The sequence below is a fragment of the Mesoplodon densirostris genome, chromosome 16 (genome assembly GCF_025265405.1).
Source record: "Mesoplodon densirostris isolate mMesDen1 chromosome 16, mMesDen1 primary haplotype, whole genome shotgun sequence".
Lineage (NCBI taxonomy): Eukaryota > Metazoa > Chordata > Mammalia > Artiodactyla > Ziphiidae > Mesoplodon > Mesoplodon densirostris.
The window spans coordinates 27,977,440-28,120,192 of NC_082676.1; the positions used below are offsets into that span (position 1 = coordinate 27,977,440).

At 49.8% G+C, this 142,753-nt stretch overlaps 3 protein-coding genes across 3 annotated transcripts in view; all 3 read right to left on the reverse strand.

Annotated features, from left to right (window-relative positions):
• Positions 1–27,475: 27,475 nt before the first annotated feature.
• On the reverse strand, positions 27,476–34,349 carry SRXN1 (sulfiredoxin 1). The gene is made up of 2 exons (XM_060079009.1): positions 33,904–34,349; positions 27,476–29,821 (listed from the first exon to the last, which is right to left on the reverse strand). The coding sequence occupies exons 1-2, from the start codon at positions 34,111–34,113 to the stop codon at positions 29,618–29,620; spliced, it is 414 nt and encodes a 137-aa protein (XP_059934992.1). The 5' UTR covers positions 34,114–34,349; the 3' UTR covers positions 27,476–29,617.
• Positions 34,350–46,416: 12,067 nt separating this feature from the next.
• SCRT2 (scratch family transcriptional repressor 2) lies at positions 46,417–58,122 on the reverse strand. Its single transcript, XM_060079141.1, has 2 exons — positions 57,990–58,122; positions 46,417–47,207 (listed from the first exon to the last, which is right to left on the reverse strand). The coding sequence occupies exons 1-2, from the start codon at positions 58,120–58,122 to the stop codon at positions 46,417–46,419; spliced, it is 924 nt and encodes a 307-aa protein (XP_059935124.1).
• A 73,390-nt stretch (positions 58,123–131,512) lies between these two features.
• The window catches only part of SLC52A3 (solute carrier family 52 member 3), a 15,593-nt gene continuing 4,352 nt past the window's right edge, over positions 131,513–142,753 (reverse strand). Inside the window, exons 2-5 of the mRNA XM_060078800.1 lie at positions 136,541–137,153; positions 134,384–134,889; positions 132,233–132,356; positions 131,513–131,725 (exon numbers count right to left, since the gene is read on the reverse strand). Of these exons, the coding sequence (XP_059934783.1) occupies positions 131,513–131,725; positions 132,233–132,356; positions 134,384–134,889; positions 136,541–137,153 (1,456 nt within the window). The remainder of the gene's footprint in view (positions 131,726–132,232; positions 132,357–134,383; positions 134,890–136,540; positions 137,154–142,753) is intronic.

Here is a 142,753-nt window from a genome sequence, read left to right on the forward strand (position 1 = left end):
TTTTCTCCCTTGAAGGCAGTGCAATTATTATCACTCCTATTTTATAATAAACGGAGGCTCAGAGAGGCGAGATGGCCTGCCCAGTGTCACCCACTATGAGTGGCAATGCAAGACACAAACCCAGATCCCATCTCTCAAGCATTCACTCTCCTGCCTCTCAATGTGAGCATCCCTAATTCTCCCTGTCCTGGGATGCCCTCTCCTATTTCTCTTGGTTGACCCCCTCACTCTTTAAGACTCAGCTCATGCATTGCCTCCTCTAGGAAGCCTGCCTTGATTTGCCGAGCTGGGTTGGGCCTCCTCTCTGGCTGCCTACACCCCTGAGAGGTACCTGTTTTGGTCATTGGGCTGTGAGCCCTGGGTGAGCAAAATCACTTTGTATAAACTTATTTATTTGTTTTTATTTTTGGCTGTGTTGGGTCTTCGTTGCTGCACGCGGATTTTCTCTAGTTGCAGCGAGCGGGAGCTACCCTTCATTGCAGTGCATGGGCTTCTCATTGCGGTGGCTTCTCTTGTTGGGGAGCACAGGCTCTAGGTGCGCGGGCTTCAGTAGTTGTGGCTCGTGGGCTCTAGAGTACAGGCTCAGTAGTTGTGGCGCACTGGCTTAGTTGCTCCGCAGCATGTGGGATCTTCCTGGACCAGGGCTCGAACCTGTGTCCCCTGCCTTGGCAAGAGGGTTCTTAACCACTGCGCCACCAGGGAAGCCCACAAAATCACTTTTGATGTGGCTCTTCCCTGTACTTCCTGCATCAGCCAACACAAGAAACTTTCAATCTGCCATGAAGATGCTAAGTGCTTGTGGTGGTTTTAGAACATGGCCCCATTGAGAGATCGGGTCCATGTCCTTTCTACTTGAGTCTGGGTGGGTTTGTGACTGCTTTAACCAATAGAGTGTGGCAGAAGTGGCTCTATGTGACTTCCAAGGCTGGGTCATGAAAGGCTATGCAGCTTCAGCTTGTTTACTGGAACACCCATTCTTGGAGCCCTGAGCTGTTGAGTAAGAAGTCCAAATGCTCTGAGACCGCCATATGATGAGGAAGCCCAGCCCACATGAGGAGGTCATGTGCAGGTGCTCCTGCAGGCAGTCTTAGTCTTCAAGTCGTCCCAGTCCAGTGGCCTCCAGATGATTCCAGCCCTCAATTGTTAATTCATATCGATCTCGGAGTCTTCCCAGCTGACACTCAAGATACCACACAGCAGAGACAAGCTATCCACACCATACCTGCTCTGAATTCATGAGCATCACAAAATAGTAGTTGCTTTAAACCACTGACTTTTGGGGTAGTTTGTTCTGCAGCAGTGTAACTGGAATAGCGCTACCATGCTGGGCAAGTCATCTTCATTTCTTGCCAGGATTATTGCAACGGTCCCTTCAAGAGCTGCCGGGTTCCTCCCTTTCCCCTCTGCCATGTGCTCTTGACACAGCAGCCAGGGAAGTCCTATAATGCACAAGTCAGACTGTGTTCCTCCTCTCCTCAAAACCTTCCCTTGGCTCCCAGCTCACTAGGAGCAAAAGCTGAATCCGTACAATGACCCACAGGCCCCATGTGATCTGTCCCCTCTCTTACCCTCCTACCACTGTGTCCTAACTCCTACCCTCTCCCCTCACTGACTTCTCTCCTGCCACACTGGCCTCTTGCTACTCCTCATACACAAGACCCTCCACCTCAGTGTGGACAGTGCTGTGGACAGTGCTCCACTGCCTGGAACACTTCCTCTAGGTGCTGCCTGGTTCAGGTCTCTGCACAGATGTCACCTTCTCGGTGAGGCCTGCCCTGTTTAACACCATGACCTTCCATCCCCACTCCCAGACCACTAGCCTTGCTCTCTTTTTTATTTTGTCATGGTCCTTATAACTGCCAAACACACTATACATTTTACTTAGTGTGTTTTTTATTTATTGTCTTTTCTCCACCCCAGAATGTCAACACTCTAGGGCAGGGATTACTGTTTACTTGTGAATGTATCCCCAGTGCCTAAAATAGTAGCTGCCACTCAAGAGTGCTTTGCTGAGTGAATGAATGAGCTGCAGGAGGCCAGATATGGGGCTGTGCAGGTGGGGAAGCAGATGGGGCTCAGGAAGGAGCAGTAGTGGAGAGGCCAGGTTGAGTCAGTGTGGTCAGGCAGGAGGACATTCCATGGAAGTGACAGCTTGCTGCCCCTCTGGGGAGTCCTGAGGATGGGAGAGCACAGGACAAGGCTTTGAAGATGCAAATATGGGGCGTCTCCCGGGCCTCCCTCCTTCCTGGTCTGGTGTGCCTCCGGCCCTGCCAGTAAACAGGATCTCTGGGCAACTGCCTGAGAACACTGCCCAGCGCCCCAGAGGCCTTGACTTGCTCCTTCCTGCGCTATAAATCGGGTGCCTTCCAGCTGTGACATCCTGGATGCTGCTGGGGAAGTGAGGCGGATAGATTGGCTGCAAAGAGCTGTGCGTGGCCTCGAGCAGGGCACTGCACCTCAATTTTCTTGTCAGCAAAGTGGAAATGATAGGAGTATGGACTTCAGGGAGTGACCGTGAAGTCCAACAAGATGACGGCATGAAAGGCCCTGGTAGGGAATTCCTGGTGGTCCAGTGGTTAGGACTCCTTGCTTTTACTGCTGAGGGCCCGGGTTCAATCCCTGGTCAGGGAACTAAGATCCCACAAGCTGCGAGGTGTGGCCAAAAAAAAAAAAAAAAAAAAAGTCCCTGGTAAACAGAGGTGCTCCATGGACCCATGGTGTGTAAGAGGCACAGGGACCAAATCCCAGCTCCACCACTGAGCTGTCTCTTCACCTGTGAAACAGGGTTAAGTGAGTCATTAACTTCTAGGGTTTTTGAGAGATTCAAAATGTGGAGGAAATTCTAACTGTTCAGTAGACATACAATAGTTGTTAGCTGTTATTAATGGTAATTATTCCAATAATGATAGAGATTAGAATGTTATTGAAAAGCCATTTGAGAGCCCAGAAACCTTGGTTCACACCCCAGAGAGGAGCATGGACTTGACACAGCACAGCTTCAGCCACATGACTTTGTCCAACCTAGGAGTGGGGTGTGGGGAGTTCAAATCCATGCCTCACCACTCCCCAGCTATGGACATGTAGACATAATATTTAATTGTTCTAGGCCTCAGTTTCCTCATCTGAGAATGGAGAATAATTGTACATGCCTCTTACAATTGCCACAAGGATTGAGTGAGTTAATATGTGTCCAGTACCTGGCCCTGTGCCTAGCACTTAGCAAGCAGCAAGAGGACCATATGGGACAGTGTTATTCTGTTCATTCCACCAACGGGTAAACTGAGGCTCAGCCAGGAGAGCGCACTTGGTCCAAGTTATCAGTTGTGATGTTTACTGGGGCTGAATTGGGATTCGCTTCATTACAGCATTAGAAGCCCAAACCAGTGAACTCACTGTCTGTGAGCTATCCCCTTTAAGCTCTTAGGGATTTTTCCAGTTAAATGGGAGTCCATGCCCATAACATTAGAAAAATGGATAAAGGGAAAACTCAACACTGAGAAAATCTCATCCATGAACTTCTTTCTAGAGAGCTGGGAAAACACTTAGTCCTGGTATTGAAAGGTCCTGGGGGGCTTCCCTGGTGGCCCAGTGGTTGAGAGTCCGCCTGCCGATGCAGGGGACACGGGTTCGTGCTCCGGTCTGGGAGGATCCCACATGCCGCAGAGCGGCTGGGCCCGTGAGCCATGGCCACTGAGCCTGCGTGTCCGGAGCCTGTGCTCCGCAATGGGAGAGGCCACAACAGTGAGAGCCCCGCATACCGCAAAAAAAAAAAAAAAAGGTCTTGGGTTCCAGTTTGAGATGTACTAAGCAAGGTAATAGGGAGTCCTTGAAGATTCTTGAGCGTGGGAAGAATGAACTTAAAGGATATGTATCTGGGAGTGCATTTGGATTAATTTAAGTTACTGATGTCCGTACATTGCTGGTGGGGTGCAAACTGGCACAAATATCTATGGAGCGTCATTGAATTCCACAAATATCCCAGATATATTTGTAGAGCTCTTCCTCAATGACAGGTGCTGAGCAGGGCTGATGATTTGCCTCTGCCACACACTTGTGATCTGGAGAGGAGACAGACAATAAATGAACACACAACTTGATATATTGCATGTTGTGGAGGAAGAAACGTTATGAAGAAACCAAAGCAGGATAAAGAGAAGAGCCTGAGTGGGGGGGGTGGTGTTTGATTTGAGGCACAGATGGAGTTAGGAGGAGACATGGAGACGCGTAGGGAGAGAGCATTTCGGGTAGAGGAAAAGTTAAGTGCAAAGGCTCTGGGATGGGAGCGTGCCTGGGAGGTTCAAATTCCTGCCAGGAGTCCGGATGGGAACATGCCTAGTGTTTTCAAAACTCTGTGGGACAGAGAAGGAGAGGGGAGAAGGAACCAGCTGAGAGAGGTCATGGGATCAGACACATAGGGCTTCAGAGTCATTGCAAGAATATTTTACTCTGAGTAATGTGGGAGACCGTCAGAGGCTTCTGAGAGAAGGAGGAACAGGATCTCACTCAGGTTTTAAGGGGATGCTTCTGGCTGCATGTGGAGAATGGACTGTGGGGGCCAGGGCAGAAGCTGGGAGCCCAGGGAGGAGGGTGACTGGTACCAGAATGGTGATGGTAGAGGTGGTGAGACGTGCTAAGATTCTGGATCTGTTATGAAGAGATGGAGCTCAGGGTTGATTGAAGGGCTGGCAATATCTGTCAAAATTGCAAGTGCACATATCCTTTGACTAGCATGTCTTCTTCTGGGACTTTTTCCTACATTCACACTTACATATGGGGGAAGTGAACGTTAGCTGTGTGTAACAGGAGAACCGACCAGGCTGGATTCAGCCAAGTGTGGGTGGGGATGTAGAGATAGTGCTGGGGGAGTGGGTCCTGGAGCTGCCATCTGGAGAACAATCTGTCATGGTAAATATATACATATATATATATATATATATATATATATATATATATATATATATATATATATATCAGAGTGTGTAAAAGATGGCCACCAATTTTTTGACATTGCTCCCATTGAGAGATGAGGTCTATGCACCTGCTCTCTGAATCTGTGCTGGCCCATGACTGTCTTCACCAGAAGAGAAGTTGTGTCAGTTTCTAGGACCAGATCTTAAAAGACTAGCAGCTTCCATTTCCTCTTTCTTGGAATGATTACTTGGGGAGAAGCCAGCTGCTGTGAAATAAGTCCAACCACTGTGAGACTGCCATGCTGCGAGGAAGTCCAGGTAGCTATGGAGAGGTGTCCTTTAGTGTGAGATGCCAAGGGTGGGGAAGCAGAGAAAGAGAGAGAGATTGAGAGAGAGAGAGAGAAAGAGAGAGAGAGCAGCCAGACATATCAAGGCTGCAGACATGAGACAAGATGCCATCTTGGAAGGGAACCTCCAGCCCCAGCTGTCTCAGCTGACACCATATGGTTCAGAGATGAGCTGCCTAGCCAAGCCCTTTGTGAATTCCTGACCCACAAAATCACAAACAAGACAAAGTGTTGTTTTAAGCTTCTAAGTTGAGGGTAATTTTTTTGTGGTACAAAAAATAACCAGAATACATATACCCTATGAACGACTCCTATTTGTCCAGACAAAATTCTCATACCAGCCCATCCAAGGACATGGCAGTGCTGTTGTGGTGGTAGAGACTTAGAGACCACCCAGGTGCTCAACACTGGAAAAGTAGAGAGGAAAATGTGGATGCAAACCAAGGAGTCCTAGTCAGCAATTAGAAGTCACAGGTCAAGCCACAAGCTGGATCAATGTTAAACAGGGAATGAACACTAGAGCACAAATAAATTAAAAATGCATACACAGAAAGCAACAATACACATACAAGCACACTGTGTTCGTTATGTTCTACAAGAAGACTTACACCCCAAAGAACACACATGGAACCCATCAGAATGGGTCTACAGAGGTGCAGAAAATGGGAAGGGGAAATGGGATAAAAGGGAATAGAGGGAGAGAAATAAAACAAAGGAGGGGCACGCGGGGTCAAGCTTGACAATCTGCCATGAACTGAGGAGTGTTTTTTTGATTAACTCTCTACATTTGAAGCTTAAAATATAGTAATAAAAGTAAACAAAATAAATGTCTATAAATAGGGATTGGTTGAATAAATTGCAGCACATTCACAGGATGATGAAGCCACGGAAAAGATGGAGAAGCTTGCTACGTACTAATATTTAAAAATCACCAAAGTGGGACTTCCCTTGTGGCGCAGTGGTTAAGAATCTGCCTGCCTAATACAGCGGACACGGGTTTGATCCCTGATCCAGGAAGATCCCACATGCCACGGAGCAACTAAGCCCGTGTGTCACAACTTCTGAGCCTGCACTCTAGAGCCCGTGAACCACAACTATTGAGCCCGTGCACCTAGAGCCCATGGTTCCACAACAAGAGAAGCCACCGCAATGAGAAGTTCGTGCACCGCCACGAAGAATAGCCTCTGCTCGCCGCAACTAGACAAAACCCACACACGGCAACGAAGACCCAATGCAGCCAAAAATAAATAAGTAGATAGGGCTTCCCTGGTGGCACAGGGGTTAAGAATCCGCCTGCCAACACAGCAGACACGGGTTCAAGCCCTGTCCGGGAAGATCCCACATGCTGCGGAGCAACTAAGCCTGTGCGCCACAACTATTGAGCCTGCGCTCTAGAGCCCACGAGCCACAACTACTGAGCCCACGTGCTGTAACTACTGAAGCCCGTGCGCCTAGAGCCCGTGCTCCGCAACAAGAGAAGCCACCGCAACGAGAAGCCGGCGCACCACACTCAAGAGTAGCCCCCGCTTGCCACAACCAGAGAAAGCCCATGCGCAGCAACAAAGACCCAATGCAGCCAAAATAAATAAATTAATTAATTTAAAAAACAATTAAATAAATAATTTAAAAAAAAAACTTTAAAAAAAATCACCAAAATGTATTGAATAGGGGGAAAAGTGATATAGAAGCGTGTGTATAATATGCCTCCATTTGTGGGGAGAAGTAAAAGTGTATGTATTTTCATATATGTTTATAAATGAATGGTATCTCCGTGGAATTATATTGCAGAAACTAATACAAGTGGATGCTTCTGGGGAAAAGGGCCAGGTATCAGGGGACAGGAGTGGATGGGATACTTCAGAAGAGCCGGCACCCAGGAGGTGTATTCAGAGAAGGAACCACCACCCACACTGGAACCATCTTCTCCAGGCAGGCCTGTGCCAGGTGCGAGGGCTTGGAGGGAAAGCAGAGCCCACCCTGACCTGCTCAGGGCTCTGACTCTGCCCCACCCATGACAGGACCTTGGCCAACAAGACCCTGTGTGGTTGGGCACTGCCCACCTCTCTGCCCTCACTGGCTGCCTCCCTCGCCTTCTCCACCACTCACCCATCACTGCTCCCCTTCTCCACTCCCCATCTCCAGCTGTGTTTTTATTTATAATTATTATTTTTAAAATTTATTTATTTTTGGCTGTGTTGTGTCTTCGTTGCTGTGCGCTGGCTTTCTCTAGTTGCGGTGAGCGGGGGTTATTCATTGTCGCGGTGCACGGGCTTCTCATTGCAGTGGCTTCTCTTGTTGAGGAGCACGGGCTCTAGGCGCGCGGGCTTCAGTAGTTGTGGCTCGTGGGCTCTAGAGCGCGGGCTCAGTAGTTGTGGTGCACGGGCTTAGTTGCTCCGTGGCACGTGGGATCTTCCCGGACCAGGGCTCGAACGTGTGTCCACTGCATTGGCAGGTGGGTTCTTAACCGTTGCGCCACCAGGGAAGCCCTCCAGCTGTGTTTTTAAACACTCAAAGAACTACAGAGAATAATATAACAAAACCCTACGTTCTTATCACCCAGTTTAAGGAAGAAAATGTGAAACACAATTGAGAGCATTTTTTTTTTTCTCCAGCTGCACCCTGTGGCTTGCAGGATCTATAGTTCCACAACCAGGGGTGGAACTCGTGCCCCTAGCAGTGGAAGCGTGGAGTCTTAACCACTGGACCGCCAGGGAAGTCCCAAGAGAGAGTAGTGGTTTTAAAATATGTCCAGGAATTCTTTGAAACTCTTTCCTTCAGAAGGGGGCACCTGATTCCCCATACCTTTGAGTGTGGGCGGGGCTTAGTGACTCCCTTCTGATGAAGAGAATGGGGTGGAAGTAATAGTTGAGGCTAGGTCCTAAAAAGGATACAGCTTCAGCCCAGATGTCTGTCAATGCTCACTTTTGGAGTCCAGTCTCCATGCTGTGATGGCATCCAGGTCACATAGAGAGGAACCGAGTTCCTCTCCCCTCCTCTCCCTCCCACCCCTGGCCAACAACCAGCACCAACTTACCAGCCATGCACATGAGCCCCTTTGGCAGCAGACTCCCCAGCCCCAGTCAGGCATTCAGATGACTGCAGCCCCAGTTGACATCCGAAGGAAAACTCCTGAGGACCAGAACCATCAGCTAAATCACTCCCCAGTTCCTGACCCATGAAAGCTGTGAGATATAATAAATGACTACTGCTGTTTTAAAACACCATGTTATGAGGTTATTTGTTACACAGAATAGATAGCTAATACAGAAGGCCCCTGGTTTCCCTTCCCAATAAAGAGTCTCCCTCTCCACTCCAAGGAAACCCCTCTATTGATATCTATTATCCCCAGGAATGTTTTAACTTTTACTATTGTATTGGTATAAATCCTTATAAAATGTATAGGACGACTGTTTCATTCTCAAAAGTGTATAGAAAGTGTCCATTACATAATACATACATTTGTATTTATAATATGTATCCTATCTCACTTGCCTTTTTTTCTTGCACGGCATGCTTTGGAGATGCATCTGTGTTGAGGCAGGCGGCTGCAAGTCCTTGTGGCTGCCGTACAGTATTCTATTATATTAATAAACCACAGTGTATTATCCAGAGCTCCACGTCGGTAGACATTTGGGTTGTTTCTGGGTTTTGCTGTTACAAACAACAGTGTCCATAACATCTAGTCACCCTCTACTCCTCTTCACGTGGCAACTTTTTGTTCTTTGAAGTCTCAACTGTAACATCACCTCACTGATCACCCCTCCTAGCTCTTGGGCTCTCTGTCCCCCCAGAGCTCCCCAAAGCTGGTCTCTATTGGTGCTCCCTCGATTTTTCCTTCTAGTACCTAGTGTGCTTGGTCAGCGTGCAGTTCTATGGTCCTTCCCCTGAGCTGGAGAGCAGCCCCATGAGATGAGCTTTCCTCCCCGTACCCGCATTCCCCCCCCACCACAAACCTAGCATAGGACCTGAAACACAGTAGGTCCTCAACAAAAAGTGGTGTATTAGGAATGGCTGAGAATAGCTTCCTTGCTTTGGGCCTGAGTTTCCCCATCTGCATGGTAAAAACATTAGATCAATTTTGGGGTGACTTGCATTCAGCTTTTGAGAGGGGCCTCAGTGCCCACAGCAAGGTAGAGAGGAGAGATCTTCAGCTTTCAGCAGAGCCCCTGTTCTTTCCCTATGTCCTAGCTTGGTCTCCATGGGAGATTTTGTTTGGAGGGGAATAGCTACCATTTACTGAGCCCTTATTACGTGATAGGTGAGTTCTAAGCTGGCACATGCATTTTCTCATTTCAGCCACTCATTAACCCTCGGAAGTAAACACTATTATGCTCCTCTGTTACAGAGAGGGTAAGTAATTTGTCATGGGACTAGCAAATGAGGGAGTAAGATTTGAGCCAGAAGAGACTGGCTCCAGAGCCCAGCTGTCTAACCACTGACCCACACTGCCTCGGTGGTACCCCAGCTTTAGAGATGGGGTGGGGGCGGAGGAGGAGGAAGGAGAAGGACATGGAGAAAGGAAGGTAAAGGGAAGGCTGACAGCCACTCTTCGGAAGGCCCTTGCCAGCGAGAGCATCCTGGTGTCCTCAGTTACTTCCTCAGCCCCCTGTCCCTCAGCCCTGATGGCTTTAAGACGTCCTGCCTCCCCCCATTTGGCTCCCTAGCCCAGCTCCATGCCCCAGTGGGTCCTGCTGTGTTTCAGCAGCTCACAGCTCTCCCCCTGCATCTCCTTCCAGGTGCCTGGATGCTAAACCCCAGAAGCTGAGGTCTGGAGTCACAGCCCAGCTCCAGCGAGGGACAGGAGGGTCTTTCCAAACCAGCACCTTGTACTTTCCCAGGAGCATCAGAGGATAGAAATTATGGTGAATTCAAAAGGGCGTCTGTCGGGCTTCCCTGGTGGCGCAGTGGTTGGGAGTCCGCCTGCCGATGCAGGGGACATGGGTTCGTGCCCCGGTCCGGGAGGATCCCATATGCCACGGAGCGACTGGGCCTGTGGACCATGTCCGCTGACCCTGCGCGTCCGGAGCCTGTGCTCCACAATGGGAGAGGCCACAACAGTGAGAGGCCTGCGTACCACAAAAAAAAAAAAAGAAAAAAAAAAAAGGGCGTCTGGGGCTTCCCTGGTGGCGCAGTGGTTAAGAATCCGCCTGCCAATGCAGATGACACGGGTTTGAGCCCTCGTCCGGGAAGATCCCACATGCCGCGGAGCAACTAAACCCGTGCGCCACAACTACTGAGCCTGCACTCTAGAGCCCGCGGGTCACAACTACTGAGCCCGCGTGCCACAACTACTGAGACTGCGTGCCTAGAGCCCATGCTCTGCAACAAGAGAAACCACCGCCATGAGAAGCCCGCGCACCGCAACAAAAAGTAGCCCCCGCTCCCTGCAGCTAGAGAAAGGCCACGCACAGCAATGAAGACCCAACGCAGCCAAAAATAAAATAAAACAATAAATAAATAAATTAAAAAAAAAAAAAAGGGCGTCTGTCTCTCTGGACTCCTGGGCCCTGGGACGGGTTGTAGAGCTGGGGTATGTGTTCATAGCTGCCTCAGCTTCAGGGAGTTCTGGTCCAGAATGTGTGGGCCCCTGGATCCGGATGGTACCTGCTCCCTGGAGGACAGCATCCCCAGGGACTAGGAGGGAGGTTCCTGAACGTGAGTCCTGAAGAGTCCCTGGCATCCTGGGATTCTGGTGTTCTTTTGCATGACTTCTGAGCCTGTCAGCCTAGCTGTCTTCCTTCTCTTCCTCACTTTTTTCATTTATTTCCAAACTGTACGTGGTTCCAGGCACTGAACCTTCCTTTTATTCATTCAACAAATCTTTATTGAGGGCCTACTGTGTGCCAGGCATTGTTCAGGCACTGGGGAAACAGCCATGGGCAAAAGTGACAAATATCCTGACACCTATGAAATGTTCACTCTCTTTGTAACAGACAAATAAGAAAAGTAAGTCAGGAGAAAAATTAAGAAGAGAAGAGGGTACAAACTTTTGGGTAGGGTGGCCAGGAGAAGCCTCGCTGAGAAGTTGACAATTGAGAACAGACTTGAAGGAAGAGGAATCCAGGCAAAAGGAGTGGCCAGTGCAAAGGCCCTGAGGTGGCAGAGTGCCTGGGAGGCACAGCAAAGAGACAGGTGTTGCTGCAGTGGAGTGAATGAGGTCAAGGGGAGGAGGGAACAAGGAGAAGGAAGTGGAGGAACAGATCCCTGAGGGTCTGGTGGTCATTGAAAGGGAATGGGCATTTATTCTAACATTTTTCCCCGTTGGCACTTACTTACTGGGGGTTTTGAGCAGAGACACAGTCAGACTTAGATTTTGAGACAATCCTTCTGGCTACTGAGTAGAGGAGAGAAGGGAGTGGAGGCAGAGACCAGCGGAACAGGTGCTGACCAATCCCTGTGGGAGATGAGGGAGGCTTGGCGAGTGATGGTGGGAGGAAGTGGCTGCATCCTGGATCTATTCTGTAGGTAGATCCAACATGATTTGCTGATATCCACTGCGAGATGTGAGAGCAGGAGACAAGTCCAGAATGACTTTGAGCTTTTAGGTCTGATGGAAGGCTGGGTTGGGGGAGGCTGGCTGGAGCAGGTTTGGGACAGATTTGGTCTGAGTCGCTGATAGACATCCTTGGGAAACATGGTGGCAGCACTTCAGGGGTGAGACCTGGTCTGGGGATACATGTTGGGCATCGAAAGACTGGATGAGAGCGCTTAGAGGGAGGGAGTAGATAGAAAAGAAGAGGCTACAGTGTAAGCCCTTTCTACAAGGATGAAAGTATATGCAAGTACATCAGCTGTTTATTTGGCTGAGATTTAGTTATTAAATTGATACTTAAACAATTCTAAGAGTTTCTCAAGTAATAACTTTTTTTTTTTTTTTTTGAGGTACGCGGGCCTCTCACTGTTGTGGCCTCTCCCGTCGCGGAGCACAGGCTCTGGACGCACAGGCTCAGCGGCCATGGCTCACGGGCCCAGCTGCTCCGCGGCATATGGGATCCTCCCGGACCGGGGCATGAACCCGTATCCCCTGCATCGGCAGGCGGACTTTCAACCACTGCGCCACCAGGGAGGTCCCAAGTAATAACTTATTTAATCTTCATAACTGTCCTGTGAGGTAGGTACTATTAATATTGCCAACATCTTACAGAGATTAAGAAATGGAGGCACAGAGAGGTTAAGTGACTTGCCTAAGGTCACAGAGCTGCTAGGAGGTGGACCCAGGCTTTGAATCCAACAATCGAAGTCCAGAGTCCTTGTGCTTTGCCACCACTGCGTGCTGCTTGCACCACGATATAGCAGTCCCACACAAGTGGGTGCCCACCATGGTTTCAGGTAAGGGGAAGAAGAGTGGGGATTGAGGAGAAAAATGGGGAAAAAAAGACAATGAAGCCTGTGATGACAATGAGCTATGATTTGAGAAATGGGATTAACTCTGTTCTCCGCAGCACCGATATAAAAAGGAAGGAGAGGAGAAGTAGAAGGGGGGAGGGAGAGGAGGAGGAGGTGGAGGAGAGAGGAAGGAAAGGGGGAGGAGAAGGAGAAGGGGAAAAGAAAAGAAAAAGGAGAGAAAGGAGAAGAAGGGGGAATGAGGAGGAGGAGTTGGTGGCAGAGGAGGAAGAGGAAGAAGAAGAAGGATGGAGAAGAAGGGAAAAGTATTTTATTTTATTTTTATTGTTTAATTAAAATTTTTTTACTTTTTATTTTATTAAAATTTTTTAAAATTTTAAGATAATTTTTCAAGGTTACACTCCATTTACAGTTATTACAAAATATTGGCTATATTGCCCACATTGTACAATACATCCTGGTAGTTTATCTTACACCCAATAGCTCGTACCTCCCACTCTCCCACCCCTATTTTTAGCACCTCCCCCCACCCCAGGAAAAAGTCTTTAGCTGGTCTCCTGGGGCATAATCATAATGACTCTGGGCACCTAAGGCCCTTCCCAGCTGGGCTTAGTTGCTTCTTCAGTCTTGTTTCCTGACCCTTCCAACAATGTTCCAGTCACCCCAGGTCATACCCTGTCCCCAGGACCCACTTGTCCTCACCTTTGAGCCTTTGCTTGTACTGCTTCCTCAGTCAAGGGTGCCTTTCCTCATTGCAGCATTATTTATAGTAGCCAAGATATGGAAACAACCTAAGTGTCCACTGATGGATGAATAAATAAAGAAAATGTGGTATACATATGATGGAATATTATTCAGCCATTAAAAAGAGAATGAAATCTTGCCACTTGCAATAACATGGATGGACTTCGAGGGCATTATGCTAAGTGAAATAAGTCAGACAGAGAGAGACACATACCATGTGATCTCACTCATAGGTGTAATCTAAAAAAACAAAAACCTAAAAAAGCTCATAGATACAGGGAACAGATTGGTGGTTGCCAGAAGTAGAGGTTAAGGGGATGGTCGTGAGAGAAATGGGTGAAGGAGGTCAAAGGGCACAAACTTCCAGTTATGAAATAAATAAGTCATGGGGATGTAATGTACAGTATGGTGACTATAGTTAATAATACTGTATTGCATATTTGAAAGTTGCTAAGAGAGTAGACCCTAAAAGTTCTCATCACAAGAAAAAAGATTTTATAACTATGTTAAGGTGATAGACATTAACTAGACTTATTGTGATCATTTTGCAATGTATACACATATCAAATCTGCTGTATACCTGAAACTAATATAAGGTTATATGTCAAATATACCTCAATTAAAAAAAATAAGGATGATATCAACCACCTTTTTAAAAAATATATTTATTTATTTATTTGGCTGTGCCAGGTCTTCACTGAGGCACGTGGGATCTTCTTTTAGTTGCGGCACGCAGAATCTATTTCCCTGACCAGGAATCGAACCCGGGCCCCCTGCGTTGGGAGCGCGGAGTCTTTTTTTTTTTTTTTTAAATGTACTTCTTTTTTTTAATTAATTTATTTATTTTTGGCTGCTTCAGGTCTTTGTTGCTGTGTGCGGGCTTTCTCTAATTGCTGTGAGCGGGGGCTACTCTTCATTGAGGTGCACGGGCTTCTCAGTGAGGTGACTTCTTGTTGCAGAGCACAGGCTCTAGGCGTGCGGGCTTCAGTAGTTGTGGCACTCAGGCTCAGTAGTTGTGGCTCGTGGGCTCTAGAGCACAGGCTCAGTAGCTGTGGTGCATGGGCTTAGTTGCTCTGCAGCATGTGGGATCTTCCTGGACCAGGGCTCAAACCTGTGTCCCCTGCATTGGTAGGCGGATTCTTAACCACTGCACCACCAAGGAAGTCCCAAATGTATTTCTTTATGTATTTTGTTTGTATGTCTCTGTCATTACTTTCTTTGTCAAAGAGAAGAGCTTTTGAAGGTCATCAAGTCCAAATCCCACTGCAAGTCCAACATCGAGGTGCAGGCAGATTTGGTGTCTGGTGAGAGCCCACTTCCTGGTTCACAGCTGGCAATGATCTGCTGTGTCCTCACATGGCGGAAGGGGCAAGGAAGTTTTCTAGGGCAGTCTTTTTTTTTAATTGAAGTATAGTTGATTTACAGTGCTGTGCCAATCTCTTGCCTCTTTACGGGCTTCTGAGCAGCAAGCAATCGGATCCCCAATTTCGGTAATGGGAGCGCGGAGTCTTAACCACTGGACTACCAGGGAAGTCCCACCTCAATTTTTTTAAATGAAAAAGAAAAAGGGAATTACAAAGCAGAAAAAAAAAAAAAGAATGCCTTTTCCCTCTTTCTTCATTTCAGGAACTCCTACACATCCATCAAATCCCACTAAAGTCTCTCTCCTAGGTGAAACTTTTTCCTACCTTCCACTCCTTTGGGCTCCCACAGCCCGTTGCACTTCTCTTTTCTGGTTTGGCTGGCTTACCTGTGGGTCTCCCCTGATGGCCAGTGAGCCTCTGGAGGGCAGAACTGGGTCTGGCTCATCTCTGTTAGTCCCCCTGCCGAACCCAGAGCCTGGCACGTGGTGGGTACTCCATAAGGGCAGAGATCATCCCATTTCACCTTTATAGCTTCAGTGGCTGGTTGAGACGAGGTGCTTGATACATGTTGTGGACAGATAAACGAATGAATGAATGCTTGATGGAAGGGTGAATAATGACATCAGGCTACTTTTCCAATAGCAGCAAAATCTCAGTGCTGAGAAAACAACTCACAGCCCTCAAGTCATAGCCTAGAATTCTGATTCCTAGGCCCCTCATTCCTAGAGCTATAGAATGTTGTTGAAGAAGAGTCCCTGGCATCACTCCTTCCAGCTGGGTGAACTTGGGCAAATTGCTTCATTCTGTGCCTCGGTGTCCTCATCTGCCCAAAGGGGAAATAGTCACACCTTTCTCATGGGGCTGTTACGTGGATGAAATCTGACCGTGTGTACCAGGCACTTAACACAGCACCTGGACACCACGTATGCCCACTAAATGTTAGTTCTGCCAAGTCTCTACTTGACTTTTTTTTTTTTTTTTTTGCGTTACGCAGGCCTCTCACTGTTGTGGCCTCTCCCGTTGCGGAGCACAGGCTTTGGACGCGCAGGCTCAGCGGCCATGGCTCACAGGCCTAGCCGCTCCGCGGCATGTGGGATCTTCCCGGACCGGGGCACGAACTCGTGTGCCCTTCATCGGCAGGCGGACTCTCAACCACTGCGCCACCAGGAAAGCCCTGACTTTTTATTTTGAAACAATTTCAGGCTTACAGAAAGGTTGCAAAAATAGTACAAAGAATTCCTGTATGCCCTTCATCCAGATGCCTCAAATGTTAACATTTTACTACCCTTGCCTTATCATTCTGTCTCTGCATACATTTTTGTCTGAACTGCTGGGAGTAAATTGAAGATGTGATGCCTCTTTACCTCTAAATGATTTTATGTGTATTTTCTAAAAATAAGGACATTCTCTTACAAAACTGCAGTACAGATACAAAAATCAGGACATTAACATTGATACAATAATATTGTCTACATTTAGACCTATTGAAATGTTGCCAATTATTCCACTAATGTCCTTTAAAGCAAACAAACAAAAAACTCTTTTTTCTGATCTAGCCTCCAATCAAGGATACATATTCCATTTAGTTTTTATCACTCTTTAGTCTCTTTATGTGGAACAGCTCCTCAGTTTTTCTTTGACTTTTATGACCTTGACATCTTTTGAATGTGTATAGGCTACTTGTCTTGTAAATTGTCCCTCTATTTGGATTTTTTAAAAATCTTTGCTTATGATTGGATTCATATTAAGTGCTTCAGGCAATAAGACCACAGAAGTGATGCTGTACTTCACAGAGCTCCTATCGGGGGCATACGATGTCAATTTGCCCCATTACTATCGATGTCCACTTTGATCACTTGGTTAAGGTGGGGTCTGCCAATTTTGCCCACTGTAGAGTTACTATTTTTCCCTTCATCATTAATAAATATCTGTGGGGAGACACATTGAGACTCTGAAGATATTCTGTTTCTCTTCATACTTCCTACCCACGTACATCCTACCAGGATGATATATTTTTCATTAAATGCAGTTCCTATTTGACCAAAGAAGACATGAACATGGACCAATAATTCAACAGTACAAAAGAGTGTAAGATGAGTCTCTCTCCTACCCCATCCCAGCCACCAGTTCCTCTCCCTTAGCCGTCCCTATTTCTGCTGTTTTTTGTGTCCTTCCAGAAGTGTTCTATGCACACTATGCACTAGGCAGGCTCATACACACATGTACCTCTTTGAGAGCTAGATGCACACAGAATGTAGCTGAATACACACATTGCTCTGCATCTTGCTTTATTTCACTTAACATTTTGGAGACCATTTTATATTTGCACATAAAGAAAGATCTCTGCGGATTTCAGAACCTTATTTCCACCTGAGATGCAATCCCTTCATGTTCACAAATAAGGAAACCAAGACCCAGAGTGGGGTAGGAACAGGTCCCCTAAATTAGAAGGCGAAGCAAACCTGGAAAGCAGCCTGAGACCCCTCCACAAAAGAGTGGCCGGGTCTCCCCACTGGGGAGCCAGGCCTTCCAGAGGCTGCCCCAACAAGATGCCAGACCCAGGCTCACATCCCTGTTCTCCTTCTTAGCTCTCGTTAGGGACTACCCTGCAGCTTCCTGCTGGGCCAGGCCTTGGGAGCCCCATTGATCCTCTGACAGCCCAAGACAGATCGTCGGGGAGTGTGTATTCAGGTGCAGGCTGAGCACATGGAGGCCAGATGAGAACGGGGTGGGGGGGGTCAGGGGCCCACTTGGGTGGGGGAGAGGCCTGAAGAGGCGAGGAGAGAGGATCCCACAGACACCTGCCTCCTCTCTCCCTCCCCCTTTATCCTGCCCTCCTTGGGGCTGCTGCTCCCCCAGCCTCCTCTCACCAGGCAGCGCCGTCCAGGGGGACGGGGCAGGGCTCACCCACATCCTCTCCTCTCCCTCTGGCCTGGGTGTAGTGGAGAGAAGTTAGGATATGGAGTGAGCCCGGCTTGGTCTGATCGCAGCTCAGGCTCTCCTGTGAAAAGACAGCCTCAGTTTCCTCCAGGCAAGGAGTAGGGAACACGTTTTGCACGGTCCAGCAGGCAGTGCAGCAGGCTGGGTACTGTCTCCACAACTGCCCCAACGGCCTCTTAAAATGCCCACTGCTCGTCCCCCTCTGGTTATGGAGACTTGCCTTCCCTCCCCAGAAGGAACATGGAAATGGGCCGGGCCTGCTGACCCAAGAGGCCTCCTGGCACAAGTCCCCTGGGGCCGCTGAGTCTTTGTGTTCGCAGCCATGGGCCGGTCTCTGCCCCTGAGGTTCAGGTGATGGGTGCTCACTCCCTGATGAGGCGTGCCCTCAGCCTCTGCCTCTCCTCCTTTCTCCTTCGCAGAAATCTGCCCCCCTGTGGCTACCAGAGGGCAGTGTGGACCCCAGAGTGGAAGGTCTATCTAGATACCCTGTGACCCCCACAAGCCCTTTAGTTGGCACGTGCATCCCAAGTGAGTACCTGAGCAGTGTGTGGTATGCAAGGGGGTGGGGGGATGAGGGGGGACAGGCTGGAGGTGGAAGTGGACTGAGAGAGAGGGATGCAGGGAGCGGAGTGGGGCTCAGTGAGAGAAGAGGGGCTTCAAAGGAGACGTGAGTGCAGAGAGAGGAATGAGGATTCAGTGAAATACACAGGGGCTTGGTGAGGGTGAGAGGGTCTCAGAGAGAGGCTGGGGGCACAGAGAGGAAGCTGGCGGAACAGAAGGAGATGGGGCTCAGACGGGGAGCTGTAGACTGAGAGGGGAATGGGGCCTGGGGGCACGAAGGCTCAGGTAGGGGAACAAGGGACAAAGGGGAGAATCAATCTGGGGAGGGGTGGGTGCCCACCATCCACCCCAGCTCAGGGAGGAGGAGGCCGGGACTGTGGAGGGCGGCACCAGAACAAAGCCCCCGGAGAGCAGCCCGTCCTGAAGCCCAGCTGACAGACCCTGAGCTAATTATCTTTAATGAGCAGCTGGGCCCCCTTTCCTGGGATTTGCATTTGCAGTGGTAATCAGCACAGCAGCACCTCCATGGATACGATTCCAGGAGCCGAGGTAAAGTCTCAGGAGGGGCTTCCCTGGCCTCGCGTAGGGCTGGGGAAGGTGTCATTTTGCCTCCCCTGCAGATTAGGGGATTTTGGAAGGCAATGTCCACTGGAGGCAGGGGCTGGCATCAATTATCCATCTCAGCCATGGCCAGGGGTGTGGGTCCTGGGGAGGGTACCGGGGTTGTAGCCCTCACAAATCCTAAGATATTAGGCTTGGAGCCCCTTAGATAGTGCAGCTAGCCACCGCTGCAGAAGTGAGGGAATGGGCCAGAGAGGGGCAGTGTGTTGCTCAAGGTCTCACAGTACAACAGAAACGCTTGTGAGCCTGTCTGCGGCAGTCACTGTCCGAAACGCATTCCTGAATCCTCACTAGCAGCCCCATGAGTTGGTAAAAATAGTAGTCCTATTATTAACCCCATTTTACAGATGAGGACTGAGCAGTCACATAGCCTGGAGGCCTCACAGCTGGGATTTGAACCCAGTTATCCTGGCTGGTCCCTGCAAGGGTAGTAGGGCTCTCAGACCTGGGCTTCCCCTGGCCATGGGGGCTGACAGTGCCTCTCTCCCCCTCATCATCTCTGCAGGGATGCCAGTATGTTTTGTGCCCCTGGCAGGGTTGGGAGGTGAGACTTAAGTATAAATAAATAAACAGGGAGCAGATGGTTGGGGGGATGGGGGACAGGCAGGGGCAGGGCCAGGGCCTCCTACTTCTCCCTGGGAAAACATTACTGGGCCAGAGCAAATGGATTCCAGACTTAGGGCCTAAGAGACCCCTCCTCAGCCCTGCTCTCTTGTCTGCTGGTCTGGGACCTGGCCCAGCCCTTGGGAGAAATTGTGGGCTGGGGCCACAATGGGTTCTGCCCATCTCTCATTTCCTCTCTTCTTCCTCTGTGACCTTGAGAAAGTCATTTTACCTCTCTGTGCCTCCATTTCCCGATCTGTCAAATGAGTGGAAGGAGAATGAGTGGAAGGAGGTGGTCGTTTCTGCTCCAGGGCCACCTCCTCAGGGAAGCCTTCCTTGATTTCCTCAGGAAGACTCTGTTAGAGCAACAGCTTAGAGTATCAGGAGAATATGGGTATTTGTGTCTTTCATCCCACAACAATCTATTCAACAGATATTTGCTCACAGTCTACTATGTGCTGGCCACTATGCTACCCTCAAGGCTGAGAGTTTTTCTCCATAGCTCCAGCAGCTGGCCCACAATAGCTGCTAGTAAACACCTGTTTTGTAAATGAATGAATGAGTGGGTGGATGAAAGTGGAGATGAGAAGCTGTGATGTTTCCCAAATATGGAAACTGCATCAGTGGGGTGATGTTGGGAGTGGACCGAAGATGATGTGGGTGAAGAGCAACAAGGTATTAAATAAAAAATTCACCATGAGAAACTCATTCACTGTCTCCCAGATTTTCCAATAGGCCAAGGAGAAATTCTCCAAGGATGCTGGTACCACCTTTCTAACACCTGTGGATCACTTGTGTGCTCTCACTCTCTCTTTCTCTCTCTCTCTCTCATCTGGAGATAGCTGGACCCAGAACTTCTACAGGCAATGGTATTCAGCTAGAATTTGAGAACATTGTTTTGTTTCCATTTTACTCATTTTTGTCACTTTTTATTTGTGGTAAGGGATTCTGATTTTTTATTTATGTTTAGATAATGCTGGTGGGAATGCTAACTGGCCCTGGAGAAACTTTGGAGAAGTGCTGGCATTTTCTGATAAAGTGATTTTCTGGGACCAGGCTGGTGCTGGGGGCCTGGTGTCACAAGGGAACTTGTGACAGTGATGGAAACATTCTCTGTTTTGATTGAGGTGGTGGTTACATGGGTGTGTATATTTGTCAAAATGTGTTGCACTGTACACTTTAAATGGATGCATTTTATTGTGTGTAAATTATACCTCAATAAAGTTGATTTAAAAACACATATATTGAATATATTTAAATTTCAGTCGGCCTCCCAAGGCTGACTGAAGATATTATGTACATAATATATATATTTAAGATATTAAGCACAGAAGCCCTGTGGGCGTGGCCAAGTCATGAAAGTTGTCCATCACACAGCACAGTTTGGGAAACATGGAGTCAGTGAATAAATGGATAGATAGAAGACAGAATAGTGAATGAATGGGTAAATGAGCAAGTGAATGAATATCTGCCCCATTTATGATAATGAGTCCATTCTCCACAGCCCCAACATGTCAGGTGGTCTTGATCAGGGGTTGTCCTTTCTCAGCTTGCCTAGCCCCCATGATGGAGAGCTCACTACCTGATGACATAGCCCTTTCCAATGTCTTAACATTAGGACTATGTGAAAGACCTTTCCTCATATTCAGTTGGTCTTTCTGGTAACCCCCTGCTCTCTGTGGCTCCACAGACACATCTGCTCTCCTATCTGGGGACCACCCAAATGCCCCCTACCCCAGTCTGCTCTTCTCTCAGCTCTACACCCCAGATGCTTAGCTGCTCTGCCCACTAGGTTCCGCTTGCACAGAGCTTACATCACAGAAGGGCAGTAGGACAAAGAACATGTACACAGGCAAATAAAATAATTACAAACTATGAAGGAAAAAAGCAGGGTGAGAATATTGGGGAAACTCTGGGGGAGATGAGGGAGCAAGGGAAGGCCCTGTAAGGATTTGATATTTGAGCTGAGTCCTAAAGGATATGAAGAAGCCAGAAGAACCAGAGGAAGGGCATTCCGGGCAGAGGCAAGAGCAAGTGCAAATGCCCTAAGGTCAGAAAGCAATTGGAAACTGTGAGGCAGCCAGCCTGGCTGGAGTGGGATGGGGGGGGTGGGGGGGTGGGGGGGTGGGGGGGTGGGAAGTGCAGGTCATTCAGGGCATTGATGGTGAGAGCCTGGAATTGTTTTCTAAATTTGATCCTAAAATACTTTTAAGCAAAGGGTGTTATAATATGACTTACATTTTAGTAGACAATAAATACATACTGAATCAAAAGTAACTGAAGACCCTTCCAGTTCCAGCAGTTCGGTACTTCCATAGTGATAATGATATGCCTTCAAAGGACAATGAGTGGCCTCCAGAATGGGTCTGACTAGGTTTGAATCTTGGTTCTGCCTCATCCTTGCTGTGTGACTGTGGGCAAGGGGCCTCATCCCTCTGAGCCTCAGTTTCCTCATCTGCAAAGTGGGGATAATAGGTGTACCCACCTCATGTGGTTGTTGTGAGGATGAAATGCCTTTACATTTGGGAAGCATTTAAATAACATCGTAAGTGCTCTCATTTGTTAAATAAAACAAAAAAAGGTGAGGACACAGAGAGTAAGATGATTAATCCTTTTTCAATCTCTTCTGGTCCTGGAGAGAGTCCTGGATTGGTGGAGGTGGGGTGGGTCTCTCAAACATTTGCTACTGAGAGCTAGAGGAAGAGAGAGAGGGAGAGAGAGAGAGAGGGAGAGAGATTGCACAGCCTCAGTCAGATATGGACAAAGTTAGTAACAGTGTTATATTTACACTGTTTACATTGACAGTCACATTTATTTATGTCACGGGCTACTGATTTTCCATTTAGTCCAGCTATCTCAAGTTTCCTTAAAAAATATTTGTTTGTTTAAGTAAAACAAAAGCAAATAGATTTAATGGTTCAAAAACAGTGGTCCCTGAAGGTGATACTAAGTACTCCTGTCCCAAGTGGCCCAAATTGTGAAGGAGGCTCTTGACAGAATTTTAAGAAACATTTTTCTAACTTCATCTCCTCTTTGTGCCCTTGAGGAACTGGAGGCCCTACTGTGTGTCCTGTGCTTGGCCGAGTCCCCCAGGACACCAGCAGCAGAGTGGGATTCACCCCGGGGACTGTGTCTACATTCTGGCCTGCAGTGAAGTTTCTGGAAAGGGCTGGTGGACACTCAAATCTGGGGGTCACCAGAGTCCTCCCTCTCACTCTCATCCCTCAGATCCAGTTCCATCCGTTGGAAAATTCTGGGGCTCCATCTTCAAATTACATCCAGATTCTGATCACTTCTCTCCACCCTGATCAGATCCACCAACCATCACCTGGGGCCCTGGTGACAGAGCAGCCTCCGCTTCACCCCCTTCCCATCCTTGCTCCACTCAGCAGCCAGAGCCACCCGGTCCCTCCTCTGCTCCAAGCCTTACATGGCTCCCAGCCAAAGTCCCAGGCTGACAGTGCCCACCTCTCCCACCTCATCAGCTGCCCAGCCCAGCCTTGTCCCATCCAGGCTGCCCCCACCACACTGGCTGCCTTGCTGTTTCTTGGATCCTCCAAGCAGGCTCCCACCTCAGGGCTTTTGCACGTGCTGTTCCTCCTGCTTGAAACACGCTTCCCTCTGACATCCACAGGGCTTCTTTCCTCTCTGTTCAGGTTGATGCCCCCTCCTCAGAAAGGTCCCATACCTGAATGAAGTGGATGTTTCCCATCTCATTCTTTCTTCTTCCCCTGCTTTTCCCTCACAGCCCTTATCACTATCTGATACTGCAGTTTACATTTTACGTATATTTCGTGTGTTTTTCTTGCTCTTCTCCCCTGAGTGGACTTCAAGAGAATGAGAGTTTCCATCTGTTTTGTACTCTGATGTTCCCAGCACCTGGAGCAGTGTCTGGTGCCCAGTAGGTGCATATGGGAGAATGAACGTCCAGGGAGTGTGTGAAGGGTGGGGGGCAGCCACTCCCAGCCCCCTCCGTGGCCCCTTGGTCCCCTCTCTGGGCATGGCGTCCCTCTCTCCCTGTCCTCACCCCCTCAACCCTCAAGGGCAGCACAGGGCAGCGAAGCTTCTCTTTCAGGGGAAAGGTTTTCAGATGCAGGCAGACCCTCCTTCAACTCCTCCTCCCCCTACAAGCCCAACAGGAGCCAGCAGTTGCGGTGCCCTCCACGGAGAGTCCTCAAAAGACGGGGAGACTTGGGGCGGACACATGCTGGGTGCTCCTGGGCAAGCCAGGGACCTGCTCCCAGCCCTGTGTCCTCAGCTGGAAGGAGGTAAGACCAATGAGCAGTGAACAGCTCTTGGGGAGCCTATTTTACAGACAAGGAAACTGAGGCTCAAGAGGTGAATTTGTCTCCAGGACAACTGGAGCCAGCGTTCCCTTCTCTGTAAAAGGGGTATGATAACTCCTCCCTCCTAAGTTTGCTGTGAGGATTAAACGAGTTCAATAAAGCCTTTAAGCCTTTAGTAGGGTCTGGCACACAGTAGGTGCTCAAGAAATGTTGGCTACTATTGCTGTCGTTCTGCGAGGTGAACGTGCTCACCAAGGTCCCATGGCCAGCAGGTGGCAAAGCCAAGATTCCATCGGAGGTCTGTCGAAAGTGATTCCCCCTCACAACCACAAAATAATAACAATAATAGTAATGTCAACAACAACAATAATAGTAACACCATCACCAGCATTTTCCACCCCATATGCTGTAGCTCTAAGATCGTCAGGTGGCAGCACCTGCCCCGCGCCCACACCCGGGGCCGCTGGCGCCGGTGCCTCCTGCCCCCCATCCCCCGCTGCCTCCCGGGGGACAGGTCGGCGGCCCGCACAACCTCCCGCTGGGGGCGCCCCCAGATCCCGCCGTCCGGGGATCCCCCGCGGGGGAGGAGAGCCCAGCTCCGGGGCTCTGGAAGGAGCCGCGCGGCCTGGAAGACATTACACGGCTGTCGGCCGGGGGGCGTCGCGCGGAGTTCCGGAGGGGGTCCCGGCGGCAGCGCGCCGGGGGAGGGGACGGCCCCACCACAAAGCGCGCTTTGTTCTGCGCTCCCCCTGGGAGCTGGAACCAATGGATTGGCGGCAGCTGAGGTCATCTGTCAGGCAGCGCCGGGGGGTCAGGCCCGGGGAAGGGGCCGCCGGGGAGGGCGGGGCGGATGGGCCGGCGGGGGGTCCGTGTGTGCGGCCGATTAACCCGGCTGCGCTCGCCAGGCCTCCGTGGCAGGTCGCTGCTACGCTTCGGGCCTCAGTTTACCCATCTGTCCAACAGGGAAGATAATTTCCTCCCCGTCCACCTGTCGGGACGACTGCATCCGGTATGGAAGTGGTGATGACGGTATGACGATGATGGTGGTGGTGGTGGCCTTTCTGTAATGAGCACTCCCTATGTTCCTGCTCGACAGAAGATCTGGAGTCGGGATGCGAACCCCAGAGGCTGCCTGGGAACATGGAAGCAAATGTGGCTTGTCTGGGAGGCAGGGAGAGACGCCTTGCAGCCCCTATCCGGACCAAGGCTGTCAAGGCCTCTCCCTGGTTCCCAGCTTTGACCCTGGATGCCAGACTTGGCCTACCTTTTGCCAGGGCTGACAGGTGGAGCTGCCCAGACCTAGCCCAGGGAGCCTCTGGAGCTCATCCTTGGGGGCCCCCTGGTCGAGGGTAGCGTAGGGCTGCACGCCCCCACCCTCTCCAAGACAGGTGTTTTTTCTGACTGGAGACAGATCAGGGTCTGACCACTTTACCCTCCTAAAACTAGATCTCATTTATTAATTCATTCACATCCCCATCTGCGTGTGCCTCAGCATTCCTGTCCATACAATGAGACAATTAGGATTCTAACCATTTGACACAGGGCCCCCTGGGGGATGAGGCCATCGAATCCCCATAAATTGCACGAAAGACTTGTGTGTGTGTGTCTTTCTGGAGAAAGGGCTCACAGATTTCTTTCAGGTTCTCAACTGTGTTCATGACCCAAAACAGGTTAAGAAGCACCGGCTGGAGTGCAGGGATGGAAAGCTGCCCCCCAAACTCTGGGAAAGGCACTTGGAACAGCCAATCTGGAGAGCAATTTGCCAGCACCTATGCACCGGCTAGGTGGTCCCACTCCTATGTACACAATTGAGTGAGCACAGAGTTGATGGCAGAAGGTGTTCACAGCAGCAAATAACAGTAACCCCCCAAATGGCCGTTAACAGGAGAATGAATGGTTATGTACAGACCCTGGCATGCCATGCAGCAATTCAAAGAATGAGCTACACCTATGTGGAATTTATTCATTTCACATAGTTATTGAATAACTGCTATGTGTCAGGTGGTTCTTGGCACTGGGCCTACGGTCATAAGACAGATCAAGTCCTGCCTCAAGAACTTACGTTCTAGTGGACGAGACAGTCATAAACAGAAACAGAAGATAATTGCAGGGAGTGCGATAAATGCCATGAAAAAAATAAAACAGTGCATGATAAAATGATGGGGGAGGGGGCTGTTTTAGACAGTATGGTCAGGAAGGCCCCTCTGAGGAAGCAACCAGAAGGAGGGATACTCTGGGAGAAGAGCAAAGGCACTAATGGGGTGGATGGCTAAGGTGCATCGCCAGGGAAGAAATGTGATCTGCAAAAGAAAGTAAAAAAAGAAAACATTCCTTACTTATACGAATACACACACAACTACTAAGTTAGAAAAAGGTCTGGAAGGGTATACGCCAAATTCATGAAGATAATTGCCAAGAGTAGGGAGGCACTAGGACTCATGGTGGGCTTCTGCTTGCTTCTCATATTTTATTTTGTTAATATTTAATTATTTAGCAGTTTGCTACCTTAATGTTTAAAAGGTGAATATATGCACATATAACTTGTGAAAATGAAACATTAAAAAAGTCTACCATGGTGAAACGGTTGGTCCCAGGGCAGTAAGGGAAATAAGGGGTCCCTACACACTGCCTTTCACTGGACGCAAGTTCCCTGGGGCAGTAGTTTGTTTTGGGAGGGGACACACTTTTGGATCAGGGGGACCCCAGAAGAGGCATGTAGCTCAGCCTGGAGGATCTGGAAGCTTCTTGGAGGAGGTGCCGCCTTTGCTGAGCTTGAGACCATCTGACATAGCACACCCAGTGTAGAGACCCTAGTCTCCTAAGACAGGCCTGGAGAGGCCATGATGTGTACAAGGCCACAGAGCAAGATTGGACAGGTAAGTAAACCTGAAACCCCAAACTCCCAGCCGGGTCTCCTTCTCCTACCTGAACCCCTGGCTCCTCTGGGCCGCTGATGGGCATCCCTCACAGCCAGACACCCTCCATCCATCCCCTTCCCACAGCAGTTGCTCTGCGGGCTGGAGGCCCAGCCTAGCTCGGGCAGGCCAGAAAGCAGCACCACCTGCTGGCCTAAGTGGGAAATGCAGCTCTCAGCCTCCACGGAGAGCAACCAGCAGGTTTCACCCTTCAAAACCCAGCTCCTCTTCCTTAAGAACGACAATCCCTCCCGCTCCAAGTCTGTTGTGCAGCCTCCTCCCAGTGCCTAGCAGTATGCCTAGCACTGCCTGCTTGGGCCTTATCTGTATGAAGGGAAAGTCCTTTCAAGAAGGGGTAACCACTGTGCTACTCTACCTCAGTGGGTGCAGGTGTCTTACATGAAACAGTGGCACCTCATGACAGAGGCTTATAAAGCATGCCCTCAGCTTCCTCACCCTTACTACAAACCTCAGGGGTAAAGTCCATTAGACAGCTTGGAAAAAGCGCCAGGGAAGGGCCTGTCCAATTTCATATGGAATTGGTGCACAAGCTGGTTCCAGAACATGGATCTCCTGGGAGCCAGCTCTTTCTTCTCCATTGGAGGTGAAGGGAATGTCACCATACTTGAAAATAATTGATGCCATCTAGGTCAGTGGTTCTCACCTTGTGGTCCCTGAACAGCAGCATCAGCATCACCTGGGAATTTGGCAGGAAAGCAAATTCTCAGGCTCCATCCCAGACCTTCTGAATCAGCAACTCTGGGGGTGTGGTCCAGCCATCTGTGCTTAGCAAACCCGTTTGAGAACCTGAGCCATTAGTCTAAAGCAATTATGCCTCCCTTTTTATTAAATAAACTTTTATTTGGGAATGATTTTCAATGTACAGAAAAGTTGCAAATATAGTACAGATAGTTCCCATATACTCTGCACTCAGCCTACCCCAATGTCAACATTCGTAAAATTATCTAAAATCCAGACCTCATTCAGATTTCCAGTTTTTCCATTAAGGTCCTTTTGTTGTTGTTTTTCCAAGATCCAATCCAGGATATCACACAGCATTTACGACTACATACGTTTTAAATTCCATTGGTCACCTCAGTCATCTTTCCCTGGGACAGAGAATGGGTGGGAAAGCTGTTGTCTTCATTACTGAGCAGGAGAAACTGAAGCTTGAAAACAGCAAGTGACCTAGTTCCCTTAGCAGGGCAGTGAGAGCAAGGCCCGCCTCACTCTGCACCCTTCCTCTATCTCTTCCCTTCCCCCCAGGACTCTAGGATTTCAGAAGTCCCTTTGGAACGTCCCACCTGGCCTACCCATTCCCCCTAACCCACCAGTACACGTGATGAGAGATGCCCCTCCTAGAGTGGGCCCAGCCCTGGGAGAGACCACCCACTGCCCCAGCACTTCCTTCCCTCTGCAGGGCCAAGACAGTGTCTAGTGTCTTAGTGACCTCAGCCTGGATAGAGCAAGGCTCCGTACAAGAGAGAGAGGAACAGTGAGAAAGAAACACTGTTATTTGCTTATCCAAAGTCATCTGTGATAGGTGGAAAAAAAATGCCACGAATCCTTTGTAGCTTCTCCAAGAGGTATAGGCTGTTTCCCCAGCCCTTGAATCTAAGCCAAACTTTTGATTTGCTCTGACCAGAAGGACTTAGCAGAAGTGACGTTGTACCAATTCTGACCTAAAACTCAAAAAACCCTTGGAGCTTCTCCTCTCTCTCCCCCTTCCTCTTCCCCTCCCTCCACACACACACACCTCCCTCCCTCTCCCTCTCCCTCTCTCTTTGAGCCCTGATGATATCATGAAAATAAGCCTGAACTAGCCTGCTGGAGAGGATACATGGAGGAGAACCAAGTCACCCAGCCAATAGCCTACCTACTGCCAGACAAGTGAGTCAGGCTATCCGAGACCATCCAGCCCCATCTGGGGTGACAGCTGATTGCATACAACCCCATGAGTGACCCTAAGCAAGATCAGCAGAACTGCCCAGATGAGCCCAGCCCAAATTGCCAATCCAAAGAATTTTAGGTAAATATACAACTTGTTTTTAGCTGCCAAGTTCTGGAATGGTTTGTTGCACAGCAACGGCTAACTGATACACAATTCCTCACTTCTCTCTTGTTAATGGGATTCCAATATTATTTAGGAGGCAGTGTGCCAGTTCTAGGAGATGGTATGTGATTGATGTACTAAACTGTTTGACAGCTGTGTTCCTGCCGTATTAGCTTTCTGTGCAGCTAGGGGTGGCGACTGTACCTGGTTTGGGCCAAGGAGACCTAAGTAGAAATACACAGGGGAAGACAGCAGGAAACAGGCCTCTGAAAAAGGCCTGACTTTATGACAGAAGTTGACAGGTCCAGCTGGCTGGGCCCTTCTTCCTCCCCAACTCCGTTCTTCCTTGAACACAGTCATGATTGCTGGAGATACAGCAGCCATCCTGTGACCAAGAAGTGACATGCAATGTGGGAAGGGCTGAAAGGATCACAGAGACGTGTGCCATAACTTTGCTGAGTTATTAAACCAATACCATTAGCCAACTGTCTCCAGAATTCATGCTATGTGGAAAAACAAACTTCTCTGTGTTTAAGCCACTGGAACCTAGGCTTTCCTTTACTTGCAGACGAATGTATTCACATGATATGATATATAGAGACAGAAACGCAAAAGGATCCTTGTCCTTGGGAATCTGGAGCCAGCAGCATGTGGCTCTCCAAACCCATCTCCTTTCTCATTTCACCCTCTCAATAATCCCTCAAGAGCAAACACACGACCCATTTTCCCCGAGGTGGGAAGTGGGGCTCCCACACTGTTCAGTCATGAGTCCAAGGTCTCGCAGCTAAGAAAGAGGGTGCTTCGAGTTAGACCTGCCCCCCAGGCACAAAGAGAATGCATCCCTGCTACACCTTTGCATGGCTCAGTCCACTGGAGGCCAGGTGTGTCTTCTGGGTTCGTGGCAGTGGTGGTTGGCGCCAAGGAGGCTGTTACTGCAAGTCCGGCATGGAAGCGCCCAGGTACACCCTTAGGTCTGAGAGGGTGGACTGCACAAGCTTGGCAGGGATGGTCTCTCGCTGCAGCTGCTGGTAGGCCGCATAGCGGTGGCAGCCCCCAAAGGAGTAGAAGTAGTCACCACCCTGAGCCCCTTTGATCCAGAGGACGTCGATGGGGGGCACGCTGTCTGGATCCTCCTGGAGAGAAGAGGGCGCAAGGTGAATAAGCGTGGCACAGTGCTGGACAGTTTGCAAAGCAGACTTTATTAACCTGGGCTGAGCTCCTCCAGGTGCTCAAGCTGGCTCATGCTGGCTTGTGAGAAGCAACTGTTACAGAGGCAACTGTCAGTTGGTTGACATCACCTTGGTAGCTGGTACTCTTAGCCACGGTGAGAGTATTTACACCAGGGGAATGGGCAGATGCTACAAATCAGGGCTCCCCACCCAGGCTGTTAACCATTTATCAGACCACATGTATATTATCTGTCACTGTTCTAGACTCTGGGAATAAGGTACAGACACAGCCCTTGCCTTCATGGGACTTTGGTCTAGTGGGGCTGATGGAATGGAGAAGTGAATGTTAGAGTGATAAATGCAATGAAGACAATAATGCAGGTTGACATGACAGGGATGGGGGTCCACAAGGCCTCTCAGAGGTGACAGTGGAGCAGAGACCTGAACACAGAGAAGTCCCCTGGGGAAAATAGAGAGGTGGAGTCATTTAAAGAAAGAGCCTGACTGCCAGGTTCAAATCTCAGGTCTGCCACTTAAATGCTCTGTGACCTTTGGCAATTCATATTTGTGCCTCAGTTGCCCGATCTATCAAATGGGGATGAAGATGACACACTCACCTCATAGAACTGTTGGGTTGAGTTAATAGACATAAACTGCTTCAAACAACACTTGGCACATGGAACGTGCTCAATAATACACACTGTGTATTACCCGTGGGAAGGGCATTCCAGGCAGAGTGAACAGCAAATGCAAAAGGTCTGAGGCCAGAACAAGCTCACTGTATTGCAGGCATGGCAAGGAGGCCAGTGTGATCAGAGTGGACTCGGGGGATTGAGAAGTAGAAGAGGTCAGAAAGGTAGCAGGGGGTAGGCCGTGGAGCGTTTTATTTATCTTATTTTCTTCTTCTAGTTTTATTGAGATATAGTCAACATACAGCACTGTGTAAGCTTCAGGTGTACAACATAATGATCTGACTTACAAACATCATGAAGTGATGACTACAGTAAGTTTAGTGAACACCCATCATCTCATATAGACACAAAGTTAAAGAAATGGAAAAAAAATGTTTTCCTTGTGATGAAAACGCTTCGGATTTTACTCTCTCAGCAACTTTCATATACAATGTACAGCGGTGTTCATTATGTCTATCATGTTGTACATTACATCCCTAATACTTCTCTTATAACAGAAGTTAGTACCTTTTGACCACCTTCATACACTTCTCCCTCTCCTTACCCCCCTCCCCACCCAGTCAATCACAAAGCTGGTCTCTTTTCCTAAGAGTTTGTTTATTTGTTTTTGAAATATAATTGACCTACAATACTATGTTAGTTCCTGGTACACAACACAGTGATTGGATATTTCTATACATTTCAAAACGATCACCATGATTCAGTCTCGTTAATCCTCTGTCACTACAAAAAGATACTACATAGTTATTGACTATATTCCCCACACTGTACATTTCATACCCATGACTCATTTACTTTATAACTGAACGTTTATACCTCTTAGGCCCTGGAGTGTTTTAAACAGGGGAGGGTGACATGATCTGAAGAACATTCTAGAAAGTTGTCCTGGGAAAGCAGGCTTGGTGAAGTGGACAGAGGCAAAAGCAGGGAAGATAGAGGCGAGGCCTCAGCAGGTATTCACCAGAAGTCGCTGTCCTGGGTGAGGGCATGGAGGGGTCACGGAGAGGTAGACAGGTTTGGGACATGTTTAGGGGGAAGATCCCGGGGTAGGGGTGAATGTGAGGAGAAGAGAAAGAAGAGAATATAAGTTGACTTCCTGTTACGGGCCTGAGCATCTAGATGGAGAATGCGTAGTCCTCTACATAGGGAAAGCCTGGGGCAGGGAGGGATGGGGTGGGGGGGGAGACCGAATTAAGTGTGAGCTGCTAGAAGACCTCCCACCACTGGCTCTCAGGTGGTCTCTTATTAGGCTGCTTTGATGGATTCATTCTTCCATTGATCCTAGAAATGATTATTAAGCAGTAAGACCCAGCAGTTATAAGCTGGGGCCCTTGAACCAGGCACACCTGAATTTGAACCTCAGCTCCTACACAGGGCAGTGGGGCGGGGGGTGGGGGGAGTGTGGGCGGGGGTGGTAAGCAAGTGGCCTTGACACTGGGCATTGTTCCTCATCTGCAAAATGGGAACAGACACCCTTCAGGCCGCTGATGAAGTCAGGGAGCTGATGCAAGTGAGGCGCGGAGCACAGCTTGCCCGGCAGTGGAGCAGCAAAGAGAGGCAGCTGTGCCAGGCAGGCCTTGTGCTGGGCACCAGGCGTGTGACGATGGGTGGGCAGAATAATGGCCCCCAAAGATGTCCATGTCCTAATCCCTGGAGCCTGTGAATATGTTACTCACGTGGCATAGGAACTTTGCAGATGGAATTAAGTTAAGGATCTTGAGATGGGGAGGTTATCCTGGGTTATCCAGACAGGCCAAATGTAATCACCAGAGACCTTAAAGGTGGAAGAGAGAGGAACAAGAGGAGGTCTGATGTTGCTGGCTTTGAAGACGGAGGAGAGAGGTCATGAGCCAAAAATGTGGGTGGCCTCTAGAAGCTGGGAAAGACAAGGAAATGGATTCTCCCCTAGAGCCTCTGGAAAAGAATGCAGCCCCGCTGATACCTTGATTTTAGCCTAGCGAGACCCATTTTGGACTTCTGAACTACAGAACTATAAAATAATAAAATCTGTCTTTGTTTTACGCCACTAAGTTTCTGGTGTTTGTTACAGTAGCCACTGAAAACTAACACATATGGTAACCAAAGAGAGGCCTGGTTTTTGCCTCACAGAGCATATCGTTCTGGCTTGGAAGACAGGTGACTGAGGCCATTACAAGCCAGTAGGATCAGAGGTATGCTGGTGGGCATGCAGGGGGCTGGGGGCCCACAGGAGGCCCCTAACCCAGCAGGGGCTGTCAGGGAAGACACTGACACTGACAGGAAGAGCAAGAAGGAGTTAGAAACAGTAAAGAGATGAAAGAGTTTTACTGGCAGGGGAAAAGCTTGTGCAAAGGCCCAGGAGTGGGAGAGTGCATCCCTGGCCAGATCCATCACAAACAGCCAGGCACCGTGCTAGTGTTATGGAAATAGTCAAGACAGGACAAAATCCCTGCTCCAGTGGAGTTCACATGAGAGGGAGAGGAGAGATAATAAAACACAAACAAATGTATAATGTAACTCAGGTGGACATAAGTGCTTCAAGGAGAAATACCTCAGGTTAGGGGGAGAGCTATAGAGGCCTGGGCTGATGGGAGGCAGGCACCTGACCCAAAAGAGGGAGCAAGCCCTGTGGCTACCTGGGAAGCAGTTCCAGGCAGTGGGAACAGCAGTGTAAACTCTACAGGACTGAAAGACAATCGGGCTAGCAGTAGAGGTGTTTGGTAGGTCACACATGGCCACCTTCCAAGGGTCTGGGGGAGGGGGACAAGATGCCATGCAGGCCTAACCTGACACACACGTCCCCTCCTTCCCCCGAATTTTCTGCCAGGATCACCCCAGCCTTCTTGAGCACTTCTGTGATGCAGCTGACTCCGTCCTCCCCAGTTCCAGTTCAAACAAGGCCCTCCCAGCAGACAGGACACCCCCAAATCCCACTGCCACTGCCTGAAGTGACCACATAGGTTATCTCAGGATAAGGTGGTGGCCATGCATCTGGGCACTGGGGACAGGCTGTGCCACTTTCTAAAGTGCCTGACCTTGGACAAGTTGCTTGAATCCTCTTGTGTCTCATTTCCTCGTCTGTAAGAACAACAGTAGTAGTATCTACCTCATAGGGTTGGCATGAAGAAGCTCAGTTACTTAAAACAGCTCCTGGCCACTTCAAGTACTATATAGGAATCAGGATCGTTGTTTTAATCATCTCCTCCAATCTCCCTGCTCAATGACTAAACAGAGGCCCAGAGAGGCCCAGCCACTTGCTCAAGGTCACACAGCAAATAACGTGCTCCGGCTGAGACTGAACCAGTCCCGTCTCGCGTCCAGCGCGACCTCCCTCCTTCGAAGCCCTCCCAGCGGCCGGCTTCCCCGGGGCCTCACCCGAATCGTGTCCACGAGGCTCTGCACCTTGGCTGGGTCCAGCACAGACGGCAGCGGCCGGATGAGCACGCTGAGAGGCACGTTGTGCACCGCAGTGATACAGCCCGAGTGGATGCTGCCGCCCGGCGCGCCGCCGCTCTGCCCAGCTCCCTCGGGCGCCCCCCGGCCAGCTCCGGCTCTGCCCAAGGCTCCTCCCGCGCGAAGACCCATCACGAAACGGCCGCCGCCTGAGCGGTCTCGGGACGCGCCGCCTCCTCTCAGGTCTTTAACCCCGGCCGGGCTGTACCATTCCGCGCGGGCGGCGAGGGGCGCAGCCGCACAGCGCCTCTCTCCCCTGGCCCCACAGTGGCCTGGCCCACCCCCGAGCGCCCCTGCGGGACCTTCGCTCGGCTCTCCCGGCGTTGCGGGACGCGTGCGGAGCTCCGGCTCTCCGCTGGGGGGCGCCTCGCCGTCTCCCCTCTGCCGCGCGGCGTCCCGGGAGTGGAAGCGCCGGGGGAGGCTGACTCAGGGTGAGTCTGCAGGTCGTGGGACGGGAGGGGCGCGGGTGGCGCACAGTTCGGGGTTGACTCAGGGTCACGGGTGGCGGGGGCGGGGACACGGGTTGGAGGGGGCTGGACCTGCCCAGCGAGGGTGAGTCGGCAAAACCTGGCTCTTGGCTGCCCAGCCTTTGGATCCCTAGTGGAGGTGGTGATAATACCAATGACATTTGAAATACTACGAATCTGCTGAACCTGGTGCTGTGTCAGGCACTGTTCTAAACACTTTGCATGTACATTAACTTATTTAAACCTCAAAACAACCCTACAAGCTAGGTATGATTATTATTCCCATTTTACAGATGAGGAAACTGAGGCACAATGAGTTTTTTTTTTAAGTGATTTGCCCAAGGTCATGGAGCTAGTAAGTGGCTGAACCAGGGTTCAAATCCAGGCAGTCAGGCTCCAGAGTGCTCTCTCAACCCACCGCTGGTTGCCTCGGTTCAGCAAAAGTAACTGTAACAAGGAGCCTTTTGGAATCATGTTGACAGTGTGTGGGCCCTGCCCTGGAGTTCCACAATAATAGTCTCGCTGCATCCTCACAGCGCCACTAGGAAGTAGGTGTGATTGTTGAAGCACTTGTCCAAGATAGGGCCGCTGAAAATGAAAGTCAGATTATCTGAGCTCAGAGTCCCAGGCCACTTAAACACCTGCTTACAGATGAGGACACCAAAGCTGCAAGGGGTGGTGGTGATGACTTAGGTCCAAACATGCTGATTGCCATCCCCACTCTTCTGTTTAAAACTCTCCATCCCCTTGAGCCCAGGTTCAGCACCCAGTGTCCTCTGGAGCCAGAGGGAGGTAGGCTCCTGGTTTAAATCTCAGGTGTTTATCAGCATCTATGGCAACATTACGGCTTTGGCACAGATTGACCTGGGTTCAGATCCCATCTGGCCACTCACTAGCTGTGTGGTCTCAGGCAAGTTCCTTAACCTCTCTGAGCATCAGCCTTCTGTAAAATGGTTGTGAGGAGATTGTGAGGACACTCAGAGATCATGGCTGATAGAGGGCAGGGTTGGGGGTAAATCAGTGCTTACATAGTGGTAATCAAGGAAGGTGACTGGGGTACTTCCCTGGCCTTCCAGTGGTTAAGACTCTGCGGTTCCAATGCAAGGGGCGTGCGTTCGATCCCTGGTCAGGGAACTAAGATCCTACATGCTGCGCGGTGAGGTCAAAAAAAAAAAAGGAAGGTGACTGGTTTCATGACAGACACCCAGAGTGCTGAAGAAGAGGCCATGTTGACTGAGAGCACCAGGAAAGTTTCCCTGGAGGGGTGGTATTCACACTGGAAAATGGCTTGGTCCTGGAGAGTGAGGGGGAGGAAGCAGGTGATGGTTTAGGGTGTAGGATCTGGAATCACTTGAATGGCATGGATTTAAATCCTGGCTGCATCACCAACTAGCTGTGTGACGTGTGTGTGTGTGTGTGTGTGTGTGTGTGTGTGTGTGTGTGTGGTGGGGTGTGCAATTTCTTTGTGCCTCGGTTTCTTCTCTCAATTGCCAGGGAGAGTAAATGAGAATAACGCATAAAGTGTTTAGAAAGGTACCTGGCATATAAAACATGCTGAATAAAAGGTAGATAGGAGGGATATTCCAGCTAAACAGCTTGAGCAAAAGCGGGGAGGTGGCACAGCCCCAGGCCTGGCTGAAGACAGGCAAGGCTGGTTTGGTGGGTCTTCTCACCCTGGTTGTCACATGCATGGGGAATGCATACTCGCCTTCTCAGCTGGAGAAAAAGCAGAGAAGTTATCCCTGGGGGCGGGCTGGGTGGCTGTTGCACTGGCCAGTTGTGGACACTTTCTGAAGCCTCTGCAAAATGGGGTAATGCTGCCCATCACTCAAAGTTGTTGAGTGTGGTTTGGGAAGAAGCACATAATAAGTGCTCTGTGAATTGTGCAATACTCCATTTTGCTGTTGAAGATCATTCATGTTGGGTTTTTGTTTTGTTTTGTTTTTTTGTGGTACGCGGGCCTCTCACTGTTGTGGCCTCTCCCGTTGTGGAGCACAGGCTCCGGACATGCAGGCTCAGCGGCCATGGCTCACGGGCCCAGCTGCTCCGCGGCATGTGGGATCTTCCCGGACCAGGGCACGAACCCGTGTCCCCTGCGTCGGCAGGCGGACTCTCAACCACTGCGCCACCAGGGAAGCCCCATGTTGGGTTTTTAATCTCTTGCAAACCTTGGAATGCTGAGGCCATTATGAATTTGACTTGAACCTTTCTCTTTCTGCAGTTTCACAATATAATCCCTCTGAGCATCTAAACCATACTTTGTTTCAGGATATAGAGCTAACACCCACACCTCAGTCCCAGAATTATTGAGAATTAGAGAATTTCATGAAGAGGGAAATTGTCCCTCTTAGAACCACTTCCTAATTTCAGAAAGTAAGAAGAGGCAGGGGGAACAGCTTCTAGGATGGAAAAAGGGAGATTTGTCCTGAATCTCTCATCATGGTATGCCCAGTGAGACCCCCACTCCTGGCAACAAATTCTGTATGTTGAGAGACCGATGATTCAACTCAAAATGGCTTAAGCATTAAGAAGACTTGTATTTTCACATAATTAAGATGTCTGGAGGTAGACATATCCAAGATTGGCGAAGAGGTAGTTGAACAATGTCAGGTTCTTTCCAGCTTTTTGTACCATTATCCTCCATATTCTGGTTTTTATCCTCAGCCTTGCCCCTCATGGTCCCAAGATGGTAGCTGTAGCTCCAAGCATCACATACAACAGCTTTCAAAGGTGGAAGTTAGGACATCGACATCACTTTGTGCCTCTTTTTTTTTTTTTTTTTTTTTTTTTTTTTTTTTTTTTTTTTTTTGCGGTATGCGGGCCTCTCACTGCTGTGGCCTCCCCCGCCGCGGAGCACAGGCTCCGGACGCGCAGGCTCCGGACGCGCAGGCCCAGCGGCCATGGCCCACGGGCCCAGCCGCCCCGCGGCATATGGGATCCTCCCAGACCGGGGCACGAACCCGTATCCCCTGCATCGGCAGGCGGACTCTCAACCACTTGCGCCACCAGGGAGGCCCTGTGCCTCTTTTTAAGAGTGAAGAAAGCTTTAGTAACCATCCCCTACATCCCCACCCCCCTGCCCAGGAGCCTTTTCCTTATGTCTCATTGGCAAGATTATATCACATTTCCATGCTTAAACCAATCCCTGGCAAGGGGAGTGGAATTACCCTGATTGGCTTAGCTTAATTGGCATTCACCTCTGTGCTCAAGAGGGTTTACCCTTCCCTGAAGTTCATGGCCTCTGATCCCTGAACAGAGGTGGCAAGGCCTGGTGCTACAACCTAGTTTTCCTGTATGGTTCTTGGGCAGACCCCATGGAGGGGGAGAATTGAGGGGAAAGAGGACCTGCCCAATCAGCGGTTGTATTATATCAGCCCATTTGTCCCTAAACCAATGAGATGGAGACTTAAGCCTCGTGTTGGGATTAAGATGAGGTACCTTCCACTGGGGCTAATGTAAGCCTGGGACTGGAAGCTGGAGAAATTCTGGGATCTACACAATATTCTTTTGTTTTAGTTTGGATTCTCCTAAAGGTAGACCCTGAGACTAGGACTTGTGTGCAGAGAGTTATATTTGGGAGCTGCTCTAGTTATTATCACTGTAACATAAACTGATCCAAAATGTAGTGACATAAAACAACCATTTTATTATCCTCACAGATTCTGTGGGTCAGTTATTCAGACAGGGCACAGTGGGGACTGGTTGTCTCTTCTCTGAAATGTCTGGTCCATCAGCTGGGAGGTGACTCAAAAGCTGGGGGTGACTTGATGGCTGGGGCTGGAATCATCTGGAGGTGTCTTCACTTATACATGCATTGGACCATCCTGCCTATCAGCCAGAACACCTCCATGGGGCCTTTCCATGTGCCCTGGGCTTGCTCATAGCATGGCAGCTGGCTTCCAAGAATGAGTGTCACAAGAGAACCTGGTAGAAGCTTCATGGCCTTTTCCAGTCTAGTCTTGGAAGTCATATTGGCATCATTTCTGTGGCATTCTGTTTGTGGGAGCTGTCCCAACACCACCACTCCCCCCCACCAGGCTCAAGGGAAGGTACAGAGATTCCATCTCTTGATGGGAGGGGTAGCACGGTTCTAAAAGAGCTTGTTTCCACAAGGGAGATATTGTTGTAACCATCTTTGGAAGACAGTCTGCTGTAGGAGGTGATCCCAGGAAGGACTGGGGAAGGGAGAAATGCCAATACAGGGGATTCTGATGAGCAGGTTAACATGGTGGTTAAGTGGGGCTTACTCTTGCTGGAGACTCTGAGAGGAAGCACCATGCATCACAATCATCCCTCTGACCGACAGGGGGGCTGTGTATCTTTATCCACTGACTCCTGTCCCTCACTGGTTGAGGGTGGCCTCAGGATGTTAAACCTTTGCCATTTATGGGCTGCTCTATACTCGGACTGAGCAAGCACCTGAGGACCCGGAGGAAGCTTCCTGCTTCAGAGATGGCCCAAGGGAATAAGGGACAGGACATCGATAAATGTCTTTTCTGTCCAAACCTGCCAGAGTCCATGTTTGTGGTTTGCAACCAAAGGCCCTAGTTACCTGCTCTCCCCGTTCTGCTCCTGGGCTCCCTACTCTTCCCCTTCCCTTTCATTTCTGACAAAGAATCTTATACATCAGGTAATCAGGTATGCAGAGGACTTTCCTGAGTGTTTGGAAAGAGGAAAGGATTTCTGTTCCACAAAAGGAACATTAAATCTTATATTTCTCTACCCCTAAAATGCTCTTGTCTATTTCTACGGCTTGGCTTACAGAATTCTGCCATGTTGCTTGGTCCCATTCTCACTTTCTGTTTTCTCCTCCATCTCCTCTTTGTCCCCTCTACCAATCACTAAGTTCCTGTTCTTATTTTATGCAGAAAGTTTGCCTTTTTCTTCTGCAGCTTTGGTACCTGCTGAGCATCTCCTTGGGGCCTTGAGGTGGCTTCACACTTTAACTGCTTCTCCTCATAATCACAAGATGACTGCCAGTGCCAACTGGGGCAGCCTCCTTCTTTGTTCCTGTCAGTCAGCTCAGGCTGCTATAACAAAATACCTTAGACTGGCTGGCTTAAACATCAAACATTTACTTATCACAATTCTACAGGCTGGAAGTCTGAGATCAAGGTGCTGGCAGATTTGGTATCTGGAGAGAGCCCACTTCATGGTTCATAGATGGCCATCGTCTTGCTGTGTTCTCACACAGTGGAAGGGGTGAGAGAGCTCTCTGGGGCCTCTTCTTATAAGGGCACTGATCCTATTCATGAGAGCTCCATCCTTATGACCTAATCACCTCCCCAAAGTCCTACCTCCAAATGCCATCACGTTGGATATTAGTCTTCAACCTATGAATTTTAGGGGGACATAAACATTCAGTCTATAGCAGTTCACATCCAGGAGAAGAGAGAGAGAACCTCTCCCATAGCGAGATGGAATTAAAGCTTTTCTCTTTGGTCTGATTGAGCTAGCTCGAATCATTGACTACCCGGGATTAATAATATTCTCCAGGAACATACCATGTTCTGAGCTGCTTAAGTATGGGTGCTGGAACCTGTCTCCCACTGGGATGACTGTGATTGGTTTGGAGGAGACCAATCAGCCACACCCCTGGAGTCAGCCTCCTTTGAGGCCCCGGATGGGTTAAGTGATGGGTGGATGTCTGAACAAATGTGAGCTTTGTCAATGAGGAAAGGGCAGAGCAAAGACCTGGGTGTCAGTGGTACAACCCCTTGGCCCACCTTTGATTTCAACTGAAGTTGTGGTGGGAAGGTCCATGCAAACCCAGACTCACCTAGCACCGCTGGCTTCCCAGCTCAAGCTTGCAGTGTCTTCCATATTTTCCATCCCTGTGGGAGTCTCCCAGAGGTGTTGGCTGTTGGGGACAGGAGCTGGTGAATAAAAGCCAGTCTTCCATTGTCATAGGTGGAAAATTGTGAGAAGCATGCCAGACCATTTGGACCTTTCTGGACCCTTCTCAGAGAATAACAGTACCCAGCCCCATTGCTGCAGCAACAACCCCCCTGACACACCCTCTGTCTCATTCTTCTTGCACCCTCACTCCTGCTTCTTGGAATCACCTCCGAAATAAACCACTTGCACTCAAGCCTTTGCTTCTGGGGAGCCAAAACTAAGGCAAAAGGGGAATTTCATGGGTCATCCCCAATAGTTCTTCACCTTGCCTGGGTTAAAATTATGGGCTTCCCTGGTGGCGCAGTGGTTGAGAGTCCACCTGCCGATTCAGGGTGTCCCGGTCCGGGAAGATCCCACATGCCGCGGAGCGGCTAGGCCCGTGAGCCATGGCTGCTGAGCCTGCGCGTCTGGAGCCTGTGCTCCGCAACGGGAGAGGCCACAACAGTGAGAGGCCCGCGTACCGCAAAAAAAAAAAAAAAAGAAAAAAATTACACACATCTTATTAGACATGTGACCTTGGGCCAGGCACCTGTCTGTGCCTTGGTTTCTTAACCTTCAAAATGGCCATCATAATGGCACCTAATTTGTGGAGTTGTTGAGAGAATGAAAAGAGGTGATGTAGGTAAAGTCCTTAGAACAGTGCCCAACACACTGTAAGTGCTCAATAAATATGAGCTGTTGGATTACATTTTAAATTAATAATAGATCTCGAAGGTCTCTCTGTTTGCACTTCTAGACTAGTCTCAATGTATTTGCCCAGACCCTTGCTTGCAGGTGAAGAAAGCCAGCGTGAATTAGCTTAATGAAAATGGAACACTTGGTTATGCCCTTGACTGTGGGGTGAAGCTGGGCCTCAGGGAAAAGTGGGTTCAGAGACTTTTTTCTGTCGCTTGGTGGAGGGACTACTTCCACATAACAGGAACATGGCTGTCAACAGGGATTATATTTGACTTTTAGTAAGAGAAGCCTGACAAGAGAGGCTTAAAACACCCTAATGTGTTTCCTCTCATGAAAGAGAAGCTGGAAGTAGGAAGTCCAGGGCTGGGGTGACTGCTCCACCACCACTAGGGGCACAGGCCCTTTCTGTCACCTCCATCATTTTAGAGTAAGGTGTTATTCTCAGCGTCACCTCCTGGTTCAAGACTGCTGCTGAAGTGCCAGCCTGGAAGAAGGTGGAGAAATGGAAAGGCAAAGATATGACCCCCTCCTTTTTAGGGTGCCATCTCAGAAGTTCCACATAACACTTTTCCTTGAATGTCATTGACCAGAATTTGGTCACATGGCCACCACTGGCTGCAAGGTCAGCTGGGATATGTAGTCTTCATTCAATGTGGCAATGTGCTTAGCTAACAATGGAGTTCTCTTACTAAGGAGGGAGGGAATGTATGCTGATAAGTAGCTAGCAATCTGAGCCACAGCTCTCAAGTTACAGGTCTTATGACTCAGAGAGGGAGAGAGGAAATTTCCAAGTTCTAGTCAGATGCTCACATCTGAACCAATCATCTATGGCTATGAGGGACAAAGACTGGTTTTTTTAGGCATAAGCCACCGTTATTGATTATGACTTAAATGTGTGTAGTTCATTAAAAGATAATTACTGGTTATCTGCTATTGGCTAGGTACTGCACTAGACCCAGGACATTTAATGATAAGCAAAAAGACACTGTCAGTCCCTTTCTCATGAAGCTTTAATCTAATGGGGGAGACAGAGAATAACCAAATAATCACACTGATTAAAGGGAAAGTGTGCATTGATGGTAAGTGCTGTGAACCAAGATCATGTGGTCCTTGGGGAAGTGATCATCCAGCTGAGAGATGAAGGATGAAAAGGCAATAACTAGTCAACAGTGGTGGTAATGGCAGTGCAAATGGAGTATGTTACTGGTGGTGAGAACAGCTCATGCAAAGCCCCTGTGGTAGGAGGGAGCAAAATTGCTAAACAGAGGTGGCTGGAACTCAAAGAGCAAAGGGGCTCATGGCTGAAGGTTCAGCTGGAGTGACAGAGTCAGATCAGGTAGGTCTTTGAAAGCTGGTTCCTCTCCCCCCTCCCCCCACACACAGTGGGAAGTCATTGAAGCATTCAGACAGGGAAGAGGAATGGGAGTGACATGATCAGATCTGCATTTTTAAAAAGATCCCTGTGGCCACTGTGGAGAGAGGGAGGGAGGTGGTGGAGGTAGAATGGATCCAGAGAGACCAGTGAGAAGGCTGGTCCAGTTGTCCAGGTAAGAGATAATGGTAGCTATGGACTAGGGTGGAGACTGAGAAGACAAAGAGGAAAAACAAACAGAACCTGATGGATTGGATGGAAGGGTAGGGGAGACAGACGCAGGAGAGAACCAAATCATGGCTTCAGACTTGGGCTGGCCTGTGGTACTTTTGGGATATCCATGTGGCAGTGGTTTGCAGGCAGATTTGCAGCTCAGAGAGGAGGTCTGAAATGAAAATGTAAATTACATTACATTTATCACAAATGTAAATTTGCGAGTCATCTGCATGTGGGTGAAAACTGGAGCCATGGGTGTCATGGGATTGCCTCATGAGAATACACAGTGAGAAGAGGAGTCTGGGAGAGAACCCTGAGGAGCACAAACCACGACAGAAGAAGGAACAGGAAGTGGGTTCCTTCCTTGGGCATAGGAAGGTGAGGCTGCAAAGATGCTGGATGGAGCAGCCAGACAGGGCAGAGGAGAGCTGGAGTTGCATCCTGGAGGGCTTCCTTTGAGAGGACTGTGAAAAGCAGACTGGACGATATGCTAATTGAGGTGCTCTGGGCTGCAGGTAACAGGGACATGGGCTTTCGCATCTCTGCTCTGCTGTCTAGGCTGTGTGGGCTTCGTGCTAGGGCTGGTTCCCTTTAAGGTCACAAGATGACATATTAGATGTTTATAAAATGTTGGTCTAGAGTGGGTTCTGTTCCCTGGACCTGAAACAAATGTAATTGATACAACGGCCAATCAGGGGCAGTGTGTAGCTACGGAGAACTGCGGGTGGATGGCTAGGGAAGGCATCAGGTGCCTGGGCCCCTCAAACCTGCTTTGGAAACTTTGTAGGGGATTTCCACACTGCTGTCATTGCTGGAGACACCTGGCACATAGCTCAGGATGCAGCCAGCCTGTCCAGAGGTGTGTGAAAGGAAAGATGGACAGGTTCTAAAAGTGCAAGGAATTCCCTGGCCGTCCAGTGGTTAGGACTCTGTGCTCTCGCTGTCGAGGGTCTGGGTTCGATCCCTGGTCTGGAACTAAGATCCCACAAGCCGTGCCGCTTGGCCAAAAAAAAAAAAAAAAAAAAAAAAAAGCTGAGTGCACTGCCTACAAAAGGAAGAAAACCGAAAGGTGGCCCAAGGGGAGATGGAGTTCCAGCCTACACCCCCAAGCCCCCAGCCTGGCATCAGGCCCTCAAAGCACACAGCCCCCTACCCCCACCCCGTGAGTCTGTGCTGGGGGTTGGAGTTAAGTGGCATGGTGCTAGTAGTCCCCAGGGAAGTTTTTAGTAAGGCAAAGGCAGAATTTGTATTTTGGAAGATCACCAAGCCAGCTGGCAAGGAGGATGGACTGACTGTCCGCTGTCTTCCTGAACAGTTTTGGTGACAGGTAGCTCACAGGCTCTAGGGGCAGCTCATTGTTTTGGGACAGTGTTGCCTGCTGAGCCAAAGTCAACCTTTTTGCATGCATGTACTTGCTGCTTGTATGACCACTAGGGCTGGCCAGAACCCCCACACCCAGAGCAGCAGAGGGTGAAGTGGGGAAGGATATAGGGGTTGTAAACTGGCTGTCAAGGGACAAGTCTGACCCACGGTTGTATTTGTTTGGCAGGTGCAGTTAATTTGAATTGCATTTCTTTAAGGTGAGACATGCTGTTTCCTGTCAGTCACAGGCACAACCACCCCCTAATGTCTTAGGGCAACCTGCTTCATTCCCTTATGTTATTAATCTGGGTCTTGAACCCTTTCAGTTTGCAACCCCAGTATTTGAGGACTGTTTAGGACTGAGGATGCCTGGGACCTTGTGGATGTCAAGGGACCCCTGGAACTGTGTGACTGCTGGTGGCAGCTACAGGCTGGTCAGACTACAGGGAGGGAAACTGAGTGGAAAAAAATCTGGCTGCCTCTCAGATGCCCCCACCCCAAACCCGTCCCCATCACAAGGTCTACAGGCACTGGTGAGTGGCCAAAGTCCCTTTAATATCCCTGAATTGCCTTACAAGTAATACTGCTGGAGGTGAGGAAGGGATGGGGTTCTGGGGTAGGAGATGAGGGAGGAAGAGCGCCAAGCGCTCATACAAAATATGGCCAAAAGGCTTAGCATGCATGGAAAATTATTGCTGTCGGAAGTTCCTATTTACAGGATCAACACCCTCCGTAATTGATTCTGCAACCCCTCTCCCTTTCCGCATCCCTGCCGCCTCGCTTCCCCGGGTGGGCCTGGAGAGGAGAAGCCCTAGAGAAGTGCCCCTGCTCCAGGGGCCCCTCCAGCTTCCACCCTCCACCCTCCTTTGCGGCTCAGGGGAGAGGGGGAGGGTCCGAGAGTCCGGGACTCCTGCCCCGAGCTGAGCGCCTAGAGATGGGGCAGAGGCGTGTGCTTAAAGCAGAGGGGGCCAGGGTCCGCGAGCGTGGAGGTGTGTGCTTCGGTCCTCGCCCGGGCATGCAGAAGCGCGGCGGGGGAGGTAGTGGCGGCCAATGGGGGGCAGCTGGCAGCCCCGGCCCCTCTGCCCGGGAGAGTTGCATAGACGTGGCCGGGAGGGAGCGCTCCTCCCGTGGAGCGGAGCGGGCCGGAGGCCCCAGCGGGTCCGGGGCTCAGTCGGTCCCTGGAACCTGGGGTCCCTCGAGAAGAGGAATAAATAGGAAACATATCGAGGAGGCTCCTCCCTCCGGTCTCCCTGGAGTGGGAATAGAAGGCTCAGGAGGATGGGGACCTGCCCCATGACTGGGCCTCCTGATGTCCCCCATCCCTCAGTTGAGGGTCATCAGGCTATCCCTCCCATTCTCGCGCCCCCTTCCCCAGCAAGTTCAGGCTCTGATGAGGGTGGGGCTTCTCCCTCACTCCCTGAAATGGGGTGTGTTGGGGTGGCGGACAGCCCTCTATGGCCTTTGCTGTCCCTCTCCTTGCTTGGCTCCCTGACCTCCCAGTCCAGCTGGGAAAGCCAGACCATCCCTGGTGAGGCCAAGAGATTAAATAGAATAATAAATAGATAAATCAATAAATACACAAATAAATAAACTGGAGAGGCCCAGCCGGATGGGGAGAAGGGCATTTGTGAGGTGCCCCAGACCTCACCCCAACGATTAAGGGGGGGTACCTGTAGTCCTGTGGGTGGGGAAAGTGCTCAGAGAATCTGGGGAGAGGCTGTCCTGGGGTGAGAGAGGGGCTACATTAGGGGGCAGGGCCCTGAACTGCCCCTCAAGTCTGCCCCAGGTCAGGTGAACTCAGAGGGGTGAGAGCTGCTAGTGGAATGAGGGGTCTGGAGAGAGTAGGGGTGGGAATGGGTGAGAAGGCCCCCCGAGGATGAAGAAGGTGGGGTGGTGGTGGTGTGTGAATGGCTGGACCTAAGGCCAAGGTGAGGAGGGGATCAGGGACAGAGTGGGGACTCCAAGAGGAGTGAAGATTAGATCCCTCAGGCCTGTGTCCTGTTGTGGATGGGGCATCCATTGCAGGCGTGAGAGTCAAAGGGGGGTTTAGGCCTTACACTGGGGGCTCCAGTAGAGAACCGGTCTGAGACTCAGCTCAGAAATGAGAGGAAAGGTCTGCAAGTTAGAAGGGGAGAGGTGCAGAGTCTGGGGGGTGGGGGAGAAAATTCCGGCTCTAGGGCCCGGGAAAGGTGCAGACCTGGTGCCTGAGTTGGGAGCCTTGAGGGCGTGGACAAGGGGTCAAGGTCCGAATCTCGGTAGCCGGTAAGGAGGATGTGGGTCGGGATGTACTGGGGAAGGCAGTGCCGGAAGCGAGTTCTGGGTTAGGGGCTGGAGAGAAAAGTTCCGATCTGGGAGCAGGGTCCCCACGAGGGGCGTGGGCAGGGGAACACAGCTGGGGGACGCTGAGGGCGCAGGTGGGGGGCCCCGGGAACAGCGGGAGGCTCAGCTGGCGAGGCCGGCGGGGGGCGGCGGGGGCGGCTCGGCCCCCTTGACGCAGGCGGCCTCGCAGTGCTTGTGGAGGTAGGACTTGAGCGCGAAGGTCTTGTCGCACTGGCGGCAGCGGTAGTGCTTGAAGGCCGAGTGCGTCTGCATGTGCGCGCGCAGGTTGGAGCGGTCGGCGAAGGCCTTGCCGCAGTGCGCGCAGCCGAACGGCTTCTCGCCCGTGTGAGAGCGCATGTGGCCCTGCAGCAGCCAGGGCCGCGAGAAGGCCTTGCCGCACACGCCGCACTTGTGGCGCAGGTTGTGCGTGAGCACGTGCATGGCCAGCGCAGGCATGGACACGTACGCCTTGCCGCACGTCGGGCACTTGCGCGCCAGCTGGCTGTCCAGGCTGCGGTGCGTCTGCTTGTGGCGGCTCAGGTTCGACGACGTAGCGTACGTCTTGCCGCACTCGGCGCACGCGTGCCGGTGCCCGCCGCCCGCCGGCGCCCCCGCGCGTCCCGCGCGTACCCCGGCGCTTCCGGCATCCCCCGCGCCCGCGGCATCCCCGCCGCCCCCGCCGCGCCGCCGCCGCGAGCGCCCGTCCGAGATAAAGAAGGCGTCCATGGAGTAGCTGTCGGTCACGGCCGCCTCCCCGCGGAAGTAGCGCGCCGACAGGCTGGACTGCGGGCTCTCGGGGTCGCTGTACTCCTCCGGCGCCGCCGGCGGGTACGCGGGCTCGGCCGGCGCCAGGTCCAGGCCCGGCTTCTGGTCCGCATCGTAGCTGCTGGGGGGCAGGCAGTGCGGGGCGTAACCTGGAGGGGGCGAGACGGAAGCGGGGAAGGTGAGGCGCCCGGGAGGCGTCCCCGTGGCCGCTGTAGGGAATTGACGGCTGCTTGTACAATAGCAGTCGCTGTCCTGCACCTGTGCTCTGGGGGTCAGGCTGCCCGAGTTCGGATCCTTCCTCCGTGGGCCGCAATAAAAATCACCCCACCCCACCCTCGTGGAGCGCGGTGAGGTCAGGTTCTACTGGCTTTGTGTTGACTGTGAAGTGCTCACAGCCACGCAAGGAAGGTATTATTATTGCACCCACTTTACAGGTAGAGAAACTGAGGCGTATAGTCTAAGCCCACATCTAGTAATTGATGGAGCCAGGATCCAAACCTTGGCAGCCTGACGCTAAAGTCCAGGCTTTCTTTATTCCAGCAACATTCTGCCAGTTCCAGTCCTAGGACTTAACTGAATCTCAGTTTCCTCATCTGCAAAATGGAGCTTATGATCGGACACTCCTTCTCAGGGTCTTTGGAAGGACTGAGTAAAGTGATGAGAAGAATGATGCATTAAGCACTTCCTGTGCGCCAAGCTCTGCCGCCATGCTTTACACATGTTAACTCATTTAATCATCACAGACCCTATGAAGTAGATCCTGTCATAATCTCCATTTTACATATAAGGAAATTGAGAGAGAACACACAGTAATTGCTATATAAATGTTAGCTATTATAATTATGCTTTTTACTTGCTTGAAAAAGCGACTTCACTGAAGATTATTTAATTGTCTGCCTCCCCCACCAGGCTGTGAGCTTCCCGGGTGGGATCTGTGTGCCTGGCTCAAAGGAGGCGTGCAAGGAATGTGCGTTGTATGAAAGAATCATAATCCTGTTAGACCCACCTCCCAGAGTTGCTGGGGGCTTTAAAAGAGGTCACGTATGTGGCATGTAATAGATGATCCAAGAAGGGAACTTCCTTGTACTTGCTCCCAAGCCTGTTTTGCTCCCTGCTCCACTAGAAGCCTTCTGGAGTCCCTCTGTGAGATTCATTCCCCCCACCCCCGCCTCGCTCCTCTCTAGAGTTGGACCAGAAGTCCTTTCCATTTTGGGATCCAGTGACTGGTGGTGGGTGGGCCAGGGCTCTCCCAGGGCATTCAACAGGGGCTTTCCAAGGGCAGGGGCCACGCTGATTTGTCTCTGCTTCCCTGGGCCTTGTGTGGTCCCAGCACCCTCCTTGAAGGCCCTGGGGCCTGGGCTCCCAGGGGGAGTTTCTGTTATAAGCAGGGAACTGGATTCAGAGCTTTCGTCCCCTTAAACAGCCTGCCTGATTCAGCCTTCGTGCTTTTGCCTCTCATATGGCATTTTGGGATGGTCACAGGGTGAAGTCTGTGTGCAGACTGTCCCCCAACCTGGAAAGCAATGGTGTACCCGTTCTTTCCCTCTTGTCCCTTCAGCTGCCCACACAGGGTCCTCTGAACACAGAAATGATTGGGGATTGCGGGGGTGGAGGACTCAGTGGGGAGGGGCACTGTAGTCAGATACAGAGAGGGCACCGGTGGTGGCAGTTTTATAGTGGGGGGTGCTCAGCCTCTCAGCACCCCATCTTCCCCTCCTTTGGTCTGGAGGTACCCCTACCTCCCACTCCAGGAATCAGGCCTGGTACTAAAGCCCCAAAATGTTCAGGGAGTATTGTTTCAGACTGAGTTGAATACCTGTTGGGCATACCCAGACTCCCTCTTTCTCCTTCTGTATTTCTTCCCGTTGTAATTACTGATGATAATGATAGTACTAGCTGATATTTACTGAGCACTTACTAAGTGCCAGGCTCTGTGCTAAGTGCTTCACTCCCATCACCTCGTTGAATCATCATAAAAATACCTGCATTACAGATAAGGAAACCAAGGTTCAGAGTGGTAGTGGTACTTGCTCAAGTGGTACTTGCTCAAGTGGTACCACTCTGGTACTGAGGTTCAGAGTGGTAGTGGTACTTGTTCCACCACTACCACTTGCTCAAGTGGTAGTGGTGGAACAAGAGTTGGAACCCACTGCAGTGCTCCCCTTGTTTTCCACATGCTGGGAGGTCCCTGAGGAAGGGGCCATGGCTGGGTTGTTCACCTCCTATCCCCAGTGGCCCAGCTAGTGGACACTTGATAAGTATTTGTGAAATGGGTGGTGAATGAGAGATAAAGATTTGCCAGGCCAGCCTCAATCCCCGGCCCAGCAGGGTCTGCCACAGACCGTTCTGTCTACTTGGTCTGGGGACAGCTTGATTCCTGACACTGATTGTAGCTGGGTGACCTGGAGCAAGTCGTGCATCTTTCTGCATCTCTGCTCCTTTCTCTGAGTATGGGGATAGTATAGAATGCATTTGGAGGGGGTCACTGATCATGTGGCCAGTGCCTTGCATGTGCTGTTATTAAGGAAGGATGGCATATTGGTTAAGAGCACAATTTTGGCACCAGACTACCTGGATTGAGTTCCAGTTTACTATTCCCAGTTGTGTGATCTTGGACAAACTGACCTCTCTGTGCCTCTGTTTCCTCAGCTGTGAAATGGGGGAAAATAAAAGCACCTAACTCATACAGTTTGCAGTACAGAGTCCGTGAATAAGCAAACGATAAGTGAAAAGTGAACAAATAATAACGAACACTCCGGGAGCACTTATATGTCAGATACTATTTAAAAGCTCTACACACGAATGCATCCCACCCTCATGACTCTGAGGTTGGTACCATCTTACAGATGAGGAAACTGAGGCATAAGGTAGTTAGGTAACATGCCCAAGGTTGCACAGCTAGTAACTTAGAGACAGGATTACAACCCAGTGCCTGGCACATGTTGGCTGTTATTATGAATAATAATAACAATCTCCCCAGATGGGTTTCTGTGCTGCAGTTTTCTTGGCATCTGCACAGACACATTTTGCAGCTCCAACCTGGGCCACTGTTTCCTCACCCAAGATGTGTAATTTCTGGCTCATGGTCTGGTGAGAAAAATTCTGGTGACCCACGTTGGTAGGAGCTCAGTGGACCGGGCAGTCCTCGCTGCAGCAGGGCCCTCTTTCCGTGGTGCCCTCTGGTGGTGGCCTGCAGTACTGCAGCACCTTTCTCTTGTCGCTTGGGATCTCTATATATTGTAGAACTAGGGGCGCCTCAAACAAAGGCTCCTCCTCAGCTTAGGGACAGATGTGGAATTGCCTTCCAGACAGGAGCTGTGGGGCCAGACATGATGGCCAGCAGCTGCGGAGTTTGGCATGGGTTGTGGGGTGGGAGTGGAGGGTTGTATGAGAATTTATGTGGTCATGTTGGCAGAGGTGGTTCTAACTTTGTGACCTTGGTCAGGTTGCTTAACCTTCCTGGACTCTGCCTCTACCAGAAGAAGGTTGACTGGGATGCTCTAAAAACACTCTTTGTGTCGTGGCTGAATAGACCCCTCAATGATGCCCATTGTCCTGTCCCCCATCCCCCAACCCCCGTCAACTCCACCTCATTCTCAGATCCACAGACCTTTCCCTACCTATGTGACCTTGGGCAAGTTATTTAACCTTTTTGTGCCACATCTGTATAAAGGAACTCATAATAGGATTGAATGAATTAATGGTGTAAAATACTTTGTACAATGCCTGGCACACAGTAGCCTCTCAAGCTGTTATTTTATTGTCATTATTATTGTCCCTACATCTCCTAGTGATATCCTTCTAATCTGCTAGAGAGTGAAGGGGACACACATGGGTATCTTAGGCTGCTGTGTGACCTTGGGCAAACCACCTCACCTCTCTGGGCCTCAGCCCTGGAGAATCCTTTAGGACACTATAGGCAATGCTCTTCTGACTCTGTGCATGGAACTCAGACAAGTTTTGGGTGCCTTCCTCTGCCTTACAGGTGACTGTAGAAGGCTGAGCTGCCTGTCCCCCAGCCAACAGGGTGAGAGAGGCCTCTCTTGTTTGGGTCCAGATAGAGGCAGGGAGGGCCAGGGACTCAGAGAGAAGAGACTTGGCTCTCATCCTGGCTCTTTTACTCATACTCCAGCTGTGTGACCATGGGCAAGTCACAAGGCCTCTCTGGGCTCCAGTGCCCCATTTGAGGAATAGGGAACAGAGCCACTCCTGTGACGTGGGGCTATAGGGAAGGCTCAGAAACACTTTGGAGATGTAGAGATGTCATGTACATGTCACCTGAGAATGACTTTTGGTTTTCTCTGCTCAAAGAGTCTTGATATTTTAGACTGAAGGTCCAGAATACATTTTTTAAAAATTCTGCAAGGGAAAAAAAATTCTGCAAGGGAATTTTATGAGAAATCAGGTGCTGGGTGCTTTGCAGACATTGTCTCTTCCAATTGTCTGACCCCTTGGGATGAGGGTGGGGGCATCTCTGAGAAGAACTTCTGCTCCTACTGCTTCCAGCCACCCCTGCGCCCTCTCCGTGTGCCAGGCACTGCACCAAGCCCAGAGGCCTGGAGAGGGGAGAGGAGCTGCCAAGGTCACTGGAGGAGGAGTAAGGCTCAAAACCCTCCAGAGTCTGTGTTTTTTTCCAAAACCCCTGAGCAGGCATGGAGACCTGCTAGGGGAGGGGAGATTTTCAATTGGTGGGAGGAAGGGGTGGTGGGTTTCTTCAAATACTACCACCCAGCTGGCCTGTGTCTGATGGGATAATGGGGAATTGGGGGTGGGGAGAAGCTATTCTTCTAGAAAATGCACCAGCCCTTTGTAAATCTTTGTAAATGATCAATAAAAGTAATGACTAACACTTATTGAGCACTTACTGTGTACAAGGCACCCTGCTTGGTGCTTTATGCACATTAGCTTGTGTCTAAGGGAATGTGGTGGTCACTTGCTCCGGTGCCCTAGTTCTACAGAAGCTGAAGCCCAGAGAGGAGCCTTGACCAGATCACAAACAAGTTCACACCAGAGCTAGGCTGGCCTCCTGACTCCCAGGCCAGTGTTCTTTTTCCCAGTCTCTCTCAGATTCCCAGTGTTGCAAACTTCCTCCAGGGAATTTCCAGCCCAAATCCCACTTCCCTGTCTCAAGATGAGCAGAAGAAGAGAGGGGCCTAGTAATGGGCCAGCTTCCCAGGTGGCCCACTTTCCTGAGGAGGGCCAGGCCCTGCTAGGTGGGGGTGGGGCTGGAGGGGCTGCTGCATGAGTTTATTTAGAGCTGTGTCTTGCTGTGCCAGGGCCTCGGGCCTCGAGAATCAGCTCCAGCCAGCTGAGCAGAAAGCCAGGTCTGTCAGCAGCAAAGCAGGATAAAAATAGTTTCTCCTGTCTGCTCACAGAGCTGGGCAAAGGGGCTGGTACCTCCCCCTCCCCTTATTATAGCATCTTTGTTAGCGGTTCCCTGGGCACTGGACCAGAAATGACACCCACCTCCTCCAAGGGCCTGGCAGCTGGTACACCTGCCCACCGGGGAGGGGGGGTCCCTGAGTCCAGCTGAGTGGTGGGTCGAGTGAGGTCTGGCCCAACATAACCAGGGCTGGAGGGTGCGGGGCTCGTGCCCACTGACTCAGACCCAGGGAGTGTTGAGAGGATTCCAGGGCCCCTCCCCACCATCCCTCCCTCCTGAAATCCCCCATATTCTGGTTTTTCCTGACTGTGACCCAATTCCCGTGGCCCACAGGGAGGTCCACAGCTCTGCAGGAATCAATAGGAAAGATTTTTCAAGGGGTTGTGGAGATAGGCATGGTGGCTAAGGGTCTGGAGTTGCCCAGCACCGGTTGGTGGAGCAGCCTCTTGCTCCCTGCAGGGTGTCTCTGGGGCCCTTTCTGGGCCTCCTCGAGACTGGCTGTCATGCATAATGCACATTGTCTCTCCAGGCCCCCTGTTTTTCTGCCCTACCCTCTCTGCGCCCCATAAGGTGCCCATGCCAACTTCCCTTCCTAGTCAAAAGCTGGCAATGGACACTCCATCCCGGGGGAGACCACAGCTGGAAGGAGGCCAAGAGTTCTGGGGGGCTCATCTCTCTCAGCAGTGTCTCGCATGACCCCCAGAGGGCCTCCAGGCTGTGGGGATCCCTGGAACATGTAGATGAAGCACCCACCAGGGAGGGGTGATGCGGTCTGCCATTTATGCCCTTGTAATCTCGGGCAAGTAATCTCTCTGGCCTCAGGTTTGCCTCTGGCAGTTGAAGCTAACCTTCCTCAGCACTCTGCTCTTACTGCCATTTGCCCACTGTGTGTGTGTGTGTGTGTGTGTAAGAGAGAGAGAGAGAGAGAGAGAGAGAGAGAGAGAGAGATGGGGATGTATAAATTGCTGTGCTGCCATAGGGACTTGATGTACTCTCCCGTCCACTCTCAGAAGCCACAAACTGAGACTGTCTGAAGAGTGGACACTAAGTCTGGGCCCCTCATATCCCCCTTGTGACCCCAGGCTTTAAGGGGGACCAGGGGCCCCAGATTCAGTATCCCACATGGACCCTGTTGTTCCACATTCCCAGTGACTAATTCTTAGGAAAATCAGATTTTTTGGGTCCCTAGAATGTCAGAGCTGAAAGAGATCAAGTTTGACTGCTTTTTTTCATAAGAGAGAAACTGAGACTCGGGTAAGGGAAGATTAGTTCAGAGCCACAGAGAAAGCTGATGGTGGCTCTAAGACTTGAACCAGCCAGCCTTGAGAATAGACCTGGACATGACCTTGGACTAGAAATTGGATCTGGATCCTGATCCTGGAGCCTGAACATTGACCCGGACATGGATTGAAACTTGAACTTGGACATGGATTTGTTCTGAATTTTGGAGTGGACCTGTAACCTGGGACATTGACCTTGGACCTAGACTTCAGACCTTGTCCTAGACCTAAGGTTGGACATGGACATTGGACCTGGACATTGGACTGGACGTTGGACATGGACTTTGAACCTGGACCTCTGACATGTCTCTGATCTTGACCTTGGACCTGGACCAAGACCAAGATGCCCGGGGCAGAACAGTCATATGGGCCTGCTGTGTGTCCTTGGGCACCTCCTCAGCCATCTCTGGGCTCCCTCTGCCAAGGGATTGGGGCTACCCTTTTGCATCCCTGCTCCCCAAATGGGCTTTCTGAAGTGTGGGGTAGATGTGTGGCATTTGGGGACTTTCAGCCAGGTTCCCAGGCCTGGCCTGGAGCGACTCCCTGGTGCCATCAGAGTGGGTGAGCAGAAGCGGGTGCTGGTATAATGTGGTCAACTAGATAAGCCTATGGGCAGAAGTAGGAGCGCTTCCTCAGCTGCTGGGGAGGCTTAATGTAGCTGCAGAGGGCAGACAAGTGCGTTATTGGATTGGCATTGATCCCTCATCTGCCTGGGTCAGATGCACTCTGAAGGAGTGTGGGGGCAGGATGGGGTGGGGGTGCAGAGGAAGGAGGACCTGGCATCCAGTTGGACTTCAGACTTAGGGTGTGAGGAGAGGTAGACGTGCCAGGGGCAGTGAAGATGTCCACCGGTCCCTGGAGACCACTGCTATGCAGAGGGATGGACAGCAGCCTGCCCTGAGATGCCTGAATCCCTAGCACTCCCCAGGATGGGGGCCTAGGCCTGTGAAGGGGCGGGCTTGCTAGAGCTGGAGGGCGAGGTTCTGAGAGGGTTAGGAGGATGTGAGTTGGCATCTCACCGAGAGACTGAATCTGTGCTCGGAATCACCCAGGGGACAGGAGGGGAAGGGAAGGCTCCGTGGAGGCAGAGAGCAGTGGAGGGCGCAGGAGGAGGGAAGGAGGCCTCGCACTGGAGAGGACGGCGGGATGAGATCTGCTCTCCCTTCTTCGGGGAGCTCCGCAGAGAGACCTGGAACCTTCCGCATTTGTGGGGCTTCTCCTTCCCTAGTTAGGGGTTCTGTGCATTCAGGGGGAGCCTGGAGCCCAGATGCACCTGCCACACCCTCTGGCCAGCCCACGGAGGCTGAGAAGGAAGGGAGTAAGGAAGCAAAGAAGAGCGTTGCTGGTGTGTGTGTGTGTGTGTGTGTGTGTGTGTTTGTGTGTGTGTGTAGGAGGAGTCCTCCAGGAATTCTCCAGCACTCCCAGCCTTTCCCTGAGCCAGGGGTACACTCTTTAATTTGGGGTCCTGCATCTTCATCAGTTAGGAGCCTGTGGTTCCCCTGACCTCCACATTCATAGGCTCCCTTCCCCAGATTCCCCTCCCACCAGTCTCATCCTGACCCTGCAGGAATGGCTTGTAAGAGGATCTTTCTAATAACTGGAACTATCTCCAGCCCCAGGCCCTCCCCCTTCCCTCCCTCCTTTCTCCTCCCCCTCCTTCTCTCCCTCACTCTCCTCACCTCCCCCCCTCCTCTCTTTCTCCTTGTTTACCCAGCACACTTACACACGCTGAGAGAGAAAAACGTCAGCTCAGCAATTTTTCACACTTCCCTCAAACGCTCAGCAAGGTTATTTCCGGCAGAACGGAGACAACGGACCACTAGGAGCCGGCAGGCTCTCTGAGGACCCCCAGCACCCCTACCCACCCATGCAGTGAGGGAGCCTTCACTTCCCAAACTGGCCACACCCCAGGGGTGGAAGAGGCCCCCGATAACAGAACAAGGCAGACCCTGGGTTCCCTGGCCATACCAAAGCTTGAAGGGTCACCCCCTGGTCTCCGACACTAACCATTTACTGCAGACATTGCCAGGGCACCCTGGTCAGGGTGCCTGTCCTCAGCATGGGGCAGCCTGCAGAGACTGAAGCCAAGAAAAACGCCTGGCCTCAGAAACTCTGCCACCCTCAGCCAGACATCAGATGGTAATTGGAGCCCTACAGAAACCCTGACAATGGCCCCCTGCATTCTTTTAGCCCCTCATCCAGTCATCTCCACTGCCTCCCAACCCAAACCTGACCTTCACAGAAGCTGAGCTTGTCAAAGTTGGAAGAATACTTAGATCATGCCATCCAAACTCTTTCACTGCTGAGGAGGCGGAGGACCAGAGAAGGGAAGGCACTTGTGCAAGGTCACAGAGCAAGTCAGAGATCTAAAGCCCAGGCCTCCCAGAGTTCCAGACCAGATATCACACTATCAGGACAGCTTCAGGATTCCCCAGAGGGAGCTGGTCTGGAGCCCTTTGGGGAAAGGGCCAAGGACAGGGATGGTTCTAGGGTATCAAAGCTGGTAGAACATCCCTGCTGATGGCTTTGCCCTTACCCTGCTTCCCACCATTCACTCAGGGGCTCCTTTCAAAGCTTTTTTGAACTGAATTCAAGGCAAGGCGTTCCTGCCTCCCTCCTGAGGAACAGTCTGCAGTCTTGGCTGTGCATGAGAAATTCTCTGGGCTTCTCTAGGTTTTTTCAGCTGGCCTGGGACAGGACCAAGGGGGACTCAGCAGGCAGAAGCCCAGGGCTTTGTGTTAGTTCCCCAAGGGATCCACATCCCAGGGTTGCAGGCATTTCCATTTCTACCCAGGTCCCCAGCCCTGGCATGGCCCCAGGTCCACCCTCTGTCCTGCAAGCACTCAGATAAGCCCACCCATATCCCTGGGCTTCAGTCCTCAACCCCAAGAGGTCCTGGGGTCAAGAAAAGAGGACAGTAGAATATGAGACATGTGGGCAAAGAAAAAGGGAGGTTGATTCTCTTGGGGATCTGGGGGAGGCCAGGAGATGAGGGGCTGTAGCTGTATCCCTGATCACTCCCTAATTTCTTTGACCTTGATGAGGTCACAGAGCCTTTTACCCAGCGCCCTCTTGCTACCTGGCTTGGCAGAGTGATGGAATGTGGGTGAAGTGCTTGGAAATCCCTGAGGCAGAAGCTCCCACCCTCCTGCCTTTGCCATCTCAGCTTCCCCCCTCTTCTTCAGTCCTTTCTTCTCTCCTTTTTCTCTCCTCTCCTCTCCCCTTCTCTCTCTCTCTCTCTCTCACACACACACACACACACACACACACACACCCCAAAGCTGATGCCACATGTGATGTCAGATTTCTTACTGCCAAAGGGATGCCCCCGCTCCAGACACCTGTCCTGGTGGGGACCGTCAGAGGAGAACCCCTTTGTGATCCCCTTCATGGGGGATGGGGTCCACAGAAGCAGTCTCTGATTCTTCTCCACACCCTTCAGAGATCACCCCCTTCTGGGCCTGAATGACCTCTCGTCCCCCAAACCCTTGTCCCTACAGGCACTTGCTCTGAAAAGAAATAGAGTGTGTGTGGGGGTAGGGGACTGACGAAAAACAGCAGGGCTGACTCTGGAGGGGAGTGAGAAACTGGAGGGGGAGGGAGTGCAGCCCAGGAGACCAGGAGCCACTTTGGGGGAACCCCTCCTAGAAATTCCCTCTTCCTCTCAGTCCCTAGGACTGGCCCAGCCTTTGGCAGGCATGCGGCTGAGGGTAACAAAAGAGTTGCTGAGAGAGGGGGCCGAGAACACTTGTCTGGCATCGCCAGGGGGAGTAGGCTTGAAGGGAAAGAGGGTGCCCCCAGCTACCCCCAGGGAACCAACCCTATTTCCCCAGGGATTGGTAGTCCAGGCCGGTTTACCTTCCCCATCAAGGGAGCACTCTCGGGCAACCAGCCTCCTTCCCTCAACCACGGAGAGGGGACCCTCAGATTGCCTTATGCATTAGCCCCCCAGCACTAGCCCTTCATGGGCACCTCTCTCTCTCCATTCTCTCACCACCCCTCACTCTGGCACCAATCTAGGGCCACAACTTTCAAAGTCCGGGCTGGCGCTTGATGGCGGGATGGGCCGACCCTGCGACTTTCCCTTTGTACGGACCTGGCCCTTGCCCCGCCCGCCCAGCCCTTGGGAAGCCCGGGGGGCGCACACAGCCAGGGTCATCTCCTCCCGGGGTTCCCTACCGCGCGCACCCCTCCTCGTGGCCCGAGTTGGGGAGGGCCCGAACTCCCCTCCCCTCTTCTCCCCCACCCCCCCGCCGGGTCCCACTCACCGTTGTCCTCGGGCGGCCCCCGGGCGCCAGGCAGCACGTAGGCGGTCTCCAAGGGGTGATAGGTGGGGGCCGGCACCCCGCTGCACTGGAAGCCGTCCCCTTTGATCTTCTTTACCAGGAAGGAGCGGGGCATGGTGCGACTGGCGGGGGGCTCGGCGGGGGCACTAGCGAGGGGCCCCGGTGGGGGGAGGCGGCCAGCCGGGCGCGATTGGCTGGCTGTGCGGGGTTTCAGCACTGGACAGCTCCCAGCGGGCGGGCGGGCGGGCGGCCGAGCGGAGCCGGCACCGGTGGCGGCGGCCCCGGCTCTGGCTCTGGCTCCCGCTCGGGCTTGGCGGCGGCGGCGCGCAGACAGGCGATCGCTGGAGCTGTGCTCAGCACTCCGGCTGCCGGCTTTATATGGGACGCAGGCTGGAGGAGATCAGGTGGTCCCCTAGCAATGGAACTGTTCAGCGCTCTAATCCATCAAATGTCCCCCAGGACAATCGCTCCGCACACGTTCCCCTGAACCGGCGGCGGTGGGGGCAGGCCAGGCTCAGGGAGCAGCGGGCAGGCAGGAGGGGAGAAAGTGAGGGTGAGAAAGGCGCAGAGATATAGAGAGACGGAGAAGGGGGGGAGGGAGACAAGGGGGAGAGAGAGAGAAGAGATACATAGAGAAAGACAGAGACATACAGAGAAAGAGAGACACACACACTGAAAGAGGTAGAAATAGGAGCAGAGAGACCAAGATAAGGACAAAAAGACACAAGAGAGAAAAAGAGAGAGAGAAGAAAGGCAGAGATGGAGAGAAGTAGCAACACACACACCCACGGGAGAAAAAGAGAGCTCCAGATACACAAAAACAAAGCACCCCAGGGATGCAAAGAAAGGGAAAGAAAAGTGCAAGACAGAGAGAGAAAGAGAGGGGAGAGGAGGTAGAGTGGTCTGAGCAGGCGGCGTTCAGGCACATGGGGACAGGGAAGGGAATGCAAAGAAAAGAGTGTGAGCTCGCCAGCGGCGATCCTCCTGCCGCCAGCCCTCTCCCTGTCCCCCAATTTTGAAGGAGCTAGTTTGGACACTCAGCTTTAACTAGGGGAAGTCATCCCCCCACCCCAGCTTGGCCTCCCACTGAAGCCCCCTGTTGGGTTTGGGGTTTAACTTTCTTCTTCCAGAACTGATGGGGGGAGCAAGTCCCCGATGCCGATGCCCAGCCCCGCTCAGCCAGTCCTGTTCCGGTGCCTAGCTCAGGCGCGCGCTGCAAGAGGAAGTGAAAATCGTCCAGTAATTAATTTCCCTGCTGCCGGGGGGGTGGTGGTTTTGACACATCCGAGGCTGTGTCTTTCCCTGAAGCGGGGAGCAGACAATAGAGACACGTGGACTGGGAAGGGAGAGGGGGGAAGGGAGGGGGAGTGGGGCTCCCGCTGGAACTCTTCGCAGGTCAGCTCCTTTGTCTCCAGGAGGATCTGAGCAGACCCCCCCACACCCCCACCCCAATCCAGCCAAAACCTAGGGGAGCTCCCATATCTGGGCAGGACGAAGGAGCAGTAGAATGCAACCCCCTGACCAGAGAGGCTGCTTGGCAAAGTGCCATGGTGGTGGGCCAGCCTCAGCAAGTATGGGATGTCCAGAGCACAACAGTCCCGGAATCAGACTCTAGGAATGCCAAGATCTCATTGGTTAACAGCATTCTGCTTATGGGATGCCAGGCTGATGCAGTGCGTATGTGCTTTCGGGACTGGGTCATCCAATACCAGTTGGGAGACTAAGACCCATGGAGGCTAAGAGAGGCCATGGAGGTGCCCAAGGTCCCATAGTGAGTCAGCAAAAATTTCCAGAGACCCCCCCCCCCCCGCTTTTGGGCCCTCACACAGTCTTTCAGGTGTCGCTTAGAAACCTCGGAATGAAATTTGGGCCCCTGATCTTGCCAAGGCCCTGAATGATCTGGGGGGCCCTGCCCATCTTCTCAGCCATATTGCCCCATATTTTGCCCTCTGGGACGTTTTTTAACCTCAGTCACAGAGGGCTGAGGTGCCCACACCCCCTGATTCATGGCACACCTAGTATTCCCCACTCCAGCCACACAAGCTGACTTCTAGTCTTGCAGGCTTCCTGCTCTCTCTTGGCCTCCACACTGGTTCCTCTGTTCACAGGAACCCTCCATTTCACCGTAGTTCACCCCTACTTGTCCTCAAGGCATAGCTGAGGCATCACTTCCTCTGTGAAGTGCCCCTGACTTCCTACATGGTGGGGCCAGCTTGCCCATTGGCCTCTGAGCTTTGTGACTCTGTCCTGTGTTTGGCTCAGCATACTCTTACAGAGTGCAGTAGGGTATCCCAGCTCCCCTACTTACTAGCCATGAGATATTGGGCAAGTTATTCAACTTCTCTGTGCCTCAGTTTCCCATTTTATAAAATGGGAATAATAATTGTTTGTTCAGGGGCTGTTGGGAGTATTACAAGAGCTGCTGTTTGCAAAAGGGCTTGGAATGGTGCCTGACATACAGTACATGCTCATTCCATGTGGATTCTATATGTACAGTTGCACCCGGAGCACCCAGGATTCATCTAACACATGTTTGTGGGGTTCTGTGGAGTAAGTGGTGACCTAGACAGTCCTAGTCCCTCATCTCCTTGGAGGAGACATTCAAGGGACATAAAACTGGGTGGGGATGGAGAGTCCTGGTACCTAGACAGCGTGGCCAGCAAGGGTCACCTGGAAGAGGTGACATCTAAGCAGAGACGTGAGTGGTGAGATGGAGCCAGCCATGGGAGGAGCCAGGGAAAGAGTGCTTCAAGCAGAGGCTTCACAAGTTCAAAGGCTCTGAGGCAAAAATGAGCTTGGGCCAGTTCAGGAACAGTAAGGAGTGGAAGGAGATGAGGTCAGGAAGTTGGCAGGGCCGGAACCCAGAAGATGCTCAATAAATCATGAGTGAATGACTGTGGGGTGAGAGTCAGCCTTAAAGGGTGGACATATTGGTTGGAGAATTAACTTTTCACTGCTCACATAGAGGAAGTTGTTGATAGTTATTTGTGGTGTAGTGATATTTTTGAGCTTGTTCTGGGTACTGGGATCTCTGTCCCCTAGGGGTGCCTAGTCCAGTGGGGTAAATAAGACAAGTCGGTGCCTATGAGCTTAACTCCTCTACCTGCTCGATGATTCTGTCATTCCTACCTCTTCCATAAGAGATGGTAAAACTGAGCCCAGAGAGCTTCACAGGACACTGAGGGTCCACAGTGACTTAGGGACAGAACTGGGGCTGGGCTCTCCCTCACCAGGTGGGCAGGGTGGAGAGGTAATCCCCCCTTGAATTGACAGATGGAGGTGATGTATCCAAGGTCCCATAGCTCACTAGTGTCAGGTTGAAGATCAGATCCCAAGTCTCTGACCTCCAGCTGGTAGGTGGTATCAGCACCTTTAGCAGATAAGAAGAAACCCTCAGCCCAGAAGGTGAAGTTCAAAAATACCTACGGGGTCGTGTGTCCTTAAGCATGGATGAAATACACAACTTCTGGCATGGTTTCAGCACTAGGACACCATGGAGGGCCTTCTGTCTCCCAAACCTCCCCCAACACCGGCTCACTCGTTTCAGAAAGTCCACTGTTAGGAATTCATTTTTCCAAGTCACATAAAATAAGGAAAGAATTTTTTTCCCAGGGATGCTTGCTGTACCATCATAGACTGGAATAAAACCCCCAAGTTGGACACAATGAGGAGGGGTGTGAAGAAGACATCCCCTGGATGGAATATTCTGCAGCCATTAAAAATTATCATATGGGGGGCTTCCCTGGTGGCGCAGTGGTTGAGAGTCCACCTACCGATGCAGAGGACACAGGTTCGTGCTCTGGTCCGGGAGGATCCCACATGCTGTGGAGTGGCTGGGCCCGTGAGCCATGGCCGCTGAGCCTGCACGTCCGGAGCCTGTGCTCCGCAAAGGGAGAGGCCACAACAGTGAGAGGCCCGTGTACAGAAAAAAAATATATATATATATATTATATGGGGGAAGACCTCATGGAATTATATTCAGTGAAAGATGCAGCATCTTGAAATCTCTCACAGCATGTTTACAACTATGGACCAAAGTAAAAACAAACATGCACAGAAAAGTGAAAGAAGGGTGGTGGAACTACGGATGTTTCTCCACCTTCTTTTTGTGTTTTCCTAAAGACCATAAAATGTTTCAGTTCAAGAACATTTATCTTGAGTACTTGCTAACGACTCCCTTACTTCTGAAGAGAAGAAATGATAAAGTTTCATAAAACGTGTCAGGATATTCATTCTTCTGACTTCTGGGAAGATAGCATTGCCGATGGCAAATTTCCCCAACGACAATAATAATTATTATTATATCAACAGTGGCTCCGCATGCCTGGCACTGTTCTAAACACCTACCCTTCACAGAAGCTGGCCTTGCCTGGGGCTTTCGATAGAGGGATTTGGAATCAGCCTGTTTTCAGTTCAAATCCATGCTCTGCCATTTCCCAGCTCTGTGATTCTCTGTGCCTCCCTTTCCTCGTCTGTAACGTGGAGATTTTAATAGGAACTATCGCCAATGTTGCAGTGATGATTAAATGATAATGTACCTGTAAAGTGTTTAGAGCAGTGCCTGGCACGGAGTAACTTGACTTGATAATTGTTGACTATTTTTTGTTTACATTTCGTCACTCACCTAAGCCTCCCCATGACCTCATGGGAGAAAGCTCTGTTATCAGCCCGATAGACAGACGGGGTGTGTGTGTGTGTGTGTGTGTGTGTGAAATGACTGGCTCAAGGCCATATGGTTACTGTGCAGAGGAGCTGGGGAGGGTCTGACATCTATGTGGCCCACTTGCCGGCCTCCCCAGGAGTCCCAGTCTTGGCATAATGGGTTTAGCTGGTGAGGGCTGCAGGCTGGGCCCTCCGTAGTCTGCTCTGATATCCCTCAGATTTCAACCCTGCCCTGCCCATCACTAAGGAGGGCAGCTACTAGTGTCTGGGTGTGAATCTCAGTGCTGTGTAACCCCAGGTCGTTGGCAGAGCCTGCCTGAACCTCACTCTGCATATCTGTAAAGAGGGGACCAGACATCACATTTGCAGGCTTTGCTCCATAGTGTTAGGAAGAAGCACTGCTCTGGGAGTCAGGAGACTGATTCTAGGCTCGCCTCTGCTATCTCTGCTCCCTCTTCTGGGCTCCAGCTTTCTGGTCTGTTGAATGGGCATGGGACAAGATGGTCCCTGAGCTGCTGTCCAGAGCCGATAATGGATTCTGTATGAATTCCAAGGAGGAGAGTGGCCATAAATGCATCCACTCCATGCTGATGGGGCTCTTTCTCTGGTAAGCCTCACTTACTCTGCCTGTTTCTCCAGTGTATTTCCCCAGGCTCTCCTCTTCTGAGCCAAAGGAAAGAGGGTAGGAAAGGTCTGAAACTGACTCTTCACGGCTCTGTACACCACGACTCAGAGACGACTTGCCCAAGGCCATGTGGGGAGGCCTCTGGAATCTGACAGCTGCTGTGTTCTCTCTCTGGTCATTTTGGTGCTCGGAAGCAGATTTGAAAACAGAGATGGAAGTGCAGGAGATTTATTGGGGACAACATCTGCCAGAAAAAGAGGTGTGCCTTCAGACCTGGGTGCAGGTCCGACACCTGTGAAAGGAGAGGTGGGAGACAGGGAGATTGGGGAAGAGGAGCCCCAGGCCGTGGTGCAGCTTGAAGGAGGACTGGCCAACCCCACAGGGAGCTCCAGCCCCAAGATTTCCTGCAGAGGAGTCTCATGCTGGGCAGAATGTCCAGGCCCTGGTTCCCCACCGTGCCCAGTCATCAGCGGGGCGTCCTGGAAGGGGGTGGCCTCAGCTCAGACACTGTGGCCGATTGAGAGGGCGCTGCAGTGGGAGGCTGTCAGGGACTGCAGTCCAAGTGGCAGGCACCTCCCCACAGCCACCACATGTTTTTCTTTATTCATTTAATAAACACTTACAGCTCTGGGCTGCATGCCAGGTACTCATCTACACACCTTACAAATATCGCCTTAGTTGATCCTCACACTCGCCTTCTGACTCGTCAGTGTTATCAGCCCCATTTTCAGGAGAGGAAACTGATCCCAGAGAGGTTAAGAAACCTGTTCAAGGTTTTACAGCCAGTAGGTGGTGAGCCGTGGGTCCAACCCACACAGTCTGCGCCAGAGGCTGTGCTCTCACCGCTCTGCCACCCTGCCTCCTCTCCAGCTGCAAGGGTCCTGGCCACGATTTCTGGGAACCGTTCCATGTTCATTCCTCATTGGCACAGGAGGTTAGAGCCTCGACAGACTTCAGGAAGGGGCCAGTTGTGGGTGTGTCAGAGTTCCAGACCCTGCCGGAGCTTCTACTCTGTTCCCTCAAAGCCTCCCACCTCAAGGCCTTTGCATATACTGTTTCTGCTGCCAAGAGCACGCTTTCCTTCCCTCTTTGCCTAGTTAACCCCTCCTCCCATCCCTCCCCTGCTTGACTCCAAGATCTAGCCCAGAACAGAGATGATATGTGGTGGGAAGGAGCATGTTCTGAAGTCTCAGATGAGGGACTTCCCTGGTGGTCCCATGGTAAAGAATCCGCCTTCCAATGCAGGGGATGCAGGTTCCATATCTGGTCAGGGAACTAAGATCCCACAGGCCACAGGGCAACTAAGCCTGTGCGCCACAACTACTGAGTTCATGCGCCTCAACGAGAGAGCCTGCGTGCCACAGACTACAGAGCCCACGTGCTCTGGAGCCCGTGCCACAACTAGAGAGAGGCCCAGGCGCCGCACAGAAAAGATCCTGTGTGCCGCGACTAAGACTGACACAGCCAAAAATAAAAATTAATTAATTAATTAATTAATTAAAGTCCCAGATGATAATAATACTAGCTGACATTTATTGAGCACTTACTATGTGCCAGGGGCCAAATCCAACCCTTTTTGTGGATTACCTCATTTAACCATCACAACAACCTTCGAGGTGGGGCCTGCTGCTATCCGCATTTTACAGATGAAACCAAAGCTCAGAGAGGTAAGGTGACTTGCCCAAGGAGACCCAGCTAGGTGTCAGGATTCAAACCATGATCTTAAACCATATAATCCCTCTTTCTAAGAGGGGCAAAGGTGCCAAAGGGGGTCTCCCTCCCCCTCTCCCCCAGGGCTGAATGCCCCTTAAGTGGGGTGTGGGGACCCATATCTGCTCCATTCACTGCCATACCTTAGCACCTACACAGCGCTGGGCAAATAATAAGTGCTCAATAATAAATGTATATCTTGAATGAATGAATAAACTAATGAGTGTAAAACCTCCTTGTGACACCCCCCCCCCACTCACCTTGGTCCCCTTTGGCCTGAGCTTAGGTTAATTTGTCAACTCTCAAGGTTTTCCTCTGCTTTGGGGGATAACTGAGTCCCTTCCCTGACTACCTCAGTCCTTGACCTTCCCGCATAAAAGTGTCTTTCCTTCCAAGTTCCTGAACCCTGACAAGGTCACCCCTTAAGCAGCTCCCTGAAACCTCTAGAAAGGATTGGCTGCAGGAATCTGATCACTGGGCTCCCTGCTGGGTCAGGGGGACTTGGGACAAGCCCCCAGCATGGGTCAGGGATGGAGTGGCTAAACAGCCTTTCACATTCAAGCAAGTGAGGTAGGTCAGAGTTTGGGCCTCAGTCACCCTGAGCCAAGTTTTAATCCCAGCTGTGCCTCTTCAAGCTGTATAACTTCAGGCAAGTCACTTCACCTCTCTGTGCCTCTGTGTCACCTCTATAAACTGAGGCCAATGATAGCACCTACTAAATGGGGCTCTATGAGGCCTGGAGCATAATCAGCCCTCCATAAATAGAAGCTGTACTTGAATAGCCTTCAGGGTATCAGCATCATTCCCTGCCCATCCCTGTTTGTCAGTTGGGGAAACTGAGGCACAGAACAGGCAAGTGCCTTCTTTGGAATTTTCAGGCTCCTGCCTGCCAGATCAAGGCTGGCTCCCTCACCCCGCCGTGGCCTCTCCTGCCTCCCTCTCCTACCCACCAGCCAAGCTGAGAACCATCCCTGACAGATGCTGAGGTGGCTGTGGAAGCTGCAGAGTTGGCATTTCCTGGCTCCCAGGGCTCCTGGCGCAGAGGAATCAACCCCCCTCTGCACCCCCAGCTCTGCCCCCTGCTCTTGCCTCTGCTCATATACCAGCTGGGACCCATCAGATTCAGGAAAAAGCCAAGAGGTGGCCCAGGTGCATGGAAGTAGGAGGTTGTCAGTATTGACCTGTGCCTGACCCCAGACGAGTGGACAAATTCCTGAGGAGTCAGAACACCCACGTGCCCCCAGTGCACACCTTCCCAGCCTCCCCTCTTTCTCACCCCAGCTGTAGAGGGGTAAGGGAGCAGAGAGTTTAAAAGCATGGATGGCCTGGGTTCAGACCCCTCCTCTGCTACTTACTGATGAGTTATCTACCCTCACAGAGCAGGTGGGAATTGAGAGAGGTGTTTAGGACACCAGTTCACACACAGTTGGTGCTCAGTAATGTCACCCATTTTTGTTTGTTTGTTTGTTTTGCGGTACACGGGCCTCTCACTGTTGTGGCCTCTCCCATTGTGGAGCACAGGCTCCGGACGTGCAGGCTCAGCGGCCATGGCTCACGGGCCCAGCCGCTCCACAGCATGTGGGATCCTCCCGGACTGGGGCATGAACCTGTGCCCCCTACATCGGCAGGCGGACTGTCAACCACTGCGCCACCAGGGAAGCCCAACGTCAGCCATTTTGAGCTTGGAGTCCACTCTCTTCACATTGACCTCTTGGACCTTTCAGCCCAAAGGAGCGTCTCCTCTCTGATTCCTATTGCTCTAACGGTCAAGGCTCTGCAGTGAAATCCCACTGGCCTGGCGTACAGTAGGGGCTCATTAGAAGGTCTGCTCGGCTGTGATACGGCATGAACTCATGGAATCTTCATGACCACTTTTGGAGGTAGACAGTATGATGATACCCATTTTATAAAGGACCACATGGGCACAGAGAAGTTAAGAAATTGCCCCAAGGCTCACAACCAGTAAGTCTGCAGATACTTACTGAGCACCTACTCTGTGCCAGGCACTGTGCTCAAAGCTGGGGATGCAGCAGTGAACAGGACAAAGACCTGCTGTCATGCAGCTCACGTCCATCCTACGGTGCCGACAGATAATAACAAATACATAGACAGGCCAGCTTCCTGTCTACAGAATGCCAGGGAGACAAGTGACATGGGGCAGAGATAGAATGGGGTGGGGCTGTTTTAGTTGGGGTGGTTCAGGAAGACCTCTCTGAGGAGATGACGTCTGTATAGAGTCCAGGATGCAGCAGATGCTTGGTTGGGACACAGGGAATCCACGCTAGTGTTGCTGTGGCAGGTGCAATCTGGAATCCTAGAGATCCCAGGACTGGTGGAACTTAGAGCCCACTTGCCCAGGTCGGCTTCAGGGTAATAATGATTACCCCTGCCCCAGCTGGCCCACCTCTGTGAAGCAGTTAAAAGAACAGGGCAAATGACTTGGATTCTCTGAGGCTCACTTTTCTTATCTGTAAAATGGGCACTGACAAGCACAGCACACACTCAGGAGAGAGGAGATGCTTAACAGAGACAATCCAAGGAAAGTGCCAAGCATAGAGCCAGATGCAGAAGAAGCACCCAGTCCTTGGTGGCTGGAGTGGACAGGTGACCTTCCTTTCAACTGCCCAGAACCTTCCAACACCCTTGCCTGATGAGTCCCCTCCTCCCACTAGCAGGGTCCATACTGATCTCCCACTTCCTCTGCAGCTGGGGCAGTCATGTGGCCCAGCCTAGCCTCATGCCGTGCTGGCTAGAGTGTGGCAGCCTCTACACTGAGTGTCCAAAAGCAGCAGAGACAAAGGTCCAGGTGTCAGCATCCAGGGTTGGTGTCGGCAGCATGAGCTCTGGCCTTGGGGCCCCATTAGGAGGGATGGCTCCCTCTGGCCAGGCCTTTGACCTAATTTTTTCTTTTGTTTTGTTTTTGCATATGAAGCCTCCATCCTGATGTCTGAGCCTCTCGGAGATTCTTCAAGCATGTTTGCTGCCATGGATCCTTGATGACTCAGCAGCCCATGCCATTGTCTGGAAACTCCAGTAGTAATATTTTTCTCAGACTGAGTGGAATACCACAGATTCCAACCTTCTGGTGCAGGATGGCCCCTCGGGGGTATGCAGACACCCAGTTCTTTCCACTGTCCTCACTCCAAGGGCAGGGGCCTGGGGCTGCTCACACTGGTGTTCCCAACTCCTAGCACAGCGTGACTCAGAGGAAAGTCTCAGTTACATGTTCATATCTGAAGAGATAAGTGGTACAGGATATGGTTTCCACACATCTGCGCATTCGTGGTTACTTCCCCGAACCATGTTCCAGTTTTCTGATGTTTTTCTGAAAGTGTAGGGCCCAGAACTCCAGAAATATATGAGCAGAGCTGAGCAGAAAGGGACTGTCACCTCTTCACTCTAGATATTGGACTTCTAATAACTTGTCCAGACATTTCACAAGCTTTTTGGTGACTGTTTGCCCTGGTGACTTACGTTAAGCTATGATCAGGTGTTCTGTTTTTATGCCGCTTCCCTGTACTGTTGCTAAACCTCATTTTACTACCCTTTCTCCCTTCATCTCATTCTGACGATGGCATTGTCCCCTTCCCTGCCCCCAGGAATGGCAAGTTGATTACAGCTCAAGAGCCCACTTTGGTTGGTAGCCATAGCCCAAAGCATAGTGTTGAGATAGATTCTAGAACTGAGCTTGGGCTCAGTGTGAAAGACTGCTGTAATTGATTAATGATGTCTGCCAGGATAGGGGAAGGGAAGTGCTCATTTATTTGAGATGTACTTGTCATTCCCCATCACAGGTGCTTCTAACCTGGGGACCATAGAAAGAATTCAGGAGGCCCACCATTAACTTGGATAGGAAAAGGATTGTGCCTTTAATTTCACTAGGCTCTTTCGGAAATTTATCACTCCTTCAGTGATGAATGCAGGCCACAGACCATAGTGGCATTAGCAGGACCTGTAAATTGTCACTAATAGAAACCACAGATATTTTCTTGTCACATTACAGATGTTCCAGATATCTTGAAATACCGTATATGCTCATAATGACTCGAAAATTACAACAGTTATTTGCTAAATCTTGTGTTACAATATATAATAAAGAAGCACATATATTACTGTAATGAAGATTTGTTTTTAATATTTTGATAATTATTTCAATATAATTGGTTTCCTTTGTAATACTATATATTTTATTTTATGAATTTAAAACATTATTCTGAGAAGGGGTCCATAGGCTTCATCAGATATCAAAGGGTTCTGTGAACTCTGGCCCATCAGGTTTTAGGAGCTGCCTGCCTGCCACCTTTCCAAGTTCCCTCCCGTATCCTGGGTCTGCGAGGGGAGCAGGAGGGTGAGACGAAGTCCTTCAGGCCAGGAGAAGCTGACCACACAGCCAGGGTCATCCACCCTCAGGTGCTGCAGGAGGTGAAGGGCCAGTGGTGGGAGGTGATGTAGGAAGTGAAGGAGAAAAGGTGGTGCCGTCGACTTCCGGGCCAAGGCTGGGCTACCTCGTGACAGAGTGGAGAAGTTGGTGTTTCCCACGGTGATGCGAGGGAAGGGGTCTGAGCCTGACCTCGTAGAGGTTGGAGGGAAGTTTTAGCCACAGAGAGGTCCCAGATCATCCTCCCTTATGAGCTCAGAGGCCCTGGACTGCAGGAGCCAACAGCCTGGGAGGTAGGAGGCCTGTGGCACAGGGGAAAGGGGGCCCAAACCCCTTCATCCAGCACAGGCAGCTTACCAGTCATCACCTCATTCATTCACTTATTCATTCATTCACTTATTCATTCATTCACTCACTCACGTTTACTTAGTGCCTAGTAAGTGGCCTGGTAATGTGCCAGGACCTGGGCTGGGCAGTAGGCAAAGGGATGTGTGTGAGGCTCAGTCCTCCCTTCACAAGACACAAGCAAAGACAATGACAACGTAAAGGCTTGACGCTTTGATGGGAGAAAGTCCATGAGGTCCCTCACCCAGCCCGGAGGGACCAGGGAAGTCTCTCCGGAGGAAGTGATCTCTCAGAGGAGTAGGAATTAACAAGGTCTGTGGGTGCTCAGGAAGGGGGGAGGCAGCATATGCGAAGGAGCTGGGGAAGAAAGAGGACACAGGGGACTTGCCAGGCGTTCAGTGTGGAGGTGGAAGTGGTGAGAGATGGCTGGAAGGTTCGTGCAGGAAGCCTGGAAGCCGTGCTTGGACAGTTCCCTGGCTGTGGTGGGGAAGGGGTGAGGACCCCTGCTGCCCCATCTGTCAGTGGCACTGAGCCGTGACTTCAGTGGCCTGGAGAAGTTCAAGGTCACCGTCTGGGGCGGGGGAGGTGGAGGAGGTAGGGACCATCTCACCAGGGCTGGCAAAGGCCAACTGGGAAGCTGGGGCCGATGCCTTCCCCTCACGGCAGCCTCCACGAAGGTCCTTCTGCTGCGAAGGCCTGAGCGGGCCCTGTTCCTTTATTTATGGGCTGTGTGAGCAATTTGCTCCTTGCTGGCCGGCTGGCTGGGTGTGTGATGTGGGGATTACTCATGCCCCAGTTGTGGTCCGGCCTCTGCAGGCTGCGGGGTAATGAGTGAGGTAATTAAGTGTAAAAGACAGGAGCGGGCAGGGGAGGGCTGAGGGGGCTGAGCAGTCACTGGTTCTTTTCAGGAGCAGGGGAGTGAGATAATGTAGGATAATAGCTCAGCCAGGCCCTGCCCAGGCAGCCCGGCCTGTGCCGAGAGGTGCCCCCCAAATGGCCAAGATAATTCAGCTTTTTCAGGGAAAATGGGGGGGCTTGGGCAGGGCCTGGCTCCCGGGGACAGCTGTATGGAAATGACAGCGCCTCTCCTTGGTCCTGTCCTGTGTTGGCTGAGGGTGGGGAGCCAGCGCCTTTGGCTGGGGGCGAGGCTGAGAAGAAGAGGCTAGGACCAGGAAGGTAGATGAGTCAAGATGAAGGGGCCATGTGGCGCTGGAAGACTGAGTTGTGTGTGGGGAGAGAAGAGGTGTATTGAGAGCAGCAGGTGAGGGTGTTGGTGGCTCCAGAGTCTGACTAACTCACTGGGTAGGAACTGTGGCTTTGTCATTGGCTAGCTGTGTGACCAGCCTAGTTGTGTTCCCTCTCTGGGCCTCAAGGCTCTCATCTGTAAAGTGGGGGCGTCCAAACAGTCCCTACCTCACAGGGGAGTTTGGAGGATTGGCAAGATGACGCGCAGCACCTAGCACGCAGTGAGTGGTCCATACATGCTTGAGACAGCCAAGTCCACAACCAGAGGGCATTGGTCATTCATTCATTTATTGAACACATATGTATTGAGTGCCTAACATAGTCTGATGGTTCCTGGTGCTGGGAAAATAGCAGTGAATAGAACAGAGTCCGTTTCCTCTTGGAGCTGCCATTCTAAGAGGGGAGATATACCATTAATCATTAAACACATAAACATATAAGGTCATACCAATGATCCCACTTCTGAAAACTTATTCTATGGATGTGTTTGGACACATATGAAATGAATACATTCAAGGTTATTTATTGCAGTCTTGTTCAGCCTAACAAAACCTCAGATGCAATCTAAATGTCTATTATACGTGAACTGATTAAATAAAGGATAGAATGGCCAGAGGAACACTATATAGCCACAAAAAGGGTGAGGTCGCTTTTTATTTACCGATACAGAAAGATCTCCAAGATGTATTGACAAATAAGAAAAGGAATGTGAGGAATACTTTGAGTAAAAAGGGGGAAATAAAAATATTTTAATATTGGCTTGTGATAACAAACTAATAATACTTGTTACCTGTGGACAGGAGCAGGATTGGAATGAGAGGGGTGGGAGGGAGACTCCTCATTACGTACTTTTCTATAGTTTTAATTTCCGTACTGGTTCAAGAATTTTTTAAACATTCAGCTTTCTCTTTCCTCCTTCCTCCTTTCCTTTTCCAGTATTTGTTGGAGGTGGTGGGCAGGGCCTGGGACCAAGCAGGGAAGGCAGCTGAATGAGGATGGGTCAGAGTAGGGAATTACAAATATGAAAATGGGAAAGACTAGTGTGAACCCTGTGGTACTGTGATGGAGTTGGAAGAAACATTGTGAACTCATGGCTTTTGACATGTATAGACAGATAAGCATAGATGTAAGTGTGTGTGTGTGTGTGTGTGTGTGTGCATGTGTGCACGTTATACAGGTGTTTCTCAGCTCTGTCCACAAAGAGAGGCTAGGACCCCTAATACTCATGTAGCAATGAGTACTCCTAACACAAAATCTTGATTTCTAAATGTAGCATCCTCCACCGAAAGGAACCAGGAGTCCTTGGGAAAATGACTGACTGGAGGGCTGCGCCAGGGAAAGTACACAGTGAGCCTGGAACATCTACTTATGCTATAAAATAAGTAGAAGCGTTTAAGTAATGCTGGGGACATGTCAAAAGAGTCTAGGAGCTACTGGCCAAATTTGGGACGATTTGAGCATCCGAATAAATGATGACAGTAACAGATTACAACACGTTGAATAAAAATATGACTCTATGAGCCTACACTGATATACATATATATACATACACACATACATAGCATGCATGGAGGAAGAGAAAGCTCTTTCTTACAGTAGAACGTCCAATAATAAATATAGAAGGAAGGATGGAAATATTATGGTAATAATTGAGAGGTAACATTTTTACCAAACTCAGGTTCAGCTACTCCTCACTCAAGAATCCAATATTGAGACAAGTGTTGGGTAAATGGAAAGATAGCTTTACTGAGGAAGCCGGCAACTCTGGGGAGAATGTGGACTCATGTCCCAAAGAACCAACTTCTGGTTGCTGATCAAGAGCTTTTAAAGGGGAGTTTCAGGGGTGCACAGGAAGTGGGGGGTGGCTACATGCAGAACAGCACAGTCAGCTGCCACAGTCATCTTGAAATTGGTCACGCAGTGGTCTGATTAGGGTCATCTTGATTGTTTTAAGTACAGTTAATCTTCAGCTCCAGCGTTGGTTGTTCCCATTTCCTTGAAGCCAGTTCTTGGAGTTGTGCAAGATGGAGCAGCTTATGTTATGGCTGCAGTCTGGTCATCATGTAGTTAACTTCTTCCGCCTGGTGGGGGTTTCAGTATCTGCAAAATAGCTCAATGGATATGGCCCAGAATATTATCTATAGCCCTTGAGGAGGAACTAAGTGTCCTTGACTTCGTTTAATGGCTAAACTATCATTATTTTGTCTTGTTTGACTATTTCCTTTGATTCTGCATTTTCTCATTTCTCTGACTAAATTTATTCTTTGGCTAAAGTTTTTCTACAGACAAGAGGACACTGGTGGGAGGTGCTATCCTGGGAAGGCCCCTTAGTGTCCTGCTCTGTTACAACATCACCTGTCATGGGACAAACTGGTAGGATGCACAGAGCACAAACTCACTTCTGGGATGTTCTTGCCAAAGATGCAAAACCTAAATCTAATCATGAGGAGCCATTGGATAAACTCCAACTGGGGAACATTCTACAAGATAACTGGCCTGTAATCTTGGTAAATGTCAAGATAATGAAAGACAAGAAAAAACTGAGGGACTGTTCCAGATGAAAGGAGATGAAAGAGATAAGACAACTAAGTACAATAAGTATTTCTGGATGGATCTTTTTGTTTATTGTAAAAGATTATTATTGGGACAGTTGACAATATTTGACCTGGGTCTGAAGATGGATGGTAGTAGTGTATCAGTATCAGTATCCTGGTTTTGATGATTTTATTGTGATGATGTAGGAGAATTTCCTTGTTTGTAGGAAATACAGACTAAAATATTTGGGGGTAAAGGGGAATCGGGTCAACAACCGACTGTCAAATGGTTCAGAAAAGAATCTCTATAGGGCTTCCCTGGTGGCGCAGTGGTTGAGAGTCTGCCTGCCGATGCAGGGGACACAGGTTCGTGCCCAGGTCCGGGAAGATCCCACATGCTGCAGAGTGGCTGGGCCCGTGAGCCATGGCCACTGAGCCTGCACGTCCGGAGCCTGTGCTCCGCAACGGGAGAGGCCACAGCAGTGAGAGGCCCAAGTACCGCTAAAAAAAAAAAAATCTCTCTATATAAGGAGAGAATGCTAAAGGCAAACGTGTTTAAATGCCAACATTTGGGGATTCTGGGTGAAGGATGTATGGACATTCTTTGTACAATGTTTCCAACTCTTCCATATGTTTAAAATTATTTCAAAATAAAAAGTTTTTTTTTAAAAAAAGTCATTCAGATGAAGTGGAAACCATATATCAGGTAGTGATACGTGACCTATAGAAAAATTAAGTGGGCAGGGGAATAGCAAATGGGGAGGCGGTGCTATTCTAGATCCATGGTCAGTCAGGCCTCTCTAGGAAGGGACTTCTGAGCAGAGACCTGAGTGAAGGGAGGGAGAGAGCCCTGTGGATATGGGGGACAGCCTTCCGAGCTGAGGAACCCATCAGAGAAAAGGCACAGAGTGGAGCCAGTTTGGCATGTGTATTGGTTTCTGTTACCATCTAACGAATGTCCACAAACTTAGTGGCTTAAGACAGTTCTGTGAGTCACAAGTCTGGCACAGTCAAATATGCCATATAACCTAACTTAATCACAGGAGTGAACTCCATCATAGTCACAGTCCAGGGCGTTATCCTGGATATGTACACCTTGGGGGCCTGGAAATCTTGAGTGCCATCTTAGAATTCTTCCTACCATAGTGAGGGTTGGGGAGCAAGGAAGCCAGTGGGGCTGTACAAGAGTGAGCAAGGGGGCGAGGGGGAGGAGAGGGCAGAGTATCTCAGGCAGAGCGACATCAGTATACCATACAGCCCAATGGGAGACTGAGGTCCACAAACTGCCCTTGTGCATTTTTGCTCCTGAGTAAGGGGAGGGCTGTGCCAATTCCCCATGGAAATAAAGAGCAACTCTGGGGTGGAACCCAACAGATGATTTCAATCAAAGGAATATGCCTAGTGTAGCCCTTGGGGAATCAGTGTGCTTCTGGGTACGGGTGATAAGGAGTTCTGCTCCATGCCTTTGACCTGGCAGGCGCAATGCAAGGAGCCACAGGGTCCCGAAACCGAAAAAAGTTTGGAAAAGGCTGGAAAAATATTTTTTTAAACTTTCCAAAATTCAAAGCAATAAGGTTTAATTGTCTACAAAGTAGCATAATGTCAACTGGTGATCAACAACAGATTCAAATCACCTAACAGTTATATATGTGTTATAGTTAACATGACTACATTTAGTTTCCATTTTTTAATTACTGTATTTATTTTCCCATAGGATCACATGCAGTGTACAAAATAAAAAGGTACAGAAGGGGATGGAGTGAAAAGGAAGTCTCTCTCCTACCCTTGACCCCCGGCCACCCCTCCTCTTCCCCCTGAGGCCAGTTTCCTGGGCTCAGAGGTATTTTCTGCACACAAGTGAATACGCATACATATGCTTTACGAGGATAGCTGCTTTGCCTGCTTTCTTCCCCTTGGCAATGTGTCTTAGAGATGCTCCCAATGACCTCGTATGGAGCTGCCCATTCTTTTGTACAGCAGCTGAGCAGTCTGCTATTTGGATGAACATTGGCTGTGAACTAGCTCTGCCTACAACCCTACCATTTCTTCTCCCAGCACCCTAAGCACTCTTGGCCTCTCCCTGGCCCCTGGGAGGGTCACTGAAACTCTAGCTCATCCCACTACTTCCAGTCAGATGATGAGTGTGGGATCTGCTTGCCCAGTTGCTGCCCAACAAGGCTGGGTCACACCACCCAGAAGTGTGTAAGAGTTAAGGCCCCAGCCCCAGGGCAAATGTTGTCCAAAGAAAGTCAGAAGGCAGGGTGGAAGGGAGAAGAATTTATCAGGTGCCCAAGGGCAGGAGGCTGAGGGCTCAGTCCTGCCAATCTGAACATCATTGCCCACCTCTCCTGTGCACAAGTATAAGTTTCTCTAGAATATCTCCAGGAATGGGATTGCTGGGTTGTAGAATATGCAAAATAATGCCAAGTTTTTCTCCAAATTTGTTGTACAAATTGACCCCCCTAAAACCAGTGTGGAGGAGTTTTCCTTATTCCACATAAGTGATCATATTTGGATTTGTCCAGCTTTTTAAGTTTTGCCGATCTAGTGGACATGAATTGAGCTTTTACTTTGGATTTCCCTAATTACTAAGAGGTTGAGTATCTTTTCATATGCTTACTGGCTGTTCATGTTTTCTATTTTCTATGTCTGTTCAAATCTTCAGCCTACTTTTCTTTTTGACTGTCTTGTTGATTTGTAGGAACTCTTTATATATTTTGGATACTAATCTTTTTTTAATAAATTTATTTATTTATTTTTGGCTGGGTTGGGTCTTCGTTGCTGCACGTGGGATCTCTCTAGTTGCGGCGAGTGGGGGTTACTCTTCGTTGAGGTGTGCGGGCTTCTCATTGAGGTGGCTTCTCTTTGTTGTGGAGCATGGGCTCTAGGTGCACAGGCTTCACTAGTTGTGGCACATGGGCTCAGTAGTTGTGGTGCATGGCTTAGTTGCTCCATGACATGTGGGATCTTCCCAGACCAGGGCTCAAATCTGGGTCCCCTGCACTGGCAGGCGGATTCTTATCCACTGCACCACCAGGGAAGTCCCTTGGATACTAATCTTTGTCAGGTTGTTACAGACATTTCCCAGTTTGTGTCTTATCTTTACAGTTTTTTATGGTGAACTTTGAACAGAGGCTTAATTCTAATGTAGATTGGTTTATTAATATTTGCCTTTTATGGTTTGGACTTTTGTTTCTTGTTTAAGACATCTTTTTTTCCCAGTATTTATTTATTTATTTATTTGGCTGCGTTGGATCTTAGTTGCGGCCCGCGGGATCTTTTAGTTGCAGCATGTGAATTCTTAGTTGCGGCATGTGGGATCCCCGACCAGGGATTGAACCGGGCCCCCTGCATTGGGTGCATGGAGTCTTAGCCACTGGACCACCAGGGAAGTCCCTGTTTAAGAAATCTTCTCTAACCTAAATCCATCCCAATCTTTCTACAATGCATATGTACATATATTAAAAATGAGACATATTGTTGGGGCCTCCCTGGTGGCGCAAGTGGTTAAGAGTCCGCCTGCCGATGCAGGGGATACGGGTTCGTGCCCCGGTCTGGGAGGATCCCATATGCCGCGGAGCGGCTGGGCCCGTGAGCCATGGCCGCTGGGCCTGCGCATCCGGAGCCTGTGCTCCGCAACGGGAGAGGCCACAACAGTGAGAGGCCCACATACCGCAAAAAGAAAAAAAAAAAAAAAAAAAAAAAAAAAAAAAAATGAGACATATTGTATGTCCTATTTTGTAGCTACTTTTCTACTTAACAATATAGTGTGAACATTTTCTCATGTCTAAAATTCTACAACGGTTGCTGGTAAATGGTTGCATAGTTTTCTATTGTATGGGATATACTATGTTATTTACTGAATCCCCTATGCATGAACATTTACATTTTTAACTTTTCATTATTATCAACACAGTTGCCAAGAACATCCTTCAGCTCTTGTGGTCCACATTCATGATGATTTCTTGTAGATACAGTCCTAGTAGAGAAATTGCCCATTCAATTAAGGGTTTCTGATCCATTGTACCAAATTTGACAGAGGTCTCACTTTTGATTCCCTTCCCAGAAACAATATGACATTGTATTAAATTGCCCTTCCCAAGAGCCTAGAAGCATCCAAGTGGATGAATGGCACCGGGTAGGGGGTCCTGGAGACTGTGTTTTGAGCAGGAGCAGTTCGTAGGCGTGTTCAGTTGCGGGCATGGGGAGGGTCCCTCTGGGGGAATTTTACCCCCTCTCTTTCTTCCCACTCCCCCACAGTAAGACGCCTTTATTAGGTGGTGTTGAGCAAAAAGAACCAAGAAATGCATAGTGAGACCGGCTTGGGTGATGATTCTCTGCTAACTAATTGTATTTTTTTTTTTTTTGGCCGAGCTGCACTGCGTGTGGGATCTTAATTCTCCCACCAGGGATCGAACCCGCGCCCCCTGCAGTGGAAGCACGGAGTCTTAACCACTGGACTGCCAGGGAATCCCGTAGCTAATTGTATTTTGAACGGTGTGGGTGGCTGCCTCAACCAGCCCCTCTGTGTGTAGAGGGACTGGAAACAGTGTCTCTTACAGCTGCTGCCACCGTGGCAGGGCAAGCAAGGTTCTCCTGAAACGTTTGTCCAGTGAACAAAGGAATAAAAAAATGTCCCCCAGAGAACTCTCAGCTTGAGAGCTTGAAAACCTTAGATCAGAACTCTAATCTTGCTGGGAGTATCAAACTTTTAACAGTTAACTATTTATTTGAGCAAATATTAACATATATTTTTTTAAAAACAGTAATCGATACTAATTTTTGTTTATGGCAGTGGTGTAAAGTTTCCCATTAGCATGAATTGGCTTTATTTTTTTAAAAAATGAGGCAACTTACAGAAAAATATTAAGTAAATTGTATGAAACACGGGGACTTCCCTGGTGGTCCAGTGGTTGAGACTTCACCTTCCAATGCAGGGGGTGCAGGTTCGATCCCTGGTCGGGGAGCTAAGATCCCATGTGCCTGGCAGCCAACAAACCAAAAACCATAAAAGAGAAGCAATATTGTAACAAATTCAATAAAGGCTTTACAAAAATTTTTTTTAATTGTATGAAATACAGACAGAGTGCAAATGGGGAGGTGCAAAGGGGGGGAGGTGGTATGATTATGTCAAAACTTTGAGAAACTCTGCCTTAATGGAAACCCCTTCCTTCAAAGAAGTCTAAGACATGGCTGGGTTGCGTCAGCGAATAGCAGGGCCTCAGGATTCTAGGGATGGCTCTGGGCAGCTCCAGGAGATGCAAACATCCCATTTGGGGGAGGGGCGAGCCGTTCTTCCAGGTATTGAAAGTGTATTTAGGGACTAAAAAGTGTCTTTCCCTCTTTATGTCAATTGACACTTGTAGCAACTTTGTGCAGTTTCAGGCTATGGAGGGGGTTACTCCATCACTTTACAGAGAGAAACTGAGGCCTGGAGCTTGTGCTCATGGGGTGAGTAAACAGGAGAGGAGGACTAGGCCCCAGTGGTGGGTTTGGAATTTGTGAAGAAGTGTGTCAGGACTTGGACCTCTGGGACCAGGACACCCACAGCCCTTTTATGATAACAGTAACAACACAACCATCAGCATTTATTGAGTGCCTGCTGTGTGCTGGCTCTCTGCTAAGCAACATTGGCCATCTCCATGAATTCTTTACATTCACCCTATGGCGTGGGATCTGTCATCTCCCAGAAAGTGTTGAGGGAGAAGTTATCGATTCATGGCGCCTGCTCTTGTAGAAACTTGAATTCCAATAAGGGAAAGGGAGACGGAAAATATCCACGGAAAGACATAAGTGAATAACGATAAATGAGTAACGATAACTGCTATGAAGAAAATCAACAGGGCAATATGATATGGTCTCTGGAGGTAGGGAAGGCACTGTTCCATATGAGGCCATGAGGGGAGGCTTCTCTGAGGAGGTGACATTAAAGGTGGAGCCAGGAATGTACTGGATTTGAACCCGGGCCATCCGAGTGTCCTACTCATGACCTCAAACCTATGCCACCTCTGTCTCGTGTGGATCACAGATGCTTCTGCCATAGATGCCTTGCTCCCTTGTTAAATGTCCTGGAGTCATGGCTTATGGGTCGGAGTGTCTGGGACCTAGGAATGAAAGGATGATAAGACACCTGAGCCGAAAGAGCTCGTACCCATGGGGCTGCCCTGTCCAGTTCCAAGGGCTCTATGTTCTCAGACTCAGAGGAGTTGTACAACACCTGAAGGTCTCTCTAGGTGATCCTTCTGGCCAGAGGGGTGACCAAGTCCCAAGGAGGAGATGGGCCCTGCTTACAGTTGTGCAACTGCTGGGCTCAGCGGTGCCCAGTTGGGAGCTAAGAGGCTGCCTTACACCAGAAAGAGGGGGTACCTGTTTCTAATTCACACAAAGGAATACTGTGGGTTAGTGGCAGCCCTGAGCCCTGTGAGTTATGATGGTAGACATTGGCCTCCATGTCGCCTGCCCTTCTCCTCTCTGCTTTGAGGCTTTGTCCCTGCCAACCCAGGAGGGCAGTGGGTAGAATATCATCACTATTTGAGGATTGCAGTCCTTGATTACAGTGAGGGGGGCCTTCGCAGGCCCGTCACAGGCCTTGTGGGGCAGTGAAGAGGAAGGGCTAAGACTCTCTGGGGTCTTCGTGGAGCTGATAGGCTGAGGAGTGGGAAGGGCCTGGGGCGGGGGTAGCCCAGAAGGGCCTTATCTCCTCTGGGCCAGCGTCAGCTCATGTCCCCAGCCTGCAGTACAGGCTGGAGCTGCCAGCCTGAGACTAGGGGCCCCAGTGAATTTGCATTTATATTGGAGACTTCTGTTTCCAGGGCCTGGAGGGAGGAGGGTGGCCACCGTGGTCAGCTGAGCAAGAGGCGGAGAGGAGGGGCCTCCAGCCCTGTGTCCTGCCAGGGGCATGGGAAGTGGCTGGTGGTCTGGGCCTGCCTGGCCGAGGAACAGTGGCACAGAAGGTTCTCTGGGCACAAGGCCGGCCCCGACAGCCTGCCGGTCCACCCTCCCAGCCGCTTGCCAGCGTCAGCTGGGAGTTGGCTCCACCCCATGGGCCTGGGAGAAAGGTCAGAGGCCTGTGCCAGCAAGGGACTGGGCGAGGCAGAGGCACTCCTGGGACTGGGCGCAACTGTGTCGTCCTGTCCCACCCTCTTCTCAGCCTGTGAAGTGGTTTCAGCCAAGAAAACCAGGGCTCAGAGGCGCTGAACAATTAGTCCAAGGTGATCCAGCCTGTAATCCGGTGCCCCGTGAAGCTGCCTCCTGGTAACACTCGCGATACTCATGTGCTCTGGGAGACACCCTCTGACTTTGGGGCAGAGAGGAGTGGACACCCCTGTTGTATCTGATTTTTGGAGCGTCGAAGGAACTCATCACAGACTTAGGACAGCCTTAGGACTGGCTTCGTGATGGCTCGGGAGTCAGGTTTCACTTTATGAAGAAGTCCACGGTCATGACCAGGTTCAGACCAGGTTGACCCCTGACTTTGGGGAATGTAGCTTCTCCCTGTGAGATTTCATAATGGGGAAGGAATGACAGGAAGGAGAGAAGGAGGGAGGGAAGAAGAGAGGAAGAGAGGGAAACATGGAAGGAAGGCATGAAAGAAGGGATAGAAAGAAGGAAGAATGGAAGGAGGGGTAGATGGAAATAAGGAGGGAAGGAGGGAAAGAAGAGTAGTTGAGAAGAAAAGTCAAGGCCAGAGGCCACCGGGGAGAGCCGTCTCAGCCCCGGCAGTGTGCTGCTGCCCTTATGGACCCAGAGCTGTGGCAAGCCCCCACCTGGCTGGTGTGTGGAGTGCTGTCCCCTCCCCATACCCCTGCTCCTGCTGATACAGCTGAGGCCTCCTGACTTCCAGTGGCAGGCTGAATCCTGCTCCAGGTGGGGGACCAGTGACCACCTGGTGGGTGCTCCAGGGAGCAGAGGTCAGGGCCCTGCTGTGATCTTGGGGCTCAGCTCTGGTGACCCAGGCTTTATCTTCATCCATTAGTGCTTTGCTGCCTCTGGACGGGGGTTCTGCCTTGCTCTTTGGGCTCTCTTCTCTCCCTCCCTCCCCCATCCCTCCAGACGGAGGTCTTGGCCCCATTCCCCCAGCCTGTGACTGTGGGCTTGCAGCTGACAAACCTCCTGGTCCTGGCTCTCCATCCAGCAGCACGAGCCCTCCCTGTCTGTCACCAAACAGTCAGGATGGCCCCTTCCACCTGGCAGGCTGGCTACTGCCCAGCTTCGTCTTGGAAAATGAGGACCAGCTCTGACAACCTGCTGCCTAGGTTCAAATCCTGGCTGTGCCTCTTTCTAGCTGTGTGGTCTTAGGCAAGACCCTTTGCTTTTCTGAGCCTCTGGCTGCTTGTCAATAAATGGGCGTAATGCTAGGAACTGCCGCTTAGACCACTGTGTGGATTATATAAGATCATGCATGGAAAGTGCTTGGCTCTGTGCCTGGCATCTAGTAAGCACTCAATACCTATTAGCTCTTATTAGCTAAACTCTATCTTTCAACCTAGTGGGGATGTTAGGTTCCAGGGGCCTCTTCCTGCGCCTACTCCATTGACCTTTTTTATGTCTAGTGTCACATGGCTGTTTCAACACATATAGGATTGAACCCTGCCACTTTTATACTACCGCTTTTCCTAGCTAACATTTAATGAGTGCTTATTATGCATTGTTCCAGCATTTTAAAATATAGCTCCCAATTCCTTGACACTCCTCCTGTCAAGTGGTGGGGTCTATGTGCCCTCCTGCGATAGTTTCTAGAAATAAAATGTGGCAGAAGTGGCACTGTGTGACTTCTGAGGATAGGTTAGATGTGGCCTATCCCTTGTGCTTGGGTCTCAGGGCACCAGAACTCAGCTGCTATGCTGTGAGGAAGCCCTGGACCCAAGGAGAGGCCACACGTAGCTATTCTGGCCAATAGCCTCAGCTGAGCTAGGCTTGGCTGCCAGACATGTAAGGGAAGACACCTTTAGATGATTCCAGTGCCCGGCCTTCAACTATTTCCAGCTGAGGCCCCAGATATTGTAGAATGGCAGGAAGCCATCTCTAATGTGCTCTGTCTGAATTCTTGAGCCATAATAATCTGTGAGCTTAAGAAACTGGTTAACAACACTGTTTGGGGTGGGTTGTTACTCAACAGTGAATAACTGGAATCCCTGCACTGACTCAGGAAACAGTTGGTATAATCATCTCCATTTCATAGAGGAGGAAACTAAGACCTGAGATGCTTTAGCGAGTTGCCCAAAGTCACAGAGCACATAAGAGAGGGAATTTGTCCTCATGAGTCTGACTCAAAGCTGCACAGGATGTGGGCCAGAGAGGGGACTGGATGTCAGTTTGAGGGCCCAGTGGGGCCGCAGGAGGGCACTGTGATAGAATTTGTGAGATCGGGAAAGGGCACTGAGAGGCTGTCTTGGGTGCCGCGTGGAGAGGGGTGAGAAGGGGCTGGAGGTGGCCATCAGGATGGGCGATGCCATCCTGCCACTGTCCACTGTCTGCTCCCTGCCCTGCCTCTCAGAGACGTGAAAACTGCAGTAGGAGCCCTGGTCTTAGGCCCTCATGAGCTCTGCACCTGTCAGAGCTTGGCCCAGCCAGAGATGCCCACTAATTGGGGTGACCTGGGCCGTGCCTTCGGACAGGCAGAGCTGGGCAGCAAAGACCAGGGGCTTCAGGGCCAGTATGAGCAGAAAAAAGACCCAGGTGAGTCCTCTGCCCTGTACACCTCAAGATGGACTACAACGCTCCAAGATCACCTGTGCCAACTGCATCCGTTTTGGAGCTGGCTGTGAGTGACAGAGAGCTCCAAAGAAGAGTGACTTAAAGAAGAAAAACACCAATTTCTCTTTCTTATAAACAGTCTGGAGGCAGACACTCCTAAGCTAGCAAGATGGCACTTTGATCCCCAGGAACCCAGTCTCCTTCTGTCTTATTGTTCTACACTCCTCAACACCTCATGGCCCAGAATAGCTGCTCATTCACCAGCCATCATGTTTACATTCCAGCCAGAGGGAAGGGGGAAGAGGCAAGAAATGCTCCCCCTCTCTTTAAGGATCTCTCCCAGAAATTGCACGTGGTACTCTATTTAATTCCTCTTGGCCAGGTTGGAGACACACGGCCACACCTAGCTGCAAGAGGCTAGGAAGTATGGTCTCTATTCTGGTGTCCATGTGTCCAGCTATGTCTAGGTGTTCCAATACTAAGGGGAAGGGAGATAATGAACATGGGGAACCACCAGCAATGCCAGCCATACCTGGCAACCTGGCAGCTAGAGTGAGTGTTTTTGAAGTCAGAACAGATCATTTTATTTCCCTGCTTTAAACCATCCTGTAGCTCCCACTGCTCCCACTATAAAGGCTAACTTCTCATCCAGCCCTCAGGGCTGCCTGATCTCATCCTGACCCACCTGTGCTGCCTCACCCTCCCCAACCCACCCCCAACACTGAACTCAAACCACACCCACACCCACCCTCACTCTGAGTCTCCTTTGTGCTCTGATTATTCGGAAAAGTCCCTACTATGTGCCAGGCACATACATAACATTTTCTCATCTTAATCCTTGCAATTGCCCTGTGGGGTTGGTACTACTAGGACCCCCTTTTACAGATGAAAAATACAGAAACGTGCTGGGTGGAGCTGTGTCGTGATCTCCTTGCTGCACTGCCTTGATGACGAGAAATGACATCATACCTGTGGGCAAGGCACACAACACTCTCCCTTCCATCGTCTTGTTCAGTCCTCACAGCTACTGTGTCCCTTTTGCAAATGAGGAAATGGGGGCTCAGAGAGGGACAGTGACTCCTCCAAGGTCACACAGCCAGGTAGTAGCCATGTCCTGGTTGGAATCCAGGTTTGCCTGCCCCTTGCCTCCTGGCAGCTGCCCCATCTGCCTCCCTGGGGGAGGAGCGAGGACGGACCACACTCTGCCCGCCGTGGTCCTGGTGAAAGTGGCAGGGATTCCGAAGTCCAGCCTTTGGATGAGGAAACTGAAGCCCCCAGAGGGAAGGAATTGCCCCGGGTCCTACACACCATCAAAGACATTGCTGGCAAGGGACCCAGGTCCCCTGACTTCCAGTGCAGGGATCTTACACACTTAGCTCATTCATGCACAAATATTTATTGAGCACCTACTGTGTGCCTGGTACTGTGCTAGCCTCTGGGAATCACAGCAAAGAAGAAAACAGGCATAAATCCCTGCCCTCCATGGAGCCGACATTCTAGGGCAGAGTTGGAGAGGGGGAGACTGAAAACAACCAAATAAATCTTCAGCGGCAACTGTCTTCCCTCTTTATTTCTTTCCTTCAACAAATATTTATTGAGAACCATATTTCTATGAGACAGACACGGTCCTGACTCTCCTGGAGTGACAGGCTAGTGGTGGAGACCGGCACTAAATGAGGAGACACATAAATAAACAAGATAAATTCAGATTGTAATAATGGTGGAGAAGACATCAAGGTTAAGTGCTAGGGAGTGAGTGGGGGTAGGTAGTGAGAGCTTTAGAGGGTGTGGTCAGAGAAGGCCTCTCCGAGGTAGCGAGGAAGCTACTGGAGCTGGGACCTGAAGGGTGTGAAGCAGCCAAGCAGGGTGTTCCAGGTGGAGGGAACAGCAAGTGCAGAGGTGCGGAGCTAGGACTGAGCTTGGGGGTGTGCGAGGAGCTGAGAGAAGGCCAGGGTGGCTGGAGCAAGGTGAGAGGAGACAGGTCAGACGGGGAGGTTGGCGGGAGGGAGGGCGCTTCAGAAGGGGCAGGGTGCCATCCAGGGGCCCTGAATAGAGAGGGGGATGACTAGATCCCCAGGGGCCACCGCTCAGGGAAGCCAGTCATCCCTACATCTGGGAGTTTCCCAGCCAGACCCCTGAGGGGTGGGGGCCGAGCACCTGCTGGCCTGGTACTGCCTGCCTCTGCAGAGATAAAGCCCCCCAGCCCCCTGCAGTGGAGCCCCCTGGGCAGTTCCTCCACCTGCACGGCCAGCCAGGGCACAGTGTGCTGGCTCTGATGGGCACACCTGGTGCTCTCACTAGCCTGCTGTCTGTTCTGATTTAGGGGCTCATTCTGGCTGGTTTTAGGTCCTGTTCCCTGAGGTCCACCAGCTGGGACGAGGCTGGCTGAGGAGGAGGAAGCAGGCTCTGGTAGTGGCCAGGGTAGGAAGCATGCCTCGACCTGGCAAGCCCATTCGACCAAGAGAGAAGGAGTCCTGAGCATCTTTGAAACCCCAGACCTCCCTTCTCTGTTCATCCTTCCCCAGATGGCAAAGAGCCTGGGGCTCGGGCAGGAAGCAAGGTTCAAGTGCCACTTTACTTGTGATGCTTAGAAATTCTTAATCTCCCTCTCTGGGCCTCAGTATCCTCATCTGTATAATGGAAGGGTTGGCTTGGCTAAATTCATGGTGTGGACTCTAGAGCCAGACTGTCTGAATCTTCACTTTACCATGTAGTTGCTGTTTGAACCTAACTAAGTTACTTTCAGTACCTCAGTTTACCCATCTATAAAATGAGGGTATAATAATAGCACCTATTTCAAGCGTTGTTTGAAGATTGAGTTATGTGTGCCTGGTGCTTAGAATCGTGCTTGTCCCATGGTAAGTGCTATATTTAACTCTGATTGTTACTATTATTCAGATCTTTAGAGAACGTTGTAGTGGAAAGACTCAGTGGAGATAACTGAGTCCGTTTGTTTGCAAATTTTTGGTCTTTGTTTTTAACAAGAAGGTCTGCATTGCTCAAGAGAAATTTTACTCAGAGGCCCAGCTGTTCAAGGGGATAGTGGGAGGGGGCGCCTGCCCCACCTGCTCCCCCCGTCTCTGTGTCTGCAGCCCCCAAGGGGACTACTGGAGCATAATATGAAAACTCCTGCTCAGTTTTTCTCCTTCAGCTCACAGGCAGGGAAACTGAGACTCAGGAGAGGGACAGGGACCAGCCCAGGCCCCATAGGGAGTGAGTGGCTCAGCCTAGCCTAGAACCCAGATCTCCTGGTTTTCTCAATGCAAGACAAGGGACAGTGGCTGGGAGAAAAGCAAGGACCAGAAGCCACTTAAGGGACAGGGTGCATTGTGGCGTCAAGTTATTAGCATGCAAATGGATGCAAATGGATGCAAAACAGCATGTTTTATGCTAATATGTAGAGTCGAGAGCTACGACATTTTTGGTAATAGGGCAGCAGCCCTGGTCCCTGGGCATTGCCCAACACGCATCCCTTTTTTCTTTCTTTCTTTCATTATTATGATCAGGCCCATAAATCTTGGTTTGGCTGTAATCCCGCCCCTTCTCGCCTGCAAGCCTGGCTCTTGTCACCCTCAACGGCTTCCTCCCTAGTCCCCTAGCATAGCCTGGGCCCAGAGACAGGCCTGGGCAGTGGGTCAGAGAACAAGAACTCAGGAGCCATCAGTCAGCTCCAGGGGGTGAGCCCGTCCTGGAAGCTGCTTCTTGAGGAGGGGGTCTTGGTAGGAGTCTGATGGGGCTTGGGGCCATGGCCGCCACTTCTCTGTGCCAACTGGCCTGTGGGGATCTGGGACATGTCTGCCAGGCCTTCCCACAGCCAGCCCTAACCCCAAGTTTGGCACTTCCCGTGAGCTCCCATGGCCACTGCAGCTTCCGTGCCATTGTCTGTTTGGGGCTGGCTGGCCTTGCAGGATGAGCCACTCCAGGAGGGCAGGGCCTGCTCCTTTTCTTGTCAGGATGCCCAGGTTCTGGATGTGTTTGGTGTTTGAGGACTGAAGCAATACACAGAGATCTGGCTGTGCACCTGGGTGAGCTCGTAGTTTCTGGAACCATGCAGCTTGAATTCAAATCCTGATACCTCTGCTTTCTGAGAAAATACTAGCACTCATAGCTAACAGTAATGATGCACCTACTATGTTCCAGGTGCTTTGCTTTGTGCTCTTTATGCTCTCACTGATAATAGTATCCTATAAGGTGGGTATTATTATGGCTCCCACTGTATGGAGGAGAGGTCAAATGACTTGCCCAAGGCCACAACCCCAGGGAAATGACTAAAGGGGCATTTCTACTTACTGAGGATGAGCGCCTCACAAGGCAGTGGCTCTAAGCCACTCAGCAAAGCTGCTGTTAAAGGAAACCAGAGTTTCTACCTGTGCCATCAGCCAACCTTTAGACAGTGTTAAACTTTACCTGCGCCCTGTGCTCTTAGAAAACATGAATGGTTAAGAAATCCCCCCTACCTTTTGTTTTTTTGCAATCCCTCTACCCTTTTGTGTTCCGGGAAATGACTCACCGCAAGCCACCACCTTCCCCATAAGACTTAGGTGAGACTCTGTCCATATTTCTCATGGCTCCCATAAGACTGGAGATGACTCCCTTGTTTGTCTGTGACCTTTCCCCTTTTGCCTGAACCTGCTAAGGCCAGACAAAGGCCCCCCACCTTCCCATTCTTTGTCTCATGGTTGATTAGCTGAGATTAGAACTGTTTGTGCCATCTGAAACTAGACACAAAGATAAACATTTCCTCTTCAGCTGATTGAGGCGACTTCCCCTGATTGTAAAACGATCTCAACTCTAAATCCCCCCACCTGAAACCTGTCTACTCCACCCTATAAAAGTCTAAGGCAGACCGGTCCTGCCCAGACACTGTGGTCTTGGGATTACAGGTGATCCCCCTACTGCAAGAGCTTGAAACAAATCACCTCTCCCATTGTCCGGTGTATTTTGTATTTGACACTTTCCACCGTGCCATTTTTCACCCAGGGCTCCGAGCCTTTTTAGGGCACTGTGGTGACCTTGGATCACTTCCCGAGCATCTCCATGCGGCTTCTCTGCTGCAAAACCGGGATGCTCACCGGCCCTATCTCCTCAGGTTGAGACAGGAGATCACGCCAGGAAACCTTGGCTCAGAGCCCGGCCCAGAGTGAACGCTCCAGAAATGTCAACCATTGTGCGTGCAGGAGAGGCGAGCGGCGCTTGGGAGACTGGACGGGACCTGCCTGGGGACACTCGGCGGGCGGAAGTGGTTGTCGAACGAACGTCTGAAGACCTCTACCCCCCGCTCCCGCGCTGGGGGTGTCCTGTGTCCCCTCCCCCCGGCGCCCCCCAGATCGCAGGCAGGGCAGGCGGGCACATTCCCCACTCCCACCCTCCCCGCCGCCCGCCTTTGATTGTGGCGAGCAGCGAGTCGCGGAGCAAATTAACTTTTTGCACACTTCATTATGCGCCGCCCCGCGTCCCCCGGGGCCGCGGCCCCGCCCCCGCCCCGCGCCCACAACTTGATTGGGCAATTAATCTTCGAGCCCCCCGCACCCCCGCACCCCCCGGCCCAGCCCGAGCCTTTGTGCGCCTGTACGCGGGCCGCGGGCGCCAGCCCGGCCGCCGGGTCTGCTCGCGCTGATAAGGCGCCCGCGCCGCCCGGCCCCCGCCTTTGTCAGGGCGCAGGGAGGCGCGGCCGCCGTTGCTGTCTCGCACCCCGTCAGCGCGCCCCCGCCCCCTCGGCTCGGTCCATCTGTTTGAGCTTCACAATCCTCCAGCGGCCGGGCGGGGGGAGGGGTCTCGGTCTCGGGCCGGGAGCCAGCACCCCCTCCACCCGGCCGCCCTATGTGTAGGAGTGAACCCCCACCCCAGCTCCCGAGACACACACACACACACACACACACACACACACACACACACACACACACACACGCCCGCCCGCACAGGGCGCCCAATTAAGCAGCGCGGTAGTAATTAAGAAGGGGGGCGAGAGGCACATCAGCAGTCTAACTGTTGGGGGGGCTTCCAGGCAGTGTCCAAAAAAGAGGGAGCCCTGCCCCCCATCGTGTACCCCAAGTGTGTAACGTCTGGCTCCAGGCTTGGGGCTCTACAGGCTCCAGTGACCGCGGTTGGGGTAGGGGGAAAGAGGGAGAGTCCCTGGGAATTTGCCTGATAAATCGTGCTTCTTTGTGCATTTTTCTGGGGTTTTGCCAGCAGTTGACCCGCCTCAAAAACGCAGCCTGTGATTCAAGAATGTTGAGAACCCGGTTCCTAAATGGAGGCTAAATGCAGGGCTATTGTAGAGGCCAATAGCAAAGTGGTTCAGAAAGGGCTCCCCGCTCACTGTGGGAGGTTATGTCTGAGGTAGTGGCTTTGTGCCCAGGGGTGGTGGAGGCCACGGCCTGAGACCATGTGGGCACAGCGCTGGGCACCCAGCATGTGCTCACAGGTGTTGGTTCTTGGTACTTTCTCTGGTCTTCCCTGGACAGCACAGGACTGATGGGTGAAAGATGGTGCTGGAAACAGGCCCTTGAGTTTCATCCCATACCAGGGCCAGTGGGGTAGAGACTGGTGCCTGGGCATGGGTGCAAAAGTTGTCTGTGCAGAGCTTAGGGCTGGTGTGTGTGTGTGTGTGTGTGTGTGTGTGTGTGTGTGTTCCTTGTTAAGTGTCTGCACCGGTGTGTGAGGGGTGTGAGATTTGTTTGGATAGAGGATTCACAGCCTTCACTAGTTCTCATAAGCGGGGTGTGACCCAATGTGCACAGAAGCCCTGTGTACAGGGCTGGCAAATCAGCTTCACCCATGCAATCCACCAGTAACACTGACTGAACATTCACTGTTTGCAGAGTCCACAAGAGCACCCCTAGGTGCTAGGACAGCATGAGCAAAGCAGAGCTGTTGGCTGCCTTCATGGACTCACAATCTAGTTTGGGAGATGGATGAGAAAGAAGATAAGCACATGAGTCATGAGGTTCAGTGGGTGGTAAGAGCTGTAGATAAAAACAAAGCAGGACAACTGATTTAGTGTGGGGGCCCCACTTGCTGGAGACCCCCACCCCCACAAGGATGCCCCATTGCCAGGGCAGTGAAGGCTACACTCCTGGACCTAGAGACCTAGGCCACCCTGACTCCGTGCAGCCTGTCTCTCCACTGCCTAGGGCTCAGCCTCCCCAGCCAATTCTGTGGTGGGGGAGCACGGTCCCTGGGATGATGGGCAGACCTCAGGCTTCTGTGGCCTCCCCCCTTATTCCTGTGCAGGTGGTGGTGGTGGTTCCCTCTGATAATGACAGCCTCTAGTCTTGCATGACCGAAAGGCCTCACGGGTTTATAGTCCAGAAGGGGCCCTGTGAGCAGGAGCTCTATTAAAATGGAGAAAGACAGCCTCCCTCTCCCCCTCACCACTCCCCTCATTCTACATCCCCTGAAGCCATGGGTGAATAGTTTCTCAGTCCCTTTGCCTTGCTAAGCTGAGTTAGTGAGCTGCAGATACACCTCCCTATGGGTACTAAAGTTAGGAGACACCCAGAACTAGCAAGTAGAATAAAAGAATGTACTGTTTGACTCTGAATGCGCCACCCCCTCCTCCCCATACACACTAGGTTTAGATCCCTTGTCAACTCTGGTCTGGTCTGATTCTGAAGTTCTGGCTCTAAACATTCCAGAATTCTAACATTGTAGACTCTGACTTTCTAGAATATTAACATCCTATGCATCTTACATGAACATTCTGGATTTCTGTGATTTCTGCCCTTATGTTCTAGAATTCTGGGACTCCAATATTGATTTTGTTGGGGTCTACTCATTGAAATAACAATAGAGAAAGACTACAAGCAGAGTCACATGATACTAGTCATAATAGCAATTAACAGTCTTTCAATCTTGTTTTTATTCAACAGTTTTGTTGTTGTTGTTGTTGTTTTAAGAATGTTCTAACTGCCAGACACTGTTCTAGGATTACATAAATAAATAAAATTAAATACATACATACATACATATTTTGTTAGAAGGTGACGACGTGTACAGGAGAGAGCATGAGGGAGTGAGGGGGCACAATTAAAATGGATGGTCAAGGTAGGGCACACTAAGAAGGTAAAATTTGATTTTCTATTTGTTTTTTCATTTATTGAGATTTGAAATCTCAGTTTATAACTGTGGATTTATCTCCCCTTGGAGTTCTACCAGTTTTTGCTTTATATATTTTGGATCTCTGCCATTAGGGGAATAAACATTTAAAATTGTTATATGATCTTGATTAATTGACCTCTTACTCATTATGAAATGACCTTATCTATCCCTGGTAAGAGTCTTTGCTCTAAAATAAACTTTGTCTGATATTAAACTAACCACTCTAGTGTTCTTTTGATTAGTGTTAGTATAGTATATCTTTTTCCATCATTGTACTTTTAACTGTGTCTTTATATTTGAAGTGTGTATGTGTGTTTGTTTTGGTTTTGGTTTTGGTAGGTGGCACATATTTGGGTCTTTATAAAAATCGAATCTGACAATCTCTGCTTTTTAACTGGGAGTGTTTAGACCATTTACATTTAATGTGATCATTGATATGATTAAAGTCTATCATCTTGCTATTTGTTTTCTCTCTCTCTTTAATTTAGCTCTTTAAAACCTCAGATTTCTTAACTTTCAAATGAAATGCTACATGAAAGTGTATAGCACAGCATTGCCAAATAATAATTTCTCAATAAATTTTAGTTACAATTTTTATAATATATCAAACATAGCAAAGAAATACTTTATTTTTTATTGGAGTAAAATTGCTTTACAATGTTGTGTTAGATTCTGCTGTACAATGAAGTGAATCAGCTATATGTATACCTATATCCCCTCCCTCTTGGACCTCCCTCCCACGCCCGCCATCCCACCCATCTAGGTCGTCTCAGAGCACTGAGCTGGGCTCCCTGTGCTATACAGCAGGTTCCCGCTAGCTATCTATTTTACACATGGTAGTGTTTTTATGTCAAACTTAATCTCCCAATTCGTCCCACTCCCAGTTGGAAGTGTTGAGACCATTTACATTTAATGTGATTATTGATAGAATTAGATTTAAGTCTATCATCTTGCTATTTGTTTTCTCTTTGTCCCATCTGCTTTTTCTGCCTCATTTCTGATTAACTGAGCATTTTTCATTATTCCATTTTACCTCCTTTATTGGTTTATTAGCTACAATTCCTCATTTTGTTATTTCAGTGGTTGCATTAGAATTTATAGTATATATCTTTAACTTATCACAGTCTATTGTCAAGTGATATTATACAACTTCATATGTAGTGTAAGAAACTTTCAATGGTATACTTCCATTTCTCTCTTCTGACTTTAATGCTGTTATTGTCATACATTTTACTTATGTAGATGTTACAAACTCCACAAAATATTATTATTTTTATGTAAATAGTAAATTACCTTTAAAGACATCTAAATGATAATACAAAATCTTATATATTTACTCATGTAGTTAACATTTTTGGTGCTCTTTATTCATTTGCATAGATCTAGATTTCCATCTGGTATCATTTTTCTTCTGCCTGAAAAATTTCATTTATCATTTCTTATAGTGCAGATCTGTTGGTGAAGAATTCTTTCAGCTTTTGTATGTCTGAAAGCATCTTATTTCACTTTCATTTTTGAAAGATATATTAACAGGGAACAAATCTATGTTGACACATTTATATTTCTTTCAGTAAGTTAAGGTGTTGCTCTACTATTTTCTCCCTTCCATTATGTCCAATAAGAAATTTGCCATTATCATTATTTTTTGCCATTATTATTTATCATATCTTTATTCTCTGATTGTTTTTTTAAATATTTTCCTCTTTGTCACCAGTTTTGAGCAATTTGATCATGATGGGTAATTTTCTTCCTGTTTCTTTTTTTTCTTTTTGCGGTATGCGGGCCTCTCACTGTTGTGGCCTCTCCCGTTGCGGAGCACAGGCTCAGCGGCCATGGCTCATGGGCCCAGCCGCTCCGCGGCATGTGGGATCCTCCCAGACTGGGGCACGAACCCGTGTCCCCTGCATCGGCAGGCGGACTCTCAACCACTGCGCCACCAGGGAAGCCCCTTCCAGTTTCTTGTGCTTGAGGTTTGTTAAGCTTCTTGCATCTGTGAGTTTATAGTTTACATAAGATTTGGAACATTTTCAGCCATTCTTTAGCCAGACTTTTGCAAAGTGTCCTTTCCTTGGGGGAACTCAATTACACCTAGACTGTTTGAAGTTGTTCCACATTTCTTGATACTTTTCTTGTTTTTATTTAAAAAAATGTTTCCCCTCTGTGTTCCATTTTGGATAGTTTCTCTTTGCTATGTCTTCAAATTCACTAATCTTTTCTTCTGCTGTGTTTATTCAGCCATTAATCCCAGCATATTTTTCATTTCAGACATTGTAGTTTTCATTTCTAGAAGTTTAATTTGGATCTTTTTATATCTTCCATGTGTCTCTTTAACTTTGGAGTATATAGAATACAGGTTTTTTTTAATTAGTTTCTGCTTTATAACAAAGTGAATCAGTCATACATATACATCTGTTCCCACATCCCTTCCCTCATGCATCTCCCTCCCTCCCACCCTCCCTATCCCACCCCTCCAGGCGGTCACAAAGCACCGAGCTGATCTCCCTGTGCTCTGCGGCTGCTTCCCGCTATCTATCTACCTTACGTTTGGTAGTGTATATATGTCCATGCCTCTCTTTCGCTTTGTCACAGCTTACCCTTCCCCCTCCCCATATCCTCAAGTCCATTCTCAAGTAGGTCTGTGTCTTTATAGAATACAGTTTTTTTTAAGTTTATTATTATTATTTTATTATTTGTTTTGGTTGCGCTGGGTCTTAGTTGTGGCCAGCAGGCTCCTTAGTTGTGGCTCATGGGCTCCTTAGTTGTGGCATGTGAATTCTTAGTCAGGGCATGCATGTGGGATCTAGTTCCCTGATCAGGGTTTGAACCCACGTCCCCTGCATTTGAAGGTGGATTCTTAACCACTGCACCACCAGGGAAGTCCCTAGAATAGAGTTTTTTTTTTTTTTTTTTTTTTTTTTTTTTTTTTTTTTTTTTTTTTTTTGCGGTATGCAGGCCTCTCACTGTTCTGGCCTCTCCCGTTGCAGAGCACAGGCTCCGGACTCGCAGGCTCAGCTGCCGTGGCTCACGGGCCCAGCTGCTCCGCGGCATGTGGGATCTCCCCAGACCGGGGCACGAACCCATGTCCCCTGCATCAGCAGGCGGACTCTCAACCACTGCGCCACCAGGGAAGCCCTAGAATACAGTTTTAATAATTGTTTTAGTATTTTTATCCACTACATCTGTGTCAGTTCTGGGTCAATTTCAACTGATTCATTATTCTCCTCATTATGGGCCATGTTTTCTTGCTTCTTTGCATGACTGAAATCTTTCTTTTTTTTGCATGCCTGTAATTTTTGTTTGGATACCAGAAATTGTGAATTTTACCTTTGTTGGATGCTGTATATTTTTATATTTCTTTATATCTTTTTGAGTTTTGTTCTGAGATTCAATTAGGTTACTTGGAAATACTTTGATCCTTTCAAGTCTTGCTTTTATGATTTGTTGAATGGGTCCAGAGCAGTGCTCTGTTAAGGGCTAATTCTTTACCAATACTGAGAGAAGACCTTCCTGAGTACTCTAACCATTTTCCCATGAATTATGACTTTTTTCTATTTGGCACTATATTTGGTCCTGTGTGACTGCTAGGCACTGCTCTCTAATCTTTACCCATGTTTTTCCCAGCCCAGAGTAGTTTTGTCACAGAAAAGCACCAACCAGTGCTCAGCCTAATATTCTAGGGGAACTTCCTGCAGATCTCTGGAATTCTCTTTTTGTGCAGCTCTCTCCTCTCTGATACTCTGTCCTTCAAACTCTGCTCTCCTTGGTATTCCTGGACTCTCAGCTGCATTTCCTTAACTCAAAGTGTCTGTTGGGCTTCACCACCTCCCTGCACTAGGATCTGGAAACTCCTCCCAGGCAGTAAACCTGGGCAATCACGGGGCTTACATTGTTTGCTTCCCATCACTCAGGGAACACTATTCTTCATTGCCTGATACCCAGTGTCTTGAAACTGTCATTTCATATATTTTGCCTGTTTTTGTTTGTTTGTTTGTTTGCTTTTTATTGTTGTTGTTGTTTCAAGTGGGAGAGTAAATTCAGTTCCTGTTACTCCATCTTGGGTGGGAGCAGACATCAGAAGGGAACCTTTTAACACAGACTTGAAGGAGGTGATGGAGTGAACCATGAGGATATGGGGCTGGGGGGACGAAGAGGATTCCAGGTAGTGGGAACAGCCAAGTACAATGGTCCTGTGCATGTGTGCCTGAGTGTTTGAGGAACAGAAAGGACCCAGTGAGGCTGGAGCAGGGGATGCTGAGGGAAGGGAGAGGGAGAGAGGGGATGAGGTGCCAGCTTGTGTAGGACCTTGCAGGCTATGGTAAAAGCTTTGGCTTTTATACCAAGTGAAATGGGAGCTATGGGAGGGTTTGGGCAGAGGAGGAACATCTTTTGACTTACACTTTACAGGATCTCTGAACTGACTGAATTGACTGAATTAACTGAAAGGGGCAAGAGTGAAAGCTTGAGATAGCCAGTAACTGGTGCACTGAACCAGGTGAAAGATGATGGTGACTCAGACACATAAGAGGATACACTGTTAAGGGGGTATTAACTAGAAGGCGGTTAGAGGGAGGTTTCTGGGATGCTGTTAGTGTTCTGTATCTTGATCTGGGTGGAGGTTACATCATATACTTACTGTGTGAAGATTCATTGAGCCAGATATACATATCTGGTTGTGTTCTCGTCCACATGAATGCAATGCCTCAATTAAAAAATAGAATAGAGAGATAAGGGTGGTTTGGACCAGGCTGTTATCAGTGGAGCGGGGGGAGGGGGGGAGATGTGGAGAGATTCTGGATCTCTTTTATAGGTAAATCCTACAAGATTTGAGGATAGAGACTTCCCTGACAGTCCAGTGGTTAAGACTTCACCTTCCAATGCAGGGGGTGTGGGTTCGATCCCTGGTTGGGGAGCTAAGATCCCACATGCCTCGGGGCCAAAAAACCAAAACATAAAAAAAAGAAGCAATATTGTAACAAATTCAATAAAGACTTAAAAATAATTTTGAGGATAGATCTAATGTTAGATGTGAGGGAAAGAAAAGGGCCCAGGATAATGCCATGAGTGGGTTTGAGAATCTATTTTTACATTAGGAGTGTAGTATGTGTGATGGATTCTGGAGGTACTGGTGGCCACTTTTGCCTCCATGAGGTTAGAAACTCCATGAGAGTAAAAATAGTAATGAAGAAATCAAAGTCAAGATAGCGGGAGAGACATGGTCCTCACAATAACTTGTCAGCACCTGGATCCAGCCATACCTGAAGTCAGTGCTCTGGGCTTCTCAGTTATATAAATCAATAATTCCTTTCTTTTTCTTCCTTTCACTTGTAACTGAGGAGTCCAGACTGATACAACCTTTTCACTTGCTTTCCTCTGTCTGTCTACACCATCCCAGAGACCCTGTATAGAAGCTATATCCTTTCCTTACCATTTTCAACACCAGCTCTGCACTTTCTTTCCTCTGGACCCTTGTTCCTGTGGGTCCCTCTTCCCAGAATGACCTTCTTTCCCTTGCTTCCTTCACTCACATCAAAACTGTCCTCCTGTTTAAATCTATCCTGACTCCACCAGCTGAAATTTGGAGCTGGCAGGGCCCTTAGACACCAACTCTTTGCCCCCATTCCCATTTTGTGGATGGGAATACTGAGGTCACTCTGTTAGATATGGGCAGATTTGGGACTTCAGTATCCTGACTCCCTCAGGCGTGTTTCATTACCCTCCTTGTTCAGCCTTTCCTGTCCCCCAGCTTGCTCAGGACTGAACCAAACTCTTCACAATGGTTTACACTCTCTTTCACACTGCTGGCCTTTGCCCATGCTCTTTTCTCAATCTGGGTTGCATTATGCCCCCCGCCCTTCTGGAAAAGTTCCCACTTGAACTTGAAGACTCAAGGATAAGACTTCTGGAAGCCTCCCTTTATTCCCAGGGTGGGTCAGCGTCCTGCCAGGTACTCCCCCAGCTGCCTCTGGTACCTCCATGAACCTATTCATCCCTCAGTATTGTGGGCATCTGTTTCCTGTCTGCCTTACCTTTTGGGTAGGTTGTTCTGGCAAAGAAGGTTCCCAGCCAGTGTTTGTTAATCAACCAACATGGAGTGAGAAAGAGCACTGCTGGGGAGGAGGACCAGCCCTGGGTTTGGAGGCAGGAGGTCTGAGCCACTGTCCGGCCGCCCCTCCTCCCCAGTCTCTACCTCTGTGGCCTCAGGCAAGTCATGTCCTCTCTTTGAGCCTCGGGTTTTTCAGCTGTAAAAAGGGTGGGACATCATAGTGGTTAAAACCTCAGGCATAGCACAGGGAGATCAGCTCGGTGCCTTGTGACCGACTGGAGGGGTGGGATAGCCAGGGTGGGAGGGAGGGCGACGCAAGAGGGAAGGGATATGGGAACAGATGTATATGTATAACTGATTCACTTTGTTATAAAGCAGAAACTAATACACCATTGTGAAGCAATTATACTCCAATAAAGTTGTAAAACAAAACAAAACAAAACAAAACAAACCTCAGGCAGCCTGGATTTGAATCCTGGCTGTGTGACTTTGGGCAGACGACTTAAATTCTCTGGCCTCAGTTTCCTCTTTTGTAAAATCAGGATAATAAATGCACCCACCTTGTAGAGTATTTGTGAACATTAAATTAGTGAATATAAAGTTTTCAGAATTATATTGGCACATCATAATAAAAATCCCCAAATGATAACCATGAAGCAAAAGAAACCCTTGTCTTTCTGAGTGGGGATGAGAGCTTGACAACCATCAAGTGCTGTATGAGTGGACTAGGATTACTCTCATCAGGTAAGCTGCCTGGGAAAAGCTGGTCCTGACACTAACTAGCTGTGTGTCCTTGAAGGAATCATATCACCTCTCTGGGCCTCAAACCCCCCATTTACGAAATGGAGGGGTTGGGGAATTCCTTGGGGGTCCAGCGGTTAGGACTCCGTGCTCTCACTGCCGAGGGCCGGGGTTCAATCCCTGGCTAAGGAACTAAGATCCCACAAGCCATGCAGCGCAGCCAAAAAATATAAAATAAAATACAATACAAAATAAAATAAAATAAAATAAAATAAAATAAAATAAAATAAAATAAAATAAAATAAAATAAAATAAGGGCTTCCCTGGTGGCGCAGTGGTTGAGAGTCCGCCTGCCGATGCAGGGGACACGGGTTCGTGCCCCGGTCCGGGAGGATCCCACATGCCGTGGAGTGGCTGGGCCCGTGAGCCATGGCTGCTGAGCCTGCGCGTCCGGAGCCTGTGCTCTGCAACGGGAGAGGCCACAACAGTGAGAGGCCCGCGTACCGCCAAAAAAAAAATAAAAAAATTAAAAAATAAAATAAAATAAAATAAAATGGAGGGGTTGGTCTAGGGCAGTTAGAGTTAAAATATGAGCCTCTCTGAGGCTCGTGACTGCAGTGGGCCAGATAACTGCATATCTGACGTGGGCTCTTGGGGAAGATTACGTAGGACAGTGCCTGCAGAGCACATGCCAGCCATGCCTGCCACACAGTGAATGCTCAGTAAATGTGCCTGTCTTTACTGCCACTGTTATTCTGGCCCTGACAGTCCAGGGTTCTCTGAGGTGGGGCTGGACAGAGGATGAGCTGGGCACCCATAAAGTACTACCCTACTTCCAGTTTAGAAAAGCGAAAGCAGCTATGTGACCTCTGGCCAGTGTCTGCCTGTCTCTGAGCCTTATCTGCTGGGCTGTGACATCAGCGAGAAGGACGAGGATCACAGCCACCGGGGAAAGAAGAGCGCAGCACCACCATACCACAAGGATAAGCTGCAGCTGCTTTTGTGAGGCCTCGGATCTTCCAGGGCCAACAATGTCCCTGCCACATGTGACCATCTCAAAATTGTCACCTGCCAACTCTGAGGGCCTGGGAGTGGGAGGCTGAGGTGGAAAGAGAGAGCAAGGTCCAAATTCTGGCTGCTTCTCTTTCTTGCTGTGTGATCTTGAACAAATCTCTGTGCCTCTCTGTCCCGTTTCCTCACTTGTCACGTGGAGATGCTTTGAGTGCCTTAGATGGGAGAGTATACTCCAGACCTGGGGGGGTGGGGGGTGAATGTTGGCCTGGGCTGGGGCAGGGAGGCCAGGAGTATGAACTGTTCCCCTGGACGTTTCCCCAGGGTAAGTGAGAAGCAGTTGGGAGTGTAGAGGCCTCTCTCTGGGTCCTGTAGGTAGAGCACAGACTGGCTGGTGGAGGCCCGGGGCTCATCTTGGGATGGAGACAGATTGGCAAAGGGGAGGTAGGCGGGTGGGGCTGGGGTGCCCCTGCGGAGGGAAGGAAGAGAGAGGGGCAAGAAGCAGGAGAAAAGAAGGCAGGGCCGTGTGTAGCCTCACAAACCTGTGAAGTCTCCGGCTGGATGTTGGACTGGTCCCTTCCCCAAATGGGGTGGAGAGGGATCCTTGTCGGTTCAGCCCTCTGGATTCTTGGAATAAATGAGGCAGGGACTTGGCGCGTGGGGAATTGCTGAGACTGTGATAAAACATTCCCCGCTTCCCGCAGACCCACCCCCCATCCCTATCCCCACTGCACTGCCACTGTGATGTCTGAACAATAGCTCTCCTCTCTTATGGCAGTTCTGAAAGGTGAGTGAGGTTGCTGGGCCCCACCCTCAGGTCTGGGGTGAGGCCTGAGAATGTGCACGTCTTACAAGTTCCCGGGTGATGGAGATGCTGCTGATTCTGGGGACACACGTTGAGAACCACTGCTCCATTTTGAGCGCCCTGTCAGTTTGGGTCATTTAGGTGCAGACACTGAGGTGGAGCCAGGAGAGTAAGAGGTTTATTGGGGCTTGATGCCTATGCCAGACAAGGGGGGGCAGAACTGGACAGGGAGAACTTGAGACCACCACACAGATCTGGCACCGCCAACCCAGTGGGGAACTCCGGAGAAGAGTGTGCTCATCAGAGGAGCCCCACTCTGGGCAGAAGTTTCCCCTGCTGGTTTGGACACTGGCTGGGATTGCCCGGGAAGGGTGTGACCTTGGCTCAAAAGCTGAGGTGGATCCTGAAGTTGCCACAGCTGGAGGCTGTCAGCTCACTCCCTCTCCTGGTACCCAAAGGGCAAGTTGTCCCTTGAAGGGAGACTGAGCACGCTGCCAAGGCTGCCATGGTGTCTACCATGTGCCAGGCTCTGGGCAGAACATTTACTTGGATGAGTGCAGTTTCAGACCCAGAGCAATCTGACAACTCAAATATAATTGTCTCTATTTAATAGATAGGAAAAGTGAGGCTCTGAGGAATGAGGTCATCTGCCCAGAGGTGGAGCCAGGATATGAACACCTCTCGTGCCATAGTGCTCACTCGTCTCCACCTGGGAGGTGAAGAACATTAGTGCCTTTTACAGCTGGGGAATCTGAGGTGTGGCGAGGTCAACGACTTGCCTGACCTTGAAGATGAAGTAAGTGGAGGCTCTGGGGTTTGAGCCCTGCTCTGACCTGTCTCTTTTAATTGCAAGGTGCTGTCCTTGGATGCTTCCAGGAGGATGTAAAAGCAGAATCTTGGGGCTGGAGGGGATTTGACCAGTGGGGACACTGAGGCCCAAGGAGGTCATCAGCCATGTCTCAGTTCCTCTCTGCGTTGTGTGTGGGGTGTTATCATCATTCATGCATTCAGCATATAGCATTGGGCACTTGTGGGTCAGCCTTCCAACCCAGGGCACTTGGGGTGGGGGAGGCAGAGTTGTACAAAGGGGTCTGTGCAGCCATGGAGGGTGCACTGTGGATTGGGCAAGTTGACTGACTCATGTAGGGATGCATTTAGGGAGGCTTCCTGGAGGAGGTAGCTTGAGAGGAGAAGTGAGAAGGGCATTCCAGGAAGAGGGAAGAGTAGAAACAAAGGCTTGGAGGTGGGAGAATTCATGTTGCTTTTAGAGAATTGATCAAAACCCAGCAAGTCTGGAACGCTGAGATAGTGGGGGAAAGGTATGTCCAGAAGTGAGGCAGAGAGTGGAAGACTGGCCTTGGGAGTGTCATCATGCTCTGGACCCAAACTCTGTTCAAGGCAGGGCTACTCTCTGCAAGAGACTTCTGATCTCCAGGGCTCTGAATTCTCCAGATTCTCCTCTCACCTCTCTGACTCCTCTGTGGCCTCCAGCCCCTAAAGTGGCCCCCAAGAATCCTCTTCTCCTGAGATTCACAACAACTTTGAATTCTAATAAAGTTGACCTGTGTAACCAGTAGGATTTTGTGGAAATGGTGGAATGTGACTTCCAAGGCTAGGTCATGAGATGTATTGCAGCTTCTGCCTTTGTCTCTGCGTTTGGTCACTCTGGGGAAGCCAGCTGCCATGCTCTGAAGTCACTCAAGCAACCTGTGGAAAGGCCCACCTCCAGCTGTCACCATGCTGCCAGTCATACGAATGAGCCACTTTGGAAGCAGACCTTCCAGCCCCAGTCAAGCCTTCAGATGAGTGCAGCCCCAGAACCACCCAGCCAAGCTGGTCCCAAACTCCTGACCCTGAGAAACCATGAAACCTATTAAATTATGGTTGTTGTTGTAAGTCACTGAGTTTTGGGGTGATTTGTTACGCAGCATTAAATAATGAGGGTCCTCCACACCCCTTCTTGGTTCCTCCTGTTTCTTCCTCTGGTGGCCTTCTGTAAATTGTTCATTCATTCATTTATGAATGTTTATTGGTCACCTACTGTGAACTGGAGACACAGGTTACAATAGACCAGGCCCCTGTCCTCAGAGTTCCAAGATTCAGGCCTCCTGTTCTACTATGATTTTCTAAATTCATCTGCATTAAGTCACAGACTGTTTGAGCTGAATATCTCTGAGTGACTCTTAACCTTTTGGGAGATTTAACCTTTTTTGAGAGTCTGATGAAAACCAAAGACCAGAAAAGTTAATCTATACACAGAATTAAATTGGGGTGCACTTTCAAAGGGATTCTAAGCCATCCAGAACAGAATCTTGGGCCCCCAGACTCCAGAGGCCCCAACTGGCCCCCAGTGGCCATGTCACCTGAGTGAGGAGTAAGCAGGACCTCAGCTGCTGAGCTGATGTTTGCTTAATGACGCAGCCTGTGCTGACTGCAGCGGGCCTTCAGCTTGGTCCAGGCTGAATGTGAGTAGCTTGGGCTCCCTTCTCTGTGCCCTTGGCTGGGGCTGCTGAGTAGGTCACTTTAAGAGGAAGAGGGTGAGTGTGCCCATAGGATTGTGTACAAGCTGGCTTCTCCAGCTGAGCTCTGCCTGCTGCTGAAGCTGATAGCTGGCTGGAGACTCCACCTTGAGGGGACAGAGGCTGGAGACTATGGAGTCTGAGAGGGCAGCAGCCTCCAGGGTGGACTGTGGGCTCCAGCCCTGCACCAGAGCTTTACCAGCCCTGTGCCCTGGGGGACTTAAGTTCACCTTCTGACTTTGGCTTCTTCAACTTTGAACTGGGGACGAGCCCCCCTGGAGGGTGGCCGTGAGGTAGAAACAAGTCCTCCAGGCCAGGCACACAGGGGCTGACAGGCCCTCCATTTCTTAGGCCCTCGACTTCCCATCTTTGGCTCTGGGCCCCTCAGCCCCTCTCAGGAAAGCCACTGTTTCCAGGGGCCCAACTCTCCTGGTGTGCCTGTCAGTAAGCAGCTTGTGCAGCGGAGGTGGGGGGGAGGGCAGGCTGGGGGGGAGGTGAGGGAGATGGGGGAGGGGGGGAGGGCTGGGGCAGGCAGAGGGCAGCCTCCCTCCCCCAGGCCCCCAAGGAGGGGCCTCCTTCCCTCCCGAATGTTTGCTTCTCTCTACTCCTCCACCCTTTCCACTTCTCTCTTCTTCCTCCTTCTCTCCCCTTGCATCTTCGTTTTTCTTTCCTTCCTTTTCTCTTTTTCTCCTTCCTCTCTTCCCTTTCCCTTCTCTCCTTCTCTCTGCCTTTCTAGTCATTCTTCTCCTTCCCCTCTCCTTTCCCTCCTCTTCATCTTCATAATGGTTTAGAGCGTGGACCTTGGCTGCCTTGGGTTCAAATCCCAGCTCTGCTACGTACTGGTTGTGTGACTCTGGGCAAGTTCCTTAATCTCTCTGTGCTTTGGTTTTCTGAGCTGTAAAATGGAGTGCTAACTAATGGGCATCTCTCCTGAGGTTGTTATGAACTGAGACCAGGGCCCAGCCCTCTGGGTGCTCGTGAGCGTCAGCTGCTGGCGTGAATATTTTTCCCTCCCCTCCTTTGCTCGTCACTGTGCGTGGGCTCCCTCCCTCCCTGCCTCCAGGCCCTGCGCTCCAACCCTTGCCCCTTCTCTGCCCGGACCTTGGGCCTGCCTCCTGCCCGTGCCTGCTCTGCTGCCGCATCTTTCCTGGCCGGGAGAGGAGAGGCAGGGAGCACAGGCTTGGGGCCAGGCTGCCCCGGGAGCAGTTGCAGAGCCAGGTGGTTGGAGCTCTTCCCCGGCCCCGCCCATGACGTGCGGAGCTGCCTTTGTGGCGACAGCCTCTCTCAGCGCCTCACTTGGCAGAACCGTGCCTCTGGCCTGGGTACAGCTGAAACGCTCAGCCTGGGAGGCAGCAGCCTTGGAAGGCTGGGGGGGGGGTGCTCCGGGGCTCCCTTGTCATCCACTTGCTGGACCACTGGGCCCACAGGGACCCCCCGGTGCCCAGCCCAGTGCCCACCGCACAGCAGGAGTTCAATCAATGGGCAGGCATAGAGGGTGGTATCAGCTAAGGCTTCCCGAGTCCTTGCTTTGGGCCAGTCGCTGCTCTAAGTGCAGATTTCTTTCATCATCACAGCAACCCTATGCCATAGGGACTGTTCTCATCCCCATTTTAGAGATGAGCAGACTGAGCCACAGAAAAGTGTAGGAAGCTGCCCCGGGTTGAATGAGTGGATGCAATGACAACCTCAGGAGGGAAGGCATTTTACTGAGGGGAAACCAAGACGAGCGACTGATCCACAGTCACACAGGTGGTGAGTGGGAAAAATCAGGACTTGAACCCAGGAATCCAGCACTGCTTTTCACCTGCCTGTAACCACTAGAGGACAGCGTAGCTGGCGCTCAGATATGGCTCCCTCCCCAAGCTGGGCCTGAGCTAGGAGGAGTGGCAGTGAGCAGAGCAGCAGTGGAGTGAAGCACTGACCAGAGGGCCACCACCGTGCTGAGGACAGCTCAGCCAATGTCCCAGTCCTTGCCACACTTCTTGAGAGTATTGTCCTTATTTTCCAGGTGAGGAGCCTAAGGCCCAGAGAAGGCAAGCAACATGCCCAAGGTCACACAGCCAGTGGGTATGACTCCCAAATCCTACTTTCTGTCTTCCAGGAGTGAGGCCTGGGGTGAGAAAACAAAGAAAGAAGGCCTTGACCGACACTAGCCCCTCCGTTCTGTTTCTGTTGCCGAGGCTACAACTCAGTGACCCTCTGCCTGCCATTTGCAGAAAGGTCTGGGCATGGGTCTCTCCCCTTTGTCCTGGAAGCCAGGCTTGGCAGAAGTCATTGTGCTCATCTTTCTTCCTTCTTTTTGCTTTCCCTCCTCCCTTCCTTCCTTCCTTCCTTTTTTTTTAACCTTTTTATTAAGGTATAAAATATACACACTAAAAAAAGTACCTAGAGCACACACATCTAAAGTGTGCAATTAAATGATTTTTTATGTAAGTATACACCTGTGTGACTACCACCACCCAGCAGGCTCCCTCCTGCCCAACCCCCAGATAACCACTATTCTGATTTTTATCACCATAATTGTTGCGTGTTCTCAAGTTTTGTATATGTATACTCACCGTGCCCATTTGACAGATGAGGAAAATATAGACCAGAGACCTGCGGGCAGCTCAGAGCCCAGCACTTGTGTGCACAGTTTTGAGCGAAGAGACATGGGTGGTAGGCACTGTTTATTCCTCCCTGGCACACTTATGCTTTATTTATCTAATCAGAGGAAATGCAACTCCTAGCTCCTTGCTGATAGGATGATCAGACGCTTGATACTGCTCATCCAGAGGGTCTCACAGGAATCCTGGGGTTTTTTGCAATCCAGAGAATGTGGGGAGGGTCGCTTCCCTTCAGGATCACCAGGGAGATGCTTGTTGGGGTTGAATAACATCCCCCTCCCCCAAATTCGTGTCTACCCAAAACCTCAGAATGTGACCTTATTTAGAAATAGGGTCTTTGCAGATGTAATCGTTGAGATGTGGTCATAGTGGAGTAGGGCAGACCCTAATTCAATGCCTAGTGTCCTGATAAGAAGAGGGAAATTTGGACACAGACACGGACATAGAGAGAGAACGCCATGTGACGATGGAGGCAGATATGGGAGTGATGCGTCTACAAGCCAAGGAATGCCACAGATTGTGGACAAGCCCTGGAAGTCAGGAGAGAGGCCTGGAGCAGATTCTTCCTCAGACCCCCAGAGGGAAGATGGCCCTGCTCACACCTTGATTTCAGACTTCTAGCCTCCAGAACTATGAGACAATACATTTCTGTTGTTTTAAGCCATTCAGTTAGTGGTGCTTTGTTACAGCAGCCCCAGAAAACTAATACAGTCTCCAAGTCTGAGGTCTCGGGAGCTGCCACTTTGACCCCAAATCTGGGTGGGCTCCATTTCAGGAAAGAAAACCCTAGACCCATAAAGAAGCTGCCAAGGACCCCCTAGCAAAATCCTGGAGCTCAGGGCACAAACAAGCATTGTGTTGGGGTGGAAGATAGAAGAATACCCCTCCTCTCAGGTGCTGGCTGTAAAAGCAAGAGCCAAAAGGCATCTCAACAGATGACCTGATGTGCGACATAAGTACCTTCGAGCTTTCACACAGCCAGAAAACTAAGTTTGCTGCTGCCACGACAGCTGACCTCTCTGCCAGGCAGAGTCTGCTTTCACCTGGCAGCATCCCCTGGAGGTTTTGTTATTCCCATTTTACAGATGTGGAAATGGTGGCTCTGGGACATTGTGACCAAGGCAGCAGGCGTGATGGCCCAGGCTTTGGGACCTTGTGACTTTGGGTAGGTTTCTTCCCCTCCCTGAGCTTCCGGCTGCTGAACCACAAGTAGCACAATGCACTACTGATGGAGCTGCCTTTTCAAGCATTGTCCCACTACACCTTCACACAATCCTGGGAGGCAGCTATCACCAACCTCGCCTCATATTCGAAGCCCTATGTCTTGAGGAAGGGGATGCACAAAACTGGAAAATGTAAACGCAAATCTCCTCTTGCAGTGATGTCATGCAATTTGAGTTGAGTAAGAGATAAGAATGTGGATGAGCCTGGCACAGAGATGGTGTTTACCCAGATCTGTCACCCTAGAGTCAGCCTCTAAGCTCCTTCTTCCTAGTGAAGCCCTGAGGAAGGTGCCTGGCACAGAGAGAGGCTTCAAAGAAAGGTTAACTGTTCAAAGTATTATTTTCAGAAAATTGAAAACACGAAGCTCATGCAAATATATAGTGAGCACATGTCAAAGCTTTATTTAACTCATTAATGGGGGAACCAGCAGGATGGTAAAGCTGGTTGAATGGAGGACAAGACGGCCAAGTTAGGTGAATGTCTTACAGGGCAACAAAATCACAAGCTTTTGCATTATTTTTACTATAGGACAGAAATCATTTGCAACTGTGCTTATTTATTTATTTATTTATCTATGTATTTATTTGTTTTTTGGCCGCATTGGGTCTTCGTTGCGGTGCCCGGGCTTCTCACTGTGGTGGCTTCTCTTGTTGCAGAGCACGGGCTCTAGGTGTCTGGGCTTCAGTAGTTGTGGTGGGCGGGCTCAGTAGTTGTGTCTCACGGGCTCTTCAGTGCAGGCTCAGTAGTTGTGGCGCATGGGCTTAGTTGCTCTGCTGCATGTGGGAATCTTCCGGGACCAGGGATTGAACCCATGTCACCTGCACTGGCCGGTGGATTCTTAACCACTGCGCCACCAGGGAAGTCCCTGTGCTTCTTTTTACAAGATAACTTGTAAGTTCACTGAGTAGGGACATTGATCATTAATAAACAGCAAAGTCAAACAAAGGTGTATCGCCTAGAGAATCAGGTGACCCAGGCAGGCTGATCAGGCAGTTCTTAGGATGACGTTGAAAAGATACACAGACTTCCTTTTGTCTTATTTCTTATGTTTTGGATATTTCTGCTTTACAGCTGCTGCCGCTGCTGTTGTTATTATTATTATTTTTCCGCTTCTCTCTGCTGAAAGGCAGCTCACAGACCTGATAAGTTCTCAGAGGCCCAGAAACACACAGATCCCACCCTGCCCCATTCACACAGGGACACAAGGACGGAACCTTCTCCCACGGCGGGGAAAGGCACACAGGCCAGGCAGCAGATCACACCCAGGCTGAAGGGGGGTGGGGGTAGGAGCTGACAGAGGGGGCCTGCGGTAGCGTCGTTCTGTAAACAACCCAGCCACGGAAAGATCTCTACCACATTCCTTGTCAAGTAAAGTAAAGCGACCCGAAGATAGTAGGTAGTGCATGATTCCATTTAGGGTAATACATGTGTGTATAAGCAGATACGTTTATGAGTGTGAATGCAGAGAAAGCTCTCTGGAGAAATATCCCCAAACTGACAGTCGTGGGGAGGGGTGTGGTGAGGATGAAGGGGGAACAGTCCTGTAAAACCTACTGCATTCTTTAACTTGGTTACCTCCAGCTTGTTTTCCTGTGTTACTCGTATTCTCTTTAAAATATATTCCTATATGTACATATGTTAGAAGGTTTCTGGAAGCTTTTCTTGGGGAACTAGGAACAGGGGTGCGCTTTCCCCCTGGTTCCCTCTGTACTCTTTGGCTTCTCAGCATTGTTATTATTTCTGACCATGTACGCACCTCCACCCGCGCCGTCTTTGAGGACGGACTGCAGGCTTGCAGGAGGGATACCCGGCGCCCGCTCTGCGGGTCCCGCGGGGCGAGGCGGAGGAAAGAGGTGCGGGCTTCGCAGGCAGCCCTCGCCGGCTCCAGGCTGGGCCGGGTCCGCAGCTGACGGTGAGGGCGGGGGTGGGGAGCAGGACCAGATGGATGGGGCGCCGGACGGCTCTGGGTCCCCCGGTCCCGTCCAGGTGGCTCGAGCCGACTCCGGGCCAGCTGCGGGGGCTGGGGAGGGGCCGGCAGCCCGGATGGGGAGGGGACCCCGTTTACCATGACAATGCCGAGGCGGCGGGTACAAAGGCGCCGCAATCAGCGTTTTATTGGTTCGAGTTAATTATCCGAGGCGGGGAGGGGGCGGGCGGGGCTGGGCGATTCCCTCGTGGGGCTGGGGGTGTGTGTGTGGCGAGACCCGAAGAGGAGGGGCAGTGGGAAAGCGGCTCTTCCCAGTCTCTTCCAACCGGTGCTCCGCGGTAAAGCGCCACCGCCCCCTGGTGGGTACTTCATTCATTCGTTCACTCATTCATTCGTTCGTTCACTCATTCATTCATTCGTTCGCTCACGCCCATTCACAGTGTTGCTTTGAGTTAGGCAAGTGTAAGTGCTGAGAATAGCGCCTTGACAAGTGGGTCACTTTTTTTAAAATGCTGCGTCCTGGGCTGGGCCCCTCTTGGTTTCCCCCTCACCAGCCAAAGGCTCTCTAGTGTTGCAGGGTGACTTCTATACAATTATAACACAGCCTGGAAAATGCTAGAGGAAGGGCAGCAACGGGGCGTGGGCTCAGAGAACGGCTTTCGGCAGAGGAGGGAGCCCGAGAGGGCTTGCTGGAGGAGGCGCAGTCCGAGATAAGGCCAGAGAGGCAAGTGGAAATTAGCCAGGTGAGGGAGTGGAGGGATGTGGCAGACGAGGGCTTTGCCCATAAAAGGGTTCAGCAGGTACAAAGTGTTGCAGTAAGAGCAAGTACGGTGTACCTGGGAAGACTGGCTCGCTGGGGAGGGGCCTGGAACTTACTGTGCAGGGAGGTGGCCAAGCAGGCTGGGGTCAGATGAAAGCGCGGGCTGTGGGTGGGGTGGGGTGGGAGCACCTGTCCTGTCATTTCTAGTTTATCATTCTCTCCTTTAGATTTGGAAAGAATTTGGCTGTCCCACCCCCCACCCCCCACCACCTAAACTGCTCTCATGAGGGCTTAGGCCTTATCATTCTCCCCCTTTACCACTGTCCCGGTGTCTCCCTGATTTCCTTAGCCCTACAGTCTACCTGCACTCTGTCCCCCAAAATGACCTTTCTAAAAGCAAAACTATGTGGCACTACTTTTCAAACTTACAAATGCATAGGATCTATAACCCAGTGGCCGCGTGTGACAGAAAACCCATATCAATAGTGATTTAAACAAAGTAGAGGCACTTCTCCCTCATGTAAATAAAGTCTGGTGGCTGTCAGTCTAGGGCTGGCATGGTACTCCATAGTTCAGAGAACTAGACTCCTTCTATCTTTTTACTCTACCACACTCAGTATGTGGCTTCTACTTCATGGCCCAGAATAGTTGCTCAAACACCAGCCATCACATCTGCATCCCAGAGGGAGAGACTTCTGGTCATTAGAAAGGAGCCAAAAAGGGAGGGAAGTTCCTTTAAAGACCCTTTCTGGAAGTCAAATGTGATACTTTTACTTACATTCCTATGGCCAAAACTTGATTCCATGGCCACAGTAATCTACAAGATAGGCTGAGAAATACAGTGTGTGTTCCAGGCATCATGTATCTAGATGAAAACAGTAGGTTCTGTTTCAAAGGAAGAAGTGAAGCCTGGATTTTGGAGGACAGCCATTAGTCTCTGTCACACTCAGGACTTTTACTTCTAGGAGTGTGTCCTACAGGTACACTCACCCATGTGACATGTGACATATCTACAAGGTTATTCACAGCAGTATTGTTTGTAGCAGCAAAGGACTGGAAACAACCTCAATAGGGGACTGGTTAAACACATTTTGGGACATCCATACACTGGAGCACTACACAGCCAGGAACACAAACGAGAACACTCACGGTACACTGACATGAAACAGCATTTCAGATATTCCACCTTGGAAAACAGTTTAGCAGTTTCTTATAAAGGTAAACATACACCTACCTATGACCTGGCAATTTCACCCTTAGATTTTTGCCCAAAAGAAATAAAAATGTGTCCCCACAAGGGCTTCTACACAAATGTCCATAACAGTTTCATTTGTAATAGACAATAAATGGAGGCAGCTCAATCTCCATCAACAAACTGGCGACCCCACATTGTGGGATGCTTCACTGCAGCACAATCACTGAGGGATCTTGTGATTTGAAGTGCTGACCCCTGGCACCTGCGAATGTGACCTTCTTTGGAAATAGGGTCTTTGCACATGGCATCAAGTATGAGGTCATATTGGATTAGGGTGAACCCTAATCCAGTGACTGGTGTCCTTATAAGAAAAGGGAAATTTGTACACAGACACAGACACAAGAAGGGAGAAGGTCATGTGATGATGGAGGCTGAGGCAGTCATGAGTCTACAAGCCAAGGAATACCAGGGATTGTGGGCAACCCCCCAAAGCTGGGGAAAAGCAAGGAAGTATCCTACCCTAGAGCCTTTAGAGGGAGCGTGGCCTTGCTGATACCATGATACTGGATCTCTAGCTTTCAGAACTGTGAGAGAATAAATATCTGTTGCCTTAAACCATCTAGTTTGTAGTAATTTCTTTCTTTCTTTTTTTTTTTTTGTGGTACGCGGGCCTCTCACTGTTGTGGCCTCTCCCGTTGTGGAGCACAGGCTCCGGACGTGCAGGCTCAGCAGCCATGGCTCACGGGCCCAGCCGCTCCGTGGCATGTGGGATCTTCCCGGACCGGGGCACGAACCTGCGTCCCCTGCATCGGCAGGTGGACTCCCAACCACTGCGCCACCAGGGAAGCCCTGTAGTAATTTCTTATTTCAGCCCCAGGAAATTAATATTCACACTAAACCAGTCAATACCTGAGGCAATTCTAGGTAGTGACAAGTGCTTTGGAAAAATGAAACAGCTTGTAAACAGGGCATGTATAAAGAGTGACTGGGAACAGCAGCGCCGCATCAGCCAGGGTGCTCAGGGAAGGCCTCTTGGAGGAGGTGGCGTTTCTAGATGAGGAGTCCACCACCTGAGGATCACACAAAGGTGCTGAGGGCAGGGGGCGGGCTTGGGGGTTTGTAGGCTACTGGCTGCAGCCCTGACAATGGAAGACACCTTGCTGGGGTCTTTGGGGGAAGTCCGCAGAAATGAACCAGGAAGAGACTGTCCTCTCTTTGCCTCTGTAGGTCTTAGAATCTGCTGCGTGGTTGGCTCTGGTTGTCCCCGGCCTGGGCCGGCTGGCAGTCAATGGAGGAAGCCAGCCTCACAGCTGACACTGCGCAGTAATTGTGATTAACTACCGGGTCCTCTTCCCTGCTTGGGCCTGAGGCTGCGGGTGTGACAGCTGCAGAGTGAAGCAATGAGGCCAGGAAGGGGTTAATGGGCTGCCCCTCCATCTGAGCCTGTCAGACAATGAGAGGAGGTGGGGAGGTCTCTGGTGGGGTGTGTGTGGCATCAGCTGGGGTGAGTGAATGGAGAGGACAGAGGCCTTGTCCCGGGGGGAAAGGGCATGAGTGCTCTGTGGGGAGAGGGGTCAGAACCCTCCCCCTGCTATTATTTTCATCCATCCCCAGCATCCTCTCCCCTCCCCCACCCAGCCAGCGCATCCCAGACAACTGCTCTCTTGGCTCCAAGGTGGGCCACATCTTCAGCTTCACAGAATTTTGAAGGAAAGCATCTGAAAGCCAGAGAACTGGAGAATCGTGAAATGTCATCACTGGAGGGAAGCTCATCCATTCTCGTCATTTTCAAACTTTTCTGCTTAATTATTAGCAGTGGAACGCAGAACGCCCACCCCACCTCTTTTTCTCCCCGTGTAATAAATAGTGCATTGATTACCTTGAGAACAGTCTCAGTGCCAAGCCGGCCTCATTCATTCCCAGTTCTGCCACTTACAACTGGGGGAGGCAGGACAAATGTATAAGTTATGCAACTGTCACCACAACTGATATATGGAACATTTCCATCACCCCCCACATTCCCTCATGCCCCTTTGTAGTTGACCTCTTTTCCCCTAATCCCTGTATAGTAGGTTGAATAAGGACCCCGCAAAGGTCCGAAATTCTAACCCTGAATTTCATAAATGTACCCTTATTTGGAAAAAGGATCTTTGCAGATGTGATTAAATTAGGGGTCTTGAATTGAAGATTACCCTGGATTATTTAGGCAGACGCTTAAATGCCATCACATGTCCTTATAAGAGAGAGGCAAACATGCAGAGGAAGAGCTGATGTGACCGCAGAGGCAAAGATTGGAGTGATGTGTCCCCAAGCCAAGGAATGAGCCACAGAAGCTGGAAGGGGCAAGATCAGCTTGTCCTTGGGAAACTGGAGGGAGTGCTGCCCTGCCAACACCTTCATTTCACACTTCTGGGCTTGGAACCATTAGAGAACAAGTTTCTGTTGTTTTAAGCCACCCAGTTTGTGGTACTTCGTATTACAGTAGCCCTCGGAAATGAATACGCCTAAAAACCATGACCTGTGGTCTGTCTGTATAGTTTTGCCTTTGCAAGAATGTTGGATAAATGGAATCTTACAGTATGTAGCCTTTTGAGCCTGGCTTCTTTCACTCAGCATAATGCATTTGAGATTCATCCATGCGGTTCCATCTGTCAGAAGTCTGTTCCTTTTTATTGCCGAGTAGTATTTCAGTGTATGGATACACCATGACTTATTTCTCCATTCACCAGTTGAAAGGCATTCGGGTCAGTTCCAATTATTGGTGATTATACATAAGGCTGCTATGAACATGTACATGCAGGTCTTTGTGTGGACATGAGTTGTCATTCCTCTAGGGTAGATACCTAGGAGTGCAATTAGTGGGTCATATTATAACTGTATTTGTCATTCTATAAGAAATTGAGAAACTGTTTTCTAACATGACTGTACCATTTTGCATTCCCACCAGCACTTAGTATTGTCAATTTTTTAAAAAAAAATTTAGCCTTTTTAATAAGTACCTAGTCATCTTAGGGTCACAAGTTTATTGTGAGGATTGAATGAGTATATTGCTGAGAATCATGTCTAGAACATGAGCACGTGGTCCCTGTCTTGGAAGCATCAGCTCCTCCTTTTGTTATCACTATGGGGAGGCCAGGACATGACCAAGGATGGAGAACTCAAATGCCAGGTGGGCTAGGCCAGGGCCTTGGGGAGAAGGCAAGCACATGCGTTTCTTGAAGGTTAGGGTTCCCAGGAAACAGACCATGAGATGGAAATTTGGGTGCAGGTGGTTTTCCAGGGAACGCTCTTCAGATATTGGGGGAGTGAAGGTAGCAGGGTTAGGCAGTTGCAACAGAGGCCTTGGGCAGTCCCATCAGGAGCTCTAGAGTGGGGACAGCCCTTCAGAGATGTCACAGCCTGAAACAGGCAGGTCAGGCCTCTGTTCTCTGCACTGACCAGTCTTTGGAGTGAGTGCCCCTGGGAAAGGCGAGCCATCAGTAGCCAGCACTGTAGGCCTGTGGGGGCTGGTACCTTGATCCAGGTGATGTTGGCCAGGTGGGAAAGCAGGCCCAAGTGGTCAGAACTTCCAGTTTTTCAAGAATAGCAATAAATCTACATTTTGATGTTGTCTCCCAATTTTTAAAAATGCTGGAAACTCTTTCAGACTTTTAGAACATGTTATGAGGAGCTGACATGCCAGGCACAAGGGTTGAGAGGGGCCTGGAGCTGCCTGCTGCTGTCCCCTGAAATAAAAGCCACTCTGTCACCAGCTGACATCTCGTTAGTGCCTGGTTCCCCGTGGAGTGAGCTCCATGGGGCAGGAAGCTTCGGGTTCTGCTCCCCACAGCATCCTCATCATATAGGGCAGGGCTTGGCATGGACTGAGAGTGAGTGGAAAAAGGCAGAGCCAAAATGTGTGGTTTGCTGCAGCGTGCAGGGTATCTACTTGCCAAGAAAGGAGAAAACAACAACAGAAACCAAACAACCTGATGAAAAAAATGTCTGCAAGACTTTATTAGAAGTTTTTCCAAAGAAGATATACAAATGGTCAATAAGCGTGTGAAATGATGCTCAAAATTACTGATAATTAGAGAAATGCAAATCAAAATCACAATAAATGAGATACCACTTCATACCCATGGGATGATTATTATTAAAAAAGAAAAACACAGAAAATAACAAGTGTTGGTGAGGATATGGAGAAAATGTAATCCTTCTGCATTGCTGGTTGGAATAGAAAATGGTGCAGCTGTTGCTGAAAACAGTATGGCAGTTCCTCAAAAATATTAAACATAAAATTGCCGTATGATCCAGCAATTACACTTCTGGGTACATTGCTAAAGGACTGAAAGCAGAGACTTGAACAGATATTTGTACACCCGTGTTCATAGTAGCATTATTCGAAACAGCCAAAAGGTGGCAGCAACGCCAGCATCCATCGACAGATAAACGGGTAAATAAAACGTGGTATATATAATGGAATGTTATTCAGCCTTTAAAGGGAAGGAATTTCTGACATATGTTGCAATATAGGTGAACACTGACGATGTTAGGCTAAGGGAAATGAGTCACACAAAAGGACAAACGTTGTATAATTTCATTTACGTGAGGTACCTAGAGTAATCAAATTCATAGATACGAAAAGTAGAATCGTGGTTGCCAGGAACTCGGGGGAAGGGGAAATGGGACATTATTTTTTATCAGGTACAGAATTTCAGTTTGGGAAGATGCTAAAGTTCTGGAGATGATTGGTAGTGATGGTTGCACAACAATGTAAATGTATTTAGCACCACCGAACTGTATACTTAAAAATGGTTAAAATGATAAATTTTATGTTATATATATTTTACCACAATTAAAAAAAATAAGACAAAAAAAAAAAAAAAGGAAAGGAGAACAATTTTCTTCTTATGTGGTAGCCAGCTCCAAGATGGTGCCCAGGGACCCGTGCCTGCTGCCATTCATGCCTTGATGGCTGCCTGTGAAGCCAACAGGTAGTGCAGGAAGGAGAGAGTGTGACTTCTGAGGCTAGGTCATAAAAGGCCCTGCATCTTCCATCTTGTTCTCTTGGTCACTGGCTGGGGGGCCGGCAGCCATCATGTCATGAGGACGCTCGAGCTGCCCATGCAGAGGAACTGAGATTCTTTGGCAACAGCCAGCACCATGTGAGTGACCTACCTCGGAAGTGAATCCTCCAGCACCATTAAGCCTTCAGAGGACGGCAGCCTCATGAAAAATTCTGAGCCAGAGCCACCCAGCTAAGCCATTCTTGAATTCCTGACCCACAGAAACGGTTTGAGATATAAATGTTTAGTGTCATCCTAAGCCACTAAGTTTTGAGTTCATTTGCTATGCAGCGCTTGATAACTAATGCCTTATTACAAAATGTATGCAATATATTTTATTACATATCATAACAATTTCTCTCACACCCATATATCAAATTCATCAAATTCTGTGAGCTCGTCCTTCAATACAAATCCTGACTCCAAATCCTTCCTCCCACCTCCAAAGCTGCCACCGGGGTCCACCTCCACCACCTGGGTCATTGCCACGGCCTCCTCACTGGTCTCCCTGCTTCACTCCTGCTCTTTGCCAGCCTGGGCTGTGGCAGCAGCTAGAGAGATCTTGCCTTCAGTGCATAAGTGGAGCTGCCACAGGAGGGGTGACCTCCTGGTGTCGGGGGTGCTGCAGGAAAATTTCACGGAGGAGGCTGCCTTGGGGAATTGGGTGCATTTAGCAGAGTCCTTCCAAGGGGAGGTCTCCCCCTCACCACCACAGAGGAGTGGCTCCTGCTGTGGCCAGACAGGGGAGGTGGTGTCATGGCCAGATGAGGGGTGCGTTGTGGCCCTGTTCACTTCATAGCACCCAGGGACCTTGCACTCTGTACAGTTTGGAGCCGCCCTGGCTGAGAATGTGAGTATGAGAGGAGGGTGTGTCCGGGCATCCCATATGCCTCAGCAGGCCAAGGAGTGCAGTGGTTTAAAGCAGAGACTCTGGAGTTAAAATCCCAACTCTTTTTGCTTTGGCTGTGTGGCCTTGGGCAAGTTGCCCAATCTCTCAGTGCCTCCATTTCCTCCTCTGTAACCTGAAACTAAAAATGCTAATGCCTACCTCATAGGGCTGTTATGAGGGTTCAGTGAGTTAATGTGTACAGAAGGCCTTGGGACAGTATTAACACATGTAGAAGGGTTGGCTGTTAATATTATTATGGGCAAAGATCAAATCCCAGCTCTGCCATGGACTTGCTGTGTGACCTAGCACAGTTCACTTGACTTCTCTGGGCTCATTTTTTCTCACCTGTAAAATGGAATCACGTTGGCCCTACCCATAAGGCAGTTGTGAGGATTCAAGGAGATCTTGTATGGGAAGGTCTCCTTCCCATGCAAGGTCGATCCTTGGTTATGCGCATATGCGAGGTGCTGGGTATGTCTGCCTGTGTGGGCATGGGAGGCACTCGTGTGGCCTGAACTACTACCTTCCCTCTGAATGCCCCCCACCCCCCATCTGCAGGACCCCAGCTGATCAACCCTCCAGGCACACCCTTTTCCTGCTTCTTGGGCTGCAGCGCCACCTGCTGGCTCAAAGTTATGCATCCAGAGCCCACCACCTGTACGGAGGGAAGGGAGTAAACACGAGAGCCCTTGCTGCGTGCAGAATACATACATATAATATATGTACTATATATGTGTACACATGTGTATATGTACGTATACACATGTTGACGTAGGTGTCAACCTCTATCTATAGAGACTGAGCCTCAGGGAGGTCACGCAGAGCCAGCTGTGAAGCCGGGATTCTAATCCACACGCCCTTTCTCCAGTCCAAACACCCTCCTCGGGTGAGTTCAAGCTCTGCAGACGAACCCGTGCTCCCCTCCACTCAGAAAGGAGCCAGAAGTGGAGGTCCGGGTCTTTGGGAGAACGTCACGGTTGTCCCCCAGGGCCCAGATTGAAGAAGAAGGAGCACTGGACTCTGAGTCCTCAAGCTGGGGTCTCGCTCTGGCTCTCCCAACTACCAGCTGAATAGCCTTTGGAAAGTCCCCACTGTTTACTCTAGCGCTTATCATTTTGAAACGATAGTTACTGCAGGGAGAGCATTTAACGTGGGTGTTAGGTTCTAATGTGAGGAGAAAATTATAAAAATAAACACATTTTTTAAAACTCTGAAAAATCCTTTCAATCTCTCATAAAGAAAGGTATTGGCAGTCTTCTGACTATAGTCTTTTGCAGTAATAAATACACTCTGCACATAAAAAGTGGCGGTGTGGGGTAGCCACTGCGTTGGTTTGCACGCTGTAATTTTAGATTCGGCTTCACTCACATGTGTGGGATTCTGTCCATGCTCCCAGCGTCTTGCTCACAGCTGGGCTCACGTCCAGGCGGAATCGCCCACACCATGTACTCATTCTCCTTCTCTCTCTCTTTCTGGGCACACAGAGGTGCCTTTCTGAAGTTACATAATAAAAACAGCTAACATTTATTGAGCATTTATTATGCAGCAGGCCCTGATCTGAGGCCTTTGTCTGCATTAATTCATATCATCCTCCTGACAATGCTATGAGGTAGGTACCATTATTACAGATGAGTAAACTGAGGAGCTGAGAGATTAAGTAACTAGCCCAAGATCCCACAGCTAGTAAAGGGTAAAGCCTGGACTTGAGACCAGTCTGGGACCAGAACCCACCATCTTAACTGTCATGCTACCCATTTGAAGGGAGGCCCCATGGGAGCCACGTGTATGTGTCTGTGTGTCTGTTGTCAGTCCACAAGCTCCGTTAGGCAGGCTAGAACCTGGTCTGGGTCATCTTTGCATCCCCAGTTCCGGTCCCGTTCATCTGGGGCCCACTCAGAGTGTATGCTCAGTAACTGTTGAACCAATGCATCAGGCTGACTGAGCCCCAGCTTCTTCATCTGTAAGACAAGAATAAGAGTCAGCACTTCAGATTGCTGGAGGGCCCGACAAGCTCCTCCGTGGAAAAGCTCTTTAAAGATCCTCTGTCCTGGGCTTCCCTGGTGGCGCAGTGGTTGAGAGTCCGCCTGCCGATGCAGGGGACGCGGGTTCGTGCCCCGGTCCGGGAAGATCCCACGTGCCGTGGAGCGGCTGGGCCCGTGAGCCATGGCCGCTGAGCCTGCGCGTCCGGAGCCTGTGCTCCGCATCGGGAGAGGCCACAGCAGTGAGAGGCCCGCGTACCGAGAAAAAAAAAAAAAAAGATCCTCTGTCCTCCCTTGCCCACCTCCCCGTTGACCCCCTCCTTGGGCTTTCAGTCTGCACCAGCCTGGCAGAGCTGATTGTGTGCACCTTTTCCCAATGCTGCTTTCAGTAACATAATTGTAGCTTGAAATCGGCAACAGTGAGAGTAATTACACCATGGAAATTGGCAATGGTACAACCAGGGGGATTTCCCTTTACAGATGTTAAACATTTACCACTGCCAGGAGGAAATGGATCCTCTAATGACTACTTTCAGGGAGCGGCTGAGTGGAGTGATCTCACCTGTTGGCTCTGGAGCCACTCTACCTGCGTTCAAACTCTATTACTTATCAGCCATGTGACCTGGTTCAGTTACTTAACTTCTCTGAGCCTCAGTAGTCTCATCCAGAAGACGATTACCTATTTCATTAGGGGTTTCATGAGAGCATCCATGTTACTCCATAATTATTGCTCTCTTTGAGCAATAAATGTTACTTATTAATATTATAAATCTACTTATTAATATTATAAATCAGCCTAGGAGGTGGAGGAACTTTCTTGTTTCCCCACTCTAGGAAAGGGAGTGATGGGAGTGGGACTTGCAGGGTCAAAGAGGGAACTTGACAGAGACTTCCCTGGTGGTACAGTGGTTAAGAATCTGCCTGCCAATGCAGGGGACACGGGTTCAAGCTCTGGCCCAGGAAGATCCCACATGCTGCAGAGCAGCTAAGTCCATGCACCACAACTACTGAGCCTGAGCTCTAGAGCCCGCGAGCCACAACTATTGAGCCTGCGTGCCACAGCTACTGAAGCCCACGCACCTAGAGTCCGTGCTCTGCAAAAGAGAAGCCACCGCAATAAGAAGTCCGCGCACGGCAACAAAGAGTAGCCCCCCCCCCTTCTTGCGGCAACTAGAGAAAGCCCGAGCGCAGCAACGAAGACCCAACGCAGCCAAATAAATAAGTAAATTTATTTTTTTTTAAAAGTGGGTGGGGAGGGAACTTGACCAGGGCAATGTGTATCCTCAGGTCAAGGCCCCTGTGTGGCTGAACCACACTGATTCCATTTGGCAGTTCTATCTTAGACCTGCAGTCCTACTCCCTCCCCTTTTGTGTGACTGACCTTTAACCTACTCACAAAGAATGTGCCCAAGCCAGAAAAGTTCCTTATCAACTTTTACCCTTTCCTTCATCTGATATGAAAACTGAAAGAATGCCTTTTGCTGACACAGATGGTTAATGGTCTGCAAGGAATAATGGCCATGAGACCCCCGGGGGAGGAAATAACCCCAGTTCCCATCAGTGCAGACCTACTTCTCCCTTGGTAGTCAGATTCTATTTTTAACTTTGGCCCCTTTAAATCCTCCTGTATCCCTTTTGGCTTTGCAGAGGGCCTCTGGATTGTTGTCTGCTCAGTTTTGCCTGTCTGTAAGTTACCCACAATAAACTTCATAATTGCACTTTATGGAGCTGCCTGCTTCATTTTTAGGTCTCAAAGTTCCTTCTCATTTTGGGGATATTATTCAATATTCCTGCTATCTGACAGCCCTAATGGAGCGTGTCTTGAGGCACCAGCAGGCCAGATCTTTATGAACCTTGTTGGCTGTGTGCATGGCAGTTGGGGGATAAGGAGCCTCCTCGAGTTCCTTGGAGGGAAAGCTGCTACTAGCTTTGGAGCCTGGAACAGATTTTGGGGGAAGCAGGTGATCTAACCAAATATTCCCTCCTCTTGTCTCCCTTCTTGCTAGTGAATACTCTTAGAGGGAGTGTTGTGGGCTTTTTAAACATATGAAATGTAATGCATATAACAAGAATAGTATGAAAAGGAGGAAAAAGAAATAGAGCAATAGAGGAGTAACACTTCTATATCTCGCTGTAATTAAGTTAGTGTCAATCTGACATAGATTCTGATAAGATGTATATAGTAAACCTAGAGCAGTCATTTTAAAAAAGTGAAAAAACTATTAAAGAAGATAAAATGTTATAATAAAAATTACTCATTTAATATAAAAGAAAGCAGTAAGGAAGAATAGAGGAACAAAAAAGACATGAGACATATAAAAATATAAAGTAAAATGGCAGATGTAAATCTAGTTCTATTCTTAATAGCATTAAATATGAATGGATTTGATCAAAAGGCAGAGATATTCTGACTGGATAAAAATACCAAGCTCTAACTATATACTGTCTACTGGAGACACATTCTAGATTCAAAGATACAGATAGGTTGAGAGTTAAAGGATGGAAAAATATATTTCCTGCAAACAGCAATATCGAGGGTCAACCCATCAGGATGATTTTATAAAAACTATAAACACATACGCACCTAACAACAGAGTCCCAAGATATATGAAGCAAAAATGGGGACTTCCTTGGTAGTCCAGTGGTTGGGAATCTGTCTTGCAATTCAGGGGATGCCGGTCCGATCCCTGGTCAGGGAACTGAGATGTCACATGCTGTGGTGCAACTAAACCCACGTGCCACAACTACAGAGCCTGTGTGCTGCAAGTAATGAGCCTGTGTGCCACAACTAGAGAGAAGCCCATGCACCGCAATGAAAGATCCTGCATGCCACAACTAAGACTTGACGCAGCCAATAAATAAATAAATAAATAAATATTAAAACAAAAAACCCAAAACAAAAATGGACAGAATTAAAAGGAGAAATAGACAATTCAGTAATAATAGGTGGACACTTTAATGCCCCACTTTCAATAGTGGATAGAGCAACTAGGCAGAAGATCAACAAGGAAATAGAAGACTTGGACAACACTATAAACTAACTAGACCTAAAAGACATTTGTAGAACATTCCACCCAACAACAGCAGAATACATTCTTCTTAAATGCACATCGGAAGTTCTCTAGGATAAACCATATGTCAGGCCACAAAATGAATCTCAATAAACTTTAAAAGATTGAAATCATACAAATATCTTCTTTGACCACCAACTCTAAGAAGTCTCTGAAATGGTTCCACATGAAGATTTAGCCAGAGGATTTCATGGTGGTTGTCTGAAAGCTGGAAGATTCTAGAAAACTTTCAGGGCATCTGTCTAAGCATTACCTCATGTCACCCTGTTGTGAGCATTAAATTAGTTAACTCTTGAGAAGCACTTAGAAAAGTGCCTGGCATGCAGTAAGACCTGATACATTTTAGATGTTATTATGCTCACAATAATGTCATGGAGCAAGCTTCATTATCTCCCCGATTTTACAGGTGAGAAGATAGAGACTCAGAGATGCACGGTATGTTGACTGAGGTCACACAGTGAATAAGCAGGGGAGCCAGATTAGAAGCTTCAAAGCTCCACACAAGTGCAGAGAGGTAGGTCTCAAGACTTTCATCACTGTGTTGTTTTCAGTAGCTTAAAATTGGAAACTGCAGAGGTCCATCAACAGAGCTTTTCTGTAAACCTGGCATGCCCAGCCAGGGAGTGCTTTGTGCTGGTTACAAGAAATGAGGCCACCCTACACATAGGGACATGGAACCATCTCCAAGACATTTTGTTCAGTAAAGAGAACATCTGAAAAAGAGTTCCACAACCCACAGGAAACAAAGCCAAATATTCTGTAAAATCTTATGTCCCTGTGTGTGTGTGTGTGTGTGTGTGTGTGTGTGACCTATGAAGGCTCATATGAAGCAAATGAAGGTGATTTAACAATAGGATCTATTTATAGGATGCTCCCTTTCTTTAGGCTTTTCTTTATTTTTGTCAAGTTTTGAAATAACACATGCTCAAAGAAAAAAATTCAGATTACAGCAAAGTGTCAAGAAGAAAAAAGAAATCACCAGAAATCCCTTCCTCCAGAATTAACTAGGCTAACATTTCAGTATATATGTTTCCAGGTCCTCTCCTCTTTCTGTGTGACTGTGAGTGAGTGAGTGTATGTATGCATATATATATATATATATATATATATATTATATATATATACACACACACACACGTAGAGGAACATACATATACAAATATGAGAATTCCACTGCTGTAACAAAATGTCCCCCACATTATAGAAGCTTGAAAAACAGAAATTTATTTCTCTGTCACGTTAAATCTGGGTTCCAGGCAGAATGGAATCATCATGGTTTCAGCCTCCTTCTATATTCTTGCTGTATTATTCTCAACCTGTGGCTTCCTCCTCTTGGTCTAAGATAGGTGCTCCAGATCCAGTCATCACATCTGCATTTCTGCCAGCAGGAAGGGGGAAATGGGAATTGGAGGTCCTGCTCTGCCTTTTAAGTACACAACCTGGAAGTTATAAGTGTTATTCTTGTAACATTTGTCTAAACTTAGTCATGTGGTCATTCCCAGCCACAAGGAAGCCTGGGAAATGTGGCCTTTATTCTGGGCCTTTATTCTATGTGCCCAGCTAAAATCAGGAGTTCTATGGACTTCCCTGGTGGTGCACTGGTTAAGAATCTGCCTGCCAATGCAGGGGACACGGGTTTGAACCCCGGTCCGGGAAGATCCCACATGCTGCAGAGCAACTAAGCCCGTGCACCACAACTACTGAGCCTGCACGCTGCAGCTACTGAAGCCCACATGCCTGCAATGAGAAGCCACCACAATGAGAAGCCTGCGCACCACAACGAAGAGTAGCCCCCACTCACTGCAACTAGAGAAAGCCTGCATGCAGCAACAAAGACCCAATGCAGCCAAAAATAAATAAAAAATATAAATAAAATAAAATCAGGGGTTCTATGACTATGAAAGAAACAGGAGAATGGACATTGTAGCAACTAGCAGTGCTATTTGTTGCTTATCTTTGTTCTCTTAATAATAGTATCTTTCCTATCAAGAGAGAAAGCTACGTATCTTACATTCTAACCACTGAGCCCTGTGAGAAGACAAGGTCTGGGCCAAACTGCAAGTTGTAATAGAGCAGCCTTTCTTTCTTAAGGCACACCCAGAAGCCAGCTGATCACCCACCAGTTTCCAAATGAAAGGCAGAGTCCTGGAAACACCAAAAATTGTCATGGAAATTCCCCCAGGTTTTACCTCTATAAACATCATGAAGTGAATCAGGAAAGGCCATGCCATGGCAAAATCAGAATTTCAAGGCGTTGTATGTGACAAAACTCTGGCAACTTCTAGTGCCTCTGCTACTCATTCTTAAAGGGATACCACTAGTCTCTGCATGTGTAAATCACATCCTGCCTACAAAAGCATTAATTTCTTCTTTTCACTTCCAGAGGAGTTTGAGTGTGTGCGTGTGTGCGTGTGTGCATGCGTGTGTGTGTGTGTTGGGGGATGATGAAGTTGGGGTCAGGTGGATTGGCGTTTTCTGTTTCTATTTCAAACCAGAAGACCATGACCCCAGGAGGCGCTGTATCTCTCTGCGGCCCAGTTTCCTCGCCTGAAGCCAAGGTTTTCCTGGCGAGTTCACGTGCTTTGAGACTCATGTCGCTGACACAGAAAGATCATGTGATACCGCGCCTAGGCATTCCGGGTCCAGGTCCTGGTTCTGCCACTCACTGGCTGTGTGACCTCATGTAACTTAACCTTTCTGTGCCTCAGTTTCTTCATGTGCAAAATAGGACTGATAATAATAGAAAGTATTTCATAGTGTTTCTGTGAGATTTTTTTCTTCTTTTTTTTTGCGGTACGCGGGCCTCTCACTGTTGTGGCCTCTCCCGTTGCGGAGCACAGGCTCCGGACGCGCAGGCTCAGCGGCCATGGCTCACAGGCCTAGCCGCTCCGCGGCATGTGGGATCTTCCCGGACTGGGGCACGAATCCACGTCCCCTGCATCGGCAGGCGGACTCTCAACCACTGTGCCACCAGGGAAGCCCTTCTGTAAGATTTAAATCAGTAAAGGCTCAGGAGGAGCCCGGGGCATGTGGAGGCCCTTGGTAATGGCCCTGTGCCCTGGCATCTGGCCCACCAGGAAGGATAGCAGTGGGAAACTCTTTATAGCCACAAAGTTAATGGTCACCATGGTGGACATGAGTGGGGGTGACATGGTGGATGCTTCTTTTTCGGGGATTCCAGTGCTGACCAACCCCGAGGAAGCATGTTAGAATGCCTCTCAATTCCCTTTCAGATGACTCTGTGGGTCTCTCCTCAGAGCAGCCCTGATTTTATGCTCCCAAGTTCTTGGGACCACCATCCTCCAGGATAAAGCTGAAGTGTGATACCTCAGTATTTATGCCAACAGCTCATTAGAAAGAACCCTAGATTCAGAGCCAGTGTCTGTGCCCTGTCTCTGCAGCCCATTTTCTGGGGCACTCTGGCTCGGTCACTCCCCATATGGACCTCTGCTTCCACATCTGCAGTGTGACGTCGGACTCTGGGGGTGACTGTCATAATGCACGTGAATGCATCTTACAAGCTTAAAGGGGCTGTGAGAACAAGAGAGGGAACACCATTGTATCCGTTTTCTATTGCTGCTGTAACAAATTGCCTCAAACAGCAGCTTAAAACGATACCAATTTATTATCTCACAATTCTTAGGTTAGAAGTCGGAAACAGGTCTCACAGGGCTAAAATCAAGGTGTCCACAGGGGGAGGATCTGCTTCCGTGCCATTCAGGTCACTGGCAGAATCAAGTTCCTTGCAGTTGCAGGTTCCTGCTTCCTCGATGGCTGTCAGCCAGGGCTGCGTTTGGTTCCTCAGGGCCTCTCTTGGTCTTTGCATGTGTGTTTTTCCTGAATCTCAGAGCCAGGACACTTGGCATCTCTCTGACTTCTGCCAAGTTTTTGTTTTTCCTTCCTCCCTTCCTTCCTTTCTTCCTTCCTTCCTTCCTTCTCCCTTTTTCTCCCTCTTCTTTCTTTCTTTGCTTTTTTCTTTTCCTTCCTCTTTCTTTCTTTTCTCTTTTCTCTTCCTTCCTTCCTTGCTTCCTTCCTTCCCTCCCTCCCTCTCTCCCTCCCTCTGACTCTCCCTTTCTCTCTCTCTCTCTCTTTCTTTCTTTCTTTTTCTTTTTCCGTTCCTCTCTTTCTTTCTGTCTTCAGCTTTATTGAGATATAATTGACATATAACACTGTGTAAGTTTAAGGTGTATATTCTGATGATCTGATACATGTATAATATACAGTTACCACAATGAGGTTACTTAACACATTCATCACCTCAAATAGTTACTATTTTGTGTGTGGTGAGAATATTTAACAACTACTCTCTTAGTGACTTTCAAGCATATAATACAGTTTTAAAAAAAATAATTTATTTATTTATTTATTTATTTTTGGCTGCATTGGGTCTTTGTCATTGGGTCTTCGTTGCTGCACGCCGGCTTTCTCTTGTTGCAGCGAGGGGGGCTACTCTTCGTTGCAGTGTGCGGACTTCTCATTGCGGTGCTTTTCTTTTGCAGAGCTCGGGCTCTAGGCGCGTGGGCTTCAGTAGTTATGGCACGTGAGCTCTAGAGTGGAGGCTCAGTAGTTGTGGTGCATGGGCTTAGTTGCTCTGCGGCATGAGGGATCTTCACAGAGAAGGGATCGAACTCGTGTGCCTTGCATTGGCAGGCGGATTCTTATCCACTGTGCCACCAGGGAAGGCCCAATAAGTTTTGTTTGTTTGTTTGTTTTTGCTGCACCGCGTAGCATTGGAAACATGGAGTCTTAGCCGCTGGACTGCCAAGGAAGTCCTCAAGTATACAGTACAGTATTATTGTTAACTACAGTCATCATGCTGTACATTACTTCCCCAGGACTTATTCATCTTGTAACTGGAAGTTTGTACTCTTTGACTAACATTTCCTCCACCCCCCAGCCCCTGGTGAAACAGGAGGGAAGGGGGCAAGGCACAACCTTTAAAAGAACGACATAGCCATATGACAAGACATAAATGGTTAGAACCAACTAGGATCAGGATGGCAGACAAGACTTCCACTAGACCTTAAGCTCAGTATACGCTGAGGCTTATACACATCAACACGCTGAATGACATACCCACAGGTGCCATGACCATTCCCAAGGCTGACCATAAAGGTCAAAAAGTGGGCGGTGGCCCAATTCCTGGAAATCCCCACCTCTTCCCCCAAATATCTGGAATATTCCTCCCACTCATTAGCCTATGAAATTACCCACTCCTATAAAAACTGACAACCCCACACCCTGGGGCTGCTCTCACCTTCTGAGACGGCTCACACTCTGTCTGTGGAGTGTGCTTCTCTCTAAATAAACCCACTTCTTACCTATCACTTTATCTCTCACTGAATTCATTCTGTGATGAGACATCAAGAACCTGAGCTTCATTAAGACCTGAGACCAGGTGTGTGATCACAGTTAAAAGACCGTGGGTTCAAGTCCCAATGTGGGTTTTGGCTAGGTTCGAGTCCTGGCACGGGGGTTCAAGTCCCAATCTGAGATGCACAGTTTCACCGGCAACCACCGATCTACTCTGTTTCTATCAGTTCAGTTTTTTTAAGATTTCACATATAAGTGAGAATATACAGTATTTGTCTTTCTCTGTCTGACTTACTGCACTTAACATAGTGCCCCTCAAGGTCCATCCATATTATCACAAATGGCAGAATTTATTTTTTATAGCTGATTATTATTCCACTGTGTATAAAAATACATTTCTTTATCCAAAGTGTCCATCCAACCTAAGTTGATGGACACTTAGGTTGTTTCCATGTCTTGGCTATTGTAAACAACGCTGCAATAAACATGAAGGTGCAGATATCTCTTTGAGATAGTTATTTTATTTCCTTCAGTTATATACCTAGAAGTGGGATTGCTGGATCATCTGGTAGTTCTATTTTTATTTTTTTGAGGAACCTCCATACTGTTCTCCATAGTGCCTGCGTGAATTTACGCTCCTGCCAACAGTGCACAAGGGTTGCCCTTTCTCCACATCCCCACCCACACTTAACTCTTATCTTTTTGATAACAGCCATGTGGTAGACATCTCATTGTGGTTTTAATTTGCATTTCCCTGATGATTAGTGACGTTGAACACCTTTTCATGTACCTGTCGGTCATGTGTGTGTCTTTTTTGGAAAAACATATATTCAGGTCCTTTGTCCATTTTTAATAGGATTGTTTGGGTGTTTTGCTGTTGTAGTGTATGGTGCTGCATCTTTCTTCTCATTTCAACTGTATCTCTTCTGAATCTCTGTTTTTTAAAGGTTCATGTGATTAGATTGGGCCCACTCAAGAAATCCAAAATAACCTCGCTATTTTAAGGTCTGTAACCTTAATTCCATCAGTAAACCCCCCTTTGCCGTGTAATGTAACATATTTACAGGTTTCAGGAATTAGGGCGTGCACAGCTTTGGAGAGGCCATTCTTCCCACCACTAAGTAATATTTGCTGAGCCCTTCTCAGGGCAAGGCATGGTGCTGAGGCCTGCGGGTCCAGGATAAACAGTCCAGATGCAAGCCTTCCCTCGTGAAGCTCAGAGCCCTGAAGAGCAAGGACCACTGCTCGCACATGACCCCATTTGCAGGGCCTGGGACCCACTCAGAGGCCCATGTGCCATCTGTCTAAAGCATTAGAAGGTATAAACCAAACCATACCGTCATGCCCCCTCCTCTCTGCAGTTTCTCTGGAAGGTGGTTTGCAGGGTGTCTCCACTGCAGAAAATAACAGGACGGGGTGGAAGCTAGGTTCGGGCTCAGCGCTCTTGGGCAGAGGCTGGCTGGATTTGCCTAAATCTAGGGCAGCTCTGACCAAGTCAATCTCCCCAGAGCACCGGGGCCTGTGAGACTCCCGCACCAGGTGTCACTTTTCAGGTTCAGTTTTCCAGACACTTCTAAACATTTCTCAGAATATACTACCAGCAAAATGGTGGGAAGGAATGTCTCCTGGGGACCCCCACTCGGGAGTTTGGGTGGCCAGCTTCAAACCAGAGCAGCCTCTCTTGCTCAGCTTTATTGGGGCAGAGGCTGGGACCCTACCTGCTCTCCATACTCAGATCCCTTTAGCCCCCATCCATGACCTGGGGTGGAAGGAGGGTTGTTCTGCCCTTTTTATTTAGAGTCCCTTTGCTCAATCAGTCATTGACTTCCAGGAAAATTTCTTAGGAGACCAAAAAGGACAAATCGTGTATTTCAGTCTGTGTGATAAGCTGGCCTTTGCATGGCTCACCCAGTGCAGGGCCCTTTCTGCCCAGATGGCTGCAGTAGTTTCCAAGTCTGTTTGTATCTGCTGTGGTTCCCTGCAATATCACCACCTCCCCGCCAAAACCCACAGAGGCCAACACAACCCTTCACCCCTTCACAACCTTGGCCTCTCAGGCCCTTGCCTCTGTGCCTGCCCCTGGCCTCCCTAACCTGGCCTCCCTAACCTGGCCTCACTAACCCGGCCTCCCTAACCTGGCCTCCCCAACCTGGCCTCCCCAACCTGGCCTCCCTAACCCGGCCTCCTTAACCCGGCCTCCCTAACCTGGCCTCCCCAACCTGGCCTCCCCCCCAACCCGGCCTCCCTAACCCGGCCTCCCTAACCCGGCCTCCCTAACCTGGCCTCCCTAACCTGGCCTCCTTTTAGGTGCTTGAATGCAGTCTGCTGCCTCCTGCCCCACCGCTTTTGCAAGTGCAGTTTCTGCTGCCCGGAAGGCTCCTTCTTGCTTTACCTCCTTCCCTCCAACCACCTTGAGATACCAGCTTGGGGATCGGGGTCGTCCTCAGGGATGCCCACCCGCTGCCAACCCTAGGCAGAGTCCAGAGTCCTGCTCTCATTCTTCAGGGAAACTTCCTTGGTTGGACTGTAGAGACGTCACGTGACGTGGGTCAACTGGACTTAAGTTCAGGGAGGGGGTGGGTGGGGGTGGGGTGGAAGGGGCATCCAGGGTCCATAGCAGATATCCTCTCAAAGTGGAAGCTTTTTAATGACAGTTATTGAGCACTCACTGTTTGCAGGCGTGGGGCTAATTAACCCTCACAACCACCCTGAAAGGGAGGGGCTTTTATTGTCTTCATTGTACAGAGGAGGAGATGGAGGACAGCTGACTTGTGCACGGTAACTAAAAGGTTGTCAAGGTCACAAAAACTTCCAAGGAGGAGGGCGAAAGCAAAACCATAGAGAGGGCTGTCAGATGGAGGTGCCTTTTCCAAACAGCAAGTCACCCGCCCTCCCATCTAGTGCTTGACAGAGTGCATTAGCATGGCTAGCACCGCACTCTACACGTTCTTCTGCATCTGCTTCCCATGTGTGTAATTAATCTTGGAGCATCTTCCCACGTCAGTACAGAGAGATGGTCCTCTTGCTCATTACCTACTCCAATATCTTTTCTGGGAGAGAACGATTGGAAACAACCCAAATGCCCTTGTAAGGGCAAATACAAATAAAAACATTCCTTTCTGGTGCCAAAAAGGGAAAGAGACCTCCCCACTCCCTTTTCTTGAGCATTTACTTTAGAAAACATAAATTCTTTCTCTGCTCCTTTTTGCATGTATGCGAGGCTTTAAAAAAAGCTGAATGAGCCTCTTGCCAGTTTTACCACACAAGGGAACCCTCTGTTTGCAATGTAAATATCAGGAAGCCACACCCCTATCACCCAGTCTCCGGAGTGTAGGAGCTTAACTCAGGGTTTGGCTCCAAGTTGCAAAGCCACCTCCTTTCATAAAGATATGAGTTCTTCTTTCCTGTGGCTAAGGACAGTTAGCTAACACAGAGAGCCACCCCAATCACTAGCTGAGTTCAGAATGACAAACGGTGTTATCTACTTCTCTTACTTGAGGTTATCATTTGAGAACCTGGATGTAATAGGTTGTGTCTACTGGACTATATAGAAGGGTAGAGTTTCTTTCCGCCTGTGCAATCTCTTTAGCAGACAGTCTGTGATGTGCACCACAGTCAGGTTGAACATATATTCAATAGTCAAACTATTTTCTTTCTTTTCTACTTTTGTGGAGAGGTTTTTGGAGTTGGTGGGAGATTTAGTGTTTAATTTTGTCTCCAACACCTTCAAATGTCTTTCTACAGAGGGCTGGTTGAACAAATCTGGCACCTCCACACAGTGGAATACTATGCAGTCACGACAAAGAACAAGAAGGCTCTCTGCATTTTCACTGCTGCTTGAAAGTGCTAAGTACACAGCAGTTTACTACTTTGTATGTAAAAAGGCTCTATGTTTGAATTTGCTTACATTTGCATAATCTCTGGAAGAGTAAACAGGGAACAAATAAAAGTTCTCATGTATGTGTTAAGGGGAACTGGGCAGAGGGGGGAGTGGACAGGGATGGAATTTTTTTGCTGAACATCATTTTATATTTTCTGAGTTTTGAAACATGTGACTGTATTATCTATTCAAAATGAAAAAGGGTGGTGAAGAGCAAACAAAACAAACCTCTAAAGAAAAGAAGTTCCAGGACCAGACATTCTCTAAGCCCTTGATTCTGTTTATTTCTGAGCTCAGCCTTGACCTTAGAACCAACTGAAAGCTGATTATATTGAAACTTTGTTTTTGGTGTTCATGCTGGACTTTTTCTTGGAAGGCTGACCTTAGTGTAAAAGCAGGGAATGTCTTTATTTAAAAAAAGAAAAAAAGTAAAACCAAAAAACTATCAGGTAGCTAACATACTCTTCCCCACTCTCCTCCTCCCCCCAGTTCAGAGGACTGCCTCCCAGTTCAGTGTCGGCCGGTGAATGGGGTGGGGGGATTCACGTTCAGAGTCTTGCTGTGGCCCCTCCGCCCCAATCCTCCCTCTGCCTCTTAGGAGGTCACTTAATCTCCAAGGAGTGGGCCTTCCTGGGTCAGCAGGGGTGACAGGAAGGGGTGCATGGGGTGCAATCCATACTGGGGATTGGGAAGCCAAGGTGTCTGAGATTCCACCGTTAGCCATCTGTCTTCTAGAAGCTTCTCTGAGACGATGGTGGGGGGGAAAAGGATATGGGGAAGGGGTCATCTCTCAACGCCTCTGGCCACTTCTAGGCTTTGTAGATTGTCACTCCTGTTATTACTGTTGGGCATCAGATCAGGATGTGCTGGGTGCTTCTGCATTTTATCCCTGTGCCAAACCTATGAAGTAGGTGTTATTTATTATAATCCCCATTTTATGGATGGAGAAACAGAGGGATAGAGCAATCAAGTGACTTCTCCAAGGTCACATAGCTTATAATGGGCAGCTCAAACTCCCAGCTCTTCTGCTTCTAACATCCTCCAGCTGGGTGCTGCAAATCGGTTAGAAGCTCTGCCTCCTAGCTCCCTACCACCGGCTCTGCGACCTTGGGCACACGCCTTGCTTCGAGGGGGTCCCAGTTTCCGGGTGTTAGTAATGGGGGCGGGGCCTTATGGTGGACCACGCCACTTCAGTTGGCCTAGGTGGAGCACTGCAGGCTGCAGAAGTCAGCGGATGAGAAGAGCCTCAACACGTTGACCAGTGGGAACATGATAAGCGCTCCGAGGAGCGAGCCCAGCTGCACCGCCGCCCCGCACCACAAGAGGGCGCTGCGGCTACGGTCACGCAGGATCACGCCCAGCATCACCTTGACATAGCTCAGACAGCCAATGAACAGCACCCACGAAGCCACCTGCAGGGATTGGTTGGGAGAGACTCAGCAGTGAAGGTAACTTTGGGGCGAGCCCCAGGGTCGAAGGGCGATTCTAGGGTGACCGAACAGGGCTAAGGGGACCCCATGGATTAACCTCTAAGTTCAAGGAGAGCTTTTTGGGGGTGACTCTGCTGGACTAATGGGGCCCCCTGAGTTGACCTCCCCAAGGACAAAGGGGAGCCCAATAGCTTTTCTGTCTCATGATCAAGTCAAGGGCAACTAAGAGAAGGCCACGCTGATATACACATAGTGGAAAGAGTGTGGCACTCAGGGGAGAAGCTGGACTGTCACCTTGGACCAGCCAGCTCACCTTCTTAAGCCTCTATTTCCAAATAAGAAGCATCCCTCCCCCGCCCCCCAACCTTGGGCTTCCTGAGTGAGTAACCACAAAGACTTTGGTCACGAGAAGGGGCTATACTCTCGACCTCCCAGGCCTTGGCTAGCTGGGGGGTGGGAGGCGGACAGCTCCACAGGCCAGATACTTACGATGAGGACTTCTCCACCCCAGTGGCCCTGCATGAGGGGGCAGGGGCTCATCACGGCCATGGCCATGTTGTAGGCCCCAAAGCCGGTCCCGAGCACTGTAAGGACCCCCAGGAATGGCAGAGACCTAGGACAGAGCAGGGGGTGGGACGTGAATGGAGGAGGTGAGTAGCCTGACCTCTGCCCCTACTCCCCCACCCTGCCCCAGCCCCAGGGGGCCACATGGAGTGGTCAGCATCTCCAGGCTTAGAGGTTAGACCCATGTGGAAACTTCCAGGCTACCCAGTTCAAGTGGGTCAGCGAGGTTCCTGGGGTCAAGGCTGGGCTAAGTCATCCTGAGTGTTAACAGTAGGGCCCAGCATCCCAGCAGGAAAAACAGAACAGACTCTAGTGCTACATGAGCCTGGTTCAAATCCCAGTTCCACCTGCAGGACTGGTCCCTAAGCCTCAGTTTCCTCACCTGCATAATGAGTCTTGTGGGGCTGGGGAGCAGAGTGTGCAGGGCCTGGCCCTGGCTGTGGGCCCACCTGGTACCATCTGCTGCCATTTCCTCCTGTGATACTCCCCAGCCCAGCCAGGAAGCTGCGCTGATGAGTGGGAGGCTTGGATCATGTCGCTGGCACTGCAGGGTGTGCTGTGCGACCTCGGGTGACCCTTCTCCCTCCAGCCTCAGCTACCTTGTCTACAACGTGAGGTTTGCATGATCTGGGGGTCCTGGTGGCTGGCTTAGATGCACTACACTGGTGGCCTTCCATGTAGGCCCTCAGTCTGACCACTGAGGACACCATCCTTCATTTGAGGCCTTTTCCCTGGGGTCTCCCTGGCCACATTCTTCAGAACACTGACAGGTATGCACCCCTAGGTGAGAGTGGAGGGGCTGCCCTGCCTCTAAGGACTCATTCTGCTCCAAGATTCTTGAATTCTGGGACTCTCAGACTGTATTTCTAACATTCGGGCATCTCAGCGTCCACAGGTCTGTGGCCTCTGGTCCCGCTCCTTCAGAAATCTCCAGCTTCCCTCCACAGTTTTTAAACCTCAAGGGAGAAAAATCAGCTTTCTGGCAAAGTGACATCTTCTGTCCAGCTCTCCTGTCCTCATTACTCCTCCTTCCCGGGCTGAGGGGTGGGGTTGGGCAGGGCTGAGAGGCTGTGAGGCCAGGCAGGGCAGAGGAACACGTGGGAGGCAGGGAGACCTAAAGTTTCATGACCCCAAGGTGGGTGTTTCTCCTGTGCAGATCCGAAGTCCCTACATCAGAACCACTTAGGGTGCTTATTAAAATTTGAAATTGGGACTTCCCTGATGGCACAGTGGTTAAGAATCTGCCTGCCCATGCAGGGGACACGGGTTCGAGCCCTGGTCTGGGTAGATTCCACATGCCGCGGAGGAAGCAAGCCCGTGCGCCACAACTACTGAGCCTGCGCTCTAGAGCCCTCGAGACACAACTACTGAAGCCCGCACGCCTAGAGCCCGTGCTCCGCAACAAGAGAAGCCACCGCAACGAGAAGTCCGCGCACACCACAACGATGAGCAGCCCCCACTTCGCCGCAACTAGAGAAAGCCCGCGTGCAGCAACGAAGACCCAACACAGCCATAAATAAATAAATATTTATATTTAAAAAAATTGAAATCTAGGCTGGCTCAATCTGCATTTTATCAATTTGCCCAGCCATTCTTCTAGAACTGCAGCTGTAAGGGAGCCGGCATGGGCCGGAGGCAGGAGGGCAGGGCTGAAATCCTGGGAATTAGACCCCGGCAGACCCTTTCTCCAAGCCTCAGCGTTTCCATTTGTAAATGGGAACCTCACTTCCTGCTTGCTCCTCCGCATGGGCCAATGGTGGTGATGGTGGACCTGACATGAGCCACTGCTCTAAAAGCTTTACCAAATTAGCTCGTCTTATGCTCCCAGCAACCTAGGAAGAAGATCTATTATTATCCCCATTTTCTAGATTCCTGAGGCACAGGGAGGTGGAGTGACTTGTCCAGTATCACAAAGCTAGTAAGTGGCAGAGCCGGGATTTGAACCCAAGCAGTTGAGCCCCAGAGACCATATTCTTAACCACTACACATCCAGCCTGATAGGTGGGTGTGGGATTCTGGGTTCTGACATGAAGTGTGCCCCCAACCAGAGTTCCCCAGGGCCAGGTGGGGGTAGACCTGTTAGGCAGAAACATGGAGAGGAAGCAGGCGAGAGGGTTGGCCATGGAGCTGAGGGTGGCGGACAGGTGGTAGGCCACAGGCCCATAGGACAGGCAGGAGTAGGTCTGCACGGAGGGTAGCACGCCGTTCGTGAGTGCGTTCACAAAGGCCACCAGGATGTAGATGAAGGTCAGGTGGGCCAGGTGCTGGGGGGCTGTCTTCTCCTCCAGAGGCTCCTGGCCCTTGCCGCTGTCCTCCGGGCCTGGGGGGCTCATGTCCTTCCCTTCCTGCGGCCGGATGGAGTGGAGGGTGACCTGAGAGCTGAGGAGGTCTTCTATGGAAGCTTCCCAGCGCCTGGGTTGACGCTGGAGCAAAAAGAAAGCAACGAGGCAGGAGGCCATCATGAAGGAGAGCAGGAGGAAGAAGACCAAGGGCGAGAAGTTGGCGGGGAGGTAGTGGCTTTCCAGATGGCCCACGGAGGGCGCCGTCCTAGCGAGCTCAGACACCGACGCCCTGCCAGCTCCCTGGGAAAGACAAAACAAGGGTCAGCCGGATCCCTGGGTGATGTCGGGAAACAGGTAACAACAAAATTAATGGCGACAATACAGGCACACCTTGCTTAATTGTGCTTCACTTTGTTACACTTCGTGGATATTGCATTTTGTGTGTGTGTGTATACAAACTGAAGTTCTGTGGCAACCCTACATTGAGCAAGTCTCTTGGTGCCATTTTCCCAACAGCATTTGTTCATTTTGTATCTCTGGGTCACATTTTGGTAATTCTCGAAATATTTCAAACCCTCCACTAACCAAAAGATTATGACTTGCTGAAGGCTCAGATGATGGTTAGCATTTTTTAGTAATAAAGTATTTTTTAATTAAGGTATGTACATTGTTGTTTTAGACGTTAATGCTTTGGACCCTTCATAGACTACATATAGTGTAAACATAACTTTTATATGCACTGGGAAACCAAAAAAAATTTGTGTGACTCTCTTTATTGCAATATTGGTTTATTGCAGTGGTCTGGAACCAAACCCTCAATTATCTCCAAGGTCTGCCTGTATACAATAATATTAGGCATTATTATTAATAAGTAAGTGATGGATAATAAATGCTCACACTGACTGATTGCTCACTGGGCAGCAGCACTGTGCCTGTAGCAGCTCGTGTGCGCCTTCTGACGGACCCGTGCAGTGGGGTCCATTACCCCTGGTTTTAGAGGGCACAGAGGTGTCAGGACGGTTTGTCTTACCTAAGTAAGGGAGTATGTGGCGAAGCCAGTGCACTTGGTTCTTTCTGACCCGGAAGCTACAGCTTTCCCCACTTACTGCCCTCCAGGGCTGGTAACCACAGATATACATGCTCAGAGGAGGGGCTGGCTGGAGACAGGAGAGCAGCCCCACCCAAAGGCGCCCTGTGGCGACTTTTTTCCAAGACATATCATGCATCTAGACTTATGTATGTGAAATTTCAAAAAATTTAAATGTTATCAACTAATTCAAACTGTCGAAAAAGAAAAATGCTTTCAGGCTATGGTGGCCCGGGCCACTGGTTTGCAAACATGGCTGTGCTGCGGTGGTTTGGATAGTGTTAGATGTATATATTGTCCAATATCCAGTGAGGAAGTTTGATGTTGTAACATCACGAGGTATTGAAGCAACGTCTAAAGTCTATGGTTCTCAGCCCTGGCTGTACATTAGCGACGCCTGGGGAATTTTGAATACATACAAGTTTACAATCCTTTATCTGCAATTCTGAAATCCAGAAAGCTCTAAAAGCCAGAATTTTTCTGTGACTCAGTTGACAGCAACACTTGAGCCGGATATGAGTCTGTTTACAGCCTTCATCTGCCTACTGGGCATAAATGCCCTGGGCTGTGGGCAGCGGGGGTTACTGTGCTGCACTGCTGAGTCACAGGCCCTGTCCCAGACTTGGGGTAAGTGTGTTCTAAAATCGGAAACTCCAGATTCCAAAACACTTCTGACCCCAAGGATTTCAGAGATGGGGGTGAGGGGTTGCCCGCTGGTATGTCTCAGCAGCTCCCCCAGGTGACCTAAAGTGCTGCCAGGTCAAGAACACTGGTCTACCCAACATCTAGGAAACGCCTGCCCTCCGTATGATCTTGCTTATGACCAAGAACAGAGCTGCAACAGCTCTGGGTAATGCCAGGTACCTGTGGGCTGTCCACGTTCCTGGTGGTCTCAGGGATCGGGGTGGTGTCTGATGTCTCAGTGATGTTGACACAGGTGGTGAGACCCGAGCCCTGGGCAAGAGCCACCAGGGCAGGCAGGAGGCCGCTGAGTCCTTCACCCACAAAGAAGGTGGTGAGGTAGTGGGTGGGCAGCCTGCTCATGAAGGGCAGGAAGGTGACGGAGGAGGTGCAGTCCACCAGGGCCAGGAAGAAGGTGAGGACCAGGAAGGCGATGCTGTGGTGGCTGCCCAGCACCCAGGAGGTGACATTCCAGAGGAAGGCGAAGAGGGTGCAGGCGACGGTGCCCACCCCCAGCACAGTGAAGACAACAGGCACCTCAGAAAGGCAGCCGGGCTGGAAGTGGTGGAGCAGGGTGACCAGCAGGGGGCCGACGTTGGCCAGCTGGATGATTACTGTGAGGTAGGAGGGCAGGTACCAGCCCTCGGGCAGCTCAGTTACCAGCAGGGGCAGCTCTACCCAGAGCCCGTTGATGGCCACCCAGGAGCCCATCCCGAAGGTACAGACCAGCAGGTGTATCAGGAAGGCCATGGTGACGTCTTCCCTGGGCCGGAGGCTGCAGCCTCCACACATCAGCCTGCAGTGTTTGATGGAGAAAAGTACTAGGTGAGCAATGTCAGGTTCACCATCTAGCAAACGACCGTGCTTCTGGGCCCTCCCCGTGAACAAGGTGGCTTTTTATTAGCAGAAAACATGGACAAATTCCTTTATAAGTAAGCTTCCAGTGGGGAAGGCTTTCCTAATCATGACTTGTAAATCCAGAAACTACAAAAGAAAAATTTGATACTTTCAACTGCATAAATCTTAGAACACGCAAAAGCAAGCAACCAAACAAAACAGCCTCTGCAAAAAATGCCAAAATTACCAACAACAAGATCAAAAGACAGATGACAACCTGGGTGAAAATACTGCAATGTAAATCACAGACAGAAGATTTATCTTCCTAATATGTAAAGAGTTTTTATAGATTAAGAACAAAAAGACCCAATAGAGAAGTAGACAAAGGATATGAACAGTTCAGAGGAAAAAGTACAAATAAGTCTTAGACATATGAAAAGATTACCTTCATTCACCATGGGAAATGTCAATTAACAATGACTCCAAGGTGCCATTTCGCACTGTGAGATTGTCCCAAAGCCAATGTTTACCTGCCCTGGACAAAATGATGTATGTACGAGGTTATTATTTCTTGCGGCCTTGTTGGTAATGGCAAAATATGGGAGACAACCTCCCTGCTACCCACAGAAGAGGGGCTAGTGGAAGGGATGGCTGTCTCTTGGAATGGCACACATCTGTTACAAGGAGAGGGATGCAGGAGAGCTCACTGGCTGATAGGATAACGACAGGCCTCGAGGCCGAGCTGATAAGTGAACAACATCAAGGTAGGTAGACAGGAGAAAAGGAGTTAGAATATGTTCTCTTTGCTTGTATTTGCACAAAGCAGCCCTTGAAGGACACACAGAACCTGCTGGGATGTTCAGCACCTCGGTATAGATCTTTTTATATAATTTTGATTTGTGAACCAGGTAAACATACTATCTGGGGACTTCCCTGGCAGTCCAGTGGTAAAGAATCCATCTTCCAACGCAGGGGACGTGGGTTCGATCCCTGGTTGGGGGACTAAGATCCCACATGCCGTGGGGCAATTAAGCTCACGCGCTGCAACTACCGAGCCCGCACACCTCAACTAGAGACAGAAAACCTGCACGCCACAACTAGAGAGAAGCCTACATGCTGCAACGAAGAGGCTGCGTGCCGCAAAAAGATCCCGCATGCTGCAACGAAGATGCTGCATCCCACGATGAAGACCCGATGCAGCCAAAACAAAAAAATAAAATAAATATTTTAGAAAGTCAGGATTATTGTCAAAAAACCATTAAAAAAAACATACTATCTGTTACAAAAATAAGGTTATCTGATATAAAATTGCAGGCTGGAGTTTTTCTCCTCGATTTATAGAGCTCCCTCTCTGGACAGGCCCTGGGAGACTGCCTGAATGTAGCCCCCCTGGAACCATTCTGTGATCTGTTTACCACCTTCCCAGTTACCTGTGTCATACCACCTGGGCAGTTACCCTCAGTCTAAGGAAAAATATTGGAGAGGCTTTGTCAACTGAAAAAAAAAAAAAAATCAGCACCGTACAACATAAGGGCGGTGAGTTTCAGTTTTTATTCAGGGGTCTTACTGAGGACTATAGCCTCAGATAGCTCTGAGGAACTGCTCGGGAGAGGTAGGGGAGGAGCCAGGATATGTAGGAATTTCTTGGCTGGGAAATACATGTAGTCATGCATACATCTTGGTAAAAGATTACTGCTAATCACGCACACACAAACACACACAAACCCAGAGAGCTCAAGTTAATGATTTTAGTGTTTTTCTATGTAAGGGAAGATGCAAGATTTCTGGGTCATTGAAATTCTTCCTTAGATCTGCATCTTAACTGTCTAGGGGCTGTATATCCAAAACAGAATGCTTCGTGCTGTTTTTCCATCCTGAATTCCCCCCAGGGAGCCCTGTCGGTGGTCAACTTCTGTGGGTTGCAACTAGATCCTTGTAGAGCTGGAATGTCAGACAACATTCTTTGTTTACAGCTTTGAGTGAGACTCTGGAGCCAGCTGCCTGGACTTGAACACAGCTCTGCCTCTTAACTAACTGGATGATTTTGGACAACTGAGTTTGCCTCTCTGCCTCATTTCCCCCCTCTGTAAATAGAGGGCAATGATAGTATCGACCTCATGGTTTGTCATGAGATGCAACGTGTTAATGAGTATGTGTCGTCTCAGTGCCTGCCGCACAGAAAACGCTCACTAAGGGTTAGCTGTTATTGCTATGGTGCAACGCCAGGTTTGGTGACAGTTATTTTTTTTTTCTAATTTGCATGGAAATTAACATATGACTATTAAAATTAATAAAGGAAAAAAAGTTCCCCATGAGGTACCACCTGAAATACTGGTGGCACATGCACCATTTTGGAAAGAGATGTTGATTGGGCCGATCACCTCCTTTTACCGATGGGAAAAGGGGTAGGGTCTGCAGGGCTGTAGGGGCTCTGCTGAGGCTGCTGATGGGATTTGGAGCGGGTCCCCTGCAGCACTTGGCTCCCCTACCTCTCTTCGTGACGCTAATCTCGGTTCTGCTCAATTCACATGGTCAGCCTTTAATTCCTTGTCTCTCTTCTAGAACCCGCAGGGGCAGCCCTGTGGCTACGCGCCACCCAGGAAGCTCCTCTCCAGGTTCCCACATACAGAACTGACTCTCCAGTTCCAGACTCCTTTCCTCCTTCCTCCTTGGAAGGAACCCAATCCTCGGGCTGCCACCTCTTCCACTCTGGGAGGCAGAATGCGGAATGCAGCCCGACTTGCTTTCAGTCCCACTTCACCACCTCCTGTCTGGGGGCCTTAGGTGAGTCACTAAGCTCCATTTCCTCACCTGCGAAGCTGGCGCACTAACAGCCCAGGACAGGCCTGGTTCTGGGCATGCCCAGAGGACCCATGGAGAGAGAGCAAAATTCTGCCTTCGCCTGTGCAGTGTTCCTTGCCTGGGGCGCCATCCCCCTCCCGTCCATATCCCAGATTTCTGCAGGACCCTACCCCCCAGGAAACCTCATCTGGCTGCCCAGCCCTGGGACCCAGCACCCCCCATTTAGGGTTTTCCTGGTGTGGGTGTATGCTGGTACATTTCCCGGGGAGACTGAAGCCCCTGGAGGGCAGGGGCTGCTTTGGAACCTGGCTTTTTTTTTTTTTTTTTTTTTTTTGCGGTACGCGGGCCTCTCACTGTTGTGGCCTCTCCCGTTGCGGAGCACAGGCTCCGGACGGACGCGCAGGCTCAGCGGCCATGGCTCACGGGCCCAGCCGCTCTGCGGCATGTGGGATCTTCCTGGATCGGGGCACGAACCCGTGTCCCCTGCATCGGCAGGCGGACTCTCAACCACTGCGCCACCAGGGAAGCCCTGGAATCTGGCATTTTGACGGCAGAAGAGCCTTTACAGATGACCTAGCTCCGGATTTGTAAACTGGTAACTCACTGGCCGCAGGAGAGCAGCAGATGTATTATTCTGATGTGTGGCATGTTGTAAATAATTAGTTACTGAAATCCACAAGTCAGGAAGGAGGTGGCATACAAAACTCAGGATTTCTGGCTTCTTGGGAATATTCTGGAAGACCACACCAGGACAATGTGCCCACATGGCAACAATCACCCTTGGCCCTCTGTAACTTAGGGCACCTGCCTGGGCCTCTCCAGGCCCGTTAGACACTGCAACCCCTGATCAAGCCTAGCCCTTATTTCTGAGAGCAAGATGTGGCTTGCCCAGGATCCCCCACTAGTCGGGGGCAAAGTGGGGGCTGGGATCCAACCTTGGGCCTCTCAGTCCTGGACTCCGGGCACTGACTCCAGCCACCTGGAGGCAGAGGCCTGGGCTCAAATTGCAGCTTCAACCCTGCGCAAACAACTTAACCTCTGCTATCTGATTCCTCTTGTGCAAAATGGGAGGGTCCCAGTACCAACATCAGAATTGTTAGGACCATGAACTTGCAAAACGCTAGCATGATGCCTGACACATAGTAAGTGCTCAATAAACGTGAATGATCATGATTACGATTTCAGCAAACATGTCAATTGCATTTAAAAACACACAATTTTCCTGAACACACTTCTAGATACCACAACACACATAATTCCTGATGGCAAAATTTTGTCATCACTTCCCCCTAAACAATCAACCAGGGATTATTAGGCACCTACTTTGTTCCCAGTGCTGTGAGGGATGCAAGCAGAAAAGCCACAAGGGGCTATGCCCAGAGAAAAGTGTGAGGAAGAGGTGTGTGGGCTGCAGGACCCAGATGCATCATGGGCCAAAGCAGGCAGAGTTGCAGATAGAGGGGAGGGTGCAGTGGCTGGGACTGGATGGAAAGGCACGGTTTCCCACCTGCTGGGAAAACTAGTAGAGTAGTCTTGTTCAGGCTTCAGAGGCAGAAGTAGGCCTCTGACTTACTTGTGACCCTGCCTGGACTGCTGCTGCGTGTGGGTTTACACACTTAACAATTGTTACTAACTAGTCAAGCAGCACTTACCATAAGAAAGGGAGTGGGTCTTGGAATTTCTTGAGCCCTGGGGACCTGGCCAGTCCCCTGTGGTCTGGAAAATCTTGTGACTCACACGGTGAAAGAAACAGCATTGTTACAACTGAACCAGAGCTGCATTTTTGCGCGCAAACAGATGATATCAGTTTGCTGCCTGGAATTATAAACGGAAGCCCCCAGAACTACAATTTGAAGTCTCATCCGTGGGGTGGACGCACTGCCCGGGGACCCTTCCCAACTGGGACTTCAGATTGCTGTTACTCGGGACTTCCCAGCTGCTGTTTGAATCTGGATGAAGGTGTTGGCCCAATCTGGTGATGTGTACTCGGTTATATCTCTCTAATACTTTTATTCATCCCCTTCTAATGACTGTATATTGAAATTATGTTAAATAATCTTCTATTAAAGAAATTAATTAAATCTGTTCAGTTGTGTGAGACGAGTGGTTATTTTGCCAGCGAATCCACCGAACCTTGAAACTGAAAGCAGGCTTTCGGCGATACACCACACTACCTTGGCCAAGGCAGGTAACTCAATGGCTGCAAAACAGGGGCTATCCCGCCCTGGAGGATCAGTGGACTAGAGGAGGGAGAGAACATTTTTCAAAAGCCAGCAATTCATTGCAGCTTCTCAGCTGCCCAAAGTACTGTCCAAGTAGACCCAGAAATAGGTGCTGCCTGCCCACTCCCACCTGAGACCAGGATCTGGTATAAAGCAGGCAGAATCCCACTGGAAAAAAGCTGACCCACGTCAGTTAAGGTAGAGTTCTGCCTAGGACTGGTGAAACAATACACAAGGAAAGAAAAGGTAGAGCATTGTATGATATTCCAAGGCTGAGGCTACTAGCTGCTTCCCACTGGCCACTCTTCCTTCTTCCTTAGTTATTACTGAGACCAGGTTTTTGGTTGGGCAAATGGCCACTGAGCTAAAGGACTACATTTCCCAGCTTCCCTTGTAGCTGGACATGACCATCCAATCAAGACCAGGCCAATGAAGTTGGAAGCGACTATGGAAGTCTCCTTAAAGGGAGTGTGCCCTTCTGTTCTTCCTTATCCTGCTGTCTAGAATTCAGATGTGACAGCCAGAATGCCAGCAG

Bases quoted from the DNA above. Each gene is read 5' to 3' on its own strand.
- SRXN1 (XM_060079009.1), bottom strand. From the start codon at position 34,113: ATGGGTCTTCGCGCGGGAGGAGCCTTGGGCAGAGCCGGAGCTGGCCGG. The intron at 29,822-33,903 runs GTGAGGCCCCGG...TCTTCTCTCCAG, and splicing joins GCCTCGTGGACACGATTCGG to GAGGATCCAGACAGCGTGCC.
- SCRT2 (XM_060079141.1), bottom strand. From the start codon at position 58,122: ATGCCCCGCTCCTTCCTGGTAAAGAAGATCAAAGGGGACGGCTTCCAG. The intron at 47,208-57,989 runs GTGAGTGGGACC...CGCCCCCTCCAG, and splicing joins GGGGCCGCCCGAGGACAACG to GTTACGCCCCGCACTGCCTG.